Genomic DNA, 144179 nt, shown 5'->3' on the forward strand with positions numbered 1-144179 from the left:
AAAAATTCTTTTAAGGGGCAGGCTGGACTTGAACTCCTGGGCTCAAGGGATCCTCCTGCCTCAGCCTCCCATGTAGCTGGGACTACAGGTGCATGCCACTGCCCCCTGCTAAGATAAGGATCTTAATAAATAAAAGTGGAAGAATGGATGAGATAGCACCTGCACAGGGCTTGATGTGCACATCATCACACCAAACAGAATTTGAGAGAGGAAACTTGATTTAAACACAACAGGCTTGGAAGAAATTAAGGGGTTGATTCATTAATACCTGTGGAAAAGAAAATCTTTAAAAAGGTAACAGAAGGAATAGGGTGGAGATAGAAGAAAAGAAACAAGAAAAAGTTGGCTGCTATAAAGAGACATCTGAAATAATTCTACAGTAAGAGAATGACTAAATAGTGCTAAAATACAATAGTGGAATTAAATTCACCACAGAATCACCAGTTACAGCCAGCATCGCCTGAAATATATTTTCCAGCAAGGAAGCTGCATTTTCAGTACCTTCTCTGTTATTCACACCATGACTTTCTTTTCCACAACCAGTTAGGACTTTTGCCACAGACAACCTGGTGGGAGGCTCGGGTCAGTGTCTGTCAGTGCCTGAGGCCAGCTGAGTTAGAGGAGGGTGACTGAGAAGAAAAGGAGACAACTGGAAAGGATTCCAGGCCCAGGGCCATTCTCGCTCCTTGCTTGTGCACATCATAGGCTGTTCCGAATATTAAACAGGACATTAAAAAGATGCCTCACTCACCTGAAATGCAGAAATATTTATTTTGGTTTCCTTCTTTGTTTTTGGAAATTTTGTTTTGGTTTATAAAACATAGAAATAGCCAACACTTAAAGCAAACATTCAAAACCCCGGGGTGACAAATTATTGACTTTTTGTGCAATTAAGAATACATATATGAAGTTAGGCTACCAAATAGTGTTATTACAATGACAATTCTTTAGTGCAAGCCCTGTTGTGCTTGTATATAATACATGTACTCTCACATATCCCAAAACAGCTGCTTTAAATGTACAAATGACAGCTCAATTCAGTCAAATGTGGCAAAGACTCACAATAAAGTGAACTGCTGTTAATTTCCCAAATTCACTTTAAAAAATCCCTGGAGAAGTGAATCCCAGGAAATGAACTTTCCAGATTTCTACATCCTAGAATTTTGGCTTGTCAAACACATTTCACAGAAATCAGGTAGCATTATAAGAACATTTGCTTATTACTGTCCATTTCAATAAGTACTCAAGTATATTTACTCCCTTAATATCTTTAAAGAAATGCTTGCCTGAGAGTTTATTTTTTGGGGAAAAAGGCAAGTTAATCCCAACATGATCTTCTGATATGAAAACCACATTAAAAATCTGTTGGCCTTTACACAGAGTGAGTGGTTCAGTGAAGATAAAGTAGACAGTTATTCAGGCGTCACAGCTGAGCATGGCTGATCCAGGTAACTCTTTCTTGAAATGCTTGTCTTCACTATAGAATCTAAGGCAGATTTTTAAATAACCCCTGAAAAAGGATGGAGTAGGGGAGTCAGGCCCGGAGAACCGAGTCCAGGAGCATTCTGCCATGAAAGAGAATCCACGTGTTCCGATGAGCACCCATTTGCCGGAGCCTCCTTATCTGCATGGTTCTGAGTTGGATCTGCCCTCCCGCTTCCTGGAAACCTTATGCTCCAACAGAAACCACAGGGGACTGGAGAAGAACATGAGTTTCGTAACCCTTACAAATCAGAAGGGTTCTGTGAATGCCTGTGAGAAGGGACAGTAGCAGGGATTTAAAAAGATCTCTGGTCCGCTTGTGAGATTCTCCAGCCAGGACAGTTGTTCTTATTTTTAAAGGGAACACTTCCCTCTAGTGCACTGTACTCTTCAGAGCAGCAGACAGCTGCAGAATTTGCAGCAAGTAGCAGACATCTCAGAGATAGCAAAGTCCTAACCCCTTGATTAGAAAAACAGGGAGACAGAAGATTTAAAACCCACTTTTTAAACTGAGGAAGTCTCAAATAACTTAGCACATTTGTAGTATCCCCTTTACAATTTTTAAGGCTCATTTTGGAAAGTGTGTATTACCATAAACATGGTCTGCAACACGAGGTGACTGTAAGGCAGTGTTCTGTTTCCTCTAACATTCCTATGAGAAGAACCCCGAATGGACAAGTCAAACACGAACGCTTCCTTCCCTACACTTGCTGTATTCAAAATTAACAACATGAAGGCCATCAGCAGGAGGAGAGATTGTGGAACTGTGCCATTTCCTCTGAGCTTTCTTCTTCACACTAAACCTTGATAGTGGAATAGAGTTCATCTATCTGCGACCTGAAATAGTTCCGCAGCTCCGGCCTTTTTGCCTTCATTGTTGGAGTCAGAAGGCCATTGTCGATAGAAAATAATTCAGGGTGCAGTGTGATGCCTTTGACCTGCCAATAAACAAGGCAGTTAAAAGAAGAAAGAGGACACAGGCCACCAGTCTAAAAAGCATGGAAGCCTTGGAGGGGGATAAACACTCTCCAGCCATCCAATCCATCCTCTCATTTCAGCCAAGCTGCACTTTCTCAACAAAGGACAGGCATCCTATTCTTAGAATAGGATTCAGGATCATATTCTGATGTCTAGGAAAAGAGAATAAATGCTTTTGATTTAAAAACCTTTCCCCTGTCAAACCACTCCATTATTTATTCCTCATGTATGTCTTTAGGTCACCCCATATGTTTATATAATCCACCTGTAAAAAAATCTTCAGTGGAAAATTTGTTTTACAGGAATTCATGCCCTCAGATGAAGGCCATACCTGTTCAAATGGTTTCAGACCAGAATCCTTCCCAAGTCTCACCATGTCTTCGAGGATAGCTTTTTTGACATCCTAATAGGGTAAGAAAAATAAATAAATAAATAGGGTAAGAAAAATAAATAAAAAAATTAGCTTTTTTGACATCCTAATAGGGTAAGAAAAATAAAGGAGGTCCCTGAATATCTACAGGTACATTTAATGCCAAGTTATGATGAGGACAGACTGGACCCTTCAGAACCTTACCTTATTTCTGCACAGTTCCTCAAAGGACCCTTCAAATCCTCTCTTTCGGGCCCAGGAACATAATGTCTCAACATCTGGTACCACAATTGCAATGAGAAATGCCTTCAACACAGACAAATGAGTTATTACATAGCTTGATCCAAATGCTCTAAAATAGTGGTTCTTTATTTTTCCATCTTATGGCCCCCTGGGAGAATATGATGAAAGTTATGGCTCATCTCTTCAGAACATACTACCCCCTCCCCCAGGAGTTCACTCGGCCCAGATTAAGAACTCCTGGCTCTAAAATGTGGTAGGCATCAGGAATTTTGCAATTAATGTTTTTAAAAAACCACTGGAAGTACCAATCTAACAAATCTCTAATTTGTATTTACTTTTGTATACTTATTTTTTAAAAGCAGGGTCAAATAAACAAGGTGATGGATATCAGATAACTGCTTTTAAAAAAAGGGAAAAAAAGGGAGCCTGTCTCATGCTTGTAATCCTAGCACTTTGGGAAGCCAAGGGGGATCACTTGAGGCCAGGAGTTCGAGACCAGCCTGGGCAACATAGTGAGACTCCATCTCTACCAAAAAATTGAAAATCAGCTGGGTGTGGTGGCTTGCACCTGTAATCCCAGCTACTCAGGAGGCTGAGGTAGGAGGATCCCCTGGAACCCAGCAGTCTGAAGCTGTAATGAGCGATGACTGCCATTACACTCCAGCCTGGACAACAGAGTGAGACCCTATCTTTAAGAAAATAAATAAATAAAATTTATATAGGTTCATTTTTAGAGAAAAATCTCTAATATCCCATTCTTTATAATCTACTAACAATAAAATTAAAAATCAAAAGAACGAGATTCTGGATCAAACGAAAATAGCTGCAATCTCAAAGAAAAATAAGTACATTCTCCTATAAGAAAATATCCTAAAATAATTTTAAAATCTAACAACTTTTCTTTTAATTATACTTTAAGTTTTAGGTTACATGTGCACAACATGCAGCTTTGTTACATATGTATACATGTGCCATGTTGCTGTGCTGCACCCATTAACTCGTCACTTAGCATTAGGTATATCTCCTAATGCTGTCCCTCCCCCCACCCCCCACCCCACAACGGGCCCTCGTGTGTGATGTTCCCCTTCCTGTGTCCATGTGTTCTCATTGTTCAATTCCCACCTATGAGTGAGAACATGCAGTGTTTGGTTTTTTGTCCTTGTGATAGTTTACTGAGAATGATGGTTTCCAGCTTCATCCATGTCCCTATAAAGGACAGGAACGCATCCTTTTTTATGGCTGCATAGTAATCCATGATGTATATGTGCCACATTTTCTTAATCCAGTCTATCACTGTTGGACATCTGGGTTGATTCCAAGTCTTTGTTATTGTGAATAGTGCCGCAATGAACATAACGTGTGCATGTGTCTTTATAGCAGCATGATTTATAATCCTTTGGGTATATACCCAGTAATGGGATTGCTGGGTCAAATGTCTAAAACACCAAAAGCAATGGCAACAAAAGCCAAAATTGACAAATAGGATCTAATTAAACTAAAGAGCTTCTGCACAGCAAAAGAAACTACCATCAGGGTGAACAGGCAACCTACAAAATGGGAGAAAATTTTTGCAACCTACTCATCAGACAGAGGGCTAATATCCAGAATCTACAATGAACTCAAACAAATTTACAAGAAAAAAAACAACCCCATCAAAAAGTGGGTGAAGGATATGAAGAGACACTTCTCAAAAGAAGACATTTATGCAGCCAAAAGACACATGAAGAAATGCTCATCATCACTGGCCATCAGAGAAATGCAAATCAAAACCACAATGAGATACCATCTCACACCAGTTAGAATGGCCATCATTAAAAAGTCAGGAAACAACAGATGCTTGAGAGGATGTGGAGAAATAGGAACACTTTTACACTGTTGGTGGGACTGTAAACTAGTTCAACCATTGTGAAAGTCAGTGTGGCGATTCCTCAGGGATCCAGAACTAGAAATACCATTTGACCCAACTTTTCAAAAGGTTAATTTTCAGGAAACCAGATCCTCTCTTCCTTGGCATCATCTGTCCAACATTTTGGCAAATACCATACATGTTTCACTGCAATACTGATTTTGATTTTCAACTTTGAGTATTCTTGGTTCACAACCACCATTTGCTCAAAAATGATTAGGAAGCATATCATCAATAGGCTGGGTTTAATATGTTTGAAAGTTGTAAACTTTCTTATAACCCATGTCAATATTTTCTTTCATAATTGGAAACATGTATTTCCCACGCCCCTCTCCCCCAGTATGTTTATCCAGCCTCCCTTGGTACATCAGACCTAAGTAAAATAAAAATGTGGAAATTAAAGAGAATAAATTTTTCTGAGTAGGAAATGCCAAGCAACAAAAATCAGTAACAGGTCAATGATATTCTAGCAGATTAGACATGAAAGCCAATTTATAGGCGTCTCAAACTTCCAGTCACATTGAAAGCCCCTGGAGTAGCAGGCAATGGCAATGTCTACACAGCAAGATTCAAGGCCCAGAAAGCGCATACCTGCAGGCTGTCTCCGTGGACAAACACCTGAGCAACAGGCTCACTTCGCACGTAGATATTTTCAATCTTTTCAGGGGCTATGTATTCTCCTTGTGCCAGCTTAAATATGTGCTTTTTCCGGTCAATAATCTTCAACGTGCCATTCTGTTGATCAGAAGGGAGGGGGTTATGAATGGGCTGATGGCTGGTTTCCAACCAGGATGGATCCCAATACAACAGTGAAAGGTATTTAATACACACTATTGATTAATTCTAATAACATCCCACAGAGGTCAGTTATGATCCCATTTTACAGAGAGGAAAACTTAAGCCTTAGAGAGACTAAGGAACTCGTCCAAGGCTATTTGGCTAAGTGCAGAGATAGAGAAGGGGTCCCAGAGCCCATGCTCATTCAGCATCACCACTTGGCACCACTGACTGGTCAACACTAGCAAGGCTTTGCTCGCTCATGTAGCCTCCTGTCTGAATTAGGTGCATACACATCTGGCTCACCAAGTGACTCAGTTCCTTAATAGCAGGCACACAACTTTTCCTTTCAAAGTGCTCTGCACAGAGTAAGAGTTCAAGAAATGTTTCCTACACAAAGGCCAAATTCCTGTTTTCTTCCTCGATGTCTGGAGGGGCGCTCTTGGCCCTTTGGGAAGAGTGAGTCAACTGTGGAAGTGCCCTAGCATCTCTGGACCAGACCAGCCACATCCCAGTAGTGCCGTAAGCAAAACCCTAGTCCCACTTTTACCCATCCCCACCCCGGGGCCACTCTCATGCCTCCAAAAGTCATCTGTAGAAAGTGTCTAGGGTTCTTTTGTTCCACACCAGTTCTCCATTTTCAAAAGGAGCAAACCAAGGTCCAGAGAGACTATGGGATGTGTTCGTGAGTGCCACAGTAGAATTAGAACTGACATTTAATCTCTCTTGAACCAGAAGAGGGGGACTTAATTTATCTCTAAATAGTTTGGGTACTGCAAAATCTGAAGTAATTTTGGGAGGTATTTTTCTAATCAATACAAATTCCTGAGAAGTAAGCACCTAAAATCTACAAGAATCTGCCAATACACAATAATAAAAATTATATTTGTAATTTTAGGGCTTGCAATCAGCATCGTAATAACTTCAAAACAGCAGGTTATTGGTCAAACCAACAGGTAGGACAGGTCAGGCTTCATGAACAAGCTTCTCACTCTTAAGATAGACTCTTCAGAATTTCTCTACAGTAAATGGTTCTGAGACTAAATTCAACTAAATTCAAGGAGTTCGTCTAATCTGTGAAACACCCTATTTTTAATGAGATGACAAATCTAAGAAACACATTTATTCCCAAATTCATGCCCATCCTACATTGCTGGAAGTCTACCATAACTTCCCCCAGATCTTATTTAACTGAGGCCTCAACATCACAGCTCAGTACGGATATTGTAAAAAAGCCACTGTCTCTTTGTATTCCAGTTGAGAAGCAACAACCAGAATTGATGTTAAGCATCAAAACAGGCCGGGCATGGTGGCTCACGCCTATAATCTCAGCACTTTGGTAGGCCGAGGCGGGTGGATCACCTGAGGTCAGGAGTTCGAGACCAGCCTGGCCAACATGGTGAAACTCCGTCTCTACAAAAAATATAAAAATTAGCCAGGTGTGGTGGTGGGCACCTGTAATCCTAGATACTCAGGAGGCTGAGGCAGGAGAATCGCTTGGACCCGGGAGGTGGAGGATGCAGTGAGCTGAGATCACGCCATTGCACTCCAGCCAGCCTGGGCAACAAGAACATGACTCCGTCTCAAAAAAAAAAAAAAAAAAACCCAAAAAACACAACAAACAAAAAAGCATCAAAACAAAACATATTTGCTAAAGTGAAAGCGAAAATCCAACCAAGGATGCTAAGTGTAACCCTGTTCCCTGCAGGAAATGGAACAGTCTACATCATACCACTCACCAACGAGGAAGGGAAAGAGAAAATTCAGGGTGCCACTGCCACGTGGCAGCTGTACAGCAGACAAGATATTTTCTTCCCTACAGTGGAACAGAACTGTTTGTGGCCAGAGGAGGCAGCAACTTACTGGTAACCATTTTCCAATGTCCCCTGTGTGTAACCAGCCGTCTTTGTCCAAAGCTTCTGCTGTTTTCGCTGGGTCCTTCAAGTAGCCCTGAAATACATTTGGCCCTTTCACACACACCTAAAGAAAAGAAGATCATCAGTGAACAGCATTTACTGGGGTTTCTCCAGAGAAAACTGGAGTGTGCATGTGTGTACGTGTGTGTCTGCCCCACCCTTCAGCTGGAAGCCCTAAACTCCAGGATGCAGAGGGAGTTACCAGAGCCCCACCCGGTCTGCGAGGGATCTCCGGTGCCCCTACTTCCCTTCCTGAATTACCTCAGCTCTGGCCAATTTGTAGGGCAAATGCTTGCCTTAGGTTCTGGCTCAAAGCTGTTGGAAAGCCCTGCAGGGGATGAAATCACTTTTATGTAGTTAGGCTTCCCATCCAGTAGCCAGCAGCTCACTAATAGGTATCCAGGGAATCAACAGGCAGGAGCTTCGTCCCAGGAACTGAGGCCACTGGGCCTTTCTTTGCAGGCTCTCAAGCCCAAATCCCTATGAGGCCTGGCAGAGGAAGGCAGGCGTCAGTGTCCCTTCTGCCCACTCCCCGAGAGCTGAACATAAATGTACCCTCAGAAAGAAGCCTGGCAGACTCCAGCATCACCAATGAAGTCAAGTTCAATGGCTTTGAGCTGTTGGGAAATACCACAGCATTCGCAAAGGCCAGCGATCACAGGAAACGGCAGCGAGGGAAAATTACTGATGGTTTTCACTCACCTCGCCCTCGCCCTCAGCGGCCATGTAATTCATTTCTTCTACATCAACAAGTTTTATCAAACTGCACGGCATCGGGGCCCCAACATGGCCTGTATATTAAATAAGCAAATGGTCATTCCTAAGGGAACTATTCATAACCTCAGGTCAAATTATTTTGATAGGCCGGGCGCGGTGGCTCACGTTTGTAATCCCAGCACTTTGGGAGGCCGAGGTGGGCGGATCACGAGGTCAGGAGATCGAGACCACGGTGAAACCCCATCTCTACTAAAAATACAAAAAATTAGCCGGGCGTGGTGGCGGGCGCCTGTAGTCCCAGCTACTCGGAGAGGCTGAGGCAGGAGAATGGCGTGAACCCGGGAGGCGGAGCTTGCAGTGAGCCGAGATTGCGCCACTGCACTCCAGCCTGGGCGACAGAGTGAGACTCCATCTCAAAAAAAAAAAAAAATTATTTTGATAGCAAACAGGATTCCACATAAGAAAAACAGCTGGGATAAACTTCTGATTTCTGCAATTATAGCCATTCTCTTCCTAGTATAATTTAAGAGAGTCTATTCTTAGACTAGGGAAGAACATATTTAGTGTCTTCAGGACCTTTTCCAAGTGTGATGCTCTGAGTTATTTATGAGTAATTTGGCCTCTATGTGAAGGTTCCTACAAACACCTGGAAGCAGGCTCTCTCAAACCTTCACCCGGCTTCCACCCTCCGATCGCCCCCACCCATTACTGGCACTCATCTTACACAGAATTCTTAGCATCCTTGTTCTCTGTAAGAAGAGAGAACATATGCAGCTTTGGCAAACCTCACTCACCACCTGGTTCTGATCAACACGGCCTTTATTTCCTTGCGTATGAAGAAGCATGTCTTACAGTTTTTACTAAGATGCGACAGTGCTGATTTCTACAGCTAACTTAACTCTCTTGCCAAAGGCTGTCAAGACTGGGTTGTCTTTTCCAAAAGCAGCAACAACAGACATTAGACATGTTAGATATCACATTAGATATCACAAATAATTCTTCCTATGTTTTAATAATTTGAGCTTCTAGAGATCAGTATTCCAAATTCTCTGTTAAGGAAACTGAGGTTAAAAATTAAAAAAAATACCATAAAGAAGATTCACAGACTGTCTGCGTCAATTCCAGTAGAATTATGTTACTAGACAGTGCTAGGTTCTAGAATCTATGTTACTAAATGGTGCTAATACTTATAATACTCCAGATAAGCTGGGGAAGTTTATTTATCACAGTGTAGAATTTACTACTCAGGTGACACAGAGGAAGCACGGAAGTTCTGCAGTCAGGCCGGGGTTGAAATCCTGGCTCCAAAGTATAATGCTGCATAAATTCTCATACATTATTTATGTGTTACTTAAGCAACAATCTATAATTTCCTCTGAGAAGTACCAGAACTTATCTCACAGGGACGCTGTTGAGGTTACACTGACATTAGGTCCCAATTCCAGACATACCAATAATCCAATATGAATAAAAAAATTCCAAAAAGGAGCCTCCCCCAGCCATACCTGCGGTCCAGTCTCCAGGCATGGTCAGGCAGCACCCAGCAGTGCACTCGGTCTGTCCGTAGCCTTCATAAAACTGGGGCACCAAGAGACGGAACATTATTAAGGAGAGCACAATCGCACCTTTGCTGGAAGTGCACAAGCAATGAAGTCTCACTAACTCCCAAGTCAAGGCTGACTGGTGAAATCTCGTTTCAAATGGTCTGTTCAGTAAGTTCATTCGATGGTCCAGTGTGCTTTACACCAACACCAGCCGTCACCCAGGTACACCTTCTACTTAACTTCCTGTGGCCAAGCTAGGGAGAACCCCTATGTGACTGGTCACCACCCAGCGGCAGTGAACTCCCTTGGCCAATTCACAGGATGTGTACCCCACACATGTCCCGTCTGTCACCAAATCCTCCTTTCTCCCTTTACTACGGGTTGTCAGCATGGTGTCCAGGTAGGCTCATCACCTGTGACCCATTCCACAGCTGCATACCTGCTTCTAAAGGTTGTCTTGTACCTGATCCTAGAGAAAATTCAACAAATGGCAGACATACACATTCCCCTGCCTCGGGTAAAAAATATACATATGGTTGCTTCTCCAAGCAACCAAGTAATAACATATCTTCCAAACAAAAATAACGCACGCACACAAAGGAGTGGGTGGGAAGGACAGGGGTGATGTTGGTGAAAGGACACCGTCTCCATCAGGAGGAACTGGTTCAAGAGCTCCATAGCACTACGTGGTGACTACAGCTAACAACAATGTATCATATACTTGAAAACTGCCCAGAGGGTAGATTCCAAGTGTTCTCACCACATGGGAAAAAAAAAGTATGGGTGATAAGACACATGTTAATTAGCTTGATTTAGCCATTCCACAATGTTTACATATTACATACATCAAAACATCATGTTGTATGCCATAAATATAGATACGCTTGTCAATTAAGAAAGAACACACACACACACACACACAGAGTACAGACGACTTTTGGTGCAGAAGAGGACTGGGTGTCCTAGTGTGGGAGAATCAGGCACCATGACATCCACCTCACCTGACAGCCCAGGGCTGCTCTGAGGAACGTCAGCACAGTGGCAGACACCGGGGCGGCTCCTGTCACCATCAGCCGGACTCTTCCGCCCAGGCTCGACTTTCAGGGAGGAAGAGTGGGAGAAGGTGAGGGTTACACACCTGGAAGTCAGCGGCCTCTCCACCAAGGAGGCCTGCTTGGGACCCCGTTCCCTAACCCATAGCTGCAGGCCACACGGAGGCCACACAGAGAACTCACAGCCCTCACGACGGCAACACAGGGCGACAGTTTGTTTTCACCCGTGACTGCCCTGTTCCCTCCCAACGGGGATGGAAGTCAGCCCCACCTCTGCAGAAGCTATTTCAGGGAATTAGAACAGGACTGGGCGGATCTGTGGTAACTACCACAATTCTGGCCTTCTGGGGGGCATAATATTGTTACACGTTATCACTCATGCTTGAAAAATTACCTCAAGAGTGACACGCTTGTTCCGGAAAAATGAAGCAAAATGGAGAATGAGAAAGGCTCCACTACCCTGAACCCTTCCCCCTAGATGGCTGCAATACTACTGATCTCAGAAGCTGAGGCCTCCTTAATGGCTTTGCCTTTAGTTTTTAAACGTGTGCCAGAATTAACAAAAACATGTTACTCTCTCCCTTACCTTCATCTCTCCCTCTCACAAAAAAAGCCCTCCTAGAACTCTGAACACCGAAGTGGGTTTCCATGGAGCAGTGGCTGCGAGTCACGTGTTACCTGTACTTTGTGGAAGATCAGCCGGTCCCACAGGCTGTTGTTTCTGATGATGCCGCTGCGAAGCTCTGCTTCTTTCCTCTTGGAGGCGAAGTCCAAGAGCCATCGCTTCAGTGTGGTGTTTGCTTGTCCGAAAATCTAATGAGGCAAGACATGAGAAGGTTTTCACACCTACTAGGACGGCCAGAGTCAAAAAGTGTGGAGAAATCAGAACCCTCATACACAGCTGGGGAACACAAAATGGCACAGCTGCTCTGACAGCCTGGCCAGTCCTCTAATGGTCCCATACGGTCGGCACAGGACCAGCAATTCCGCACTTCGGTATACACCCAGGAGCAATGGACACATACATCCCCAAATGCCCATCAAGTAGGAATGCATAGGCCAGGTGCGGCGGCCCACGCTTGTATTCCCAGCACTTTGGGAGGCTGAGGGGGGCGGATCTCCTGAGCTCAGGAGTTTGAGTCCACTGTGGCCAACATGGTAAGACCCCATCTCTCCAAAAATTCAAAAATTAGCTGGGCATGGTGGCACGTGCCTGTGGTCCCAGCTACTCAGGAGGCTAAGGTGGGAGGACTGCTTGAGCCCTGGAGGTGGAGGCTGCAGTGAGCCATGATAACACCACCGCACTCTAGCCTGGATGACAGAGAGAGAGACCCTGTCTCAAAAAAAAAAAAAAAAGGAATGGATAAATAAAATGTGTTATATCCATACAGTGGAATACTATTTGGCCATTAAAAGGAATGAAGTGCTAATACGTGCTACATGGATGCTCGTGAAAGAAGCCAGTCACAAAGGAGCACATATGGCATGATTCCATCCACAGAAAAGTCCAGAATAGAGAAATACACAGATTTAGAACACAGATGAGCAGACGCCGAAGGGTGGAGGGGGTCTGGGAGATGACAAGGCATAGGTAAGGGTTTCTCTTGGAGGTAATGAAAATGTTCTAAAATTGATTGTAGTGATGGCTGCAGAACTCTGTGAAAGTACTCAAAACCTTTGAATTACACACTTTAAATCAGCAAATTATACAGAGTATTATATGTTGATAAAGCTGTTCTTTTAAAAAGAACCATTAAAAACATAAGAAGGTTCTGAGAGATAACAGAAGTCCTGCCTCAAAATAAAGAGTAAGTGAAAACTCTTTCTGGAGATTGCTCATGCCCCACGCGCCTGACCCTGACTGTGTGGTCCACGTGATGATACCCACCGCAGAGGGGCTGCTGCTCTCTTGGGCTCTGCTGTGGCTTGTCACTTCTTTCAATGTGGCCAATTAAGTAATGTTTTACATGTCCATGCAAGGAGCTTTACAATGAAGAAAATCATTTCATAGTTACTATTCTTATGTGATCCCATTAGCAACTTTTGGAGACAAACAGTAGGAGAGAAGAGGTAACAGTCCGTGTTATACATGAGGAGGCAGAGGCTCAAAGTGTTTATTGTAAAAATAAAATGACCTCCCACCTTATGCTTGTATTGTGACCATGGTTTACAAAGTGTGTTCATGCGTTTTCTCTTATAATCCTTATCAACAGCTCTGAGAGGTAAACACATTCTAACTTTACAGATGAGTAAACTGAAGTTCTGCAAGATTGGGAGGACTGTCCAGGGTCATACAGACGGCACATGGCACAGCCCAATTCAAGCCCAAGCCCCTGCGTCCAAGTCAGTGCCCAGTCCTGGGACTTTGCACTTGGAACTTACTCGGTCAAACATCCGGTTCAGCAGTCTTGGAACCACGGGGAAGATAGTGGGCTGAAGCACCTTGAGATCATCCATGAGCAGCCTGATATCTCCTTGGAAAAATCCGATTTTAGCTCCATGACACAGCATTACACACTACAGGGGTAACGGGAACAACAAACATTTTATCAACACAGCAGGGGTTACACAACTTATGGACAACATCCAACATTTCAGTTTTAGCATTTCAGGCCAGTTTCCAGAAATCCCAAATTTCCTAAATATAGGTAACTTAAAAAAATGTGCATTTACTAGTCATTGTACAACATGGAAATGTGGTATTTCTCTTGGTTATCCTGAAGATACAGGACTTAGTAAAAAACCCAGGCTATGTTGTTTTTAGTGATGACCACAGAGATTCTACTCTTTTAGTGCGGTGATAAGTATCTGTTCAATGAATGACATGGTATTACATATTCTAAATATTTTTAGTGGCTGGGCGCAGTGGCTTACGCCTATAATCCCAGCACTTTGGGAGGCTGAGGCAGGTGATCACTTGAGGTCAGGAGTTCCAGTTGAGCCTGGCCATGTTATGGCGAAACCCCATCTCTACTAAAAAACAAAAATTAGCCGGGCTTGGTGGCGGGTGCCCACAGTCCCAGTGACTCAGGAGGCTGAGGCTGGAGAATTGCTTGAACCCAGGAGGCGGAGATTGCAGTGGGCTGAGATTGTGCCACTGCTGTCCAGCCTGGGCCACGGAGGGAGACTCTGTCTCAAAAAAAAAAAAAAAAAAAAAAAAAAAAAAAAATATATATATATATATATATATATATATATATCCTTCCAGAACTTTACATTTAAATTATTCTCAAAATAAAAACTTAACTTCTTGCCTAGAGTCCAAGTTTGTTAAAGTCTCACTTTCTTTTGTTTGAATCTAACCAGAAGTTTCTGAAAGGCCACCAAGTATGATGAATTTGTGACACCAGGGTATCTAACACCAGAGTGGCTTGCCATTCAGCTAGAATATACTGCACAATTTTTTTCCTGTCTAGTACAAACTGTGCTGGCAAGCCATATGGACCTGACAGTTTGCCTATTTTAAAATTTAAAAAGAAAAGATTCAAAAGATGACACAAGGGAAGTACAAATGTTCTCTGGCTTAGAAGCAGAAACCACAAGAAAGGGACACCATGGTTCACTGTTTAACGATTACAGCTCAGAAAGCTTTCGTTCAGTGTGGCCTGCCTTCTAGGCACACCTCTGAAACTCGTTAGGTACAGCAACTCCTTTGAGATTGCTTTATAAACCCAGAAGATCCTGAGGTGTGCAGGAAGTAGAAGGAACAGATGGCAGATGGGATCTAATCGCCTTCGATCCTTTGGGCTGAGCAAATCCGACAGGGCAGCTGTCATCCAAAGCAGCGGCTGATAGTCACCTCTGTCTCCCATACAGCAGCGGGCACACAGCTAGAGCTCAGTAACTACTCCCTAAATGAATGAATGGTGCTCACTGTTTTTTCCTACAGCATAAAATCCAAAATTGTCAAAGAAGGAGAAAAGGTGGTTCTTGGTCAGTTTTAAAATTAGTCACACGGTTGATTACAGAGAACCTAGGCAAAGGTCCACTCAAGGATCATCCTCTTTTTCCAAGGGCACTCAGAATATTGCTGAAAAAATTAGTCGCAAGCCAACTTGTGCATTATGAACAAGCACAATCAAAAATAGCGACTTCTCACAGAATGGAAGCCTCACTGGGCTTTGTAGAACTGAATTAATCATGACTTTACCTTTATAGTTGGTCTTTCTGGACTCATGTCCATATTAGTATCCTTCAAAAGTCTGAGCTCCTAATTTTAAAATGAGTGATTAAATTCAAGTATCCTGTTCATACTCAGAAAAAGAATTTATATTCTTTCAAATAATCTGCACCATTTCTAAAACGGGGCTGAGCAAAAAATTCTCTATAGGGCCGACAGTCTGCATGTCACACTTACCTCCAAGAGCTGTTCATACATGTGTGCAAGTGGTAAAAATGAAATGTGTGTGTCACTGGCATTCAAGGGAAGTGCTTTCTGTAAAACACAACGATTTAGCAGAACAGACACAAACAAGCAAGCAAGGAAAACAAAATTAAATGCCTACCTCTACAACTCTCTCAAACATATGCGCGAGAGGCAAGAAAGATATCAAAGTATCATCTGGGCAAGGATTGACTGTATTCTGTAAGCAAAGACACCAGCAAGGCAGAAAAGCATTAAGACTCCCAGTAACTTTCCATTTTATTTCTGAGCACATAGTACCTCAACACTGAGGAGAAACAGTTTTTGCTTATGGTCTGCAATTTCTTCTCACCAAAGAATAAAATGAAAAGCAAGGGGCATGGTGGCTCACACCTGTGATCCCAGCACTTTGGGAGGCCGAGGTGGGCAGATCACTTGAGGTCAGGAGTTCAAGACCAGCCTGGCCAACATAGTAAAACCCCATCCCTACTAAAAATACAAAAATTAGCCAGACATGGTGGCACATGCCTGTAATTCCAGCTACTCAGGAGGCTGAGGCAGCAGAATCGCTTGAATCAGGGAGGCAGAGGCTGCAGTAAGCCGAGATTGCACCACTGCACTCCAGCCTGGGCAACAGAGTGAGACTCTGAATCAAAAAAAAAAAAAAAGCAATACTTTAATTATTCAAATAAAGTGGAAGTCACTCCCAATGACAAAGTAAATCCACTTCAGGGCTTAAATCAAAACAAGGAAAATTTTGCCCAAATTGGAAGGTTAAGGGATTATGTGCTCTAATCAGTTAGTATTTCATCACTACAGTATCCTAGTACCCAGCAAGTTCAATTTTACCTTAAGAAATACAGGACCCATTTCAACATAAAATTGCATTTTATGTTGCTAAGGGAAAGGAGGAAAGAAGATAAAAGAAGGTGGATTTCCAAGGTCCTTAGAGTATTTTGAGTTTGATCAATATTTTTAATACCTTAAAGCCCTACTTTACATATCACAATTTGTTTAATGCAACCTCAGATCTGGCACCCAGGAATTTGCTCTCCTATAAAATGCTGATCATGATGGGTCCACAGATATTAAGTTTGGACATCTGGTTTCCCTCTGAATGGGCCTTACTTAGGGCAGGCACAGTGAGAGTTTGTATGGAATATTCACGTTATTAACATAAAGAATTCTGGCCAAAACAGGGGGTGTCCAACAGCAGCTGCTGTCACATCAACTAAGAAATGAGGGCATTGTCGTTACCTAGGGGATGATGTACCAAGTTCTGAGCCATGCCCTTTCCTTTCCTAAAGCTGGGTCACCCTTGATGATAATGTGACAATGGATGAAAGCATGAATCCTGAGCAAACACAGCAGCTGCAGAAGCACTGGATGTGGGCTGAGCATGCTATCGTCTCAGCTCGATTTTATTCAAGTCTGACAGGCATCCCAAGTAGTACTTCTCAGGATGAAATTGTTATATTAATACAATGAGAAATCAGGCTCCATTCTATCTATACTTTTCAACTTTTTGATTTAGAACAAAAATATTGTCCATTATCATGATTAGACATCTTACAAAACTGAGAAGATACTGATATTGTAATTGATTTGATATTGTAATTGACTTTAAACAAAGTTCTGTAATCATTTGCCTCAATGAGTGACCAATGCATTTTAAGTTTTCTTTGAAGGCCAATTAGGACATTAAAATTTCACTTTGGTAAGGTACTAAATGTTAAACTCTGTTTAGAAAGTATACACCTTTAAAAAGGGCATTTGGAAAGTGTGAGCCAAGTAAAATAAGTGGCAAGATCCCTCAAAGATCAGTTTTCTGCAGCCACCAAACATATCCATTCCCCAAAGCCATTAAGCTCAGGCTCCTGCTACAAAAATCAGAGCTGCAGAATACTTCCAAAGAGACTGCAAAAGCCAATTATGTTAAATGTGAAAAAGAGTATAAGGAAAAGCCATTATATTGTTCAGTAAGCACCTTTTTAAAAGGCAAGTTTGGAATAGGCTCTTGGTGTTATGGACTGAATCACATCACCCCCTTCTAAATTCATATGTTAACGTCCTAACTCCCAATGTAGATGGGGCCCTGCTGTGACTGTTTTTGGAGGTGGGCCCTGATCTGATAGGGCTGGTGTCCTTATAAGAAGAGGAAGAGACAACAGAGTGCTCTCTCTCTGTGCATGTATGGAAGAAAGGCCATGTGAGGATACAGGAGAAGGAGACTGTCCGCAAGCCAGGAAGAGAGCCCTCACTGGAAGCCACATTTGCCAGCAGTTGATCTTGGACTTCTAGCCTCCAGAACGGCGAGAAAATAAATGTCTGCTCTATAAGCCACCCAGTCTGTGGGTTGGTTTTCTTTTTTTTTTTTTTTTTTTTTTTTTATGGCAACCTGAATAGACTAAGACACTGGATAGTAAACTTTAAAAGTATGGGAAATTAGTTGAAGTGCAAGGCTTTAATACTTCTAGTGCAATGGAAGTCACACTGACCACAACAGATAATAATTCAAAAACTTTTAACATATCATTGCCAATTTAAAATAAATTATTTCCCAAATACAGGGACACTGGATAAAAACACAAGAGAGTCCATCTGTTCTCTGTCCTTTCTTGGACATGTTTCTAGGGCAATATCCAAATAGAGTTTCTCTATATAAATGTTGCAGTGGACTTCATCGGTCAATTCACCTTAATTATCACATGCAAGGGTTAGCGATTAGGTTCAAAGTGAAAAAAGAGAGAAGGTGGACTTAGGCCTAAAGTTCTGACCTCATCCGTATGTCACATCATTTCTAAATACCACACGGACCTAACACAGTGGTGACACCTTCAGCACTTTCATTCTCAAGGACTAATGTCAACCAATGAGGAAAGATGACGACATCCCAAAAAGTTACCTCGGTTGCTTTCACAAAAGCTGAACAATCGCTCACTATGTTTCGATGAGTGATCATTGCTCCTTTGGGGTTGCCTGTGGAGCATATATGAAGCAGAACAAAGTTAAAGAATGACAGAAATGAAGGAGGCCCAGAAACCTCACATAATTAGGGCCTCAGACACTTCTACTGTTAGATACATCGTGAAAGCCAAATGTTGAACACTAAATTCCTAAGCAACCTGCAATCCTTTCACTGACTTATCTTTAAAAACCTTTATTAATATGGACACATTTTAAAGGGTATACGTGTCATAAGAGAAGAAAAACCAGAAATTATCTTCCTGGGAGCCACCGATATAGTCTGTCCTAGGATGATAGGTGAATCTAATATCACCCTCAATAAATGTTTGAGGAATTATCCGGCACTCTTGGACTCTGAGAAGATCTTACAGAGCAACAAGAAGACAGCACTTGAACTGCTTCCTTCTCTTCTGCTTTCGGTCCGTCTACTGTTAGCTGATAAGTCATCCAAAAGAGGTGGCGGAGAGTACAGACCACTGGCTGCCATATGTAGAAGCAATTCTATCTCGAAACTCACCTGTAGTTCCACTTGTGAAACAAATTACTGCAAGATCTTCAGGTGCTGGAGGCTAAAGAAGATTAAAAAAAAAAAGCTGGTATAAATCAGAACAGTAAAGAGAACTATAAGCCACAAGGTACCAGGCTAGATATTGAACACTACAAAGAGGACAGGGCAGGGTCTGACACGGTGTGCTTACCTTGGGCTTCCGTCTGTTGGCTCTTCCCAGGTCCTTAATTAGAAGAGAAAAAAAGTCTTAAATGGAAACGTTTTCTAACTGTAAAGGATAAGGTCACATCAAGTCACTTAAAGCTGGCTTTACTGTGGGGGTTCATTCACAGCGGGCTCGAAAACAGCATAATTTTCTAATTAAAGAAACTATGGCAGTTTTAATTAACCAGTACCAAAATATTTATTCATTGTTCTGAGAAGCCATTTTCCAGTTACCTCTTCTCTTACATAAAACTACACAAATGGTATTAGGACCGGTCTTTGAAATAGGATGTATTAAAAAACAGCAGCCAAAGTCTTTACCACGCATTTCTGGTCCCTGCCTCCACTTCGTATCAGGGCCTTTAATAAAGCCCTGTTCTTAACCATAACGAGATACTGCAGATACTCCGTAGGCTCCTCAAATCAGAGCACAGCATTACCTCACCCCCACATTCTGCACAACTGACATCTGCAATCTCAGAAGAAGAAAAATCAATCTCTGCTCGTTTGAAATGCTAGCCATTTTGGAGAGGCTCAAATATCTGCTCAAATATCTCCCCTCGTAGAGTGGAGATAGGATTTGGGAGCCTCCAATTATAAAACAGGCCACAGCAGACCCTCTAAGACTACTTCCTGAATGGACTTGAAGGTTAAGAATGACAGACGCGGTGCACAGGGACAGCATTTCCCAGCGGCAGGCTTCCAGTCACTACCACTGATGGGGTTCGGTGTACCGCATTAGGGCAGTCTTGGTGGCCACTTTAATATCTATTAATTTTAACAAATGAACTATTTATACTCTTTTCCTGTTAAAATGGAACAGCTTGAATGAGGATATGGAACGAACATGCCATTGAGCATGTTCATGTGGAAATTAGATGGGTGTGCTCAGGGCTTAGTGAGTTTCTGCCCAGCATACAGTAAGTTTTCAATCTTAATTACATTTTAAATGATGTAAGTGACAGACCACCAACTAAGAACAGGAACTAATATATCCAATTAGAGGTCAGCCAAAAGCTAAAGCAATGATTCTGTACATTTTTTTCAAAATAACCTTTATTAGCTCCAGATTTCTACTTGTCTATTAAAAATTCTTACATAACTTCTGGAGATGCCCAATTCTTCAAAAATTGATGTTAAATAAAATAAAGCACCAGTTACATACAATTTGGCTCTTAATTTATTGGGAACAAACATTATCCAAATTAGTGCACTGTTGCCACGAAAGTTTCACAGCCTTACATCTCTCTTAGGGTATCACTTAGGAAAAATACTGCAATTATTATTATTTTTTGAGATGGAGTCTCGCTCTGTCACCCAGGCTACAGTGTAGTGGCGCGATCTCGGCTCACTGCAACCTCCGCCTCCTGGGTTCAAGCAATTCTCCTGCCTCAGCCTCCCGAATAGCTGGGATTACAGGTGTGCATCACCATACCAGGCTAATTTTTTGTATTTTTAGTAGAGACAGTGTTTCACCATGCTGCCAGGATGGTCTCAACCTGACCTCGTGATCCGCCCGCCTCAGTCTCCCAAAGTGCTGGGATTACAGGAGTGAGCCACCGCGCCTGGCCAAATACTACAATTATTAAAAAAAAAAAAAAAAAAAAAAAGTTGCTATCTTTATGTTCCAAGACAAAAAAACCACCCGTAACAAAAACTGAATTCTAGTTAATGATAAACACACTGAAGTATTTAGGGGTAATAAAATCTGCAACTTACTGAAAATGCATCAAAAAAATAAGATGGATAGATGAATGGAGGGACTGAGTGATGGACTGATATGCGATGAGGCAGATATACTAAAATGGCAATTGGTGCTGGGTATACAGTTGTCACGTCACTTGGTGCTGGCTATACAGCTGTCATGTCAGTTGGTGCTGGGTATACAGCTGTCACGTCAGCTGGTGCTGGGTATACGGCTGTCACGTCAGCTGGTGCTGGGTATACAGCTGTCGTGTCAGTTGGTGCTGGGTATACAACGTCACTTGGTGCTGGGTATACAGCTGTCACGTCAATTGGTGCTGGGTATACAACGTCACTTGGTGCTAGGTATACAGCTGTCATGTCAATTGGTGCTGGGTATACAGCTGTCGTGTCAGTTGATGCTGGGTATACAGCTGTCGTGTCAGTTGGTGCTGGGTATACAGCTGTCGTGTCAGTTGGTGCTGGGTATACAGCTGTCCGCTATGCAATTCTTTCAACTGTTTGTATGTTTAAAATTTTCATAATTAAAACACTGAAAAATGCAAACATTCCAAATACCAATGATTCTATTTTTGATCCTGTAAAAATATACATTAATATAAACTCAACACAAGATCAACCATAACGCTAGTTTTAAATTCTTTTTTTAGACCTTCACCTTTTGCTCAGAATATTGTTAAAAACTAAGTATAAATCATATTAAGCAGGTAAGTGTAAAACAATGTCTTCTATAAATTAATATTTTAATATAAACTTTATATTATAATCTTCAATCATCTAAATAATTTTTGAATTTCAACATTACTTCTTTATCATACAGCAGTCAAAAAACACCAGAAAAATTCCTGCATCTGTGGGAAGGGAGGGGAGAAAAAGGGAAGGTAAGGGAAAAAGAGATTACATTATAGTAAAAGAGGGTTAAAAGTAAAAAAACAGAAGTGGGGAAATGCTGGGTAACAAGCTATAAAACCCCAATTCAACAAGGAAGCACCCAGGTCAGCACTTGTGGAATCACGTTCGACGCTACTGAGAGAGAGTTGGGCAGGGGCGCACACATGCACAAGAGAGAAGGTTCTGTTAGAACACACGCGCTTCCCTGTGCCGACTAGGTTCTCAGGAAAGGTTCTACGGATCCTTACTTATAGCCTCAAATTCTTTGTAGAAGGAGAAAAACTACACATAAAAATTTAAAATCCTATTTATAACAGTTTCAGAAAAATATTTCTAACACCTTCAGAAAGAGAAGGACTGACTCTGTTTTCCTATGACTTGCTATGACATGCATATAAAAAGATCTTCCTCTGACCATGTTCCTTGGATGGAACTCTAATCCAAGTCCAGCTGATGGGGATCAACTTCTTATATCATCTGACATCAAGCACCCAAGCTGAGCATGGACCACGCTCATTCTCCTGGAATGGCTGCCTTTAAAGTTGTGATTGGTATGACTCTGAAAAGAGTCAATATGAAAATAAACCAAATCAAACATGTATGTTGGAAATTCACCAGGACTCTCCACAAGCCATCCAGGAAAAAGAACGATGAGCCTGATTTCTATACTTGGCTTGGCATTAGAGACAAATTAGTAAGTAAAAGGCATTAAAGCCCAAAGAAGACACAGAAACTGAAAGTTTCACCTGCCTGAAGCTGTAATTCCCATTTCTGGCATTTCTGGGCACAGCTTGTCAGTGCTCTGGAATAAATACTGGAGTGCTGAAAGCACTTAGGTAAGGTGTGATGTGTTAACACTGGGCACACATGTAGAATCCTTTTTCCAGCAATGAGACAGAAGTTTCTGCTCTCTTTCATGGGTTGTGGAGGCAACCGGCCAGCGCTGGGACTGCACGATAGCACTGGATAGCACTGGATAGCACTAGATAGCACATGTGAGCCAACATGGCCCCAGGAAAAGCCTTCAGAGACGGAAAGGAGGCAGGGAACTCACCTCCATCGCCTTCATGCTGATGATTTCCACCCCACACTTCTGGCCTCGTTCCACCAGTTCACTGCCGTAGGCATCCATGAGAACTATGATTTTAAGGCCTGGTATTAACTTATTTTCTACACCCTCTAATAAGAGTTTGGCCTTCTCTGGCTTGTCAACAAAAACCAGAGAGAGTTCAGCTGTAAATGAAGAGATACAATGAAGAATAAGCTCTGGGATGTTAAAAGACTGACTCTGTCATATCCAGCACAAGGATACTTGAAGTACTACATTCTTTGAATAAAAAGGTAGATATACATTTACATGTAAAATCTTTGTCAAAACAAATGTAAGCAAATGTAAAGTCACTGAACCTAACCAATAACTATGCCAATAATCCAGGCAAACGTACCTTTGTTGACTATGTATGTGATGGCTTCATTTCCAAGGGTATCATAAAGTGGAACGATCACCATCGAATAAGCAAAGCATCCTTGTTCAATAATCACCCACTAAACAAACAGTAACGGTCAGGGAGAGAAAACAAGATGTCATCATGGAATCAATAAGGAGAACAATACTCAAGAGAGATTCAAAGTGAAAACGTTTGACGCAGCAAAATTAACATCTGTGTTATCTACTACTCTGTGCCAGGTGCTATGAGAGATTCAGAATGAGAACAAAACACCTGCCCCCTTCTTAAAAAGAAATTAAGGCCAGGCACACTGACTCACACCAGTAATCCCAGCACTTTGGGAGGCCAAGGTTGGGGGAATCAGTTGAGCACAGGAGTTCAAGACCAGCCTGGGCAACATGGCAAAACCCTGCCTCTACAAAAGTTACCTGGACATGGTGGCACACACCTGTAGTCGCAGCTACTTGAGAGGCTGAGGTGGGAGGATTGCTTGAACCCAGAAGGCTGAGGCTGCAGTGAGTTGTGATCACACCAGTGCACTCCAGCCTGGGTGACAGAGTGAGATCCTGTATGTGTGTGTGTATGCATGTACAAAGAGAGGGAGGGAGGGAGGGAGGGAAAGAGAGAGAAAGAAAGAGGAGAGAGAGGACAGAGAGAGAAAGAGGAGAGATTGAGAAAGAAAAGAAAAAAGAAAGGAAAGGAAAGGAGAGAAAGAGAGAAAGAAAGAAGGAGAAATTAAAATCCACCTGAAGAATTGAGGCAAATATGTTAAAGATAATTAGCAATAATTATCAGACAGGGACTGACTCAGAGATAAGAAAGGCCACCATCGGCCAAGGTAGCTACAGATGCTATTGGGAGGGTGTAACTGAGATTGCCTTTGGAAAGAGAAAGAAAAAGAGAGAGAGAGAGAGAGACAGAGGGAAGCAGGGAGATGCTAACAGAGGGGACGGCAGGATCAAAAGCAGGAGTGGTGAGAGCGATCTGACTGGCACAGACGGTTCTGGCTGGAGAGCAGGGAGCAGCCACTGAGAGTTTCTCAGCAAAACAGTGGCTGTGGGGCTCAATCAAGATCCCTCTGGCAGCAGGGCACTGTATGCCCTGGAATAGGGGAAGGAGTACCTTGTCTAGCAGCAAAACTGTTTTGATAAAATCCCTCTAGAAAAGTGAAGGAAAGAAGTGAGACAATAACTGGCCACAGTGCCACATGCAAGATGCAGTAAGATGTGTCTGAAGGCACTGGCCACATAGCCACTGCCCTACGTACCAGACAAAGGTGAAAGATCACTCTTTCACTACCATACCCAAGGGTACCCCACTGCCTCCGGCTGCACCTTTCTAATGAAATCATCTGCAGAACTCTGACACACAGGACAGATAAAGGCACAGCCCAGGGAAGGGGGCACAACCCACTCACATCCACTTGGCCTGGAACTGGGCTTCTGAGTTTCGGTTTATTCCCGGAAGGAATTTTCAGCCAACAACATGGAGATCAGGCCCAAGCTCCTTCGGCACATGTGATGCATAAGGCAGGCTCTCTTTCCTGCCACTCCACCACAGGAAAATGCTCCACTCCCAGACACAGGTGTGAACATGGGCATTCCCTTGGCCTCCCCACCTGTATTTCCTTTGAGATTCTACTCAGGTGCCACCTCCAGGGAGTCCTCCTTGACTGAGCTCCCATAATCCTTCTGCCCTGCGCCCACACTTACCACACGACAGAGAAAGCACCAGTGTTTAGGTCTGTCTTTCCTTATGTGGTACCCCAGGAAGAAGGGCTGAGTCACTGTGCTTTGGCACCCCCACACAGTGTCTGACATACAGTGGGTGCTCAGCAAACATTTGTTGAACGAACTCATAAATATAGGAAGGAACCTACTTCTTGAAGATATTAGTTTTGCAGTTCTAGATTCATGATAAAATTCCATCAAAACAAACATTTTGATGTGTGTTCATTTGGGATGAAAAAAACTAAATTCTACAGGCCCAGTCACAGTCCAGCTGTGGAGAATGCCGTTTTCCCCTTGAAAGACCACAAAACTCTAAGAAGCCATCTTCATTTATAAAAAAAAGTCAGTAGCACAGGGATTGAGCCACCATGTCTTCTGGAAACAAGCAGGTATAAGAATAAATTCTATTTCTTCAAGCCAGATGCTTCCATTTTTCTAAGCCAGCTAGATCTACTAATCTGTTGAGTCATACCATAAGCAATACTTCCAAAAGAGCGGCTCATTTAAACTCAATTTCTGATATGTTTTGGCTGTGCCCCCACTCAAATCTCAACTTGAATTGTATCTCCCAGAATTCCCACGTGTTGTGGGAGGGGAAGGACCCAGGGGGAGGTATTGAATCATGGGGGCTGGTCTTTCCCGTGCTATTTTGGTGATAGTAAGTTTCATGAGATCTGATGGGTTTATCAAGGGTTTCTGCTTTCGCTTCTTCCTCATTTTTCTCTTGCTGCCACCATGTAAAGAGCGCCTTTCACCTCCTGCCATGATTCTGAGGCCTCCCCAGTCATGTGAAACTGCCAAGTCCAATTAAACCTCTTTTTCTTCCTAGTCTCAGGTATGTCTTTACCAGCAGCATGAAAATGGACTAATACACTTTTACACACTGGTTTACAGAAACTGTGCTGGGCCTAGACCGCCAATGACAGACTGCCCAAAGGAAGGCCGGCTAGCAGTGAGTACTGTCCCCATCACCGATGGTATTTTAAACTCTGGAAACCAACCAGAGGGAAAGCCTCACACCTTTCGGAAAGGAAAAAAAGGAACCTGCTAATAACAAAAATGTATCTAAGTCTCTCTATAACTTATTACTGACATTTTTCTAACCACAGAGGTGACTCTTCAAGTAAAAAGACTCCTTTCTTATCTGTTCTAAGGATTTTGTTTGGGAACCTGGTTTAAAAAAAACTAAAATAATCCCCCCCAAAAAATGATTTCTTTTTTCTCTTAAAGGAAATTAAAAGGCCCTGCTTCAGGTTTTCTTTTCTTTCTTTTTTTTTTTTGAGACGGAGTTTCGCTTTTGTTGCCCGGGCTGGAGTGCAATGGCACAATCTTGGCTCACCGCAACCTCTGCCTCCCAGATTCAAGTGATTCTCCTGCCTCAGCCTCCTGAGTAGCTGGGATTACAGATGCGTGCCACCAGGCCTGGCTGATTTTGTATTTTTAGTAGAGACGGGGTTTCTCCATGTTGGTCAGGCTGGTCTGGAACTCCCGACCTCTGGTGACCCACCCGCCTTGGCCTCCCAAAGTGCTGGGATTACAGGTGTGAGCCACTGTGCCCGGCCCTGGTTGAGGTTTTCATATGTGTAACTTTCTAAGGTGTAATGTAAAGCTAAACTTTTAGTAGAAATCAGACTACAAAATCTGGTCTCTAGCAGAAGTTAGGCTCTTATATCTGAGAATTCTCAAAATCATGCACAGCAAGTACCTACTGGTTCATACCTCAGGTCTATTTTGAGCAAAGATGCCAATGAACTGATCTGGGGCGGTCTTGAAGCCCTTCTGGATCAGTGCTGAGCCTATGCACTCCGACAATTCTGCAACCTAAAATGGAGAGGAAAAAGTCAGCAGCAGCATTGGGCCCCAACTCCAGAAACAAAGCTGACCAGACAACAGGCTTGTATCTCAGCCAGCAAGCAATGCTGCACACAGAAGGGGAGAGGGAACATGTAGGTATTCCTTTATTGATAGATTTTTTTTTTTTTTTTTTTGAGACGGAGTCTCACTCTCTTGCCCAGAGGCTGGAGTGCAAGGGCATGGTCTTGGGTTCAAGACCCATGGGTTCAAAGAACCCTCCCAGGTTCAAAGCAGTTCTCCCTGCCTCAGCCTCCAGAGTAGCTGGGATTACAGGCAGCTGCCACCACACCCAGCTAATTTTTCTATTTTTCAGTAAAGACGCAGTTTTGCATGTTGGCCAGGCTGGTCTTGAACTCCTGACCTCAGGTGATCTGCCCCCGTTGGCCTCCCAAAGTGCTGGGATTATAGGCGTGAGCCATACCGTGCCTGGCCTGGAGTTATTTTCTTTATTCTCAGTTCGCAAATTCTCAAGAGCACTCTTAAAGCACACACGTACCCGTAGGAAATAAGGCCATACCTACTCCTGGCCTGGAACCCCACTGGTTCGGGGCCTTGGCCCCATCCTGGCCCTGCCTACAGGGAACAGGCTGATCGTGGTAAGGTGACAATAGGATGACACAAACCGGCTCATTACTACTCTCTCCTTCAGAGATGAGTTCAAAAGTCTTGGTTGCATTTAAGGAATCGGAACCTGCGAAATGCCTGCAATTGGATGCTATAGAGCTGGTAAATATGATTGAATAATACACTCACATTTATAGTTCTAGATCGGTCATACATTCTTAAAAAAAACAAAAAACAAAAACCTTTAAGGCATTCCTAGCCACGAAAAGGTCATATTCATTGGATGATTGAAAAAAAAAAAAGATTTGAATGTACAAATCCAAAGTTGGCTTCAGTTTTGTATCTTCACTTGCTTCCAAACGAAGTATCCAAGTCACAGATTCACACCTTCAGAAATCCCAGTGATTTTCAATCTGCCTTGAAAATGCCAATCTGCAATGGACGTGTCTTCTCTCTTCCAGCCAATAAACAACAGAAGTAACCCAGGAGGCACAGAGGATTCCATGATGCCTCAGGACCATCACACACAACACACACATGTTCAACACACACACAGGCTGTTCTTATACTTGTGAAAATGAGGGATCCTGGAAACTATTATTTGTGCAAGAAACTACTATTTGGCTCTGGCAGGACAGAATAAAAATGGGAAATCCTTCCAATCATGTGAGATACCGCTCCTAGCTCCTTCTACAGGGGAGGTGTGAGAAGTTGCTTCCCCTTCTCTTGAGAGACAGATGAACACCTCTCAAGCAAAGCCTTCTGCATCCTGTCGACCCAGAGGACGGACAGGGAGAAATCATGCACTTCAGTCTGAGAAGAACCACAAGCACTACTGCAGGAGTGTGGCTCCGAGGCTGCAGAAAACCATCCCTTCCACAGACGCACCCCAAATACACCAGCTCCTAAACTGCCTTTAGCACAAAACCTAGAAGGAGGAAGTGCATTTGTATTCATGAATCTGCATGATTACCTGCCCCTAGAGCAGGAGAAGGGGAGCCAGGGGTGGGAGCCTTTCCAGGACAGCTGTGTGGAAGCAGCAGGCAGCAGAGCTGGCATGTCTGGAGCACCTGCCTGTCCCGGGGTGCCCTGTGGACTGGGGAAGAGCCGTGGCATCCACATTCATTGTAATCACGATAAAATAAAAATAAACAGCAATGTCTTCCTGCACTGCTACTGGCACTCATGAACCGCTGTTTCAACAGCTGTAGCCATCGATGGGTGGGGACTAGAGACTGACAAGGGTCACCATACTCAGATCCCAGCTTCCTTTGTGCTTATACAGTAACACAAGTGTCTTCCCCGAACATCTGTGTTCTTCCCTAAAGCTGCCTGGGGGTAAGGGTCACACAGGTGGTGAGCTGGCCAAGGACAGCTTTGAGGGTCAGCAGCACGCACTAGGAAAGCCTACACAAGAGGCTGCAGGCCTTGCTTCTGGTCCTGGTTCTACCACTAACCAGCCATGACCTTGGGTGAGTCACCTCTCTTCCTGACACAGGTCCTCCTCATCTGTAAAATGAGGACATGTTTCCACGTTCCGGCTTCTGAGTTTTTCTAGTACCCCTCAAGTGGTGAGGAACAATCCTATCCCGCCAGGGGGACCGGGAGAGTTTCTAGAATTTTATCTTAAAAATTATACTTGACTTCACAATGTATCCACATCAGCTTTGAAATACAATGCTTTGAACCACCTGTTAAATTCCTTAACTTGTTCTCCCCAAACCTTTGTGTCAAGTTTCTCCTTGGACGCCCCATGCTTACGGCAAGGCTCTGAGCTGGTCCAGCACATACACCCTGGAGAAACCTTCCGGCTCCAAGAATTCACATACAGAAGCACCCCTGCTTACAAGTGGAGTCCACAGAGCCTGTCTCATACAAACTCACCTGTTTATATGAAAGCCATTCATAGGGTTGGTCTGGTTTCCGAGAGCCTAAACAAGGGCCATTATCTAAAAAAAGAGAAGAAACAATGGATGGGCTGAAAATACATAAATTTTCCTAGATTTTAATTTGTATCCCAGCCCCACTCTACTAAACATCAGCTAGACTCTACTTTCGTCCTCAGATAAGAGATGGTGGCTTCAGATTGGAAATGTTTTCTCCCTCAGTTTTGGTCTGATTTTTTCTTTGCTTGTTTATTTCTGTTTTGTTTAAGTGGGGCAGGAGAGGGTGACAAAGGGGAGAAAAGGCAAAATCCAACTCTAAGGGCACTTAATTTGTGATTCCTCTTTAACACCCTACCGGTTTAGACCAGGAGTCAGCAGATGAGTGGTAAAGAGAACCTGCTGTAGTGATAAAGAGATACCTTTTCAGAAAAGGTATTCATCAAAACTTTTCAAGAAGTCTAAAGCATTCTAACTCAGAATACGGAAAGGAAAATATAATTCTTCATGTGCACAAACTTTGATGATCAAAGGTATCAAGAATTACCTGGAATCCTGGTTTACATGGGTGAAGTCACGATTGCAGAAAAACAAAAACAAAGAAAAGATGCAAAATGAGGGGACGTGAAGCGGTATCTGTGAAGCAAAAGTTAGGAAATACCGAGATGTTTCCTGATTTCTATTCAGGTTTCAAAGAAGCAAAAGAGGACCACAGTGCATCTGGCTTTAGCATGTTAGGTCTCAGTGTTCGTGAGGAGGCTCTGATTTGATGTGAGGACCTAAAGAAGTAGGACGGAAGGCAGGGCTGGCCCCATAACACGGATCATGCCCCAAACAATGGCAGTGTGCTGCACACGCAGATTCAGGAATCAGCCGTGTGGCTGGGGAGGTTGCAGGCTGGACACACTGACTTCTTTGCCATCCCTAAAAACAGTCCTGATGAAAACAGGAAGAGTTATTCTCGGACCCTCTCCAATTTACAGAGACCATAACAAGCGCCATACAAGATGAGTCCAATCAGATGTTGTTTCCAGATGGGAAAAAAATTGCATTAGTCATATGAAATGATGCAATTTTATTCCTCAAAAACAGAGACGGGCACACTGCAGCCAAGGGCCACATCAGGCCCACTGCCTGTTTTTGTAGACACAGTGATAGCGGCACACAGCCACGCTCATTCATTTTTGTTCTGTGTGAGGCTGCAGTTGAGTAGTTGCAACCAAGACCATATGGCACCAAAGCCAAAAATATTTACTATCAGGCTTTTTACAGAAAACATATGCCAGCTCCAGCTCTAGAACTAGTTGTTAAGCTGCAGGCTCACCAGGGGAACTTAATACTATACCAGGCTCTATTATATCCAGGCTCTAGAATTTTTTATTCAGTTGAATAGGGAGGGGGCCTGGGCCTCAGTATTTTTTAGAAACTCCCCGATAGCACAAAAGTGCAGCTAGAGATGAGAGCCACTGAGAAGCAGGGAGCTCAATCTTTATAAATGGCTTCCTTGGTGCAGTTCTAAAGTACTAGGTTTAAAAACTCTAGGCGGGCTTCTTCTATCACTCAACAAACTTCTGACCCCTTATCCAAGTGCTGGGTCTTGCTCTTTTGTTTAAGTTTAATTCTGTAGTAGCCTAAGAAAATCAAAGCTTAGAATAAAAAGATCCTCTGGGGAAAAAAAAAAAAAAAGGAAGCAAATCGAGACCTGCAAAGCAGCTCCCTTCAATGAGTACAGATCAAGAAGACTAGACTTATTTTCCTTCACCTCTGACACATCCATAAAAGGACTTTCATTTTCCAGCGAGAGCAAGCGACCAAAGAAAAGTTATGTGACTTGTCTTCAGATCAGAGGAGAGTCAAAAGCATAATGTAAGTCACCACGCTCCTCCATGAATGTATATACATGTATACAGCAGGCCCTCAAATAACGGCATTTCGTTTCAAGTTCTCTCCACACCTGTGTGGTTTTTTCTGGGAACTCTGGGTTCCTCCTACATCCCAAAGCTGTGCCTGTGAGGTGAACCGGTGCATCTCTATGGTCCTAGTGAGTGTGGGTGAGCGGAGTGAGTGTGTGTGTGAGTGGGTGTGCGTATGAGTCCCCCTACGATGGGAGGGTGTCCTGGCCAGGGCAGTTCCCACCTGACATCCTGAGCTGCCCAGATGGGCTCCAGCCACCCATGGCCCTGAACTGGAATAAACAGGTAAATATTTATCTTACTTATTTTTATTAATTGTTCCTAAATGTATGTATCGCTCACATTTATTTCATGTTTAATATAAGAAGTGTGGTCTTTATTTAGAAGTTTGGTGATGTTCTTGTGACTAGAAATATGCTGTGGGAATTTAACTCTTGTTCATATCCATTAGCCTATGGGAAAAACTGGTTTCATTATAGTCGTTTTCAAGTTGCAGTTTCTAAGAACCTATCAAAGACATTAACTGAGGACTTACCGTATACATACTCTGTGGTGGTGGTAAAGAACACACACATACACACACACACACACACATTTTCATGTGCCATATGTTAGGCTGATCCACCTGATAGATATTTACTACCACAGACAAACCCTGACCTTGACGCCAACTTTGAAAATGTTCATAAATTAAATAATACACAAGTAAGCTTGCTTTTCCTTTGTAGTGGGGCTTAATGAACCTGCTATGGGAACACTGGGACAAACTCACCAAGCTGAGACATCCAATGTTACCAGGGTCAAGTAAAAAACAATAGACATTTTTTTTTTTTTTGTGAGACAGAGTCTCGCTCTGTTGCCCAGGCTGGAGTGCAATGGTGCAATCTCGGCTCACTGCAACCTCCACCTCCCCGGTTCAAGTGATTCTCCTGCCTCAGCCTCCTGAGTAGCAGGGGTTACAGACACATGCCACCACGCCTGGCTAATTTTTGTATTTTTAGTAGAGACGGAGTTTCACCATATTGGTCAGGCTGGTCTCGAACTCCTGACCTCGTGATCCGCCCGCCTCGGCCTCCCAAAGTGCTGGGATTACAGGTGTGAGCCACCACACCCGGCCAATAGGCACTTCTTGAGTGCATACTACATGCAACATATCATGAGGGATAGAGCCAGCAATACCACATGGTTCCTAACCATAAAGAGATTATAATCTAGCTAGCAGTGGCTCAAATAAAAGCTAAGCATCAGAGGATTTAAAATAACAAAGCACAGATTCCAAGACCATTTTTAGAGAAGTACCTGATATAAGCAAAAATGAAGTGGCTAACATAGAAAGAGGGGTGGAGAAACCAGAGGTACTCCCTCCTTCACTGAGGATGCATTAGTGGGGCGCTCACTGTGTGCCAGGCACTGTCAGTGCTGTGAAGAGATGACTGACAGACACCCTGTTCTCAAGGAGCTCGGGCGAGGGGGGCAGAATGCCAGGTGAACACTTCTGTGCCATCAGGGGTTATGCAGAAGGAATATAACGTGCTGGGAGCGAAAAGGGAAGAAACGCCTCACTTGGGGGTAGGGGATGAAAATGACAGACCAGGAAGGTTTTAGAGAAAAGGTGAAATGCAGTGAGTTTTATCAGATTAAAGAAAACATCAAGCACCCAGGCTGGGGGTAGAAAGAGGCTTTACGATCAAGAAAAAAAGGTGCATGGCCAGGCATGGTGGCTCGCGCCTGTAATCCCAGCACTTTGGGAGGCCGAGGTGGGTGGATCACCTGAGGTTGGGAGTTTGATACCAGCCTGACCATCATGGAGAAACCCCATCTCTACTAAAAAATACAAAATAAGCTGGGCGTGGTGGTGCATGCCTGTAATCCCAGCTACTCTACATCGGTGAGCCAAGATCACGCCATTGCACTCCAGCCTGGGCAACAAGAGCAAAACTCTGTCTCAAAAAACAAAAAAAAGTGCACAAGTCTGGGCATGGTGGCTCACACCTGTAGTCCCAGTGCTTTGGGAGGCTGAGGCAGGAGGATCACTTGAGGCCAGAAGTTTGAGTCCAGCCTAGGCAACATAGCAAGACCCCGTTTCTAAAAAACAAAATAAAACTGCACAAAGGCTCAGGGCTGGGAGAGAGCAGAGGTAGTCGTGGCTCTGCAAGAAGTTCAGTATGACCTGAGGGCCATATACAGGAGGCCTGGGAGGGACAGAGGCTGGAAAGGAGGTATGCTGGATATCACAGGGTTTCTTATGCCACAGTTAATAATTAAGGGTAATTCCATGAGCCAACATTTCCCACGTATCTTTAACAGAACACTGCCATCCCAGGATGTCAGTATTTCTTTCTCAAAATACAGGTCTCACGGTCAAGTAAGCATGAAAAATGCTGGATCAGGCCCAGTTTAACAGACCTCTTTATTGCAGGAAATGTCAGAGCCTACTGTGCACTGGTGTAACATGTGACTCACCATAAAATACAGGATGTGACACTCACATATTTGACCATGGAGCCCCCAGGGCCACAGAGAACATCTAGAGAGTCCAGTGAGTGTTGGGACTGACTCTGGGAAAGTTACAGTGGACACAGAGGGGCCTGAGCGATACTAAGGAGGCGAAAGATAGGAGCAAATGTGCATTTCTGAAAGGCCACTCGTTCTTCATGAAACACGGTGAGTGGGAGCCACACAAATGCAGGAAAACGCTTACTTGACACGTGTATTCCCCTCTGGAAACCTTCGTATAACGTTGTGACATCATCATAGAAATACACCAAGGGCTCGTCGCTGTCAAGCAGTGCGGATCTTCGTGCACCACCACTACCCTATCAAAAAAGAAAGGGGGGCATGTCAGAAGGCGATGCAACATGTATGCGCTGTGGAATGGCTAAATCAAGCTAATTAACATATCCATTCCTTTACATCCTTGTCACTTATTTGTAGTGAGAACACTTAAAATCTATTCTCTTAGTAATTTCAGGTATATGGTACATTGTTATTAACTACAGTCATCAACTAATAGTGAACATAGTCACCATTTTTATTAAAAACAGATGTCCTGAACTCTTTCCTATTATACAGCATAAATACACATAACTTGTATTTGTCCATTAAAAAATAAAATGCTTAAAAATTAAATATAAAGTCTAATATGCCCCTGTGGTATCCGCACCCCTCCAGGTGGCCACCTGCAGAACAGCTGCTCAGTGAGTGTGTGCTGAAAGACTGCAGCGCAAGATGTGCTGATGTAAACCAATCATTCGCCTGGAGGTAAGCACAGACTTCGGGGAACCACGGCTAAGTCAAAAAGATGCCTGAAGAAAGAAAACAGGTTCACAGACCTGTAAGTGCTGGTCCTGCCAGATAAGGCCAAAGAGAGCAAGAGAAGAGCCAGAAACTGCCACCACTACACACATTGACAGTTCTCAAGCCACTGCCATCCAAAGCACAGAGGACTGATCCTGTTCAGCTCTGGGGGAAATGAAACCCCATTCGGTTATAGTTCTAAAATGTTACCTATATTCTTTTTGAGGCTACTTCCACTATTTTATCTCCTCACCAAGCGCAATATAATCTGTCAGAAACTTCACTTTCTTGCATAGCATCTCTAACAGTTAAAATCATCAGCTACAAAACATATGAATGTGCGGAGACGGGTCTTTACTAGTTTTAGGTGTGACATTTCTAGGTGTGCAGCTTTGACGTCGCTGTGCACCTTCCTCTAAGTCGTCTTCATCTGTTGGCTTCCTGAGTACATCTGCTATGTGCAAGAACTCCGACTGATGGCTAAGGCGGCAGGGCCTAGCCTCCCACAGTAGCAGCAGCAGTCTTTAGAGGTAGCAGGTCTCCAGTGTGAGCTGCTGAGTCCTCTGGGGCCAAAGGACACTGTGAGGCATCCAGACATCCACAGAAAGCCAAAAAGCACTCTTTAGAGACTGATAAATAAAAGCTCAGTGACTACGACGTCAGAGCCTACCATTTGTTTTTTTTTTTTAATTTCAGAGAGGGGCCTTCACTTTTACAACAGTCTGGAAACCCTTGGAGAAATTAGACTGTGATATGATAACTTCTGGTACCAACAGCAGAGAACTGTCCAAAAGTGAAGAAATCATTTCTGGCTTAAGGTGTGATGAAAGAAAATAGGAGACACCAAAAAGAAGTGGGGAAAAGCTAGGTCTCAGAGTAGGGTGGCAGCGCTGAGGAGGGCAGCGCTGAGGAGAAAATGGATGGGTGCCAGGGGATGAACTCATGGGGAGACCCTTTAGAAGGTGATGACTGCCTGATCTGTTTCCATGGACTCTTCTATTTTTATTAGGATTATCCACTTCTCTTCCTACAAGCTCTTTTGCTTTTTCTCAAGCCACTGCCATCCACAGCACAGAGGACTGATCCTGTTATAATGTATATACTGTTTAAAAAACATTTAAGTGATACAGAAGTATATCAAGGAAAAATGATTACTATTAGTAGTTTGGTAAATTCTTCCCAGTCTTTTTTCTATGCTTATACATTTATAGACATTCTGTCAATATCTACTGTGTGCTACATATGTGTATTTAACTCTTGATCCAAAACTGCAAATAGTTTTCTGGAGTAAATATGACCCAATCATATCGTTTAATCATCACAATGTCTTCTCTCTCGGCAGAAACTTTCTAATACCTATGGCTGTGATTCCAAACATGCTTACTAACAGCATGCTACTTTATAAAGCAAAAACATTATTCTTTGTGTGCCTAAGAATGGGAGAATATCTTCGTGTTAGTGTCATGCATTATTGTTACTTAATCACTGAGTCTGTTTTCTTTTCTGTAAAATGGAGACATCACGAGTCCACTTCCAGGGTTATTTTTTGTTAAAGAACTTTCCTGTAAAATATGATTGTGTAGAATATTACTTGTGCACCCAATAACATGCTCTAACTACAGTACAAGTCCTCCATCACCTCAATCTTGACTCCAACAAATAGCCTGAAATTCAGAAGCAATTTTGGGGCTTTGTAGTGAATATCAGAAGCCTTTTCAACCCACGAAGCCACCAGAAACACCTAAGGCACCAAGGCTAAGGTAGGAAGAGAAAGGGGAAAAGAACAAAATGATAGAAAACAGGAATAATGAGAGGGTGTGAAAAGAGATAAGTACCAAGTATGATGGTGAAGTGTGGTTGTCTCAGCATGGCCTCGAGATGCAGGCAGCCTGGCCGCCCACAGGGAGGTCCTCACCAAGCTCTGCTTACAAGGTGCTTTCTATACCTCCTGACACAACAGAAGTGCATTCACGGTCTTTTTCAGCGCTCTCTCTTCAAAAGCAACACCACTTTCTGCACTCTGCGGAGGACTTCCCCTAGCTGTGAATGGGCAGACGGGGATAAGGTGAACAAGACACGAGCTTGTTCTGAAGGAGCCCACATCGTGTCTCTAAGTGACCACAGGGACTCCAGGGAGCCCTGGCTGAGCAGAAGAGTGCAGGGAGAGTCAGGATGAACAGACAGAAGCAAGCCTGAAATCTCAGGTGCACAGGCTCATCCTAGAGTCAAGGTTCTCAAAGTGTGGTCTGCAGAACACCTGGCACTGGTTAGGAAAGCAAATCACACCAGACCTGCTGAATCCGTAACTCTGGGGATGCAATCCAGGGGATGCTAAAGTTTGAGAAGCACCTTCCTAGAGACATTAGGTTTCCAGCGGGGAAGTGGAGAGGATGGGCTAATGGGTTAGAAAGAAATCTACAAGAAGTGTAAGCAGTGTGAGGAACAGGAGGGAGGAGAGAGACTGGGGAGAAACCAACTCCTACAGACCTGGATAGGGCAGTGGGAGTTGGGAGCCAGGAAGGACCAAGGCACTGGGCATGCTGCAGCACTCAGAACAGGATTTGACAGGGAATGGGGTGTAGGCAGAAAGAAGGAGGGCTGAGAAGAAAAACTGTTCCCTTTAATCAAATAGAAGACTGGGCACTGGGGGTAGGCTTCAGAAAAGATATAAGTTTAGCTTTGGACATACAGAGACCATATCCCTTCAAGACAGGTCAACCACCTTGGTCAACATCCTAAATTTTATTTTGAGAACCACTGCTCTAGAGGACCATTTTACAACAAACTTTTAGCTAAATAATTTTTTATTTAGGTTTAAGTTTTTGGTGGTGTATAATCTTCTGGAATCCGAGAAACATGAAGGCAAACGAGCTAAATCAAAGTTAAAGAAGTGAATGATATCCCCAATAAAGCAACATCTTGACATGTAACCTGGGGCAAGATATTTATTATTACCCTAATTAGCAATTAGAATAATGAGAAAAGCTTGAAAATGAAGCAGTAAATGAGACATCTGCCAAAAGGAGACACTAATTGAAGGCTCGATGATATGGGATAAAAGGTCACACTGTCACTCAGTTGTCAGACATAACTGTAATTTCAAGAAAGGGGGTTGAATAAGAAGGGGAAGGGCACAAAACATTAGGATCTGTGCTTCAAAATCTGTGGCTCTATGAAAGGACCACACATTCCAATAATGAATCTTTTTTTTTTTTTTTCCAAAACAGGGTCATGCTCTGTTGCCCAGGCTGGAGTTCAGTGGCATCATCAGAGCTCACTGCCGTCTCAACCGTCTGCGCTCATGCAATCCTCCCACTTAGCCTCCCGAGTAGCTGAAACCACAGACACAGGCCACCTCGCTTGGCTAATTCGTTTATTATTTGTAGAGACAAGGTCTCACTATGTTGCCCAGGCTGGTCTCAAACTCCTGGGCTCAAGTGATCCTTCCGCCCAGGCCTCCCAAAGTATTGGGATTACAGGCGTGAGCCACTACGCCTGGCCCAGTGTTGCTATTGTTTGAACAAAAATGCTATATTTAAAATTGGGTGTTAGCAATCTTAGTTATATCTATAAGCAAGGGGTTGCAAGCTGAGTGCTGGGAAGCAAAGCTGTAACAATTGGAGCCTAAAATGCCTGTAGGTTTTACAAGATAGACCCACTTCAAAAGCTGGGCACTTAAATACTGTATTAGGTAAGTCCACGTGGCTATTTCTAGGGATGCCTATTTAAATGAAAAATAGCTTAAATTTGGCCCTTATGGCCTTCTGACATAACCTACTCATCAGCGGGCAGTGTGTGGGGCTCGCTTGGGCTCAAGAAACAGGGCAACCAAAGCAGACAACCCCAGCTGAATGTGTAGGAAATCAGTCATGAGCCAGTGAGTCAGCAGGCATTATGGGTCTTTTATTCCTCCTGCTATAGACCTCTTTAATGTGGTTACATAGTGTTCCCAGTTAAAAAAAAAATATGGTGAGTCAAACCCACTACAGTGAAATGGTGGTCATGCCTATATTCCGCAACATCTCTACAAGCTCAGGTTCCTCCTGAGGTCAGTCTCCCCACAAGGGCTGAATTAGGAAACAAGTCCAAGTTCCCCTTGGGGGCAGGAAGGGCAGGAAAACTGTAAACATCTGCATATCAAAGGTTTCCAAGGCCAGAACTCTCACCAATATTTGACTAACAGGAACACAATGGCCAGTTATTTTGTACCACTCCCCTATTTAAGTGCAAAAGCAAATTATGCCGTTGAGGATTTCTTAGGGGTAGAGAAGCCCAAGCTTTACCACTCATAGGCTCATTCATTTCCATTTCCAAATGGGCATCTACAGGCCATAGCAGTTAAATGCCCCTTGTGTTGCTATTGTTTATGCAAGAGAGGGATAGGGAGGTGGACGCAGGGTGAAAGGGAGAAGGGAGAGTGAGAGAGAGGAGTGAAAGGAGTAGAAGGGGAAGAGGCAGAGCCAAGTAACTTCTAAAGAGACTGCCAAAGACGTGGCTGGGTTCTAATGCGGGATCCATCTCTAGGGTGCAAAGGAGCATGTAGAACCACAGTCCGGGGGTAAAAATGATTCCTTTTTGTTCTTTCTAATACCTAACACGTGGTCTATACAGCTGTTCCCCTTCAGGATACCCAAATCCAGATGCTCAAGTCCCTGATATAAAATGGCACAGTATTTGCATATAACCTATGCACATCTTTCTGTATACTCTAAATGGTCTCTAGATTACTCGCAATACCTAATATGATGTAAATAAGTAGCTGTTATACCGTATTATTGTTCAGGGAATAATGACAAGGAAAAAATGTCTGGCAATGTTCACTACAGACAAAACCATCCATTTATTTTCATGGAATATTTTCAATCCACGGATACAGAGCGCCAACCGTATCCTTCCCAGCATTTACATTTTACACGCATCTTAGCCTGCTCAGAACTCTGTCATGTGCTTCTTTTTGTAAACAGACACAAAACTACTCTTCCATCCAGTGACCTTTCAGAGAGGAACTCTGGCCATCAATTCTCATATCTAGCAGACTACATCTTTGATATACCACACTAGGTCTTTTAAAGGCCAGCCCCTGGGCAACTCCCCCTCCACAGTAATTTCTAAATGACAATGGACAGATATTTTTAAAATTCCCAGATTCCCCCCAGTACAGTGAACTGTAAATGTCACAAGGTAACAATGAGGCCTCACGCTCACTATTCATACTCACTATTGAACTAGCTGACTTCCCAAGATCCTTTCTTCCCAGCTGAGCACAGAAGGGCAGAACTATCCTGACACCGGCGTGCAGGAAAGATGGAAGGTGAGTGAATGTGTACAGAGCCTGCTAAAGGCCAGCCCCTCTCCAGATGAGGAAGCTCAGACGCCGGGGGCCGCTTCCCTTCTCAGTTCCATGTCCACCACGTGGTGGAGCGGAGCTTCGAACCTAGCTCAACGAGACATCCAGATACGTCAAGGTTTGCTTGGCGGTTCACAGGCAGGTCCCAAACATGCCCACACCTCCTTTGTCTGTGTGTGGAGACATTCTTCATCCTTGAGGAGGCGGGGTCCAGGTCACCTGTGCCTGGCTGGGTTTTCTCATTTTTCAACACTTGCTCCTAACCCTCAGAACCTTTTTTCTTTTCATTCCTAGTTCATCTCCAGTTTCCAACTTCCCAGCTCTCCACTATCCCAATCAGAGGATTTGCTGAAGAGGGACGGGGGGTGGGGGTAGGAGGCTGACACGGTACTTCGCAAAACATCTCATCACCAGAAAAAAAATCAGCTGACCACAAGAGGGGAAGTATCACCCTCCCGCCTCCACGAAAGGGAAGAAAATTTGAAGTCACAACGTCCAAATTCCTACAAATACACATTGTTCCAGAAAACAAGACTGCCAGTAGAATTTTTACATGCCAACCATTTGAATATACAAGGCATCTGCTTCACTTCTGCCTAGTTCAAAAGGGAGCCACATTCCTATCTACCACCTTTGGTCGGCTTTTGGACAATGGGTGCTGAACGTGTTTTGTCAAGAAACACAGACTATGCTGGTCATTTTTCATTTGGCACCAGTTGGTTCCATTTGGCTGTTTTTAAACATGAGTAAATATTACAGCACGCATTTCTGTCATTCATGCGTTTCTGTCATTAAACACGTTCTCTGCTAAATGAAGCCTGTGAGAAGCGACATCATTTGTACAAAATCAAATTGTGTTTTCAGACCTGCTTTATCATATTCCCTATGTATCTGTAGGGACCTTTAGCTTTTTCTTTCTGGGTAAAGGGAGCCTGGAAATAGTTTTTTAAATATAACAATCAACCTCTTTCTTTCTTTGAATTCCTAAGACAGGCACTTAATACTCCGGTGGCCTGGTCTTGGCATAAAGATCAGAAACTCTGCCTTCAGTTCTCACCCTGCAGGCCGCCCCACCCAACCACCACTGCTCATTACCAGCTCTAACACTTTTCCCACCTAATTCAGCCACCTAAAAGCATCCCTAAGTCAGCAGACAGGTCTTATGGTCTCTTAGAAAGCAACTCAGTTGTTTCCTGTAATGTGAGATTTGTAAGAAAAAGTAATTTAGCAAGGTTTTTCATAACTTATTAAGAAGCTCATTAAGTTTTAGAAAAGGTGCTGAAGTACCTCAAGGCATGAAAATGCTGATGTTTGCACCCTGCCAGAATAACATTTCTAAACAAAAACACCCCCTCTAAGCATACTCTCTCCATCCCAGCTATGCTGGTTAATACTGAGTGTCAACTTGATTAGACAGAAGGATATGAAGTATTGATCCTGGGTGTGTCTGTGGAGGGTGTTGCCAAAGGAGATTAACATTTGAGTCAGTGGGCTGGCAAAGGCAGACCCACCCTTAATCTGGGTGGGCACCATCTATCAGCTGCCAGCACAGCTAGGATAAAAGCAGGCAGAAAAACATGAAAAGACTAGACTGGGGTTAGCCTCCCAGCCTACATCTTTCTCCCGTGCTGGATGCTTCCTGCCCTCGAACATCAGACTCCAAGTCCTTCAGTGTTGGTACTTGGACTGGCTTTCTTGCTCCTCAGTTTGCAGATGGCCTACTTGGGTCCTTTTGATTGTGTGAGTTAATACTCCTTAATAAATTCCTATATATCCATCCTATTAGCTCTGTCCCTCTAGAGAACCCTGACTAATACACCACCCCACTGCCCCAACTGCCAGGATCGCTTGCTGCAAATGTCCTCAAATGCTGGAATACTTCTCAGTAATTCTCTGAGTACCATGTCAGCAAAGTTGCTGGGGTAGAATTAAAAGGGGAAATCTTTGCTCCCATCTTCATTTGACCATCTGCACAATTATGTTGCTATCAAGACCATGGAATAACAGGCCATGGGGAATAGTGACCCAGAATCTGCAATCACACATGGTAATAAATGGAAGTTAATGCCTAAAAACAGCCCAGATTTCCATAAGGATGAAGGATAGGGATGAAGCCAGAGCATTGGATCAGGAGATTCTTCTGAAGTCTCACACACACTTCTAGTTAAATACACATCGGATAACTGATTTCTGTTCCGAAGCTTCCCAGAGATGAGAATTAGGTTTATATTTACAAATGACTGTAGAAACAGTATTTATTAGGTCATATTTACAAATGACTACAGAAACAACCAGATGCTACTACTGTTCCTAATACTTGTCCCTTCCTCTCAGCATTCACCTGCTACCTCCCACCTGGTTCAAAATCATTCATCTATTGCCCCATCTTGCAACTAACTGTGACACTCATTCTTCAGACCCACCAGGCTGGGGTCAGTGAGGGCAAGTGACACCACCATCCAACTCAACCCCAGCTGCCCTTCCTGGACAGCTCCCTTCCTGCCCACTCCTGGCAGTTTCTACTAAGGCTTGTCTCTAAATGTCTGCCTCACAGACACGTGTAATCCTGCCAAGATCAACAACAGCTCCCGCTCAGAGCGGGCCCCAGCCACTCCAGTCCAGAAGGGTGTCTCGCCACCCTCAGCGTTTCCACTGGCATGACCCCTATAGGCCCACACTTACTTTACCTCCACAAGTCTGGTGTGAGTCTTCATAAAAACTTAAGAATCAATGAGCTGCTCTCTTCTCCTGTAAAAATTACTTCTCCTAGTTTGCAAGTGGGCCTTTACATGCATACACGTGTGAAGTATGGTTATGTGGAAATGAGGGATTCCACCAGCCACATGGGGAAATCCTACTTGGTAATATGCTCCATATACACCCTCTAAACATGGATGAAGGATGCTAGTCCTTGTTGCAGTGTGCATGTGAGCTGGAGGTCTGTGGTTTGTTCATGCAGGCCATGACACTGAGAAGGCCTCTGGTGGAGTGTGACTTTTGAATTGTAAACCATGCTGTTGATTGAGCACGGCTTCCACAGCCTGGATATGCTGCCTTTAGTTTGCTTCTTCCAAATCCTTACCTGAGAATGAAGCCACAGCTGTAGTTCTATGGCATGAAAACAAGTCACTTGCATTGACTGCTCTAGTCTCAAGATGGCTCTCACCCTCTGCCAAGGACAAGGGGTCTGGGCGGTACTTCCTGCTGGCCTGGGGCTCCCCGAGGGCAGCAGCCTTCTCTGCCCTGGTACTGTGCACATCATGCCAGAAAAACTCAAGTCCTTGCTGAATGAATATAGGTCTGCTAACTATTCTCTGTGACTTGTGGAGAATTAAACCCAAAGCGCCACATCCTCTGTGGCAGGCTTTATGAAGCACAGGATTAAAATGCTAAAGCAAGTTGCTAACCATATATATGCTAACATATGGATGTATAAATTTCAATCTCTCATGCAAAAGGGCCACCGGCCAGCATGTGACCTGGAGGTCATGAGATCATTTGGTGTGGAATTTAGTCATCCAACTAGGAAACAAGATCAGTTATACCCAAGGCACTGGTTCTGTGTATTATAAAATATGAACCCATGCTGGAACCAAGGTCTGATAACAATCTACAGTGAATCTGTGATAGACTAACTGGGTTAGTAACCAGAAGTAAACCTTAATCCAGGTTCTGATATTCTTAAAATTAAGTCTTAGGAAAGACTTGAAGGCATAAAAAAGTTTTTACTTGCTAAAATTTATTCCCTTCTCTTGTATCTAAAAACAAACAAATAACACATATCACAGGTTTTTGTTTAAGTACATTATGATCTTGTAGTAGTTGTCAAAAATCTTTCTGAACTAATTTGACAAGTCAGTCATCTCAATGCCCATACCACCTCTCTCATAAGGAGAGAAACTCACATATTCTCTCTGGAGAGTCTCCATCTCACTGGCTTAGAAGGAGCAGGCGAAGGGCAGGTGCCACCTGCATGGGGCTCATCACCAACGGCCCCCTCTGGCAAACAGGGCCACACAGCAGCCATTCCCATTCCCAGGTGACCCTAAGGCCCAGTATCCAAAATTCCAGTGGCTCCCCTCAGTCCAGCAAAACTGCTTCCACAGGAAGCAGCCCTTGAGGATGCCTCCAATCCAGAGCAGGGCCAGACTGGCTGTGCCAGCGTAGCACTGATTGTGATCATCGGAGTTGTAGCTGCAGACGGAGATAAGGTAGCCTCCAGAGCATCTCACACATTCTGAGCTTCTGTGAATGTCACAGGGGTCCGTACTAACTGGGAGCAGCAGGTCTTGCACACAGGACTTGCCTGCACTACTACCTCCTTCAGCAATTATAAAGGTTCTCATCTATATTCATAATGGTTCACAGCCTAAATCTCTCAAACTCTGATAGGTGGACCTGAAACCGCATCGACACCAACTTCTGCTCTGATTCCATCTATGTCTGACCTGGTTCAGGGATAGAGGATGAGGGAAGGGCAGAGCCACTCAGGTTTTCACAGTCCTGTGGCCCTTTCATACCAGTCCTCACCATTACTTGATTCTTTATTTTTTTTTGAGATGGAGTCTCGCTCTGTTGCCCAGGCTGGAGTGCAGTGGCACAATCTCGGCTCACTGCAACCTCTGCCTCCCAGGTTCAAGCAATTCCCATGTCTCAGCCTCCCAAGTAGTTGGGATTACAGGCACATGCCACCACATCTGGCTAATTTTTGTATTTTTAGTAGAGACGGGGTTTCACTATATTGGTCAGGCAGGTCTTGAACTCCTAACCTCAGGTGATCCACCCACCTTGGCCTCCCAAAGTGCTAGGATTACAGGCGTCAGCCACTGTGCCTAGCCCACTACCCGATTCTTGACAATTTCTGATCCTATACCCAACAGAACCTACACTCTGTTTTTATTTTACCTGTCCGTTTTGCTCCTTCCATTTCCATCACTACCTTTAGACTCATTTGCCTGCATATCCATTTTCAAAAGAGCCTGCTCTAGGCCAGGTGCTGTGGCTCATACCTGTAATCCCAGCACTTTGGGAGGCCAAGGTGGGAGGATTGCTTGAGCCCAGGAGTTTGAGACCAGCCTGGGCAACATAGCAAGACCTCATCTCTAAAAAATTTTTTTTTAATTAGCCAGGCATGGTGGTGCATGCCTACAGTCCTAGCTACTCTGGAGTTAGAGGTGAGAGAACAGCTTGAGCCCAGGAGTTTGAGGCTGTAATGAGCTATGACCACACCACTGCACTCCAGCCTGGGCAACAGAGCGAGACCCTATCTCCAAATAAACAAACAAACAAACAAGCCTGCTCCTGGGTTCAGAGGCTCAAGCCACTGACTCTTCATATTGATCTGGACAGATCCAAACTTTCCTTATTATCCTGGTTTACTGCCCCCTTCCCCAAAGCCCTAGTTACAATATACAACTTTCTACTACTATAATGAAGGCAGCATAACAGAGTTCTGGACCTTCTACTAACTGTATGATACAATTTTACCTCTTTGGACTCAGTTTTCTTGTGTATAAAATATGAAGATTAAAAGACAAAGGGAGAAAAACTAACATTTGCTGCATACTTATTGTGGGCCAAGCAGACATTGCATAACTATCCAGTCCTCTTAGCAACACTGAAGGAGGAAAGGTACTGTCACTTCTGTTTTCCATATGAGGAATCTGAAGGTCAGAAAAGCCTGGTGAACCTGCCCAAGGCTGCCTGGTCTAAGTTGGAGTCCAGTCCCACATCTGCCCCATCCCTCTTTTCCCTGGTCCCTTTCCGCTCCAACACGCTCCTGTACTTTGCTTAACTGCAACCACGTGTGTCTGGGCTCCGAACAATCCCAAAAGGTTTCCAGTCACTCCAGTGAGGATCGTTGTCACTAGGGCGCCATGGCGCTTCAATCTCAGAGAACAGGCTAAAACATTTAGCCAGGCTAAACCGGAACACTGGCTAACACCGGAAATCTTGCATTATCTGTGACAGTGATGTGAAAAGAAAGGAAACCCACAAAATCTGCTTCCATCCATTTCTCAAAGTCACAGAGCAGCAGCAGCAAAATCCTTCAGAAGATGGAAGTTCTTCCTTGGCACGCAGGGCATCACAGTTATGACTGTGAGCTGCCACTACAGACACAAGGACGTGGTTCTCCAGACAGGGCCCTGATCAGTCCAGGCTCCAACACTTAGGAAACACTTTTTGGATTCTGTTCCTAACCCAGCTTGTCTGTCCCGTTCTCTAATTTAGGTCTTCATTAGAGGTGACCAGCATGAGTGTTAACCTCCTCTTTACAATCCTGATTTTTATTTTTCTTAGAGACAAGGTCTCGCTCTGTTGCCCAGGCTGGAGTGCAGTGGCACAGTCATAGCTCACTGCAGCGTCCAACTCCTGGGTTCAAATGATTCGTCCACTTCAGTCTCCTGAGTAGCTGGGACTACAGCCATGAGCCACCACACCCAACTAATTAAAATAAAAAAATTTATAGAGATGAAGTCTTGCTATGTTGCCCAGGCTGGTCTCAAACTCCTGGCTTCAAGCAATCCTCTCACCTCGGCCTCCCAAAGTGCTGGGATTACAGTCATGTGCCACTGCACCCAGCCCTACAATCCTGATTTTTAAAAGGAAATTTCAGAAGGTGTAACTTACAAAGAACCTCTGTGCTACTGCCTTAAAAATCAGTAGCTGGGAAACAGCCAGCGTGGGTTGTGATGAGAAGTGGCCAAACCAAAAAGTGCGGATTCTTCTCAGTTTATTATCCGTGTAAACTTTATTGGACGAGGAGGGTGATAAAAACTGTGCATGTGAGATGGGGGTGCAGAGTGAGGGTGGGAACTGGCAAACCCTGCTTACTTGTTTTCAAAGTAGGAACACAGCAACAATATTCCACTCCGGCCACCAGACCCCCGCAGCAGCGCCAGATGCACAGGGTCTTCACCAGTACCTTATGAAGTGAATCAAGTTCCTCTTTCCCTGCCCTAGGTGTCCATAGGATGATGCTAGCTATATCAAAGCATCTGTAATTATTAAGCACCATAATTCCAGAGCTACTTTTAAATTTAAATTTTTAACTTCTTTTTTAAAAAGGCAAAGCAAGCTCAGTATCTATTTCTAAGCCCCACAAATTCTGAAAATCAGAGCTAAATCAATGTCTATGAACAAAGAAAAATCAGGAAACCTCTATACTGGGCAGTAAAATTACAGATTTTCATTTTTTGCTGCATATCTAAAGTTTTCAACTGTTCTAGAGAGAACATACGTAATTATTTTAATAAGGCACAATGCCTTTATACTAAGCTAAAGTCTTAAAACCACATGTAAGTGCCCCCACAATTTCTCATATAATAGGAATTACTCATTTCTTAACAGTTACTGCTAAGTTATACATGTCTTAACACTGCACTTCCCAACAACTCTTCATAGAGATGGCAGCGCTGCCGTGATACATCAGGTGCTCTGCCAGTAGAGAATGAATGCCAGAACCTCACAGGAACCCCTTAGGAAAAGGGAGATTCCACTCATTCCTCAGCCTGTGTGATTAGCTGAGGTGAAATACTAAGGTACCCTGACCTTCTAAATAGAAATCAAGTAGAAAGTTAACTTTTCTCAGCTGTAGTTCAGTCATTCTATATTTATATTTTGGCATGAATTAGACTGAAGAATCTTTTATATATTTTAAGAGTTTCACATTAATGAATCCAAGAACTTGTCTAAAATAAAACAAAGACCTAGAATCCCATAAATAACAAAAATGCTGACTCCAGCCAGGGCTTTATGTGGAAGGGCACACACTCCCTCTGCGGTGGTCAGCCCGGGAGGGTGTGGAAGGCCTTCCATCTCTTAACATCTGGAAGCAGTAAATTGGGGGGATCTTGTGTTTCACAGTGTTCTTCTGCGTATCTGCTGAATGCGGGAAACACTGAAGGATGACTGACTTGGGTAGGGGAAAGCAAGCAACCACAGAGAAAAGCAAAGAACAGGTAAGGAGTGGAAGCACCAGTGAGCATGTGGCCTCTTCATCTTCTCCACACCCCACCTTTCTCACTAGGGAAGGCAGGGAGAACAGGAGCACTAAGAATATTCCTGAAAGGATCCTAAGGTTTCCTTGCGCCATCCCTCCTATTAAGCCCTAATTGTCCGCGTTCCAGTTTCATTTTCCTAACATGAGAGCACAGCCTCTAGTGTGCCCAAGTCACACACAACCACAGCGCTCAGCAACCCAGCCAGACGCGCCTCTTAGGGTTGTTTCTTCATGTCCTGCCCCGAATTCTGCAGCCATGTTCTTCTGTCAAGTTCTTACTCCAGCCCTATTCTATCTGAAATCCCAAAGTCCCTTCCAACAGCCTAGGGATGTGTTCTAAGTGTCAGATGTACCACGAGTGCATTCTTTCGGTAACATTTGTTTGAAAACTCTCATTCCTGCCAGAATCTAACCCCTGTGAGAACAGGGGTTCTGTGCTGTATTTTTCCTTGTGGAATCCTCCAGGCTGACCACAGTGCCTACCACAGGGTAGAAACAACGTCATTTCTAGAATGATCTTCCATGTGACGGGAGGTAGACACCCAACCAACACCCTCTCATCTGTCCCTGTGCCTATATTTTGCCCTGTACCTCTATTTACCACCATCAGTAATTTGGCACATTTCCATTTATAAAGTGCACTTACAAACAAATATTTGATTGTGACTGTGATCTTGATGGATATCACATTCAACAGGGCTTAGCTCACCTGGGGAAATGCGGAGAAAACACACAAGGCAGGCTGGGCCCTCCACTTACCGCCACTTCCACTGACTGCATGGAGAGGTCACATGGTGGCTTCAGGGGTTTGGGTCTCGTGGCGTACCAGAAAGTGGTGAGTGCTGCAAAAGCTCCGAAGCCCATAAGCGTGTTGGTCGGAAGAGTACGCACGTACTGTCGCAAGTCAACCAGCTCTGGCATTCGAAAATACCGGAACAACTCGTGGGCTTGCATTGTCCTGTGTTGATAGTTCTCTAAGCTGAATTCTGTTGGAAGAGAAAAATGTCATGTTCATTCCAGGGAAGCAGGACTCCTCTCCAGAACTCCAAAATTCCCAAAGGCCAGCCATCTAATTGGGTAGCTGCTCGGCCAGTCCAGGCATTAAACCCACAATCTAATGATCCGGGGCTTCTCCTGGCTGTCAAGTGTCATTTTTCTAAAAACACTTTAGGATTTCATTTTCATTCTATTTCTCCATTACCTTGTATTGAAAAAACCCCATTCTCTTCCTTTCATTAACCATATTAAAAAGATTTTACTCAGGAAGAAGTCTTCCCATAAAAACTCAAATAAGTAGATTTAAGTTTCTATTTTCTTCTTTGCTATTATGTCTCTGCTCTCGTCTGTCCACTTAATCAAAAACACTCGACTCTCATTGTCAAGGCTAATGGGAATATGAGTGAAGGGGAAGTACAAGCCCAAACCACCTAAGGGCCATCAGTTTCTATTTCTTCCAACAGATCTCAGAACAAGTTCCCAAACTGGTTAAATACATCAATCTAAATTTCACCTTCCTGTATTCCTCACACCACAATAGTGGCAATATAAATGCTGGGAAACCCACAGTTGGCTATTCTGATAAGATCAGTTTCTTTTACACTCCCCAAGACATTACAGCCAAAAGAAACAAACAGATAAATTGGTGTGCATAAACTTTAAACCAACCACCAGATATCTAAAGAGGGAATACAGCACAGTGTTTGAGGGAAAGTACAGAATAGTATTTGAGATCCTAGATGCAGCCGGGCACGGTAGCTCACGCCTGTAATCCCAGCACTTTGGGAGGCCAAGGCAGGTGGATCACTTGAGGTCAAGAGTTTGAGATCAGCCTGGCCAACATGGTGAAAACTCCATCTCTTCAAAAAATACAAAAATTAGCTGGGTGTGGTGGTGGGCACCTGTAATCCCAGCTACTGAGGAGGCTGAGGCAGGAGAATTGCCTGAATCCAGGAGGCAGGGGGTTGCAGTGAGCCGGGATCGTGCCACTGCACTCCAATCTGGGCGACAAAGTGAGACTCCGTCTCAAAAAAGAAAAAAAAAGACCCTAGATGCTAGAGCCAAATTCTGCCTCCCTGGCCTATGAGCTGTATGATTTGGGACACATGACCTCACCTCCCTGTGCCTCAGTTTCCTCATCTGTAAATGGAGATGGAAATAGCACCTTATCTCGCAGGGCTTTTCTGACTGCTAGATGACTCACGTAAAGAGGTAAGAATGATCTCACATACTTTAGAAAGTGCTCAAAAATGTTAGATATTATGATTAGTTCCTCTACCAACGCTCTGTGATTCATTCCGAGTGCAGAATAAGCAAAGCACACAGGTAAAAACACTGCCTACGAGGAGTGTTCAGACAAAATTCAGAAGCTTCTGCACGGCAAAAGAAACTACCAGCAGAGTGAACAGGCAACCTACAGAATGGGAGAAAATGTTTGCCATCTACCCATCTGATAAAGGGCTAATATCCAAAGTCTACAAAGAACCCCAAAAAATTTACAAGAAAAAAACAAAAATTTACAAGAAAAACAACAAACAAGTGGGCAAAGGATATGAACAGACACTTCTTAAAAGAAGACATTTATGCCACCAACAGACACATGAAAAAATGCTCATCATTACTGGTCATCAGAGAAATGCACTGTGGTTTTGATTTGCATTTCTTTTTCTTTGTTAAAATATAGAAATTTTCTGCTAAAGTTTAAATTTAAATGAAATTAATTTTAAATTTAATGGTCTCTGTTTTACAGGCCATTAATACTACCAGAACCAACATAATGTATTTGCTCTGCTCATTCAATCTCTGCTACAATGAATCCGTGTAAGTGTACACACACACACACACACACACACGAAATTTCAAGGTTTACCGTGACAGCAAAGAAAGAACAGATAAGCAGATTTCTTCAGGCCATGGTTCTGGAAAGAAGGCAACAGCACTTACAAAACCACTCACCATCTGTGCCACCAACAGCTGACTGCTAGGTGACACCTCACTGCAGACACGGAAGAGGGCAGTGAGCCTGGGGGTGGGCGGGGGTTAGCAGGGCTCAGCCGCACTCCCCCAGCCTATCAAGGTCCCTCAGGGCATAAGTCACATGCCGAGCCCCACGCTGCTGCCCACTGGGCTAAAGGTAACTAGCAGACAAAATCCACACTTGACTTCTCAGGAGAGCAGAGGGGTGGAAGATAGGCCAATGGGCAGCCAGCAGCAAAGTCACCCCACTGCTCCACCCATGGGCAGGGACAGGCATCAGTGAGTGTTGCTGCCAGGACCGGTTCTGAAAACAGACACTGTTTTCTTTCTGCTCAGCTTCCCAATAAGAGACAATGGGCATGTATTTTTTAAACCACTGAAATGAAGGATAGGATGCTGGGTGGTATGTTTAACCAAGGCAAGGCATACCAAGAAAGAAACAGATTGCCCAGAGCATGCTGACAGCAGATTTATTATACATGAATACATAGGAATTGAGCTACTCCCGTCACTCTGCATATCTGAGCACCTAGTGTGAGCCAGGCTTTGGCCAGGCGCTGGGGAGACAGTGTTGATGACCTGGTCTATACTTTCAATGGGCTAATCTTCTAGCAGGGAAGATAAAAATCAAACAAGCAAGGTCTGCAAGGCATAGGAGAAGGCCTTTCTGAGGAAGGGATGTACACCAGGCGGGATAAGCAGACAAATCAAGTCCATGTCCTATTGACACTGAGCATTCAGATTTCAGAAACAGTATTGCAACTCCACAACCTCAAAGCAGCCTTAGGAATATAATGTGCAAACTCGCCTTGCCCTCAAATCCTTCCACCTCTAGTTGTCTTCATCACCCTGCAGCACTCCAGGTCTGAATAGGAAGTACTCACCCCTGACACACACTGCCATGCCTTTCTCTCTTCTCTCCCCAAAGCTCCTACAGTAACTCCCATAAAACCTAGATTGTGTGAATTTGCAGGTGCTGTTCAACAGAATCACATCCCTGAGTGAGAATCTTAAATAATTCCTCTGTAAACAAATACAGTCAGACACAGGGGGATTAATTGGTCTATTTTAAGCATCAACAGTAGCCATGGTATAGACTGCATTACACCAAGAAAGTTTATTAAATCTAAGAAAGAACACTTTAAAAAAAAACTTTAGAAAATTATATATTTAGTAGCATGTGTACAAGAACATTTCATTAGATACTAATCTATAATACTAAGGGTTTGAATCCAGCCAAATTCCTATATTTAGTGGATGATAATGACAAACTATAGCAGTTTAATTCATGCCTCTTAGATGGCAGCCAGGTAACAAGCTGCAAGCCAACTTCACTGAACAAACTGATTAATGCTATACATAGGAAAACCATAGTCTATGCATAAAGAACTAAGACAATAGCTCATCCAGATCTCCGTGAAGAACAACTCTTAGACAGACACTGATAGCATGATAAATCTTTTCCCTTCTATTTAACTGCTATTAAGGGAAAGACACTTGGGGTATTTAAAAATGGAGACAGACCAACATCCAAAGAAAATCAGGCACAATAAATAGCCTTTTAATGCTGGATGTGAACATAAGCATTAGGCTAAGGGGTCTCTAAGAAGGACGAAGGCTCATACACTTGCTAACAAATGGTAAAATTCAGACAGATTGTATTCTTATTTCAATAGTGTTCTGGTTTGAATATTTCTTTATTCTTTCAAAATCAAATTTCCACATAAACATCTAAATAAATTCATAGCCTGGGCATATAAATCATGCTGCTGTTTGCCAAAAATATAATTCAACTGGCTTAAAGGCTTAAGGAGCCAGTATTTCCCAGCCGGGAACACACAAGGCTACTGACAGCCAGCTTCTCCTTCCTCTACAGCCACTCCTGTGCACCCTCCTCCCCACTCTTACAGAAAGTGGGTTTGCTCAGTTAGTTTTCTGAATTTCCTATAAACCTGGAGTCTAAAACCACAGAAGGATAGGGAAGGTAACAATGGCCAAGGAAATCTGGGCACAAACCCAGTGTTAAGATCCAGCACAGAAGATTCCTTTAAATAGACCTGGGCAGAGACAGGCATAGCGAGGCAGCACTGATGGAAACTGAACTGCACTGACTGTCAGAAACCGAAATCCTGGTACCCGTCTACCCAAACTTTGGATAGAAGAACTAAAAATGCAATTAGCACTTACTTAGTGTTCTGGAACAGCTTTCATATCCAGTGTCTTATCTGAACATCACAAAAGCAAACTGATGAGGAAGAAACCAAGGCCAGAGACCCGTAAGGCTTCCCCAGGATGTTAGTCAAGAACGGGACACCAACCAATGTGACTCTAAATCCAACCTATGCTAATAATTCTGAACTATGCTAAGCCACTGACCCTCTCCCCTGAGAACACACATAACTATCACAAGTCTCCTTTGGCCCAACCCAGGTTAGGAACCATGAGGTCAGGTTTCTAAAGCCCTTCCAGTACTCACACTCCCAGGTATTATGACAGCTCCGTGCTGAGGTCCATCTAAATGCTCAATGTCTTACAAAAACGTCAGCATTTATTCCATCACCCTGGCCTCTGAACATGTGGTGAGTTCAAGGCCCACTATACACAAAGGTTCACCTCTTCACCATTTTATCTGTACCATGAAAATAGCAGCTAGGGCCAGAGGTGACTCACAAGGACATCTTTCTCTTGAGGACACATACACAAACATACATACACACACACACACACACACACACACACACTCCCCTGCAATTCTGCAAACTTCTACTTACATTAACATTGTACTCTCTTCATACCATTTAGAAACCGAAAACCGGGTGGTCTGGATGTTTCTCTCCTTCTAAAGTTCCTCAAGCTTTCATCAAGATGAATAATGGCAGTTTGATGGAATATTTCACTAGGAATGCAGCCCTCACACAAACCCACATAGATAACACCCTTGCCCCAGCAGTGGCAAATTAAGAAAGCCTGACATCTTTCCTTAACGCAGCAACCCAAGCTGGCAAGATGCTGCCATTCCGTGCCCCGCCTCCTCCCCTTGTACAATAGGCTATTTACAGAGGCTGAAAGTGCCCCCTTTGTCCTTCACTAGCTGGGGAGAGCTCAGGCTTCAGGGAGGAACAAGAGAGCAGCAGCCAGGCCATTTGCTGTTCTTTCAAAGCACCACTCCAAACCCGTTGGATTCGTGCTCCCTCACCCTGGCTTGGCAAATTCCCTAAAGTTAGATTTGCTCAAGCCATTCCCTTTTGAACCAAAAGAGCAGTCAGGCTCTGCCTAGAAAGAGGGAGGTACAGCAGCTCAAAAGAGATGCCAGTCTCCCAGCTAGAGAGGGAAGCAGAGGTTGCTGTCCAAACCCTATCCCACTGATCTCCCTCACTGTGGTCACTGCTCTGGCCCCATCTCCTCGCTCTGAGCATCAGGAGAAAGATTTGGGGTAACTTTGGGATCCCATCACAAACATGCAGGTGGTTCCACAGTGAGTTAGTTATTCCCACCTACTGCCTTGTGGCTTTTTCTTCCCAATTAAGTATAATAAATCTCAAACCCACTTAATTTTCACTAAAGTGATCTTATAGATTACCAATTGAATTTCCTAAGGACTTAAAAAGGAGAAACAAAGCAGATGCCCTGATTTTATAAATCTGGCTTATTGAAATATTCAAGTCCAGCTGAATACTTCTACACTTAAACCACTCCCTGCCCATCCCCTTATAAAGTTACCAGAGAAAGAGTGAGACACAAAGCTTTTAACTGTTAACCAGTAAAATGAGGACCACACCTCAACCATTCACATTGGTCACAGATATCATATATGCCCCCAAAAATAAAGAGATCTCAAACAGAACGTGTCGAATTTGAACAGATAAATTTTTAGGATGCAGGGTCAAATATCTTATAGCAGTTTCTGTATTCATTAAACTACATCTATAGTTAAGTCACATGAAGAACTAAATTACTTTACAAATACTGCTTTAAATTCACATTTCATCAGGCTGGGCGCGGTGGCTCACGCCTGTAATCCCAGCACTTTGTGAGGCCAAGGCGGGCGGATCACGAGGTCAGGAGATCAAGACCATCCTGGCTAACATGGTGAAACGCCGTTTCTACTAAAAATACAAAAAAAAAAAAAAATTAGCCGGGCGTGGTGGTGGGTGCCTGTAGCCCCAGCTACTCGGGAGGCTGAGGCAGGACAATGGCATGAACCTGGGAAGCGGAGCCTGCAGTGAGCCGAGATCACGCCACTGCATTCCGGCCTGGGCGACAGAGCGAGACTCTGTCTCAAAAAAAAAAAAAAATCACATTTCATTAATATGTTATTTGAGTTCTTTGAACATGCATCTTCAAACAGGGTTTGGAGCATCTCTACAGCCACTTTTTGAGGCATCAAAACAGTTTTCTGTGGCATACACTCACATTTTCCTCTTCCATTGAAGTTGTTGAAATTGAAGCAGTTTTTGAAGTCATATATGTGCTACTAGTGAAAAAATTCTCCCAAGTCACAAGAACACATTTGAATGATATTAGAACAGGATAAATTTTGTCCTATGGGTCCACATTTATCTAACTAAACCTCATACTCTATTGCTTTTTAAACTCATTTTTAAATGCACTTTTTACAGTAACAACCAACATTTGCCTTTGTAAGGTGAAACCCTAAGAAATAATTACCCAGCTAGCATTAAATTTGCCTTAGAAAAAGTGTAATTCAGCCAGTTGACCTGTACAAGGGCCCATGACTAGGACTGGCAGAGACGGTTTCAGGACAAGGTGCCTTCTCTCCCTGAGGCTGTTCCAAATACAGGGGCTGAGAGCACCTCATACCATGACAGCCTTGGTAAGACTTAAATAGGAAGGCTGAAGGAGAATTTTGGGACACTTTCATCTTATATTGGGGCAGGAATCTTATATTGGGCTTGGAATTAAAAGACGTAACATAAATGTGTACACAAAATAGTGGATAACAAAGTAGCAGTAAGTGCAAAATGAATCTGACAGGGAGCATTTGCTCTCAGGGAAGGTTGCATGGAGAAGGCACAGCTGAGCTGGTCCTCGACACATGAGAATCATCTAGGAAAATCAGCTATCCTTCATGTCACAGGGACAGAGACAAGGCTACTAGAAGTGCCTCCTGACCTCAGGGCTCACATTTTCGCACATTAATCTGGAACAAACAATAGGGCTCAAGCAGATAGGAGAGGAGAGGGGAGGGGAGAGGAGAGGAGAGGAGAGGAGAGGAGAGGAGAGGAGAGGAGAGGAGAGGACAGAGGAGAGGACAGGACAGGACAGGATAGGATAGGAAAGGGAAAGGAAGATGTTTGGGGAAATCCGCTTAGCTATGATTTTGTTAGGAGCCACCGTGCTTAAGCACTTGCTGTGTGTCAGGCGCTGTGCTAAGGGACCGCACACAGGGCTAAATGCGTCCTCGTCACAGTCCTTACTGCACGGGGTTGTTACTGCCTTCAGCTCAAAGATCAGGAAACTGTATAGAAGTCAAATGTCCTGCCCTTGTTCCACATGAGAACAGGATGAGTGCCTGGGTCTGAAGCCAAAGCCCACAGACCTCAAGAGCTGAGCACAACAGCCCAGTCGTGCGTGGGTGTTCAAGTCTAGACAGAGGGCATAGGTGACACTGACAATGACAAGCCACGGTGCACAATGCTTTTTTTTTTGAGACGGAGTCTCGCTCTGTTGCCCAGGCTGGAGGGCAGCGGCGCGATCTTGGCTCGCTGCAAGCTCCGCCTTCCGGGTTCACGCCATTCTCCCCCCTCAGCCTCCTGAGTAGCTGGAACTTTGGGCGCCCGCCACCACGCCCGGCTAATTTTTTTTTTGTATTTTTAGTAGAGACGGGGTTTCCCCGTGTTAGCCAAGATGGTCTTTATCTCCTGACTTCGTGATCTGCCCACCTTGGCCTCCCAAAGTGCTGGGATTACAGGTGTGAGCCACCGCACCCGGCTGCACAATGCTTTAAGAGCCCAGGATTCGAACCCAAATTTCCAACAGATGAACGAATCAACAAAATGTAGTCTATACAATGGAATATTATCCAACCTTTAAAAAGAAGGAAATTTGGATACATGCCATGATATGGATGAAGCAAAGGACAAATACTGCATGATCTCACTTCTAGGAGGTACCTAGAATCAGCAAATTCACAGAGACAGAAAGCAGCAAAGGGGTTACTGGGGGCTGGGCACGAGGAGGAGGAATGAGCGTTACTGCTTAACGGGTACAGAGTTTCAATTCAGGATGATGAAACATTCTGGAATGAGATGGTGGTAGTGGTTATACAACCCTATGAATGTACTTCATACCATTGTGTAACTGTGTACTTAAAAATGATTAGCATGACAAATTGTATGTTATATATATTCTACCACAATAAAAAAAGTTTAATTTTTTTTTTTTTTTTTTTTTGAGACGGAGTCTCGCTCTGTCACCCAGGCTGGAGTGCAGTGGCGCAATCTCGGCTCACTGCAAGCTCCGCCTCCCGGGTTCACGCCATTCTCCTGCCTCAGCCTCTCCGAGTAGCTGGGACTACAGGCGCCCACCACCACGCCCGGCTAATTTTTTTTTGTATTTTTAGTAGAGACGGGGTTTCACCGTGGTCTCGATCTCCTGACCTCGTGATCCACCCGCCTCGGCCTCCCAAAGTGCTGGGATTACAAGCGTGAGCCACCGCGCCCGGCCAAAGTTTAATTATTTTTAAAAATTGCTTAAGTGGATACAAATGGACAAAACAGAAGTAATTTTGAGCCTGAGAATGAATGGCAAAACACTGAAGAGACACTGGGAGGAGGAGACAGGAGCGTGATTTGTGAGCAACCAGCCCAACTTTCTAGGGTCCTCAGAGCCCTCCTTCATGTGTGAGGAGGCGGCAGTTCCACAACCATCCAGAAGTCTTACACAATCCCCTCTATGAGAAGCAATCAGTCCTTCCTCTGAACTCCAGGACTTCTTTATTTGTAAACCTGTGTGGCACTTAGCACCTCCTGTTTTACACTTACAGTGAGTGGTACTTAGTACCTCTGTAGATGGTTCTTCCTCTCCCCGGCCAGGGTCTCCTCCCATCTGTCTTTATATGCCCTTGGTGCTTAACACAGTCCCGAGCCAAGGACAGGTGCTTAACAAACATCTACTGAGTCATGAATGACCCTCTGTGATTCTGACCGTGTCAGACCCTCTGTGATTCTGACTGCGTCTCTGCGGCAAGTCCCTGGAGGATATATTCATAGAACAGTGATTCTCCAAAAAGAAAGGGGGTATTAAGCATTTTCCAACTTCAGTAGTCTCCTGCTAACCCCCTACCAGACTCCCACACAGCACACCAGAAAGGAGTAGAGAACATCTCCTGGCTGACTCAGGGAAAAAGAAAAGGGTGCGAGCCACTGATTTAAAGGGGACATAAAAATATTCTCTTGCTGTTATTTTGATCATGTTTTATATTTCTCAAATTGTTTCACTTAAGTAGAATGTCAGCCCAAGACTGCCGTCAACTCTAAGGGCAAGTGTCTTTAGAAGACACTGAGATACACTGAGATTTGGACAGACGACTGATGATTCATTTAACACAAATCAAGGCTGCCCCTGGGGAAGAGATCAAATAAGTACTTTTCTTAGGTAAAACAGCAAATGTCAGAAAGGCTTGAGCCCAGAGCCCCATACCAGGGCTGGATTCCAACTTCTGTGAGTTTTCTGTGACAGAAAAGAGAATCTTCCAAACCAGGGAAACAGACAAGACTCAAGCACAAGATCCAGAGTCCCATGCGAGGGCTCTAGTGAGGTGAACACTCCCAGAAACACGGAGCTAGTAGGCGGCCACCTGAGATGCACGGAATGCTGACAACAGGACCTGCCCAGCATTCTCCAGAGCAAACAAAACAAAACATATAGCTCTCCTCCCTTCTCTCTCCATACACAGCTACAAAGATCTGTCATGTACATCCACTTGAGAAAATGATGATTAGAGTTAGGACATGCCCCATGAAGATATCCGGGTCATGTACAGCCTTTGCGTGGGACAGCAGGGCTAAATTTTGGCGGTACATATTTAAGAGGGCAAGTTTCCATTCAAAAAATTTCCTAAGAGAAGCAAGATGACTCCACTTGTCTTCGAGTACTGACTGAATAAGGCTAAGCAACTGTTGTAGATATGTCACAATGAGGCAGAGAAGTTTATTGATAAGAGCTAGAGAAGGCAGGTTTGTTACATATGTATCCATGTGCCATGATGGTGTGCTGCACCTATTAACTCGTCATTTAGCATTAGGTGTATCTCCTCATGCTATCCCTCCCCCCTCCCCCCACCCCACAACAGTCCCCGGTGTGTCATGTTCCCCTTCTTGTGTCCACGTGTTCTCATTGTTCAATTCCCACCTATGAGTGAGAACATGTGGTGTTTGTTTTTTTGTCCTTGCAATAGTTTACTGAGCATGATGATTTCCAGTTTCATCCATGTGCCTACAAAGGACATGAACTCATCATTTTTTATGGCTGCATATGTAACAAACCTGCACATTGTGCGCATGTACCCTAAAACTTGTATAATAATAAAATAAAAAAAAAGAAATGATAAATGTTCGAGACGATGGATACGTTAATTACCCTAAATTGATCATATACATTGTATACACATTAAAGTATCACTCTGTACCCCATAAATATGTGCAATTATTACACATCAATTAAAAATATTAAATGAAAAAAAAGGGCTAGAGAAGGCAGCCGACTTGGACAGACAGCCTCAGTCAATAGCTTTGTGGCAGCGGATGGAGACAAAAAGATCCACTTTTTAGGCTGACGCAACCCTTCTGCAAAGAGCAAGACAGAAAAGGCTTGTGTAGATTAAACTTCTCACTCACGAACTGGATCAATACGGCATGTTCTTTCAGTGGACGTGCAGCACAGGAAGAGTCGGAATTGTGTCTCTATGACCGCAAGTTGAAGAACATGACAGCACGTTCTAAGGGTATTAGGCAAGACAAGCAGGGCCTGTTATCACAAAAGCTAAAGAAGGAAATAAAAGGTTTTTTGCCACTGAAATAATCCAGAAGACTCTTCACCTTACTGGACTCAGCTAACCACAAAGTAAGCCCTGAAGCAAGAGCCCACACCAGGAGAAGACAGCACAACTGAACAGCAGAGAGGATCAAACATCCTTTCACAATAGCCAGAGCTGGCCCCAAGCTAGGCAGGCACTCTCCTCCTCCGAGGGCCACGGATGGAGAGGAAGCTCCACTTGTTTGAGAAACTGCACACAGAGAAGGTACCTAGATCCTGGGGTCCTCTCAGGTGCTTTGCCCAAAGTCAGGATCTTCCCATCTTCCCATGGTGACTATGGAAATAAACAGAATATGAGCATGGATGGCCGGGCGCGGTGGCTCACGCCTGTAATCCCTTGGGAGGCCAAGGCAGGCGGATCACGAGGTCAGGAGATCAAGACCATCCTGGTTAACACGGTGAAACCCTGTCTCTACTAAAAGTACAAAAAAATCAGCTGGGCACGATGGCGGGCGCCTGTAGTCCCATGTACTCGGGAGGCTGAGGCAGGAGAATGGCGTGAACCCGGGAGGCGGTGCTTGCAGTGAGCCAAGATTGTGCCACTGCACTCCAGCCTGGGCGACACAGCAAGACTCCGTCTCACCAAAAAAAAAAAAAAAAAAAAAAGAAGAGAGCGGGTAGAGAGGAGAGCTACGCCGCTTTCCAGCATGAACATCATGGTAGCTTCTCCAAGACTATGTGAGAGAAGGGAAAAGATGGCCACACAATCCTGGCATCCAGGACTAAACAATCAAGTCTTCACCTTTACCCAAAAGCCCCAGGGAACAGTGATATATGAAGAAAAGAGTCAATGTTAAAACCTCCAATTCTATGCGGTGAGTTTATGGGTGTTTTTACTACTATGTTGTTGTTCTTTGTATGTTGCTATAGTTTTTCCAATTTTTTACTGTGGAAAAATTAATATAATATAAAACTTGCCATCCTAACTATTAGCTGTATTTTTAAAAGTTTCTCCAGATAAAGAAGCTATAAGTGAGTCAGGTCAGTTAAAGTCCTCTTGTATTTATGTATTTCCCACCTGCTCCACAAAGGATTTAGGTAGTGACCCGTCCTCAGAACAGAATGACAGATACGATATAAACCCCTGCTAGAAAATACGTAGCTATGCTTTGCCCCGTCTGCCCACGCTGGACCCGGCTTAGCCACTGACCTGCTATGTGAGCCACTTCCACTTTCGTGCCTCTTTGAAAAAGGAGTCACACCACAAAAAAAGAAGCAACACTCTGAACATTCCAGGGGGATAACCAACTCTCTTTAGTCCCTGACAAACAGAAAGCCTGAGGATAAAGTACTTACAAGGTTTTCTTTGCCTTCAGCAAGTTTAGGATATCAATGAAGACAAACACACCTGCAAGAGTTAACAGAGCTACAGAAGACAGATCTGATAACCACGGCAGGTAGGGCCCTGGTGCTCCAGGAATCTAGAGGAGGGAGAAAACAGTACGCATGCACCAGGCATCCCAGGGAGGGCTGTCCAGAGAGCTGAGGGTGGAACCAGCCCAAGTCTGAACAGGCAGAGACAGGAGGGGGTGGAGAAACACTAGCAACAGCCAGACAGTGCTGCCAGCAAAGAGGCAGGGAGGAGGCCCTGCAGGAGCAGCAGGTGGACTGGGGACTCGCAGCGGCATTGTAAGGCAACCGCCAGGAGCCTCTGCCTCTCTCTCCCATGACAGCATTCTTGTCAACCGGCTGAGTAAGAAACAGCTGGCTGCAGGAGGCTCGCCCTCGCCCAGTGGGTATTTAGTTCACAGAGCCCTCCTGTCCCCGCCAGGACCCAGGCCTGGGGTGGGAGACTGGGAAGAGCAAGACACAGTCCTTGTCTTCAAGGAGTCCACACCACCCCGCAGCTCACAGAGGTCACAGCTATCACGTATCAGTGACCTGGATAAGAAGGTTAAAGAGGGCACAGGTTGGGTAGAGTTACTTACACCTCTTAAAATAGACCAAGGTTTCAGACAGTGATAACCACAGAAATGGCTTAGCAGGACATGAGTGAGAAGACAGAACACAAAGACCTCTCTGCCCAGGGAGAGGAAGACCAGCCTCTCATGAGTTTGGAGAAATCCACTTCTGAGTTGAGTTTTTACAGATTTCAACAGGTACCTGCTGTTACTTTAAAAAGCAGAGATGAGGCCAGGTTTACAGGCTTACGCCTGTAAACCCAGCACTTTGGGAGGCAGAGGTGGGTGGATCATCTGAGGTCAGGAGTTTGAGACCAGCCTGGCCAACATGGCGAAACTCCGTCTCTACTAAAAATACAAAAATTAGCCAGGCATGATGGCGCGCACCTGTAGTCCCAGCTACTCGGGAGGCTGAGGCAGGAGAATCGATTGAACCCGGGGTGGGGGGGTGGGGGGGGCGGTGACAGTGAGCCAAGATGGCACCACTGCACTCCAGCCTGGGCAACAGAGACTCCGTCAAAAGGAAAAAAAAAAAAGCAAAGATGAATGGAATCTACAAGATAATCATAGGCTGTGAGGTTCCCCAGGACTGGACATAGCCTGCCAAAAACATGGGACCCTGTTCTGACCTCTAAATTGTGCCTGTTATGTAGAAGACCTCAGTGGTGTTGGAGGAAGCAACAAATGAAATAGCGAAAAGGTTAACCAGGATTTAGCTCATTGTATGGGGAAGGAGAAGAGAGGTGCTGTTGACAACCATGAGACATGTGCTAAAATTACACAAAGAGCTCAGGTAACTATAAAAAGAGGTGACTGGCCCTGGGGAAGCCAAAATCAAAACAAACCTAACAAGTTGCGGAAGATTATAGAATAACGACCAGTGTTTAAAAGACAGAAAGCAAAAGAGACTATGCAGTTCAGCCATGACCTGCTTGGAATGGGTGACACTAGTTTCGGGTCTCTATATTCCCTTCATGTTTCACTTAAAATTTATTATGAAAATTCAAATCTATTCAAATGTAGACACAGTAGTATCATAAAACTATATTTCATGCACCCATGACTCCAACTTCAGCTTCAGTAATGATCAACATTTTGCTGTTTCATTATACCCACTTCTTAAAAAAATTTAAGTTATATCCCAACAGCCTGTCTCTCAGGTGACATTTCTGAGGCCTCCACGGCTCTATGGTTCTACCGCGTGGGGGTATCATGTGCGGGATAGTAAAACTGACTGGCATGTAGGCTGCATCTTGCCAACTGCCCAAAGGTTTAAACAAAAGGAGGCAACCTGAATATTGACTTGAAGCATCCAACTCAGCATAATACTTAATTATCATGCAAGAAAAACGCCCATATATTCCATTTGCAAATACTGAGGATATGCAAGTCAGCTCCAGCCTTAGGGGATAGGATAGTAAACAAAAGAGAAAAAAATAAAACCCTGATCCCAATGAGGCTTCCACACTGCTAAGTTTTGGGACCAGAGACAAAACCTACTCTGGAGTTAACCTGACTCGCCTGAAGTCACAGGCCTATTTGACATGAATCACAACCTGGCCAGAGAGCAGTTTCTATTCCCCTTTAATTGACCAATTCTTTCCTTTTTAAAAAATGGCATTCAGAGGTCTCTCATGATACTGGTGCTAGAGAAGGAGTTAACTTTCTGGTTCTCTAAACTTCTGATGATGTACCCTAATAAATAAATGCACCCCTCACATTAAATGCTTTTATCTATAAACTATAGACATGTATATCCTGCAAATATTTTCTGAACATTAGAAAACACACAAATACGAATTTAAAAGATGGCCAAAAAATAATTATCCATAGAAGTTCTAATGTTTCTATTCTATTCTACACCCTAATGGATGGTCTAGCCAGCCACTATGGGGCATACACCCCACTCTGGAGACAGTCCTTCAATCTCCTGAGCAGCCCTGCAGCCTCTTTGGTGGCTTGCCTGGCTAGTGTCTCCATCTGTTCCCCACCGTGGGCAACAATGAATGAAATTGCTAATGGAAGCACCCTGAAATGCGTGCCACACCTGCGAGGCAGAGGGACAGTGCCTGCAAAACCCTGCAAAAAGGGACTGTCACATCAAAGAGGGAGGCAAAGACACTGAGCATCACCCAGTGATGGAGGGAAGCATGCCAGAGAGAGCAGGACACTACTGGTGACTGTCACCTGGCCTGCCTGAGAGGATGAGGAGACTGAGCCGGCCTCTCTGGAGGACAGAGACTTGAGGCCAAGACCCATGCCAGGCTCCAGGGCTGGCCTCCTCTGAAGGTCTGTCCTGGACACCCTGAAGCTTCAGCCCTGACCCCAAGGACAAGGATCTTCACCCTGCCTGAACTCTAGGGAGGTCTTGGCATCGGCAGAGTTTGCCTCTGACTCACATCAGGAGAGAAAAGCACAGACTGGCTGTCTTCAGAGTCTAACCTGGGAATCTGGGCTGCTCAGCCACCCCCTCGAGAACTCAGTTCCCAACCACTGTGAGGTGGCTGGCTGGGCTGCTTGACAGACAAGGCCCCCCACCAGCTCCCCATCCTGGGATGCCTCAGAAGCTTGCCTGAGGCACAATGTAGGTAATCGTCCTACAGAAGGAACAATGAGCCATTTGACCATTTCACTAGTGGCACAGAAACAAGGGGCAATTTGAACACAGGAATACCAGGTAAAGGAAGACTACAGTAGAGTTATGTAACATTAGCTGGAGCTCAACACTAATCTCCTCCCCTCCCACACCCTGCAAAGACCACAGCCACCTGCTTCTCCAACACAACTGAAACTACACGGAAAGAAACACCTCAGATGTACTCCGAAACACAAACTTCATCCAGTGAAAGCACAGGCTTAGGTCCAGAGACTTTCGATGCCTTGATCTTAGCTATAAGATCTAAGTTTTGCACAGTATCAGAATAGACAAACCTGGAACATTACAATGTATATTCTTGTTAGAGACCACCTTCTATGGGACATCTGACCATCGGAACCTGCCCTACCTTCAATCCATCATTAGATAATCTTACATGCTTACTAGCGGTAAGGCCCTGTATTAAACGCTGCTGAAAACACAGAGATGACAATGACTAGGTCTCCCATGTGCCCAGAGCTTAGAGTGTGGCTGGGGTGCCAATCTGTGGAAGCCAGATATGCACTCATGAAAAGACGCACGTGGGACAGAGTCTGGGATGCTCATCAAAATATTTAATAGCCAGTACGGACAGACACCAACCAGTCAGAAAAGACACAGGCCAGTGCACCAAAACAGGGCTCCGAAGTTCCTCTGCTGCCCATGTATTAACCCTTTAGTTTCCACATGAAGGGTGGGGCACTTGGGTAGCAGCTATCCTCTAGCCAGGATGGGAGTATTTCGATATTTTAACCACTAGCGTGATCGCTGGTGCATCCACAGCTGAATGACAGTCAGCGTAGCTGAGGAAGGGGAGAGTCACTCCAGGAAAAGTGCCTCTGAGGAGCAGGGCTCTGTGGGACAAGGAATGGCATTCCAAATAGGCCAACATGGGCATCGTACCATTTAGATGTACTTTTTTTTTTTGGACACAGATCCTCACTCTATCACCCAGGCTGGAGTGCAGTGGCATGATCTCGGCTCACTGCAACCTCCGCCTCCCAGGCTCAAGGGATTCTCCTGCCTCAGCCTCCTGAGTAGCTGGGATTACAGGTACCTGCCACCACACCTGGCTAATTTTTGTATTTTTAGTAGAGACAGGGTTTCGCCATGTTGTCCAGGCTGGACTTGAACTCCTGACCTCAGGTGATCCACCTGCCTTAGCCTCCCAAAGTGCTAGGATTACAGGCGTGAGCTACCACACCCAGCCTAGGTGTACTCAACACAAACTTTATCCCAGCAAAAGCACAGGTTTGAGTCTAGAGATTTTCAGTGTCTTGATCTATAGGATCAAGGACACCATCGGACCAGGACATAGGAAGGTCGGTTGGGCAGATGACAGCACCCAGGTACAGTGTCTTGGGTACACAGACCCACTAACCCCATGCCACTAGAGTTTGCTTTCTAGAAGCCTCAGGATATGGTAGTTTGGAGAGGAGTGGCGATAGCAGGTAGGAACCAAGCTGCAGAAGCCCCTGACAGGCAAGGTAAATAAACACCTGCAGCCTTATGGAGGGGAGCCTGGAAGGCTTCTGCTTAGGAGGGATCTGATCAGAGCTACGATTTTTTTTTTTTTTTTTTTTTTTTTTTGAGACGGAGTCTCGCTCTGTCACCCAGGCTGGAGTGCAGTGGCGCAATCTCGGCTCACTGCAAGCTCCGCCTCCCGGGTTCACGCCATTCTCCTGCCTCAGCCTCTCCGAGTAGCTGGGACTACAGGCGCCCGCCACCACGCCCGGCTAATTTTTTTTGTATTTTTAGTAGAGACGGGGTTTCACCGTGGTCTCGATCTCCTGACCTCGTGATCCGCCCGCCTCGGCCTCCCAAAGTGCTGGGATTACAAGCGTGAGCCACCGCGCCCGGCCTGAGCTACGATTTAGAAAAAGCAACCATCCCCCTCTGCATCCTGCCCCTCCTTCTAACAAAGGCCTTCACTGTTTAAATTGGAGGTGACAATTCTGGATCACGATGGCAATACTGAGAAGGCAAGGAGGAAATACATGTGTGTTGGGCAATACTGCACAGAAAGTAGGTCAGAATAAGCAGAACTGCTGACTGACTGGACTTCAGGGCAGAAACCAAGGGCAATACCGACGTCCAGCCATTCTTTGAACAGGCACAGGGCCTGGGAACAAACTCCACACGTGTGCATGGCCAGAGGGGCAGGCAGGTTGTGTCACCTTGGCCAAGTCACCCCCCTCCGAGCCCTGCAGCCTCCCAAGTAGCTGGGACTACAGGCACCCGCCACCACACCTGGCTAATTTTTTGTATTTTTAGTAGAGATAGGGTTTCACCATGTTAGCCAGGATGGTCTTGATCTCCTGACCTCATGATCCACCCGCCTCAGCCTCCCAAAGTGCTGGGATTACAGGCGTGAGCCACTGCACCTGGCCAATCATGCGTCTCAATTGTTCTCCAGCCTTACAAGACTGATGTTCAGGGCAGGCAAAGCCTTTTATTTTTTAATTCTCTAGAAAGTCACAGCTACATAGCAAGTGATCTTATCACTCCCTGAGCCAAGCTGAATCAAAATTTGTGGTCTCTTTCAGCACTCTAGTGGTATAAAGAGATAATTCAAGGCAGAGTGTAAATGAGATGGGGGTAAAATCAAGGAGCAGTGACACCGAAGGAGACCCAGCTCTGTCCTTCCTGTCTTACTGCCAGCTGTATAACCTGGAACTTTCTTTTTTTTTCTTTTGGAGACAGAGTCTCACTCTGTCACCCAGGTTGGAGTGCTGTGGCGCAATCTTGGCTCACTGCAGCCTCCGCCTCCTGGGTTCATGCGATTCTCCTGCCTCAACCTCCTGAGTAGCTGAGACTACAGGCACGCACCACCACGCCCATTTAATTTTTGTATTTTTAGTAGAGACGAGGTTTCACCATATTGTCAGGGTGATCCACCTGCCTCGGCCTCCCAAAATGCTGGGATTACAGGGGTGAGCCACTGCGCCTGGCCTAACCCTGGAACTTTCTAGGCCCTCCTGGACTGAGACACTTCTAGCTCTGGAGGGGCAGTAGAGCCAAGCAATTAGGAGCACAGACCCTGAAGCCAGACTGCCTAGGTTCAAATTCTGGTTTAAGCAACTTAATCTTTGCACTTGTTCCTTTATCTTGTGTACAGTAAGGATAGCAGCAGGACCTACCTTACAGGGTTGCTGGGGGTACTAAGAGTTAACCCATCAGAAGCTTAGCAGCACCTGGCTCTGTCTGCTGCTCTCATCACTGCTCCGTTCCTAAGCCTGGCCGTGTCCAGGCTGTGGCCACCACCTCGGTCACCTACCACAGCCCCGCTTCGTGGCAGACACCTGGGTCCTGAAGGAGAAACTAGCTCCGGAAGCACTTTCTCATGACTCTGCTTAATAAAGGAATAAATAGTATTCAGAGTATTTCAGTCCTTCTTAATATAGACATTTCTCCCACAGCAAACCTAAGGGGAAAGTGCCCATTTCTATAGCACCCAAAGCTGTGCTAATGGATAGAGCCTACGTTTATCAGAAGTCCCCTCCAGAATGAGAAATGGTCTACAGGCAGCCCCGTTTCCTCCTCTCATGCCCTAACTTCTTTCCATTTCTCTTTCCAAACCATGAAATCCCTATTTCAACTGCTTTTGACTAGAATACATGAACCCAAAAGTCCATTAAACCTATTCATTAGTAAAAACACTTTTCAAATTATTATTAATTTCAAGAGTTTTAAAGCAGAACATTTCTTATTTTTTAAAGACATGTTTAAACATATAACAAAGGTTGGTAAACTGTTCTGAAAAATATCCAACAACTGGGGAGAAGTAACTAAATTATGGCCCATACAGCAAATAATGCAGTTGTCTTCAGAACTTATTTTCTAAAGAATATGTAACAACGTGGAAAAAAGCCCACAATATAACCTAGGTGATTAAATTGTCAAAATTGTAATCTTTAATTAACAATGTATGCTTAAAATTTGTTTATTGTAAAGGGAAAAAAGACTGGAAGGAAATACAACAAAACGTTAATAGTATTTAATCTCTGGAAGAGCTTCATTTCTCCTATTTCCCAAATTTTCTCCAATAAGCATGTATGACTCTTAAAATATGAAAAACGAATATAGCTTTTCTGTGGCAAGCGGTTTTTAGATATTAGACAGCTTTCAGAATTTTATTTAAACTTGAAGACCAGCAAATAATTCATAAAGAGAATCAGCCCAGGCACCTATATGGAACCACCAGTTTTGAGATTTTATTTTATTGTTTTTACTTTTTTTTTTTCTAGAGATGGGGTCTTGCTGTGTTGCCCAGGCTGGTCTTGAACTCCTGGCCTCAAACAACAAGCTATTTGCCTCCAGATGATCACATCCTTCTAAGGCATGCAGCACAGGGGAGCAGGGCCCTTACTCACCTCCACTTAAGTTTTTGTCCAAGGGTGTGACACCCTCCAAGCCAGCCACACTTCAAGGAGTCTCCAATATTTCACCCGCCCCTCTTGAATCCTCAAAGGTCATAAGTGAATGAATACTGTGTTGTTTCTAACACAGTCAAGAAAGAGAAAGTGGGCTGCGTGCAGTGGCTCACGCCTGTAATCCTAGTACTTTGGGGAGGCCAAGGAGGGCAAATCGCTTGAGCCCAGGAGTTCGAGACAACTGGACAATATGGCAAAACCACTTAACTACAAAAAACTATAAAAATTAGCTGGGCATAGTGATGTGTGCCTATAGTCTAAGCTACTGGAGAGGCTGAGGTGGGAGGATCAACTGAGCCCAGGGAGGTGGAGGCTGCAACAAGCCATGATTGTGCCTGTACTCCAACCTGGGCGACAGAGTGAGACCTTATCTGGGAAAAAAGAAAAAAAAAAAAAGTGAAAATGTCATGATGTAGAAAATGAACATAACTCAGATTATGTGATAGTTTTCTCTTCTTGCCATTATATACAACCCAAGGCTTGCCACAAACTGAAATTTCTTATGCATTGATGTTCAGCATTTGATGTAAAATGACAATCTTAGAGTTGCTGCCACAAACCCTGGTAAAACTGCCCCTGCCTTCTCCAGTTCACTAAGTTCAGCTTCTCCTTCAGGGCTTGTGCTCCTTTAAAACTTTTCAGAAGCCCCTTGAAGTACCAGCATGTTGAAACTCAAACTCAACTGCCTGCAGCTTCAGATCAGCTCTGGCCACTGAGAATTATTCTCCAGGCCCCAGTGTCAAAGGCACTTTTGACCATCACGTGTTTGTCTGACTACCAAGTTGGACTCCCAACCTTCACTAAAAACTCTGGCACCTTTATCTACCTCCTGTCAGATCACTGCCTGTCAGATCACTGCCCGTCAGAGAGTGAGGCCTAAAAAGGCTTTAGGATATCAACAGCTTTGAGCTGCCTTAGAGAAACTTCTTTTCTATTTTGTAGTACAGGAGCCTCATGCACTGCATCATCCAAACAAGACTGTCCACAAAACATTACTAATGGATTCTAATTGAACAGAGTTTGGTTACAAAAGACAGTAAACACAAATGGGCACCTGTTTTAAATGGCAAACTTACACAATAAATTCAATTGATCTTAAAAACTAAACATTCCTCTAAGGTTACTGACTATAAATATCTAGAAATTACTATTCCTATAATCTTGCTATTTCCAGAAAAGTGAAACTGGAAAGGAGAGAGGAGGAGAAATACCCAGCTGTAATGACAAGACAACCTTATCTTTTCTCAAAAGCCTCCCCAAACACACAACCATTTTCCACAAAACGGTTACATCAAAACAGATGTAGCAAGACCTAGACATCAAGCATGCTAGAAAGTTTTACCAGTTTTACCAGTGTTTGTGGCAGCAACTCTGAGATAGTCATTTTACATCAAATACTAAACGTCAATGCATAAGAAATTTCAGTTTGTGGTAAGCCCTGGGTTATATATAATGGCAACAAGAGAAAACTATCACATAATTTGAATTATGTTCATTTTTCTGCATATACCACGGCATGCTGGTACACTTTCAGTTAGCCTAAACTTCACCCAAAAGTAGAGGTGGCTATGAAAACTCTACCTGTATGGTATAAATAGATACCTATCCCTACATGCATGGGTCACTTGTATCTACCTCCCAAATACCAAAAACTTAAAAGCCCAGATTTCTTTTTAGTCAGGCTGCCTGTGACAATAATAAAAATACTGCCAAAATATGAACAACAGAGACAGGAAGTAAATATGTCAAAATGCTTATAATTGTGGGGAAGGGTATGTCAAAATGCTTATAATTGTGGGGAAGGGTAACTTTTTTTTTTTTTTTTTAGAGTCCTGCTCTGTCGCCCAGTCTGGAGTGCAGTGGTGGGATCTTAGCTCATCACAACTTCTGCCTCCTGAGTTCAAGCGATTCTCCTGCCTCAGCCTCTCGAGTAGCTGGGACTACAGATGCATGCCACCACGCCTGGCTAATTATTTGTATTTTTAGTAGAGACAGGGTCCATGTTGGTCAGGCTGGTCTCGAACTGCTGACCTCAAGTGATCTGCCCGCCTCGGCCTTCCAAAGTGGTGGGATTACAGTGAGCCACCACGCCCGTCTGGGTAATTTTTTTTTTTAAGTATTCTATTTACAGTAAATTCAGAAAACAGAAGTCTTTAATATGTCTATTTTAAAGGGGAGAGGTATAAGGTGTGCTGCTAACAAGTTTATTTTTCTAGTCACAGAATTTGGACTCATGAAAGATTTTAGTCTAATGCAGTTTGTTCACAAATATAAGGAGGGGGGCCTCAGACTAGGGAGGTGTTTTCCGAGCTGAGTCAGAACAAGAAAGTAAGTCTCCCCAGACCTGGTCCTTTTCCACTATATCACACCGCACTGTCTGGCTCCAATCTGATGGCGAGCAATGGTTCCTTAAAAAGCTCCATCTTCTCAAGCCTACCCAGCACAGACCTACAACTCAAACTTTAAGTTTTAGCCAACCTAACCTTCCACGTCCACTTGAAAAAAAACAAAAAAAAGAAAGAAACAATCAACTAGAAGTCTGATTTTTTTGCTTGCATGAAGCCAGTAATTGTTTTCTTTGGGACAATCACAGGTTAAGCTGTGAAATGTGTGGCAGAAACTGCAAGATTTAACCAGTTTCCCTCAACGCTAATCAAAGGTCAAGAAAATAAAAAGGCAGGGCAGTGCGAGTCGCGGGACTTCAGACACTCCTGCACCAAGAAGCTTAAAAGTCTTAGCCAGGGCACTAGAGGACGCTTTTAGAATGGTCACTCTTAACTACGCTCCATAACCTTGAAATTGGACGAGTGGGGAAGGGGTTTCCTCACTCTCACAATGCACTGACTGGGGGAACGCCTGTCCCCAGACTCGAATCCACGTGTCCATTCAAGTCATCTACCGCCACTCTCCGTCTACGCTGCCAGGTGACAGACATCATCTTTGCTTCTCAATTTCAAAAAATGCCGGCACTCCTTAGATCAATGACTCCACGGCCAAGTGCAGGGGCCACGGGCACTCCTCTGGAGACACCGAGAGAATGTCTGCCTCTGGCAGCGGCCTCTGAGCTGCCTGTGGGCCTCGTGCCGGCGCGCGGCGTGGGGCCGGCATCTCAGCCGGCGCGAGTGCAGTCTCGCCCCACGCACGGTCCGAACGCCCGCGAGCCCGGCCTCTGGGCAGGCGGGGGCCGCGGCCGAGGGCAACGTCAGCGGCCCGGCGGGGCCACCTCCTCCCAGCCGAAGCGCGGCGTCCGGCTGCTTCGCCCGGCCGGTCCCCGCTGCCGCAAACACGGGGGTCGGTCCGGCGCGCATCCCCGGCCGCGCACCAGCTCCGCGCCCGCGCCGCCCGCGGCTCAGACACAGGAAGCTGCGGCGGTACGGGCGCCCAGGAGGCCTCCGGCTGCCAAGGGAAGACGGGCCGCGGGCAGGAGGCCGGAAAGGCGGCGCGGCCCCACGAGCCTGGGGCGGCTCACGCGCCTCCGCGGCGGCCGCTGCTCCGGGCTCGGCCCTGAAGGGCAACGTCAGCCAGCGCCTCGGCCGGGGCCCGGGCACCGCCGCGGGAGCAGGCGCGGCTCCGCACGGCGGGCGCACTCACCTCCTCCGTGGACCGGCCGCTCCGTCGCCGGCTGTCACAGCAGCCCACTCCCTGCCCCGCGCCGGCTCCGGATGCTATTTAAGGCGCCGCTGGCGCCGCCGCCTCGGCCCGCTCGTTGCGCCCCCGCCACCGCAGCGCCTGAGCCAGGATGCCGCTGGTGCGCTCGCCGCGCCGGCCCCGCCTTCCCGCGGCCCCGCCCCGCCCGCAGGCCCCGCCCCCGGCAGGCCCCGCCCCGCCGAGAGCCCGGCCGCCCTCCAGTCTGGGCGCGCGTGGCTGGCGGGTGGCCGGCGGTCGAGAGGCGGCGGCGGGCGAACGCAGCTGGAGCCGCCCAGACTGCCTCGGATTTCATAATGAATCTGAGGAAGGACAAAGGGTACATTGGACCACCTCAGCTCAGAGGCCCCGCGGACCCTGGGCCCCGCGATGCCCGAGGGGCGGGCGGCGCCCTCCGGATCCTGCACCCTCAGCCCGTGCCCTGCTGGCCTCCTGGCAGGCCGGGCAGAATTCTGCTGCGAGGGCCCTGGAGGCAAGGCTTTCCTCTCCGTATTTCCTTGACACGGACGGGCGCGGCCCCTTTGAGCCCCTTTTCACCGCGGCCCCACAGAGTTTCCCCACGCTGCCTGGCCGGAAGACCTTTTCTGTCTGGTGTCTGCAGAGCCTGACGTGGGCAGCGCCCGCAGCTCGCGCCGGTGCAGGGGAGCTGAGGGCCGACTGCGCACTGCACCAGGGCGGCCACCTGCTGTGCGGTTCTGAGGGCTTCCGCGGTTCTGAGGGCTTCCGCGTCCCTGCCAGGCCCATCTGGGGGCTTCAGAAGCCAACACGATGGTTTTCGGGCTCACATCCCAAAGGCTGCTCTTCCTTTTAGCACCTGGGACCTACCAGGAACCTCAGCCTCTAACAACATTGGTCCTCGTTACCATAGGGTTTGCGCCCAGCGTTCGCTGGAGGGCCGTTTGAAGAATGATTGTTGTCATAAAGGCCTTTGATAATACCAGATACTGTTTACCCAGTGCTTGATGCCAGGCACTGCTGCAAACACTGCGTACACATTATTCTATTTAATCTTCATAACCCGGTGGGGTAGGTACTGTCATTACTGTCCTTTCACAGAAGAGGAAGCTGGGGCACAGAGGCTAAATGCTAGTGAGGGCAGTACCACACTTGGCACTGAGGCTGCCCCCAGAGTGTGGGCACAACCACCGCAGGGCTATGTCTGGGCTGCAGGCAGGGGAAACTGACCATGGGTTCGCTCCAGGCCTCAGCCACCCTGCAGGTCACTCCCACAAATAAGTGAAGGACTTTCCCTGGGTGTCTCCCACAGTGTGCTGGGCGCAGTGGTGCAGTGGGGTGAGGGCAACACACACACCAGCAACCTCTCTAGCGGCTCAGTGCTTCTAGATCTCCTCTAGATCTGTATCTTCCAGATCTAGAAAAAATGGACTCCACGTTCGTTTTCACTCGTTCCAGCTTGCTGATCCCTGGTTTTTCTGTCCAGATCCGCCTCCCCACCCATGATTTTGTCATCTTTGCCTCTCCTTTTTCCTCTTCTCCAACCGGTCCCTCAGCCCCAGAACCTCTGCAGGCACCTCCCAAGTTCTGTGGTCTATTTTTTTCAAGGGCTGCTGGAACGAAGTACCGCACACTGAGTGGCTTCAACAACAGAAATGTATGGTCTCTCCTGGTTCTGGAGACTAGAAGTAAAAAATCACGGCGTGGGCAGGACTGGCTGCCTCCGAGGCTCATGAAAGAGCATCTGTGCCCGGCCACTCTGGCTTGCAGATGCCCATCTTCTCCCTATGTCTCCTCACACCATCTTCCCTGTGGTGTGTGTGTGCAAATCCCTCCGTTCTATAAAGACACCAGTCATCCTGGACTAGGGCTCACCCGAATTGCCTCATTTTAACTTGATGACCTCTGTAATCATGAGGTAATCTCCAAGTAAGTTCCCATTCTAAGATACCTGAATGGCCAGGTACGGTGGCTCACGCCTGTAATCCTAGCACTTTGGGAGGCCGAGGCAGGCAGATCAACTGAGGTCAGGAGTTCAAGACCAGCCTGGCCAACATGGTGAAACCCTGTATCTACTAAAAATGCAAAAATTGGCGGGGCGTGGTGGTGCACACCTGTAGTCCCAGCACCTCGGGAGGCTGAGACAGAAGAATTGTTTGAACCCAGGGAGGTGGAGGTTGCAGTGAGCCAAGATCAGGCCACTGCACTCCAGCCTGGGGGACAGAGCAAGACTCTGTCTCAAAGCAACAACAGCAACAACAAACCCCTGAACATATGAACTTGGGGAATATGGGGGTGACAATTCAACCTGTAACTTGTGGATGGTCGTCACTGGCTGTCTCACCTTATCTCTTCTCCTCAAGACACTTTTCTCTTAAACTGGGTGCCTCTCCCTGGGTTCTAGCGCTTAATGCAGGTGCTTTGCAACTCAAGGGTGGGAAAGGCACACAACCCAGAATCAAACCTGAGTTCAGACTCCTCCTGGCAGGAACTTCTAGGTGATATTGGGAAGCAACTTCATTCCTTAGAACCTAGATTTCTCCTCAGGCTATAAGGGAGCTTGGCTAAATAATCTCTTAGGTCTCTTTCAGCATGAGCACTTAAAAAAAAAAAACAAAAAACTTTTTATCTAATCACTCCAAAAAGTTTTACAATGTATGGGGTTGTCTTGTGGCCTTGAGATAGAGACTTTGATGGGAGGCAGTATTGCATAGTGGTTAAGAACACAGGCTTTGGGGTGGGTGAATCCGCATCAAGCCTCACTGCATCCTCCTTAAATCAGGAATAATACCTACCTCAGACATGTGTCATAGGATTGACAACCATACCCTTGGTGTTCTCATTAAATGAAGATTCCAGACTCTATAATTGGGAGTTTGTGACTTAGGCAAGAAACCAGTCTTTTTTTTTGTCTTTTTTTTTTTTGAGTCGGAGTCTTGCTCTGTCGCCCAGGCTGGAGTGCAGTGGCACGATCTCGGCTCACTGCAAGCTCCACCTCCTGGGTTCACACCATTCTCCTGCCTCAGCCTCCCGAGTAGCTGGTACCACCAGCGCCCGCCACCACACCCGTCTAGTTTTTTGTATTTTTAGTAGAGACAGGGTTTCACCATGATAGCCAGGATGGTCTCGATCTCCTGACCTCGTGATCCACCTGCCTTGGCCTCCCAAAGTGTTGGGATTACAGGCGTGAGCCACCGTGCCCAGCCTTTTTTTTTTTTTTTTTTGATGAAGGACATGATTGTTTTTAAAAATTGGGCCAGGTGCGGTGGCTCACACCTGTAATCTTAGCACTTTGGGAGGCAAATGCAGGAGGATTGCTTGAGTCCAGGAATTCAAGATCAGCCTGAGCAACACAGTGAGACCCTGTCTCTAAGAAAAAGTTTTTAAAAACTGTGTCACAGTGATCACAATGACCACTATTCACATCATAATGGCTTTTCTTTTGGCTATTAACACTGCAGTGTTTTTGTATACTGAAATGTGTCTGTGGGACCAACAACATTAAAGAATAAAGATCCTAGATGAAACTGAACACTAATAATCCTGGTGTCCTCTCCGATAGAATTAATTTAAACTCCTTATGAATCAGTAGCATTATAATGTTATGTAGTTATGAGGAATAGAATTCTTTTAGAAGCAGACAGCATGAACTTATACTTCTTTGTACTTACTTCTTTAAGAAACCAGTCTTAACCCTCCTTTCTACTTCCTTTTTTTTCAAACATCTCTCTAGCCAAGGGAATAAGAGCCAATTGGATATTGTAGTGGTGCAAATTTCCTAGTGGAAATTTGAGTATCTTTTCAGTTTCTGCTGCGCTTGTTACATTTTGGCCTGATTAAAATGTTGTGGCTAATTCTGGCTAGATCCACATTGACATCTGCCTAACACTGATTGATCAATCTCCTGGAGAAGCTAAAGAGAGTTGGGCCGGGTGCAGTGGCACATGCCTGTAATCCCAGCACGTTGGGAGGCCAAGGTCGGCGGATCACTTCAGCCCAGGAGTTTGAGACCAGTGTGAGCAACATGGCGAGATCCTGTCTCTACAAAAAATACAAAAACTAGCTCAGCATGGTGTGTGCACCTGTAGCCTGAGGTCCCAGCTACATGGGAGGCTGAGGTGGGAGGATCTCTTGAACCCAGGAGGTCGAGACTGCAGTGAACCGTGATTGCACCATTGCACTTTGGCATGGGCAACAGAGCAAGACCATGTCAAAAAGAAAAGAAAGAAAGAATCAAGTCTTGCTGGGACAAGCTGATTAGCAGGTTTACAGTGGCCTTGTCTCAAAAGTTCCCACTTGTGATTAGGAACTACGAAGCTGTGATTATTATTAATCTTCTGCATCTATTGCTTTTGAGCATGGCTATCTGAAGTATAGCCACATCAATTAATAATAGCCAATGTGCTTTTAATTACAGACTTTGGTAATTGGCTGGTTAAAGGAAGATTGGCATCAATAACTGAGTGCTTTTTGTTCAATCCATGTTGGGGCTGCAACTATATTAGGCATACATCCATGCCCCCGTGAAACTGTAAGGGCCTGGAAGGAGGCAGTGTGTCCCGTAAATCCTCATCAACCATCCCAGTGTTTCTTACTCCTCTGCACGTCCTCTTCATTTACACAGAGTAGGTATTCAATTGTGGAGTTGGACACGTTTTTCTAACTACTCAGAAGTGATCAATGTCAACCAAGGGTAGATCCATGTTTGGAGCCTTAAACTTACACAATTTAAGGAACCTCTATAAGAAAATTACAAATACAAAGTTGGATACAAAAGTGAATGTTTCCTTTAGAATTAGAACAGAAATCACAGTAAACTACAAATTTTAAAAGTTTGGGCTTTCTAGGGCCTCCAGCAGTAGGGAAGGGGAAAAAATGTTGCCCACATAATTGCAATCATAAATTTCACAAAATCCAGAAAAAAAACCTAAAAATTTTATCAATTCCTTTTTCCTACCACTCTAATAAGTTCTTTTCCTATGTTTTGGGCTGCATACTCATGAATGTGTTTTTCATGCGACATTTTAAATAAACTTTATAAAACAGTTTTTGATTTATAGAAAAATTGCCAAGTTCCATAAATCCCCCACCCAATTTCCACTGATTAATATCTTAGATTAACATTTGTGATGATGATTGAGCCAATATTGACACATTATTGTAACCAAAGCCCATCCATTGTTCAGATTTCATCCGTTTTTACCCAGTGTCCTTTTTCTGTCCCAGGATCCCAACCAGGAGATGGCATTGCATTGGATCCCAACCAGGAGATGGCATTGCATTGGATCCCAACCAGGAGATGGCATTGCATTGGATCCCAACCAGGAGATGGCATTGCATTGGATCCCAACCAGGAGATGGCATTGCATTGGATCCCAACCAGGAGATGGCATTGCATTGGATCCCAACCAGGAGATGGCATTGCATTGGATCCCAACCAGGAGATGGCATTGCATTGGATCCCAACCAGGAGATGGCACTGCATTTACTCATCATGCCTCCTTAGGTTCCTCTTGGCTGGGATGGTTTCTCAGACTACCCTTGTTTTTTAGGACCTTGACAGTTTTGAGGCATCCTGGTGAGTGTTTTGTAAAACATACTTCTATTAGGAGTGGTCTGATGTTTTACTCACGATTAGACTGGAGTTATAGGTTTTTAGGAGGAAGGCCACATGTGACATTTTTATAATATAATTTTCTGCAGGAAGAAAATTCGGACTTTTCTCTACCATGATTGATGGGCTTTTCTTACATTGTTAGTTTTGATTCAAAATCAAAACTATGTTGATGAGTACCAAATTCATTGCTTTTCATTTTAAATGAATGCTGATTGGAAGAATTTTCAGTGGTAAACCTACCGGCTATGTCCATTTCACTCCGTGTTTCTCTTCCCCTGCCCATCTCCTAAGATGTCTTAGGAGAGTGGAGATGTGATCTCTGGCCTTGAACCTCCTGCCAGGATGCTAGATAAGTTGACAGAGAGGGTGGAGAAATACCCCTGAAGGCATTCCTGTGCAGAGAAAGCTAGAGCTATACATGCAAGTCACTGTGAATTCCGTAACTACATCTCCCCAGACCCAAAGAAATGTATGTTCAGCTCCAGCTCCTCTTAACTGGGTTCCAAAGATCACCTTGGCCACTTCAGCACCATAATGGGATGAGGTGGTGACAGAAGAGACTTTGCATAGAGTGCACCAACTGTGCTATGTGCTGCATCAACTGATTGCAGCTATGTGGTCTTACTTTTGCAAATTTTGTGGAAACATTTAACCATGTGACTAGGTTACCAGAGCCCCTCCCAAGGTCTCACAAGGGGCTTCTATAAGTGAGAAGCCCTAAAAATTAAGCTATGTGAGCCTCGCAATAAATCTACTCCAGTTGGCAATGCTTCTTGCACCGTTATTGTGCCGCTGCTTGGATTTGCTGGTATAACTCTCCTGGGCTTCAGCAGTAGTGAAGAAGAGGCATTTCCACCACACTGACACTGTTCTAACACTACTGATAATTGTCTCGTGGTCTTCGGTGGCTCTAATGAAGCCATAGTCCATTTCTCCACACCCTTTTAGTTTTAACATGCACTTGATCCACTGGCTTCATCCACTCCATGAAGGAGAACAATCCACAGCTGCTTAGGCCACAGGTGCCCAGGGTTTCCCCTCTCTTTTCTGGGTCAGAGGCCTCCAGCTCTCCCAGACTCACTGCTCAGGCCCTCTCCTGCATTGCAGTTCTGCCCCAACACAGAGCTGACAAACCAGGGCTTCCAGACCCCACCCTGCATCCCCACAGCACTCTATCTTTTTGTTCCTGGAAGTGATATGAAGATTTTATGTAGTCAATGTCAAAAAGAAATGATAATTACTTCATCTTTCCCACTCGACTGGCCACTTATTCCCAACTAGTAAAATTCAACCTCTGCAAGGGTTTCTAAGGCAGCCTTCAAAACCTGACCCTGCTTTCCCCACCAACAAGTTCATATCATTTTCCTCTCCAGCTATCTGTAGGTCAAGAGTAAAAAGTCTGGAGTCACACAGCTTGGATCCAATTCCACTACTTACTAGTTCAGACTCAAGGCAAGTAACCGTCAAATGCCTATCTTTCTTATCTGCTGAGTAAATATAATACTGTATTGCATCAAATCTAAATCATCAATTGTAAGATGCACTATTAATTTATGTAGCCCTGATAAAGAAAAGAATTTCTGCTGATTTTAATTGCAAAACATTGTCCTTTGGAAGATGCACCCTCTATCAATTAGCTTTTGCTGTATGACAAATCACACCAAAACTTAATGGCTTACCACCACAATCATTCATTAGCTCATCATTCTGTGGGTTGACACTTGGGCTAGGTTCAGCTGGGTGGTTCTCCTGCTGGTCTCTCTTAGGCTCCATCCTGCAGCCACCAATAGCTGGTGGATCAGCTGGGGCCAGATGCTCTGGGATAGCCTCATTTACGTGTTTGATGGTTGGCTATTTGCTGAGGCTCCTCAGTTCTTCCCATGGCCATCTTAGCAAGCTAGCTCAAGCGTGTTCAAATAGTGGTGTCACGGCTACAAGCACAGCAAAGGGGACAAGCCTCAGGGCATAAATGCTTTTCAAACCCTTTGCATCATGTTTGTGTGCTTGAATCCAGGCAGTCTGGCTCCAGACCCTTGACTCAACCTGCGGAGAGTTCCATCTTGCTGGAGAGGGGAATGACAGCAGGGATGGGTTCTGTTGGCTAAAGCAAGCCACGTGACCAAGTCAAGACTCAGTATGGGAAAGAACTACTGAAGCACATGGGTACAAGGAGGAGAATTTGGCTGGCTATTTTGCAATCTACCCACATCGTGACTGTGTACATAATAAAGTCTGAAGAAATTTGTACTAAGAGTGCACAAGTACTAAGAGTAGTAGTGTTTGCCTCAAAGAGTTGAGTAGTAGGGCTCTGTGAGATAATGTCAGTAATATCACTTAGTACGGTGTGTGGCCCCTGGTGAATGTTCTATACATACTATTACTATCACATTTGTGTCTGTGCTTTTTTCCACCAGAAAGCTGGTAAATTCATGTTTATCCTCCCAAACCTAACTCAGACATCACTCGCCCTAGGACAAACACACAGTTTGCTGCCCCCAGTGCTGTGCCACCCTGTACTTTATACACACTGCCTTTGTTGCAGCAGGTTGTCATTCTTGTGGTTCCGTGGGCCTGGCTTTGGGCTTTTTGGTAGCAGATATTCTGTGTCTAGACACCTTCCATCCCCAATACAGTGCCTGGCACTTGATATGTGTTTATTTAATTGAAGTGACATGTTACTTCCAACAGAACTCCTTCTCATTCCCCCGGGTATCACCTTCCTTTCCTCTGGGGGTGCTCCCACAACCCTACCATCTTTCTAGTATAGGACTTGTGACACTGAGCTGTGATGACTTGTTTGCGTAACGTGCACACATAAAGAATTTTCTTTATTTCTTTATATTACACAGAGCTCCCCAGTACCATGACTAGTGGTAGCAGCAAATACTCTATAAATACCTGTTACATTTATTTATTTATTTATTTTTGAGACCGAGTCTCACTCTGTCACCCAGGCTGGAGTGAAGTGGTGCAATCTCAGCTCACTGCAACCTCCACCTCCCGGTTCAAGTGATTCTCATGCCTCAGCCTACTGAGTAGCTAGGATTACAGGCACCTGCCATCAGGACCGGCTAATTTTTGTATTTTTAATAGAGACAGTGTTTCACCATGTTGGCTGGGCTGGTCTCAAACTCCTGACCTCAGGTGGTCTGCTCACCTTGGCCTCCCAAAGTGCTGGGATTACAGGCATGAGCCACTGTGCCTGACCAACATCTGTTAAATTTAGAAAACAGAGTTTTCAATCTCTGTCTTACACCCAAGAAGGCCTGTGGCCCAGAGATCCGGAGTAAAATTAGATTTAGTCCATCAATAGCTGTTTCTTACTGCATCCCTAGGGTATGAACTCTGCTGGCTTTTCTCTCCTCTTTAGATCACAACCCAGTGACATCACCACAACACAGAGAATCATTGCAGGCCCTATCCATGTCCCGATGGTCTCTCTGATCCCCCACCCCCACCCCAACACACACACACACACACACACATGTTCACAAACGTCAGTATTTTAAGTTTATGTGAGTAGAGTGTGTCTATAAACACCACGGACAGTGGATGGGACTTGGATCAGGTCATTTGTCACCCTATGATACCCTATGGGAGCAGGACCCCAGGACCCCACAGAGTTGGCATATTGGCTAGGAGGGATGTTGAAACTGTGAGTGGAGCAATGTACCACCATCCTCCACTTTCATTTGCACCCTCTTCTTCTCTCCTGCAGCAGGCTGACACCGGCCCAGAGCCTGCATACAGCCACGAGCTCACTTCTCAGCCTTTTGGAGGCATGCACCACCTTGGGAATGCAATGGAAGATTCAGACCCTCCTCATAAACATTTCCCACATTCTATGGGTTCCCTGGGGTCCCCAGTTAAGAGCCCCAGTGGAATAGAAAGGGCACTGGATTTGTACTTGCAGAGATCTAAGTTCAAGGTCTGATTCTACCTCTCACTAATTCTGTGGCTGATCTCTCTGAGCCTCAATTTCTACATCTGAAAATGAGGTATAGCCAGCACTGCAGGTTGTAAGGGGCCTGCTACGTGATAGGTCCTCAGTTTTGTCTTCCCCATCTCAGCCTCCTGGGTACGTGGTTACCATTTGCAAGAGCCTGGAGCTAACAGGTGGAAGTTTCATTCCAAGTTCAGGTCTTCATGCAATCAGGTGAAACCATTTACTGAGCATTTATTATGTGCTCGCCACAGTGGTAGGTGCTGGAGTATGCAAGTGTGTGTTTATACCTGGCTGTGAAAGGTATACAGAGTTGAACATAATATGAGACCTCAGGGAGCTTGTAGTATGATGACCTAGTGCCCATCTATCCACAGAATGCAATTTGCCTAAAATGTTTAGCATAAAATGTTTTACCTGATCAACCCACTAAAAAGACATCTGATTATTGACACCTCCAGCATTTTGGCTATGGGATCAAAGTCTGGCCTATGTTTGACACCCATATATCTCTGTGAAAATACATTCTCTTCCTTGAGTCTGTTAAATTCAATGCCAAGAGCCTGCATTAGGGATATTCTTGTGTAGTCAAAATTGAGTGAGATGTCTTTGGCATGAATATATTGAATGTACAGCTTTTGAAATTAGTTCAATGTGGTAAATATCAATGTTCTCACTGACTGAATAAAATTGTTTATAATATTGCACTCTACACAGCTAAAGATTGTTAACTTTTGGGGAAACGATTTTTTATCATGGCTAAAAATCCATTTTTAAGATGCTTGTCAGGCTGTTCTTTTCAGCATAGTTCTTGATTGGAAATGTAGACAGCTCATGGCATTGTGGACATTTGTGCTCACTACTGAACACATTTGAATACCTCTGCTCTCACAGTCTTTTCTTTAAGTCAAACAGTCTACCAGAATGCACTAAGCTCCCACTTTGCCAAGAACCTGGCTGTTTGGTAATAATCTGGAGAGATTCCTAAAGACTTCGATAATTGTAATTTTTTGGAAGCTCTGTCTCTCTGGTGTTCCTACTGAGGCTGCTCATGCCATTCAGGTTCCATAATTTGGATGTTAAATGAAAAAAAATGAAGCACAGTGGTCTAATTTACAATTTAGGTTAATTGGCCTACTTCAATGTATCTCCTTTTCAAGTATTTTCACCTTTACTATTAACTCCTACTTACTGAGCACCTATTATTTTGTACAGTTCTGGGCCAGGAACTGCTGTGAGTATGAGACAGCTTCCTTCTTGATTGTAAGCAACAAAAATTCACCATGAGCAATATGAGTAGATATAGAATTCACTGAAAGGAAATTAGAGACTTTCAGAGACTGAAAGACCTGGGCTGGCGTGTGGTCCAAGAAGCAGGAAGAACCACAGCCATCTCTTAACAAGAACAGGCTGCTCAGAAGGCTGCCAGCCACCACAGCCACAGTAACTGCTACCAGGTTGGGTCCACTGCAGTCCACAGCTGCTGCATAAGGAGATTCCAGCCCACCTTTTATCTTTGCTGCACGCACCCAGGAGTCAGAATTCTAGGCAAGAGCTCCTGGTTTCCAGTCTTTGGTCCTGCACCTGTGCCCTGGCTGCCAGGGGTGGAGTGAGGAAGAGGATCCCTTTGCTTTGTTGTCTGTAGTTGCAGACAGGGTGATGTGACCCCTCCAAGTAGGAAGAGGTTATTAAATACTGGATAGTAAAAAATGACAAAGCTCCACCACATTCTTTGTTCAATGATAAGACAAGTACTAGCATTAGAATTAGTTTAGACAAGGGGAATTAAATTTTTTTTTTGAGTCTCGCTCTGTTGCCCAGGCTGGAGTGCAGTGGCATGATCTCGGCTCACTGCAACCTCTGCCTCCCCAGTTCAAGTGATTCTCCTGCCTCAGCCTTCCAAGTAGCTAGGATGACAGATGCATGCCAATACCCAGCTAATTTTTGTATTTTCAGTAGAGAGGGGGTTTTGCCATGTTGGCCAGGCTGGTCTCAAACGCCCGACATCAAGTGATCTGCCCACCTCGGCCTCCCAAAGTGTTGGGATTACAAGCGTGAGCCACCATGCCCAGTGGGAATTAATTATTTACTGGAGAAGTAACAGTAGGCCTCACAGTGGAGTAGACTTTTAAATAAAATTTTGAAGGAGGAATGGATAAGAATCACCATGCAGATAATGATAAGCTCAGGCATAAATGCTGATGTATACAGAGGCCCAGATAGATGAGACAGCATAGAGGGTGAGGTTGGAGTAGTAAAGAAAGGAGACAGGGCAGAACTAGCTGCCCTTCTCAGCCAGCTTAGACCATTGGACTGTGGTACGGAGAGACACTGAGCAGTTTTAGACAGAGGCAGGTCACATTTACCTTTTAGAAAGCTCACCTTGGTCCCTCTATGGAGAGTGGATGGCAAGAACTGGTGTGGGTTGGGGTAAGCCAGGCTTGGGGAGACCAGGTTTTCTCATTCTGGCTTTTTCTCCAATTAGCTGTGTGATCTGGCCTCCAACTTGATCTTAACCTGTCTCATTATTTTCATCTTTTAAAGTGCTTTGATTGGAAAAGACAATTCTCATGTGGTCCATTCTACCTTCAAAGTTTAGACTTTGTTACTATAAAGGCAAATTGGAGTACGACCATTAAAAAAACTTCAGTTGCGGGATAAAGTATTTGAACTACTTGTTTACTTGTTCAACAAACATTTCTATTTTTATTGTATTTTATTTTTAGAAACAGGGTCTCACTCTGTCACAGGCTGGAGTACAGTGTCATGATCATAACTCACTACAGCATTGAACTCCTGGGTTCGAGCAATCCTCCTACTTCAGCCTCCCAAGTAGTTGGGATGACAGGCGCATGCCACCACATCCTGCTAAGTTAATTTTTTTTGGCAGGGGTGGGTAGAGACAACGGTCCTGCTTTGTTGTTCAGGCTGGCCTCCAACTCCTGGCCTCAAGTGATCCTCCTGCTTAGGTCTCCCAAAGCACTAGCATTACAGGCATGAGCCACTGCACTGGCCTCAACAAATATTTACTGACTATTATTTTTGTCTCAAACACTGTTGTAGGCTTCAGAGAATTAGCAGTAAATAAGAAAAGTCCCTGCCACTATGTGAGGTCTTTTGAATGAGAGCTAGATTCTAGCAAGAGGAGTGGGGGGCAGTCAACAATAAAGAAACAACTGTCTAATGATATAAGGTGGTGGTATGTGCTATAAAGAACAAAGCAGGTTGGGGGGATTTGGGAGTGACCGGAGAGAGGCAATTCTTCATAGGCTGGCAGGGCGGCCTCTCAAAGAAGTGAAAGAGATTTTAAACAGAGATTCAAATGAAGGGAGGAATCAAGTGAAGATAGGCAGGAAGAATTTTCCAAGCAGAAAGATCAAAGAAATGGCAAGTGGGAAGGTCTCCGGGCATGTGAGAGGAAGAGCAGGCAGGTCAGTGAGGGTGGAGCGCAGAAGAGGGAAAAGCAAACACGAAGGCTCCGAGTCATGTTGAAGAGAAGACACGAATATCTACATGACGTCATGGAGGGGCCAGAAAAGGGTGATGGGAGATGACTTCAGAGAAGTGGCCAGGGACCAACCTTCATTCGTGGATTGTTTATTGTTTCATTCTTTCAGTGCCAGACGCACTGTGCTAGGATCTGGGAATGCAACCATGAACTGGCCATGCCTTCAAGGAGCTTACACCCCTTCCAAGGGGCTCAGAAGACGTCAAACGTGTCTTTATTTTTTTATTTTTATTTTTTTTAAGGCAGAGTCTCGCTCTGTTACCCAGGCTAGGGTGCAATGGCATGGTCTCGGCTCACTGCAACCTCCGCCTCTCGGGTTCAAGCAATTCTCCTGCCTCAGCCCCCCGAGTAGCTGGGATTACAGGCATGTACCACCACACCTGGCTAATTTTTGTATTTTTAATAGAGATGGGGTTTCACTATGTTGGCCGGCCTGGTCTTGAACTCCTGACCTTGTGATCTGCCCGCCTCGGCCTCCCAAAGTGCCGAGATTACAAGTGTGAGCCACCACGCCTGGCTAAAAGACATCAAACGTATCTTCTCTCGTCAATCTTTTTTTCCATGTCTCCATAGCTTGCCAACTCTCCTGCAGTCACACTTTTCTGGCCCATTGAGCTTTTGCTAAGAATGTTGGCTTTGCCTGGGTTTGCCCTTGTTATCACCTCACACAGCTAAATCTTCCTTCGCCTGTAAGATTCAGCTCAAATGCCAGTTCCTTGAGGAAGTTTCTAATATCCCAGACTGGGAGAAGTCTCTACTGCTCTATGTCACTCACTCATTTATCTGTCCATCTGTCTATTCAGCCATTGTTCCATCCATCCATCACCTTCATTGATCTTTTCCCCTCCAGTCAGTAACAGGCCTGTCCTGGGTACCACTGATGCCACAGTGGACAAAACACAATCTTGCCTTTGAGCAAATCAGAAAGCAATGGCAAAGTCAGACAAGAAAATTAACCATTGAAATATAGGGAAATATTACAGTGAATTATTTTTTAACGGGCACTTGCTGTTTGTTCAATGTCATATGGAGCACAATAAATAATAACGAAAAGTGAAATATCAAATCCTGACTTTAAGCATGGCTCCTGTTTTACAAATGGAGTTTGTAAATAGTTTTTCAATGTATAGGATAGATATTAAATATCAGCTTATTAAAGATTTAATATACAGTCTAAATGGTAGAAATTCAACTGGACAATTTGCTATGATGACTACAGTAAAATAATAGTCTCATTTTCTCCTTTATGGCTTTCACTGACATAATGTAGTCAATTCCTCAAACAGTAAATTTCTTTTTCTTTCTTTTTTTTTTTTTTTTGAGACAGAGTTCCACTCTGTCACCCAGGCTAGAGTGCAGTGGCACGATCTCAGCTCACTGCAACCTCTGCCTCCCAGGTTCAAGTGATTTTCATGCCTCAGACACCTGAGCAGCTGGGATCACAGGCACGTGCCACCATGCCGGGTAACTTTTGTATTTTTAGTGGAGACTGGATTTGGCCATGTTGGCCAGGCTGGTCTCGAACTCCTGACTTCAAGTGATCCACCCACCTCGGCCTCCCAAAGTGCTGGGATTACAGGGGGGAGTCATCATGCCCAGCTCAAATAGTAAATTTCTATGTAGATAAAGTAATTAATCAAAAATTGGTATGAAACACTCTACCAACTAAAAATCTGTGGGAGAACCCTCCTCAAGGCATTTATATTATATAATTGTGGGGATAAGACTCAGAAATGAAAAACTAATTTCATTTGTGAAATGCATTTTTAAAAAGGCAGTAGAGGATAAGAACCAAATGAATGGTATATAGGAAGTCAGTGATATGAACTCACAGAAGTATTGAGGAGGGAGGTTTTGAATTGGTCCTTTCGTGATGAGCAAAATTCAGAGGATAAAGTAAGCGGAGGAGAAACTTCACATTGGGGAAATAATGAAAGCAAAGGGCTGATTGAGAGCTGGTGAAGGGCTGAAAATCATACAGAAGAGTGTGGAGTTCATTGGAATTTATGAAGTTGGTGCTAAGTTGTCTTGTTTACCACTATCTCCAGCACCTAGCATATAGCTTGGCATAACTATGTGTTGGATGAATGGATTTTTAAAAAATGAATGAATAAGCCATAGGGGGCTACTGCAGATTCTTATTTATGATAACTTAAAGAAAATGGTGCTTATGGGAGACTAACCTGGCAGCAGTGATCATGATGAGCTGGACTGAATAGAGAAGACAGTGAAGAACAGACCACCTCCTGGGAGGTCACATGAAGTATGGATATATGGATCTGCTCCAGGTGGTGCCTGCAGGTCTAAGAAACAGTTGAAGGAACACATAAGAGTCACCCATGGAGATGAGTGGTCAGGCAGAAGGAGGAGTCAAAGATGATTGGAAGAATGGCGGTGTGTTTATGTGGCCTATTGAGTTGTAAGAGAGGAGAATGTTTCAGGAGGATTGCCATAGGAGAAGGTGACGTTTAGGGGCAGGAAGAGGGAGGGCATGAAGGTGTGGAGTCCCTAGTCTAATTGCAGAGAGGAGCATCAGAGTCATCTGCTCTTGTGGGCAAATGCCTCACGTGAAACGTTCAGGCTTCTAGTCCTCTGTCTTCTTGTAAGCTAAGTTAATTTCCTCTGCAATTCTGTAGCAATACAAACTCATTAAATAACCAAATCAGAAAAGTGTGTCTGTGATGTAGTTCCATCATCTTTGATTTCTCCTTTGTTTTTCTGTGATCCTGCAGATGAAGGCTATTTTTTGTTTTGTATGTTCTAAGTAGGGGTGAGGGTTCTGCTTTGCTTGCTTCTGAACTGGAGAATGCTGTTGGTGAGGTCCCCAAAGGCAGCAGGAAGAGCCCTGGGGTGGAAAGTGATGCTTGCTGTTGTTATTGTACCCGCTATTGTACCCACTCTGTGGGGAAGGCTATGCAGCCAATGAATGGTCTAGTCAAAGCCTGGGCCTGCCTGTCTCTGGACCCCACATCTGTGGAGGGCTTTATAAAGAGGGTAAATTTCTGTCTGGACCAGCCAAGTGAAGACTTGCCCGAATGCAGGTGTATATTTAGATGACTGCCTCCAGTTGTTTCCCTCCCACAGTGGTGTCTCTGTGGAAGTGCATCTGTTACATGTGGATCAAAGTCATCTTGCCATGCAGTTCACAGCATCCATGTTTTTGTCTTGTCAGAAGGATAATAATGGCCTACAGAATTCTGATAGTGGTGGCAGCAACACCTGGACGGTCAGAAATAATGCACGTGAGAGATGAAGGGGGCTTATCCCTAGGTGATAACAGTGACAGTGGAAAAAGTGGATGTAGTAGCAATGGATGTTGCAATAGGACTGTGTCTTTTCTTTTTCTTCTTCTTCTTCTTCTTCTTCTTCTTCTTCTTCTTCTTCTTCTTCTTCTTCTTCTTCTTCTTCTTCTTCTTCTTCTTGTTCTTCTTCTTCTTCATCTTCTCCTTCTCCTTCTCCTTCTCCTTGTCCTTCTCCTTCTTCGTCTTCTTCTTTTTTTTTTAAGACTGAGTCTCACTCTGTTGCCTAGGCTGGAGTGCAGTGGCATGATCTCGGCTCACTGCAACCTCCGCCTCCTGGGTTCAAGTGATTCTCATGCCTCAGCCTCCTGAGTAGCTGGGATTTCAGGCACATGCCACCATGCCCAGCTCATTTTTTTGTATTTTAGTAGAAACAGGGTTTCACTATGTTGACCAGGTTGGTCTCAAACTCCTGACCTCAAGTGATCCACCTGCCTCGGCCTCCCAAAGTGCTGGGATTACAGGCATGAGCAATAGGACTGTTTCTCGAATGGATGGGATTGGGTGGTGGTGATCGGGGGGAAGAAGAGTAGGAAACTAGAAGACTCAAGAATGACTTCTAGGTATTTGCCCTGAAAAAAACCAGATGGATCATGGCGCCAACTATTAAGATGAAAAAGACTTAGGTAGGAGCCAGTATGCGGGGAAAATAAAAAATTCTGTTTTGGAGATGTGAAGTTTGAGATGTCTATTACTCATCTAAGTGGAGTTTGCAAGTAGGCAGTCAGATATGCATCTCAGGGGAGTTCAGGGCTGAAGATTCAAATTTGGGAGATGGATTTTTGCAAATCTCCTACCTCCTTCTCAGGCATTAGTTTAAGATAAGGAGAGGGTATAACTGCTTCTTGACTTACCAGAAATTAGGAGCAGATGCTATTGTTCACTCATACTTTTGTCCATCCCTCAAATATTTATGGAATACTTTCAGTGCTAGGTACTGTGCTGACTTTTATGGACTGGATGAGCAGATACAGGTACAGACACCACTCTCACTGAGTTTGACATCCAGGGCTGTGCAGTAGAAAGTGAGCCTACTATATAAGCTGAAATTTTCTAATGGCCACGTTGAAAAGGTCAAAAGAAAGAGGTGGAGTTAATTTTAATAATCTATTTTATTTAACCCAATATATCAAAAATTAGTACCATTTCAACATGTAATCAATATAAAATTACTGAGATATTTTATGTTCTTTTTCTCATACTGTCTTCAAAATCTGTTGTGTCTCTTACACACAGCACATCTCAATTCAGACTTAGCCACTTTTCAAGTGCTCGATAGCCCGGATCTAGAGGATGCTGTAGAACTTGGCTCCTCAATGTCTAAACCACCCCCCTTCTCTCCTGCCCATTGGTGATCTCCGGACCTTCGGGGACTGTTGGGAGCTCCAGCGTGCTGTAAAATAGTGAGGTGTAAACCTTGGGCACACAGCCCCAGAGCAGAACCCCAGTCCACCTTGCCCAAAGTGCCAGCAATGGCAGCCTGATGATAGAGGTGCCATCATCACACAGATCAGTATCCAGCTGTTCCTAGCCACACCTGGATTAATTAATGACCACTGGAAGATAATTGCTGTGTTTTAAAACTGAGAGCATTGCCACCATGTACCATGGTAAATATGTTTGTTAACAAGGTAAAAAAAAATGTTTTTTAGTAAAAGCAACTTCAATCCTGGTGTCTCCCCCGACAACTCCCCTTGTCCTGTTTCTCTGGCACTGGGTGCTGACTATTAGGCAGCATTTCTTCTCTGAATCCCACCGCCTGGGCACAGGAGAGATCAGAATGTGTTTGGGGAATGAACGAGCTCAAGAATGGGAGGCTTACTCTGTGACTCACGAGAGGATAATGTGTGGGACTTTTGATATTGGTTCCTTTTTCGAATGACAGACACAGACAATGATGAATGCTCTCTCTTCTCATCAGGAGAGCTCAACATGAGCATTTCTTTCCGTAACAAGTATGCGTCATGGCTGGCTGGCTCCTCCCCATAACAAGCAGTTTAAAGGTGAACAAAAATGGGTCTTGACGATAGCAGCTTTTGGAAGCCGAGGCGCGGTACAGAAGGTCAGACAGGAATGGCTTGTCTTCCGCTGCAACATGGGGCTTCATCGGAAGCACCGCTGCTGAGGAACAACCACCTCCTCCCGACCATCACAAGCTGCCCAGGCAAACATGCTCATAGCAGTGTCTGTTTCCCTGCCTAACTTTCCACCAGAAGATTCCTCCGTGTCTACGGGCGGACCCAGGCCAATCTTGGCATGCATGTTTAAGTTTGTCTGACCTTTCTATCTTTTGCCTTCCTTTTCACTAGAGAACCTGAGCACTAGGTTCTCCTGTATTATTTATTTTATCTTATTCTTTTTTTAATTTTTTGAGGCAGGGCCTTGCTCTGTCACTGAGGCTGAAGTGCAATGGTGTGGCCATAGCTCACTCCTGGGCTCAAGTGATCCTCCAGCCTCAGCCTCTAGAGTAGCTGGTATTACAGATGTGCAGCACAACAGCCAGCTAATTTCTTTTCTTTCTTTCATTTTTTCTTTTTTTTTTTTTCTTTTTTTGTAGAGATAGGAGTCTTGCTGTATTGCCTAGGTTGGTCTCCAACTCCTGGGCTCAAGTGATCCTCTTGCCTCAGCCTCCCAAAGTGCTGGGATCACAGGTGTGAGCCACCACATCTGGGCAGATTCTTCTTTAGGTTCCTGAGCCTGGAGAGATGGCCTGAAGGGGCATCTGCTGCAAAGGAATGAGATAAGCTGTGATAATCTGGGTCCTCCAAGAAGTAGAGGCCATAGATTTTATCAGGGAGCTGGAGAAAAGTGGGATGACCATTAGACTGCAATGCAAGTCTGACTCCAAACGAAGGAGAGGAAAGGTTGTATAGAGGCCTCTTTGGCTCCAGGGAAATTTCAGCAAGGCAGAAGAGAAGTGCTGAGACAATATTCTAGGCAGAGGAACCCCATGTCTCTCAGGAAGGGGACTGCCTAGTGCCCCTGCCATGCCCCATCATGGGTGTGGAGCAGCCCATGGAAAGAGGGGCCTCAGCACAGGCCAGGATGGATTCAGAGCATAGAGTGGCAGCTGGTGCCCTGAGCCAGATGTGCTCCCAACTGGAGGCACTTTCTCACAACTGCTGTGTAGGCCTGGGTCCACGTTGTTTCATGAGGAAAAGCCATGCCGGTGCTGCCTGGCACATATGTAGAGCAAGTGCCATATGACACGGTGGAAGGTGCCCCGGAATTGGCATCAATGTCCCGGGTCAAGTCCCTGATCCATCACTTATTATTAGTTCATGATCTTAGGTGAGTCACTAAACCTCTCAGAGCCTTGGTTTCTTGATCTTAAAATAATACCTGTCTTACAGTATGGTTGTAGAGTGAAACTAGCTCTTGTGATAAGGAGTGCTTTGTATAATGTTGACACAAATGCACACGTGGTAACAAAAGCAACAAAGCACAACTATTAAAGACCAATGACAGGAGCTCTGGAATTTTGCTATAAGCAGTCCGTGGCAATGATAGAGATTTGTCTGTCTCTGTGATTATACTTGCACGAAAATGCACACCATGCCAGTATACAAATTCTACAGGGTCTCAGTCACTTAGCAGATGTCAGTTGTCTTGACTGTTCTGGGCAGGTATTTATAAAAATAAAAAAATTAAAAGCATTTCAGAAAACCGTATTTTTTTAAACAAAAGATGGCTATTCTGCAGCTGCTAAATAATTCAAAGTCAGCAGTAATTCATAGTGAGTCAGCAGTAGTTTCTTACTGCTTCCCACTGCTTTTTTTCCTTTTCTGCTTGTAAGATGAAGACACTGGCGATGAAAGGGCCGAGGTGTTTTAGTTCCCGGAAGTCTTTTGGTCTTTTTTTTTTTTTTCTTTTGAGATGGAATCTCTCTCTGTCGCCCAGACTGGAGTGCAGTGGTGCAATCTCGGCTCACCACAACCTCCACCCCCAGGGTTCAAGCAATTCTCCTGACTTAGCCTCCCAAGTACGTGGGATTACAGGCAAGTGCCACCAGGCCCGGCTAATTTTGTATTTTTAGTAGAGATGGGGTTTCTCCATGTTGGTCAGGCTGGTCTCGAACTCCTGACCTCAAGTGATCCACCTGCCTCGGCCTCCCAAAGTGCTGGGATTACAGGCGTGAGTCACCATGCCTGGCCGCTTGGGTTTTGTGCTAGGGAAATTTTGAGATCCGAAAGGCTGTGGAGCAACCTGTTAGCGATGACGGGCGAGCTCACAGGAAGAGGCAGTGGCTCCAAGGCCTCATCCAGAGACCCAGATCCCGGGGCAGATTCACTCATTTTGTCAACGATTCTAGGGGATGGGGAGACGGGAGCTGGAAAAATAAACCGGAAAGACTTCGTGGGTTTATTTCTAAATAGATGAAGGTTTCAGAACAAGGTAAATTTTATGCAGGAAAAAGGGGTGGCAGTAGATGATCTAGTGTTAGAATCTCAGCATGGCCCTGGGGCTATGAGCAAATGAAATTAGACGTGGGACTGGTGGGAACCGGGTAGCCGAGGGTGGAGGCCCACCCAGAGCTAAGGGATTCACACCATTAACAATGACTGACTGTGAAGAAGCAGATCACCCCACCTGAGGACAGCCCCGAAGGAAGACGTGCTTTTACCACCACCCAAGGATGAAAGGCAGTGATTTCTCCTTCCAATCCAGCCCCAAAGCTGTGGCTCTCCTTACCAGTTTTCCTTTCCTTCTGGCCATGCAACCTCTTCTGCTCCATGGCCAGTTCAGAGGACACTTGACTCTAGCAGGAGGGGACAAAGCAGTCACCATTCAGGAGCCTGACTAAACCTGGGCTTCTGACACTGTGGGCCTCAGACTACCCACATCAGCGCCATGTGGGCAGCTTGTTAAGGAGGCGACTTGCATCAGCCCACCCAGATCTGCCCATTCAGAATGCCTGGAAGGGGACTCCAGAACCTGTGTGCCCCTCCCCCATCTTCCTCAAGGCATTCTTTTGCCCACAAAAATGTAAGAATCACCGGGTGCGGTGGCTTGTGCCTGTAATCCCAGCACTTTGGGAGGCCAAGGAGAGCGGATCACGAGGTCAGGAGTTCAAGACCAGCCTGGCCAACATGGTGAAACCCCGTCTCTACTAAAAATATAAAAATCAGCCGGGCGTGGTGGCCCATGCCTGTAATCCTAGCTACTTGGGAGGCCGAGGCAGAAGAATCGCTTGAACCCGGGAAGCAGAGGTTGCAGTGAGCTGAGATTGCACCAGGCACTCCAGCCTGGGCAACAACAGCAAAACTCCGTCTCAAAAAAAAAAAAATTGTGAGATCCAATTAAATGCTCTCTAAGCTGCCAGATCAAAAATACTGTGACTTCAGAATCCCAGTTTGAGAAAAATGATCTTATTTCTCAGTAATTTATAGTTGTAAAGGTTTAATCTTCTTTCTCCCCTGAGTATTATCTCTCCATCTTTAAGTCCCAACAAGTTATTTATAAAATAATGTATGGGCTGGGCGCCTCACACCTGTAATCCCAGCACTTTGGGAGGCCGAGGCGGGTGGATCACCTGAGGTCAGGAGTTCGAGACCAGCCTGGCCAACACGGTGAAACTCTGTCTCTACTAAAAATACAAAAATTAGCTGGGTGTGGTGGCATGTGCCTGTAGTCCCAGCTACTCAGGAGGCTGGGGCAGGAGAATCACTTGAACCCAGGAGGCGGAGGTTGCAGTGAGCCAAGATTGCATCATTGCACTCCAGCCTGGGGGACAAGAGTGAGACTTCAACTCAAAAATAATAATAATAATAATAATAATGATGATGATGATGATGTATGAAGTTTATTATGTGCAAAAACCTATGTTGTGCATGGAGGAAAAATATATGAGGCACCCTGCCCTTAAGGTGCTTCTAGGCTAGAAGAGGAGCTGAAAAGGTGTGGAACCAACTTTGCCGCAAGGCAGAGGGTGCTGCCAGGGCTGATAATCCAGGAAGCTTCCCTTCCAGTCAGTTGATAAATATCCTAAATCTCAATCCTGGCAGTAAGTACTGTATAAATGATAGAATCAAAGGTCTCCAAGATTTCAGAAGAGGGAGAAGCTTCAGAGAGGAAGTGGCATTTGAGAGAGGCCTTTAGGGATAAGTCGTATTTCACTGGGCAGAAAACATTCTGGAAGAGATGACATGAGAAGGGCATAGTGGTGGGGAATTGCAAAGTGTACTGCAGAACAGGGGGAAGCTCATTTTGACGTGAGTGGAGACAGGTTTCACTGGAAAGCTGGGATGGTGTATCAGTTATCAGTTGCTGCATAATACACCACTCCAAAATCTAAAGGCTTAAAACAACAATAGTCATTTCTTTTGCTTGTGGATCTACAGCTTGTCTGTGTTCCACCCTGTCAGCTTAAAGGGACCCGGAGAGACCACTATCAAAGTGGCTCCCTCACATGGCTGGAAAGTTGGAGGTAGCTGTCTGTTCCTTTTGTGGGCTTCTCTATGGCTTGAACTTCCTCAGAGCAGTTTGATTTCAAGAGAGCCAGGTGAAAGCTGTATTGCCACTTATGACGTAGCTTTTGGAGTCATAGTATCACTTCTACTGCTGTCACAAGACGACATCCAAATCCAAAGAGAGAGAGCAAAGACTCCTCTCAGTGGAGGAGTGTCAAAGTCATCATAAGAAGAGAATGTGGGAAGGGAGATATTATTGTAGCCAATTTTGGAAAATACATGTAAAACTGTAACGCACGAAATACACGAAAACTCTAATCAGGCATTAAATAATAATATAAAGTTTTAAAAAAACACAAATTTCATTATATATCACAATAACCTTTCAAATAGGCAAAGCAAGTATTATTTGTATTTTGCAAATAAAGGAATACAACTCAGAGAATTGGAGTAGAAAGGTGGATTTGCAATGAATTTAATGAAGTTTTCACTTTTAGAGCCCCTCACTAGCACTGACACCTTCTTCCAAGGCCCCAGAGGGGACCCAGAATTGTGTTCACATGGTCATATGTTTCGTAAATGTTCAGAGGTAAAGTATCTTCACCACAACTAGTTAAGTCTGCTGTACCTTCACTTCAGCCTCCCCTCCATCACATTTCCCCTTGTGTCAGGTGTTACTGGGCATTTTGGAGACCCAGTTAAGGGGAAATTGAGTTATAGCAATATTTAGTTTTGGTGGAGTAGGTTATAATGATGTGGTTTTCAGTAACTTCAACATATGGTTGAAATGACTTCCAGGAATACTCCTATGGCTTACTGACTAACTCAAACAGCATTGTGATGCTAAAGTCCAGGACCAGAGGTCTTACTGTGGTATAACTGTATCTTCTAGTAACCAGAATTTGCATGAAAATGTATGGGTAGTGGAGAAAAACAAGGTTTGAAAAGTACATCTCCAGAAGCTAGTCTGTGGAGAATTCTTCCAATCAGACATAAAATTAAAAGGACAATACCTTTGTGTATAGTTCTGGCTTTTAAAATCTTTTGAATGTTTCACACATTCAAAGAACAAACTTAAAATGAATAAGGTCTGGCAAGGTTACAGGATTAAGAGCAATGTACAAATATTAATTGTATTGTATACAGTAGCAATGAGCAAACCGAAAATGAAATTAAGAAAGTAATTTCACTTAAGATAAAAATTCTAAAATACTTAGAAGTAAATTTAACAAAGATGTACAAAACTTATACTGTGAAAACTACAAAGCTTTGTTGAAATAAATCAAAGAAGACCCCAAATAAATGTAAAAACAGTCTATGTTCATGGATTGGAAGATTTAATATTCTCAAGATGTCAGTATTAATGAGATGTATGTTATACTTTAGTTTTTAAAAAATGGCCAGAAATGTGCTGGGATAATCGAATATGATTCATCCTTCCCAGACCCACATGACCTGAACGCTATGATGCGTTATAATGGCAGGGAGAGGAATTTTGGATTCAACCTGATCTGAATTGGAACCCTGGCTTTATTATTTACTAATGTATGTCTTTCCTCATTTTCTCTTGATGTTGCTGGTTCTGATTTTCTTCATTTACTCAATAAGGATGACAAATAGCTACTCTTCAGGGTTGCTGTGGGGATCAGATATGATACAAGTAAAGGGCTGGCACCACTGGTTTCCTAATCCCAACTGCCTTCCTTCTTGCCCATGTCCCATACAGGTACTGGAAAACCCAAGCATTGACTCTCCAGGCCAGCCTCACACCTAAGAACGCCATGGGATGCAGTTTCAGACAGTGAGAAATCTGCTGGGGATGCTTGGGAAAGGGACATACCTGGCAGGTGCCACTCCATGGCCTTCTGGCTGCCTTGAATTGGGACATGAGCCTGAGTTGCAGCAGCCGTCTTGTGACTGAGAGGTGGCAAGCAGGAGGAAGAGGCTAAGAGAGTAGAGATGCTGTTGAGCTGCTGAAGCACAGTGAGCGGCCACTTCTCCATGCTTCTTGCTATTTGACCATTAAGCTAGTGCAAGTTACTTTTCTGGTCAGAATGCATTCATAACTGAAACACGCTTTAAAATATGACTACTATTATTAAATGCAGCATAAGCTTTCCATAGCTGCTACATGATCACACCCACTGCTGTCTCAGACTGACCAGTGGCCAACTAAACATCACAGCAAGTACCGTTGCCAGCCTCTGCCTTCTTGTACTTGTGGAGTTTCTTTAAATTTAAATTCAGGACTCACCCTGTTAAATTTTATCTCCTTAGCTCTCCCCCTTCTTTTCAGAGATTTGCAATTCAAATTAATATTATAACCTCAATTGATATATGGCTGTGGACAAGTCAGGAATCATTGAATCATCCCCCCCTTTGGAAAGCATAAGAGGCTGTAGTTGCATTTTATATCAACCCTCTCCTATGCCCTCCCCTTCATATGCGTCAACATCTCCTTTCTCTCAGAAAGACCTCATCTTATTTGAGGTGATATTTGAGTACATAGTTCCTTTTAGGGTACTGGGGACCTTTTGGTGGTAGGGTGGAGAGTGTGCACCACAGTCCCTGCAGTTACGTCTGTGTATCCTGTGCTGGTGAAGGGTGGGTGGGCTTTATGCAAATCTCTGCTTGGCTGCAGAGTCTCCCAGTGAGATGAGCAAGGGTGCTTTGAAGTCAGTGTTGAAACCCCAGAAGAGCAGGAAATGATGCTGTTCCTGCCCAAAGGCAGAATGAAATGCAAGGAAAGGAGAAAAACATTATGACATGAGTATTAAGAAAGATGCTGTTTACAGGAACTCTCTGAAAGACTGCAATTCAGAGCCACTGCCAATTAAGAAAGTTAATGATGACTTGCAGCAGGTTTGCAGAAAGTAAAAGGAAAGTGAGGCTATTTAATTGCCACCATAATAGAAGAACTTGTAGAAAATAAGAATGGGATCACAATCGTTATTAACTCATAAAAACTTCCAGGGTGCCATTTTTAATATGACAGTGTGCAGGGATACTGCGGTCTAGCATTACCTCCAGTTTAGACAGGTGCAAATACATACAGTTTCTCATCTGTATGAGGTAAGGTGACATAAAATGAAGCTGATCGGGCTAGTTCATTGGATAAAACCAACAACGAAGGGAAATAAGTAACTATTTATGCAACGTGGTAACTATCTACATTGTTCATTAGCAGACAATGTTTGTAACTGGAGATGAAATGCATGAAGCATGTTTGGGAAAGGAATAAATGGGATGTAACCATGGAAGTCCTATGCTTAACCAGGGTGGGGAGGGGGGCAGGGATTTAGAGAACTTCAATTAGTCAGGCTTTGTGGAGAAAGTGTGCGTCGAAGAATTACTTGCAAAGTGAGCTGTGTCAGGGAGTTTGTTCCCGGTGCATGCTCCAAGATATGTTGGATAACAGTTGAGTGCAACTCATGATGGAATTACACAACTCCAAGATACAGTTGGGTAGTTGGGTAACAGTTGAGCGTAATCATGATGGAAGAGATGAAGAGACTTTTTGAATGTGTCTGAGAGGAGTGAAATGAATCCTACAATGATAATAATAATAATTGCTATTATTTTTTCAGACACGTGTGAAACCAGAAAAAAATAAATTAGGTGAAAGAATCTTCATTCCTGGTGACACCTTAGAAGAAGAAACAGACAATCTTGGATGGATTTGTTAAAGATCAGAGCATCCATGATGTCATCCAAAATGGTGGGATTGGGGGCAAACAGATCAAGTTGATGAGTGGGGTTAGCAACAGTGAGACCTGAAAGAGAAAGCAAGTTAACAGAAGCCAGACTAAGTGCAGGACTAACCTGCACCCTAGGAGGGTGCAGGCTCAGGAACCAGTCCGTGAGGAGTTGCGCCATAGTAAGGGGTAGAGATGAACTGAAGCTCGCTCAGGATTGTCAGCGGTGTTGGCCTCTCCGAGAACTAAAAATAGCCTCCTTCTTTGTCTTGCTATTACTTCCAAGCCACAGCCGAGTTCTCTCTCTATACTTACACCTCCGATGAATGGGCAGTGCCTGTGGCTGTGGCCAGTGTCTTTTATTCCCATCTGGTTCCTCCCAGTCTGTGTTCCATGTTGTCACTGCCCCAACTGCAGAAGCCTTTTCCTAGTCCTCAATCTTTTCTCCCCACAGCAGCCCTGGGCACAGTAGACCTCCCTCGCCTTTTGAGGAACTCCTTCCTGTTACCTGACTGCTGTGGTCTACGTAACCATCTTACCTCTTCCTCTGCATTTTCCCTGTGTCTGTCACTGACTCTCTCCTGCGTCCCGCTCCCCAACTGTGGGCATCCCAGATGTGTCAATCCTCATTCTCCGATCTTCTCTCTTTATACTAGACTCTAATTCACCTTTATTCATCTATACTCCCAGAGTCAAGTTTTGATTATTTATCTATAATCAAATGGCATATATCTCTAACTATCTATCTACCTACCTATCTATCTATCATCTATCTATCTATCTATCTATCTATCTATCTATCTATCTATGCCATCTCATTTCATGTCTTCAGGAAATATCTGTTAGCCGTTTTTCTCCAGATTATCATCCTTAAGCACTGTTGTGGTAGCAGTGCTGGTGGTAGTAGTAGTAGTAACAGCAACAACTTCTATCATATAGTAAATGCTAACTATAGCTCAGGTACTTTAGTAAAATCTCATTTAAGCCTTTCAATGTTATACATTGATATTGCTGTTGAACACATTTTATAGAGGAGGAAACAGAATCTCAGCAGGTTTAACTGTGGTTCCCGGTCACACAGCTAACACAGAACATGGCCTTGAACTCAGATTTTGTCTGACTAAAGTTTATCATCCTATTTCTGTGCTAAAACTTCTACGGCAGTCCCTGTTGCTTACCAGGTGAGGCCCAGCATCCTCATTGACCATCCCAGATCTCCGTAACGTAGCTCCACTGATCTGCCCCAGTGACTGCCTTCTGCTCCCAGAGTGGCACCTCCTTAACCACCCTCACCTTCCTACGCAGTGGAAGTGCAGACATGAATCCTGAGTCTGCCATTTAGTACTTCTCTAAAACTGACTTTTTGTATTTGTAAAATACCCACCTCGCAATCTCAGGATTGCTGTGAGCATCGTGTATAATGAGTGCAAAGGGCCCGGCATGGTGCAAGGGACATGATAGGTGCATAATGAATAGGACCCACTGAGGCTGTTACTCATATTTTTGCTCTTGTGCCTTTGTTCATGTTATTCTCTACATATGAAATGTTTGTACTTCCTATTGCTCTGGCCTGACAGTCCTTAAGTGCTAAATTCCATTTTTACTAAATGTTTCCTTGGCTCTAGCTCACATTGATCTCTCCCCTCCGCAATTCTGAATGCACTTTCTTTTTTTTTTTTTTTTTTGAGACAGAGTCTCGCTCTGTCACCCGAGCTGGAGTGCAGTGGTGTGATCTCGGCTCACTGCAAGCTCCGCCTCCTGGGTTCATGCCATTCTCCTGCCTCAGCCTCCTGAGTAGCTGGGACTACAGGTGCCCGCCACCATGCCCAGCTAATTTTTTTGTATTTTTAGTACAGACAGGGGTTTCAGCATGTTAGCCAGGATGGTCTCGATCTCCTGACCTCATGATCCGCCTGCCTCGGCCTCCCAAAGTGCTGGGATTACAGGCGTGAGCCACCGCGCCCAGCCCTCTGAATGCACTTTCTATATACACCAGGTGGCTGGTGTTATCTACTGTCTTATTCTTGAATGGCTTCAGGTAAGCGAGCCTCATAAGTTACTGGTGAGCTTGCTTGTATTTCTTCTGTTCTCCTCTCAAAGCTACTGGCACACTGTACCAAAGCGATTTGTTCATTGATTGATGGAGAAATGTAAACATTGGGACAAATCAGAGAGAAAAAAGGGCAAATTGGACATTATCTTGTTCGATTTCAGTTGGCAGTCAATGGTTTGTGTTCAAATTATCCTGCAGAGGCTTGAACCAGGAGGGGAGGTTCAGAAAACAGATGGTGGGAAAGAGACACAGATCTCCATGTTATGGAGCTTTGACTTTAAAATTATTTCTCTTAAAGAAGAGATAGACACAAAAGGAAATGATCTGAGATAAATTTCCAGGGAACAGTAAGACAGAAGTACCACTAAATATGAAGAGGCAGTGGGCTGGGAATAATGAGAGAAGACCCAGGCAATCATGCCTATAAGTTATGATAAAGAAAACAGGAAGCACATTTCGACAGAAAAACCATACTTTACATTAAAGAAGTGAGATTGTGTCTGTTGCAAGAGTGAGAGGGAAAGCCTGCAACAACCTCAGGGACCCAGTGAATTAGGTCACGGGAAGCCCAGGGCCTCTTTTGCTAGCTGCTAATGAAGGGAATTAGATAACCATGTTATTTTGAAAGAAAACAGATTATGTTTATTGAATGATCTAAAAGAAGCGAAAAGGGCTAGGTAAAGATGCCATGTTTTGGATTCTGATGTTGAGTCACACCAGGGCGCCCGTTCTTCTGTATTCACAAAATGCCCAAATAGGGAGAGGTCTTGCCAGGCCTGTGAACTCGCCACTGTGGGTGAGCAAGAAAAGTACATTGAAAGGAAGCCTGTGCGTTTGTGGCTTTGAGCCCCTTTTCCTATTCTGCTGAAGATTAGGAAATTATAGGTTATATTGCTTGACATGAAGACAGAGTAAATGGTAGGAGTGTTGTAAATCACCTGTGAAGCGCCGTCTTTGACCATGCCGTATAGCAAGGCTACCCAAAACACTCCAGTCTCTAATTTGTTCAATTTAAAGAATAAGAGGGATATGTCAGTCAGGGCCTGCTAACTGCTGTATCCGACAACCCCAGATCCCTAACAACTTATCTCACAGTCATCAGGGGCTAGACAAGCGACCTTCCACACGATAATTCAGAGACACTGCTCCTTTCCTGCAGTTCTCCAGTCCTCAGTACAGGGTCTCAAGATCATCTGGCATCAACCAGTCAGCAAATGTCGGAAGAGGAAAGACAGCTTCCTTAGTTCCTAAGAGACAGCATCTCGTTTTCACCACATTCCATTGGGAGAACTACTCATATGGCCACACCTAGATGCAGTGGTGACTGGAAAGTTAATTTGATTGTGTTTCCAGGAAAAGGAGATAGGCTTGGTGAGTCAATCTCTCTAGAGGAAAATATGGAATTGGGTTGGATTAAAAAAAAAATCCAGGCTGGGCGCGGTGGCTCATGCCTGTAATCCCAGCACTTTGGGAGGCCAAGGCGGGTGGATCACCAGAGGTCAGGAGTTCGAGACCAGCATGGCCACCATGGTAAAACTCCGTCTGGATTAAAAATTAAAAAAAAAAAAAAAAATTAGCCAGGTGTGGTGGTGGGCGCCTGTAATCCCAGCTACTGAGGACACTGAGGCAGGAGAATAGCTTGAACCCGGGAGGCAGAGCTTGCAGTGAGTTGAGACTGCACCACTGCACTCCAGCCTGGTTGACAGAGTGAGACTCCGTCTCAAAAAAAAAAAAATTCAGATAATGATTTAATGTTTCTATCAAGCAATATGCCTATAAACATGGAATGATTGAATTTTCAGTTTCAAATACATGTTTTGGGTTGTGAAGACTCAAAAAGCTTGTGGGTCTCTTTGTTTTTGTCAAAGTATATGAGTAAACAAGGATTGCAGAAGTCTACTTGTGGAATGAATACATTAGTAAATTAATGAAGCTTTCTCCTATACTGAAAGAAGAGTATAAGGTCATGACTCATGGTCATGAGGTAGGAAATAATTCTGCTCACCAACAAACAAGGACATTTAAAATATCTTAAAAAGCAGAAATGAGAAAGGAAGCATGAAAAATAATCATTTAGCCAACAGTTACAGCACCTACTGACAGACAGAAAGTGCAGGGCATTGACATAGTTTAAATCCAGTAACTTCCGTGTTTCCTAATAGAATCAGAGTGATACTGCATTTTAAAAGTTATTTTTATTATTTCATGTCTCCAAACCATTTTCAGAGGGAAATTATCATGGCTGTCACAACAGTAGCTTAATACACAAGGTTGATGGTATTTTACAAAAGTGCCACAAGTGGATTTTAAAGTTAAAAAAAAAAGGGCTGAGTGCAGTGGCTCATGCCTGTAATCCCAGCACTGTGGGAGGCTGAGTTGGGTGGATCACCTGAGGTCAGGAGTTTGAGACCAGCCTGGACAACATGGTGAAACCCTGTCTCTACTAAAAATACAAAAATTATCTAGGTGTGGTCGTGCGCGCCTGTAATCCCAGCTACTCTGGAGGCTGAGGCAGGGGAATCACTTGAACCTGGGAGGCAGAGGTTGCAGTGAACTGAGATTGCACCACTATACTCCAGCCTGGGTGGCAGAGGGAGACTCCATCTCAAAAATAAAAAATAATAAATAAGGTTAAAAAAAGATTAGTATGATATAGCTTACTTGAATAGAAAAGATGATTCTTGAACAATAGCATGAGGCAAATGAGTTGAAAATAAAGACTAGAGGTCTTCACCTACGGCAGAGAAAATTTTCACTCTCCCCTACCCCCCAGAAGACAGACAGACCTACCCCAAGATTAAAATGACATTAGCCCCATAAGCATGTTTCCCTCCTCAGGTAGCAAAGAAGATACCTCAGTTCTAAATCCACATAGTTTTAAAGATGTCATATATTTAATGCTCTTTTTTCTTTTTTTTTTGAGATGGAGTCTTGCTCTGTCACCCAGGCTGGAGTGCAGTGGCGTGATCTTGGCTCACTGCAACCTCTGCCTCCCGGGTTCAAGGAATTCTCTGCCTCAGCCTCCCGAGTAGCTGGGATTGCAGGTGCCCACCACCATATCCAGCTAATTTTTGTGTTTTTAGTAGAGACGGGGTTTCACCATCTTGGCCAGTCTGGTCTTGAACTCCTGACCTCGTGATTCACCTGCCTTGGCCTCCCAAAGTGCTGGGATTACAGGCGTGAGCCACCATACCCAGCCTAATGCTCATTCTAACTAGAAGCAAGTAAAGCCTCAGGGCAGTAAAATGATTTGCCACATGTCACAGTTGCAGTAAACAGTTCAAGTCCACTCCATAAAGAGATACTAGCAATCCTACAGTTTGTCGAAACCCAGGCTTCTAGGATAACAAAACATTCTAGGTTCTTTGACAAAATGGGTGATGGGAAGTAAGGAGGAGGGCCTAGTTTCTGAAGCTGCAGGTCATGGAAGGAGCTTGCCCTCAGGCTGGCAAGGCCCAGGAGTGGGGGGTGCAGGCGGCCTTCAAGTGCCCGGGAGCCAAGAGGAAGTGCTGCTGTCCCCTGAAATCTTTTTATGGTAGGAACTGACACTGTGGGTCTGTTCAAGTCCCCAAGATGGGGACAGGCTGGGGGCTGTGGACACAGACGCAAGGCCCCTCACTGGCAGTCATGGCCAGGCCAAGGAGCCCAGGTCAGGGCTGCTGGCTTATTCTCAAGCCCCCCCAGGGATGTGAAGAGGCATGCAGAGACTCACGTTTTGCACCCACGGAGTCCAGGACTGGGGTGTTAGAAGTGGGGTAGATTTAGTGGACGCAGCAGATTAAGTGCATGTGAAGAGCACCCCAGCAGCTCTGCATCTCCCAAAGGTCCCAGCTGGTCCTCTGAAGACCTGGGATCACAACTCCACATCGTCACCTTGGGGTCCCAAAGGTCCCAGCTGGTCCTCTGAAGACCTGGGATCACAACTTGACATCGTCACCTTGGGGTTGTAGACCCAGGCAAGTAGTTTGTACTCATGACAGTGCAGCTCCTTTCTTTGAAAGGGGGGAATAAGACAGCTGATAAGTAGGCCAGACCTCAGTGAGCTCACCATGTACAAAGTTCACACCTGGAGCAGATGGCGGAGTTGCTGGAGGCTCAAAGGCTCTGAGGCACACGGAAGTGGCTTCAGGGGAGGGCAAGAGGAGCTGTTACACTTTCCAGTCACCTCTTCTCTGGCACCAGCAACCCATTCTTCCAGATTTTTCCTCACAGTTCCATTATACATTTTCTCCCCATATGATAAAGTGTTGGGTTAGACTGAGGCCATTAAGAAAGGGCTACCTATCTAGATTATATCATAACCTCTACCTATTTAAGTAAAATGTTACTGGAATGTTACTAACAGTCAACATTATTGAATCTTTCATCAGTTGCCAGGTTCTATGGTAGACGCTCTTTTTTTATCTTCATTACCCTCCTGCGGTAACCCCACCATCTGGTGTCTATGACTAGCCCAATTTACAAATGGGGACACTGAGGCACACAGAGGTTACAACCATCAAATGGTGGAATCGGGACTTGAACTCAGGAAGCCTGAGCTTTATAACCTCCAAACTACATAGCCTTCCTTAGAGAAAACTACTAGATCATAAACAAGTCAGAACAGAGAGTAGAGAAGAAATTTTCCATGGAAGAGCTGATAATTGGAGAATTTGGGGAGAGGGAGATGAAAAGAATTGAAATGGAGAAGAAAAATCCGTTTTTGTGGGGGAAAATATAAAAAGTAAGATTTGTCTTGGAATGAGATTAAAATGAAACCATCAAAGCTGGTTTTATTTATTCATCATATACTCATAAATTAAACATCCATTCATTAGCTAAAATTAAACATGCTATCAGCCTTGAGGGGACTCACAGTCCAAAAACCAGATGTTCCTACACTTCCAAAATCTAGTTCAATGATGAGAGAGGTTTCTGACGGAGAGGGAGTGGAAGTTACTGCCTAAAATAGATCCCTAGGCCAAGGGATACAGAAGAATAACAGTAGCCAAAGATGCCAGGGATCATCGTGTGGATCTCTTTCATCTCATACTCCACGGGGCGCAGGCTGCCAGAGATGAGAGACAGCTGTGGGGTCTGAGGGATTCCTCCTATCTCCGCACAGAGGAGATGGGGCGTGCGGCGGTGTCCCTTTGCAGCCATGATCAAGGAAGCAGAGTTTCATTCATCTGGGTCAGACTGCCACTTCTAATATCAGCCAAGATCAGACAAGAATGAACAAAAACTCAGGGTCAATTAGTTGGGTATGGAGAGGAAATGTAGAAATGAGGCCACTGGGGACTTTTTGCATTGCAAAGCCCTGAAATTCTCGGTTTTGCGATGTTGCAAGAGGAGCCCCAAATTAGCAAAGATTTCTTGGAGGAAAGGTGCTCAGCCCTTTCATTTATTAACCTCTGCCTGATATTTTCAGATAGCTTTTCGAGTCTCTAGAAGGGTTATGGCCTGGTATAAGCAGAGGAGGGGTCAAGACAATTATCCAAGAGCTATTGCAGGACTATTGTTAAAAGAATAAAAATCCTAGCACCAAAAAAAGAGAAGCTCTGGATCTTTTGAACACCGATGTAAACGCCCACTGGGTGGAGTGAGGGGGGTTGACAGATCACGGGAGTCAGGATGCCTCTGGAAGCCAGAAAGCCCAAAGCATAGCCGGGAGACAGCAGGATGGCGGACTGAGCAGGCGCCACTCTCTTGGTCGGTAAGTTCCGATCCTCCTGCATCCCTCCTTCATCATCATCGGACCTGGTCCTCTCTGTATTGATGAGGTGTGTGCTCACAGCATATGCCCAGAAGGAAGAGGAAAATTAACAATCATCTCAGGCCAACATTGGTTTCATAATTGCCTCCCTTCTTCCATTTATATTTTCCCCATACATAAAAATACAATGCCCTTTGGAAAGATTTGGAAAATATAGAAATGGGCAAAAAAGAAAGAATCTTCTTTTGGCGCGATCTCGGCTCACTGCAAGCTCCGCCTCCCGGGGTTCACGCCATTCTCCTGCCTCAGCCTCCCGAGTAGCTGGGACTACAGGCGCCCGCCAACACGCCCGGCTAATTTTTTTTTGTATTTTTAGTAGAGACGGGGTTTCACCGTGTTAGCCAGGATGGTCTCGATCTCCTGACCTCGTGATCCGCCCGCCTCGGCCTCCCAAAGTGCTGGGATTACAGGCTTGAGCCACCGCGCCCGGCCGAAAGAATCTTCTTATAACCCTAGTGTCCGTTCCCCCTCCACTAGAGCAAGGGGCTGTTTGTCTTGTTGACCAAGCTCTGTCCCTAGAACCAGAAGAGTAACTGGCACAAGTAAGGGTTCAATAGAATTATCTTTTTTTCAGTGAATCAATGAATACTTTGAGATTACATCTTAATATCTCATTACACATTGTCCTATATCTCAAAGCATGCGTTTTTTAAAAAATCATGTATATGGTTTTTTTCTATGCATTTTCTATTGTGGTAAAATATACTAACATAAAAGTTACCATTTTAGCCACTTTCAAGTGTAAATTCAGTGGCAGTGTTTCTTCACAATGTAGTGCAACCATTACCACACTCAGTTCCAGAACTTTTTCTGGAAAAAGAAACTGAAACTCTGTACCCACCAAAGAATAATCCTCCATTCCTGTTTTCCCCCAGCCCCTGATAACCTCTATTCTACTTGCTGTCTCTAATAATTTGCCTATTCTAGGTAACTCCTATAAGTGGAATCATAGAGTATTTGTCGTTTTGTGTCTGGCCTATTTCAGTTAGGTAATGTTCTCAAGGTTTACTCATGTTGTCACATATAGTGCCATTTAATTCCTTTTAAAGGCTAAAGAATGGCTGGATGTGGTGGCTCATGCCTGTAATCCCAGCACTTTGGGAGTTGACCAGGTGACTCTAAAGTTTATGGGAAAATTAAAAGGACCACAAACATTCTACGCACGTTTGTGCATGGATCATCTGAGGTGGGTGGATCATCTGAGGTCAGGAGATTGAGACCAGTCTGGCCAACGTGGTAAAACCCCATCTATGCTAATAATACAAAAATTAGCCAGGCATGGTGGCGCATGCCTGTAGTCCCAGCTACTTGGGAGGCTGAGTCAGGGAGAATCTCTTCAACCCAGGAAGCAGAGGTTGCAGTGAGCCAAGATTGCACCACTGCACTCCAACCTGGGTGACAAGAGCGACATCTATCTCAAAAAAATAAAATAAAATATATATATATATTTGATTTGTTTTCTATTCCATTTAGTTGTCCTCTTTCAATACTTTCTCTCTTTTACTACCTTTGAGTTTAACTTGATATTTTTCTAACTTTTTGAGACAGATGCTGGGATATTACATAATATATACAATACATACATAATTAAAACATATATATGTGTAGGTTTTTATCCACAGCTCCTGTCTCATAACTCCCATAGCTCTTGTTGTAGTCTTGTAATAATATTGGGGAACTTCAGGCCTCAGAAGCAGGACTCAGAAAACAAAATCTCTCTCTTTCTCTGAACTTCTCCTGCCCTCCAAGGCAGGGCTCAACTATTCCCCTATCTGATTGTGTGTCATAAGACCCTCATTTCAGAAGGGCTTCTGCCCCACACCCTGGAAGAATGTACGCCGCACAAAGAGGCCAAGAAGAATCTCAACAGGCACGCCTTTCTGGGTGTCCCCACTCAGTCGATGAGTATTAGATCAGACCCTTTTTGTCCAATCACATATCTACCTGGTTGTCAAGCATGCTGCCCAGTGAAGTCTCCACAAAGGGCCCAAGAGGATAGGGTACAGAGAGCTTTTGCTCTAGCTGAACACGTGGAGGTTCCTGTAGGAGGTGCCCCCTGGAAAGACCTGGAAGCTCTGTGTCCCTTCCCCAACACCTTGCCCTATGCATCTTTTCATCTCTGTCCTTTGTAATATCGTTCATATTAAGCTGGTAAACTTGAGTGTTTTTCTGAGTTCTCTGAGAGCAAATTAATCAAATAGAAAGAGGTGATTGTGGGAACACCAACTCAAAGCTCATCGGTCAGAACCTCCTGAGGCCCAGACTTGCCACTAGTGTCTGAGGTGGGAGCAGTCTTGGGGACTTTGCTTCAGCCCGTGGGATCTGACACTCTCTGCAGGTAGATAATGCTGGAGTTGAATTAGGACACCCAGCTGGGGTGTTGGCTGCAGAATTGCTTTGCTTTCTTGGTGTTTGGGGAGAAACCCCCACATTTGATCACAGAAGCCTTCTGTGTTGATTGTTGTTGTACAGTGAAAGAATAGCAATAAAGCATTTTGAGTGTGTTTTTTCCACTCTCAGAGATGCTGACATTATTGTTCTGCAGCTTTTTTTTCTATTGTGTGTACTATATGGGTATAAATTGTCCTCAGTGGCTTTAACCACCCATTACCAACATTCTTTATAATATTTTCATCTTCGTTCTACTAAAATATGTTCCAATATATATTGCTTTTTCTTCTTTGATTTATGGATTATTTAAAGGATAATTCTCAATTTCCACATATGGAGGGATCTTCAAATTATCTTCTTATAGTCTACTTAGAATGTAATTCTCCTAGCCAGGCAACAACCTCTTTTATTTCAAGCCTTTGATATTTGCTGAGATTGGATTTAGAATCAGCATGTGGTAATTTTTATAAATACTCCAAGTGTGCTTTCAAACGAATGAATTCTACAGCATTAGGTGAAATAGTCTTTATATGTCAGGTAGATCAAGTTTTTTCATTGTGAAGTTCAAATCTATTTTTTGTCTTTAAAAATATGTATTTGAATTTTTAATTAATTAATTTTTTGTGATAGGATCTTGTTCTGTCACTCAGGCTGCAGTACAGTGGTGAGATCACAGCTCACTGCAGCCTCAAACTCCTGGGCTCAAGCAATCCTCCTGCCTTAGCCTCCCAAGCAGCTGAAACTACAGGTAAGTACCAGTGCGCCAAGCTAATTTTATTTTTTGTCTTATTTCATAGCCCAGGCAGGTCTCAAACTCCTGGGCTCAAGCAGTCCTCCCACCTTGGCCTCCCAAAGTGCTGAGATTATAAGGTGTGAGCCACCCTGCCTGGTTTTTGTTTTGTTTTCATCTTCTTAATGAGAGAGGTATGTTAAAATCTCCCACTGTGATGGCAGAATTCTTCATTTCTTTCTGCCGTGAGGTTAATTTTTGTCTCACCCATTCTGAGGCTATGTTATTAGATGCGTACATTTGAGTAATTATTATCTCTTTCTGGTAAATTAGATTATAGATTATTATGAAATATTACTATATATCTCTAGTAATTATTTTTACCTTGAAGTCTACATTCTCTTTTTTTTTTTTGAGATTGAGTTTCACTCTTATTGCCCAGGCTGGAGTGCAATGGCGCGATCTTGGCTCACCACAACCTCCGCCTTCCGGGTTCAAGCGATTCTCCTGCCTCAGCCTCCCGAGTAGCTGGGATTACAGGCATGCGCCACCACGCCCAGCTAATTTTGTGTTTTTAGTAGAGATGGGGTTTCTCCGTGTTGGTCAGGGTGGTCTCGAGCTCCTGACCTCAGATGATCTGCCTGCCTCGGCCTCCCAAAGTGCTGGGATTACAGGCGTGAGCCACGGCACCCTGCCTTCTACTTTCTCTTGTATTAATACAATAACATTGGCTTTTTGGGGTTAATGTTTGCATAATTTATTTTTTCTGTTTCCTTACTTTCCATACTTCTGAATTCTGTATGCTTATCTTTGTTGTGTGTCTTCTGCAAGCAACATGTAGCTTTTTTCTTAATCCAGATAAACTACCTGGCCATTTGCTTCCTACTATTATATCGAGCTGAGTGGTATTCTACTGTGCTGGTATTCCATGATTTGTTTATACATTCACCGTTTCATGGACACTGGAAGTGCTGGGTTACATGGTAATGTATGCTTAGCTTTTTAAGAAACTACCACATTGCAGCACTTTGGGAGGCCGAGGAGGGCGGATCCCAAGGTCAGGAGATCAAGACCATCCTGGCTAACACGGTGAAACCCCGTCTCTACTAAAAACACAAAAAATTAGCCGGGCGTGGTGGCGGGCACCTGTAGTCCCAGCTACTTGGGAGGCTGAGGCAGGAGAATGGTGTGAACCCAGGAGGTGGAGCTTGCAGTGAGCCGAGATCACGCCACTGCACTCCAGCCTAGGTGACAGAGCGAGACTCCGTCTCAAAAAAAAAAACAAAAAAAAGAAACTACCACATTGCTTTCCAAAGTGACTCTGCCATGTGTTTTGCTTTGTATATATTTAAGCCTCCAAATATTTTATTATGATGATTTAAACCATTGATATTCACTTGTAGTCCCTGTGTGATTACCTTTTGGTTTTGTCTTCATTCTTTTCTGCATCTCTGAGCTGCCATCTGGGATCACTTTCTTTCTGCCTGAAGATCTTTTGGTATTTTCATTAGTGCTGGTCTGCTACTGCTGAACTCTCTTCATTCTTGTTTATCTGAAAATGTATTTAACGAACATTTTAAAAGACATTTTGGATGAAACATAGATTACAATTATTTCCGTTTGGTATTTTGAAGATATCATTCTGTTGTCTCCTGGCCTTATTGCTTCTTTTGGAATGTTAACTGTCAGTCTTATTGTCGCTAATTTGAAGCTTATTTTTCTTAGTTATTTGTAAGGCATTTTTGTCTTTGGTTTTCAGCGTCTGTGCTACAGTGTGCAAAGGTGTCATTTTCTTTACATTTACTTTCTTGGTTTTGTGGTGCTTCCTGAATCCAGTTTGATATCACCCACCCATTTTGGAAAATTCCCAACTGTTAACTTGGCAAATATACCTTCTGTCTAATTCTCTCTTTCTTCTCCTCTGGACACCAAGTTACTCATATTTTAAAACTTTTTACTGTATCCTCTGTTTCTAAGCCTCTTTTCTGCATTTATTTTTAGGTTTTTAAAATCTCTCTCTGTTTTTATTTTGGATATTTCTTACCTTTCAGTTCACTAATTCTCTTTTCAGTTGTTAAACTCGTTATAGAGTTTTTTATTCTAGAAATTTCATTTAAAAATTATTTCTAGTTTTCTGCATAAATTCTAAACGTTGTCTTTTATTTCAGTGAAAACATGTTAAGTCCAGTCATTGTAAGGTCTGTGTGTCTGATGACTTAGACACTTGTAATTCATTTTTTATTGTCTATTTTTCCCCTAGTTATCTACTACATTAACTTGTGTCTTCAAATGTCTGATTATCTTTTAATGAGTGCCAGATATTGTATATAAAAATTGCAGAGATAAACTGAAGTCTAAGATCTTATTATCTTTCAAAAAAGAGGGAAATTTTTTCTTCTTGTTAGTAGTTAAGGATTCTAGCAATCCCGGATAACCTTAGTCTAATCAGAGATTGAGATGATTTGAATCTGGCTGTAGTCCCTGTGAAGGTCAGCCCACTTATAGCTCACCCTTAGTCCTAGAGGGTAGTCTTGTAGCTTTTCCAAAGCTTAGGGGAATTACTAGAATCTCCTTCTCTGGTAGTGTATGAGCTCCAGGTATTTCTCCCAAGCTTCATGAGCTTTTGGTGTCTCTGCTCAGCTCCTCAGCCGCTCGTCTGCCTCTTCAGAAAGCTTCAGCGATCCTAATGCCTGCTCATCTCTCTGTGTTTCCTTCTTTTCTAATATCTTGGCTTCCCCATTCTGCACTAACTTCGCAGTTCCCTGATGCCTTCAAACATTTTCAAAAAGTAATTATTAGCTTTTCTAGCTCTCAGCAAGAGGATTAATCTGAATTACTTATACTCTCACAACTAGTAATGGAACCCCCAGGAAGGAAGATGATTAGGTATAAATGAAAAGAATCAGAGTACAGAAAAAGGCAAGCTACAAAAGAAAATATTAGAAATCGTGTACATGAACTTAACATGTTTGTGTTTTATATAAAAAGCATAAAATGAACAGAAGTGAAACATGGGTATAGTCTCACAATATTTCTTTTATCCTTGATTACACACACACACACACACCCCTCTATAACAAGGTCCTTACTTTTATACATTTACCTGGGAAGTGTAAGGACATTTGTTATATAAACCCAAACTGTTAAGGTATTAGTGAGAAACTTAGAGGAGAAAAAGGAAATTATATACACTGCAATTACTGAGGTAATAAAACAAGAAAATAAGATGCAATTGGTCAGTTATTAGGGAACAAAAAGATTGTCCTTCAAAAACTGATCATTCCATAGAAAGATGTGAGAACAGTGAAAACCTAAAATATACAAATTTGGATAACTGTATGGTTGCTGTGAGAGGGGAAAAAAAAAGCCAAACTAAGAGTAAGGGAATACTATCAAAACAAAAGTACAGCAGTGTTTTTTTCAACAAAGAAAGAAATCTTAAAAGAAACATTATCATCAACAAAAATAATGGAAGATGAAGTAGTAATAAAATAGAAATTAATGAAAGGAAAGTCCTTAAGCAGAAAACTCCCTTAAATATAAATTCTTGTTGAAAAATCAGTTTTGTATAAGGTAATCTGTTATTTCCTGCCTCAATAGTTACATTTGAATATCACATATTTCAACAGCTTTGAGTGCTTTGAGATTTATAATCAGTTCCCTAGGATCACCACTTTATACCATCTTTTTTATTGAATAGAGAGAAATATAAAATGTATATGGGAGCAGGATGAATTTATGGAGGCCTAATGCATCCTGAATGATGTTTTTGGAATAAATTCCTGATATAATTTTTATTTTCCTTGTATTGGATTCTTTTTCACTTAAAAAACCCACTTACAAAAGCATTCCAACGAAGTGGTTAATCAATGATTTGAAATAAAAATAAAAATTTAGAGACCAGATATGTAGCTCATGCCTGTAATCCCAGCATTTTGAGAGGCCAAGGCGGCTGGATCACTTGAGGTCAGGCGTTTGAGACCAGCTTGGCCAACAGTGGTGAAACCCCATCTCTACTAAAAATACAAAAATTAGCCAGGTGTGGTGGTGGGCACCTGTAGTCCCAGCTACTTGGGAGGCTGAGGTGGGAGAATTGCTTGAACCTGGGAGATGGAGGTTGTAGTAAGCCAAGATCATGCCACTGTACCCCAGCCTGGGTGGCAGTGCAAGACTCTGTCTCAAAAATAAATTAATAAATAAAACTTTCAGAGGTGCAGCAATTTGGTACTATGGTATCAAATCACCAAAAGATGCATTTATAAATAGGGGAGAGGAAAGGAAACAGAATTAGTGGGGATGGGGTGTTAGAAGCAGTTGAATAAATATTTTAGCTTGAGTCATTGTTTAGTGAATGATGGTGAAAGCAGTAGTAGCCAACCAAGGCTAAGATGCAGGAGCATGGTAATTAGTCTACGTCAAAGAACGTAGATAACAGCACTGCAGGTGCTTATGCTAGGTGCACTCTAGAAGTCAGCATGGAGCATCAAATGCTAGACAGACACGAGAATGTTGAGCTCTTTGAATCTTGCTCTTGTAATTCAAGAATAGTTTGATATTTGGAGTACGTTAAAGAAAATATGTAGTATTATAAAAAAAAAAACCCTGGTGTATGAAAATGGAAAACTCGGTCTAAAAAAACTGTATACACAGAAGTCATTAAAACAGGCCGGGCGCGGTGGCTCACGCTTGTAATCCCAGCACTTTGGGAGGCCGAGGCGGGCGGATCACAAGGTCAGGAGATCGAGACCACGGTGAAACCCCGTCTCTACTAAAAATACAAAAAAAAATTAGCCGGGCGTGGTGGCGGGCGCCTGTAGTCCCAGCTACTCGGAGAGGCTGAGACAGGAGAATGGCGTGAACCCGGGAGGCAGAGCTTGCAGTGAGCCGAGACTGCGCCACTGCACTCCAGCCTGGGTGACAGAGCGAGACTCCGTCTCCAAAAAAAAAAAAAAAAAAACAAGACCGAAATATGAGTGAAAACGCATAGACTGCACTCTCAGAATGGGGCAGATTTTTCAAAATCTGACTTTGTGACTCAGGAAATCTCCTCCGTGGGTTTCCTTTCACTTATTATTGTGAAATGATTTGATGCAGCATCCACTGTATTGATCCGGAAATCCTGCTCAAGCACAATTGGTTGACTCACGCGTTTTGCCTTCCATCAAGCTGAGTCCCATAGCGCCTGTAAAGCTCCTGTCTCAGCTTGGCGCTTCCTTTCTGTGTTCTGCTTGCGATGACTGCACACGTCCTTTGCCTGCTGGCTCCCTTTTGCACTGTGCCAGTGAGGAGCACTAGAGGAAAACCAGCAGGCAGGAGAAGAAGGGAGAGGGATCTGCCCCTTCTTGGAGCTTCTTGTGAGCTTCCTGTCTGTTTCCTGCCTGGCCAGCATTGCTTCCCACCCCACTGGCCAGCCCTCACCCCACGCCCCCGCGGCCGCACTTTACTGTGGATGCAATAGTTTGCGGTTCTCCCCGCCTTAAAAGAACCTGCCTCATTGGGCCCCTTCAGAGACACCAGCACTAGCCATTGGCATCTCATCCTCAGAAGTCTGGGTTTCTGCCCTGTGGAGTCCCGTTGTGAAGGCTCCAAGTTTTAAACATTCCAACCTCTTCTCTTCATGACTTCAACCCTAGTGGAGGTTGCGGCTTCCTGCAGTTGCTGATTCAGTCCATAAAGTATGATACCTTAGAGTTCTGTTTTTGCTTGCTAGTTACTCTTTTAGAATAATGGTCCTCTAAAGAGGCCTACATCCTGATCCCCCAAACCTGGGAATCGGTTATGTTATATGGCAAGAGGGACTCTGCAGGTGTGATTAAGTTAAGCACTGAGAGATGGGAAGATTACCCAGAATTATCTGCTTGGGCCCAGTGTAATCACAAGGGTCCTTATGAGACGAGGGCAACAGGGCTAGAGGCGGAAAAGGAGACGTGGCAAGGGAAGCCGGCTGGAGCGATGGGGGCCATGTCACAGGAAGTGCAGGTGGCCTCTAGAAGCTGGGAGAGGGGAGGAAATAGACTGTCCCCTAGGGCCTCCAGAAGGAACACAGTTCTGCCAGCACCTCGATTTAGCCCAGTGAAATGATTTCAGATACCTAACCTCTGGAACTGTAAGGTAATAGATTTGTGTTGTCTTAAGTCGCTAAATTAGTGGTGATTGCTACAGTAGCAATAGGGAACTATCATTCACCCAGTTAATAATGCTTTAGATCAAATTTTCCCTATTAACTGCTGTGATTTGTTCTCCTGACTTGACCCTAATTGAGTCAAGTAGAATCTGCATGTCTGATTCTATGTTATTTTTTTTAGATACAAAGTCTGGTGCTGTCAGTGAGGGCAGCGGCACCATCATCACTCACTGCAGCCTCGAATTTCCAGGCTCAAGCGATCCTCCCACATCAGCCTCCCCAAGTAGCTGGGACTAGAGGTGTGGGCCATGATGCAGGACTAATTTTATTTATTTATTTTTGTACAGATGCGGTCTCACTATGTTGCCCAGGCTGATCTGGAACTCCTGGCCTCGAGCAATCCTCCCACCTTGGCCTCCCAAAGTGTTGGAATTTCAGGCATGAGCCACTGCACCTGGCCTAATTCTGTATTATTAAAAGATCAAGTACTGCTCATTTATTTAATTTGAATTCTCAGGTCTCAGTTATATTTTCCAAGGTTAACATTAGTTTGCAAGAACATACTTAGCATTGAATTTTTGTTTGTTTGTTTGTTTGTTTGAGACAGAGTTTCGCTCTTTCACCCAAGCTGGAGTGAAGTGGTGCAATCTCGGCTCACTGCAACCTCTGCCTTCCGGGTTCAAGCAATTCTCCTGCCTCAGCCTCCTGAGTAGCTGGGATTATAAGCACCCAGCACCACGCCTGGCTAATTTTTGTATTTTTAGTAGAGATGAGGTTTCACCATGTTGACCAGGCTGGTCTCGAACTCCTGACCTCAGGTGATCCACCTGCCTCGGCCTCCCAAAGTGCTAGGATTACAGGCATGAGCCACTGCACCCGACCAGCATTGAATTTTTTTAAAAGTAGTTTTCCTACTTGTAAAAATTGTCCTTGTACCTTGTAGAATGTAAAATTAAAATATATGCACTAAATTAGAAATTAAAGCAAAGGGCACTTACATATCAGGTTGTAAAGTTGTCATGGTGATCAGGAAGAGCTGATGTAAGATCCGTGGCACTGATGATGGGCCTTGTGTGGGAAGCCAGGCAGAGTGGCCTGGACCAGCTGGAGCTGAGAGTCTGGCTAATGACAAAATGAGTGAATGTTATTTATCTGGGCATGAAGGCAGAAAGCCCAGGAAGGCTGGGATTTGGAGTCTAGTGCAAGGTCCAGGAAGTTAGTGAATGTATGAAGTTGTAACTGTGTGTGGTGATTCAGGTGGTCGAGCTGAATCCAACATTTAGGAAATCCCCAATGGAATAGAAGCAAGGCTGCCATATTGGTTTTTAGTAGGCAGAGTTCATTGTCCAGGGACGTCTTCCAAGGCAGTAATGAACAAATGTATCCACAAAAGGGTTGCTAGAGCGGGAATTTTGACCTCTGTTCCCAAGGCAGATGCACGAATAGATGTACAGTAGGTCCCCCTTATCCATGGGAGATGCCATCCAAGTCCCCCGTGGATGCCTGAAACCATGGATAGTACCAAGTCCTAGATATACTGTTTTTTTCTTATATATACACACCTATAATAAAGTTTAATTTATAAATTAGGCACAGTAGGAGATTATAATAACAATAACAAAAAATAGAGAAATTATAATAATATGCTGTAATTAAAGTTATGTGAATGTGGTTTCTCTCTCTCTCTCCTCTCTCTCTCTCAGAATACTGTAATATTTTTAGACTGCAGTTGACCATAGGTAACTGAAACCGTGGAAAACAAAACTGTGAATAAGGGGGACAACTGTATTATTTACTCTTATTTCTGTAACATCTTCAGGATGAAGTTTTTTTTTTTAACAGAGGCAAATGAGCACTGACAGATTCCACTAATAATGAAAGTGAGGGGCTGTGCTTTTTAGGAGGTTCTGATTATGTCACATTTTGCAAAGCACAGCACACAGACTTAGCAACAGTTCTTTTATTGCCATTGGAAGAAGATGGCTCAGAATCATCCTAGTGAAACCTCCAGCTGATGGTAAAGAGGACTACGTGGCAAGTGCTCTGAATTGATGTGCTCTTAGAGGGAAATTCCACAGTCATGTACCCAGCTTCCTTTTCAGTATGGGTGAACACTTCATACACTGAAATCACATTTTCTGCCTTCCCTCGAGTATTGTGGTTCGTTGGTATATTGGGGCCAGGTCAAGGACCTAAATGACTGGGCCTGTGTCTTTGGCTGAGTACAGTGGATGGTGCCAAGAACTGTAAAGACACTGGGAATTCATCCTACTTGCAAGTTACCTTGCCACAGTTTCGTGGGTGCTGATGGAACCTATGACATATGTCATATGTGAAGATGTCAGAGACTCGGGACTTCATTACTCACAGCAAAAGCAATAGGCTGAGTAACGTTTTTTATGCCAATTCCTGGAGCCCCGGTACCCATAGGGCAGCACAAAGAGAGGCAGGTGACAAGCAGACATGCAGTGAATAGCATTACTGGAGGAGAATTCTGAATTTAGGAAACTTGAATTATAACAGACGGTAGGCCAGCTTCATCTTTGCCCTCAGGGAACCCTAACATTTGATGGCCAGGTTATGTCTATGTGACACTAAAGCAGCCGATCAGCCAAATTGGCTTAATCAATTTAGTAAAAAAATTAATTGAATGAGTCGTCAAAGGCTATGTAGAATGGGGGTTTGCCCACCTAGAACATAACTAAAACGCATGCTAGCCCACCTAGCAACTCCAGGAGTCTGGTGTGAATGAATTAAATACACACACTTTGAATGGCCTCTTCTCAATGCCTGGTTCCTCCTTCCCAGGAATCCTGCCTTCCTACACACCCCTACCTCTACCTTTTCTCCTCCTGTGACAGTCAATTTTAGGTGTCCACTTGACTGGGCTAAGGGATGCCCAGATAGCTGGCAAAACATTTATTTTTCTGAGAGTGTCTGTGACAGTGTTTCTGGAAGAAATTAGCATTTGAATCAGTGGACTGAGTAAAGAAGATCCCCCTCACCAGTGTGGGTGGGCATCACCATTCCACTGCAGGCCCCAATCGAATGCAAAAGTGGAGGAAAGACAAATTTGCTCCCTGCTTAAGCTGGAACATCCATCTTCTCTTATCCTCGGACATCAGCACTGCTTGTCCTTAAGCCTTTGGACTTGGACTGGGACTTCTATCACTGAAACAGAACCACACCACTGGCTTTCCTGGGCTTTGAGCTTGCAGACTACAGATCATAAGCCTTCCTGGCCCCCATAATCACAGGAGCGAATCCCTTATACTAAATCTCTTTTATCTATCTATTATCTATCTATCTATCTATCTATCTATCTATCTATCTATCTATCTATCATCTATCTATCTATCATCTATTTATCAATTATCATCTATCTATCTATCTATCTATCATCTATCTATCTATCTATCTATCTATCATCTATCTATCTATCAATCATCTCCAATCATTTCTGGATGAAATGTTTCATTTAGAAGAAAACTGACTAATACACCTCTCCACTCCACTAAGAATTTATTCTTCATGTCTGTCATTCACAGCATTTAGATGAAGTTTGCCGCTTAACATGAAACTAACCTTGAGGATTTCTCCCACATGTTAGTAATTGTACTTTTGGTACCTAGTGATTGGGGAAAAAAAGCAAAAACAATCAAAAGTTGCAATGAATTTGGTAACATTTTCAAATGAACTCGTATTTTATTAATCATAATGATTTTTTATCTATATTGGAAAAAGGACTAGTTATTATCTATTTAGCCATATAACTATAACCTACCAAGAGTTTTGCTTCCATTTAGTGTCTATCACACCAATCAGGGAACTGTTAAAGACCAAACACCTTTTGGAACACAAGAGAAGAAAACAACCATTCTGGGACAGCAGGAGCCAGTGTCAGTATTTTGATAGCAGGGTCCTTGGCCTACATTAAAGAATAGTTTCAACCCAGAGCTGCAGGGAAAGGTTCATGCTGAGTTGAGAAGAAGCGCTGCTTAGAGACCAATGCTATCCCACTATGTTTCTATTGTTTGTTCTATTCTTCTATTTCTCCCGTTAGATTGTAGGCTGAGAAAGGGTAGGGGTCATACCTGTTGAATTTCCAAGCCCTCGCACAGTTACTAACACATGGTGAGTGTCAACAATTATTATTTTGGATAAACAAATGAATGAATAATAAATCTAGTCTTATACTACTGAGGCTTAGTATAGTCCTAACGATTTCTTACCAACGCCATTGGTCAAATCAGTGACTTCTTGCGATGGCTGCATCCTGTTCTCAGCCCCTACTCACAGAAAGAAATAAATGAAGACATGTCTTAGTACCTCTGAAAAGCTTCTAACACTGGGTATAGGCAGGATAATGCCTTGGTCCCAACGTTGATGTTACTGACAGAAATTATATTGTTATGTAGAATAATAAGAAACCCTACTGAAAATAACTCTATGGCTATTTCCTGTAAGATAAAGTCTAAACTCCTTGGTCTAATAGAGGCCTGATAAACCAGTCATCGCCTTACCCTCTGGTCTTCTTGGCCACTCTCTCCTTCACTGGCCTTCTCCTGGCCTCCAGCTAAGACAAGCGCCTCGCTGTTTTCAAACAGGCCACCCTCTTTACCCCTCTCCACCGTGGCATTCGTCACTGTCCTTCAGAATTGCATCCGTGCAGCCAGAGGCCACCTCCCCTTTTCAGTTCCCACATCACCCCATCTATGTCGCGGAAACAGCTTTTCCTGACTCTGAATTGACTGCAGTCGTGTAGAAGCCAAGAGATTGTATTTGCGTATGTTTATATCTCCAAGCTGCCGTACAATAGGTGCTTGATAAATGTTTATTTCAGGAACAAACTTATACGTTTATAAACTTTCCACTGTCAGAGGAAAATTCAGATAAAACTTCTAATGGTAGAGAAGCGCCGTCTTGACCTGCCTCGGATGTTTGCTTTACATTTTGCTCCCTTTGTGCGTAATGCCTGGAAACATGCCCTCAGATTCAAAGGCCTTTAAACAGTAAGGAACATCCTTCCTTTTCACCTGCCTCAATACGTAATTGGCATTTTATGATCTCCTTTCTAACTTTCCAGCTGCACTGATTTCACTTTTCCATCAAGACCATTTTGTGAAAATAAGGAAATATTCCCTCCACGGACTCCTCCAAGGATGACGATGAATACCCAAGGGTCAGATTTGCAACTACACAGGCCAGCTACCTTTTCCCTAAGGGAGATTTGATCTCCATGATGACCTCTGAGTTTGATGTCACTAAAGGAGCCATCAGTTTTCCTTGTACTGTTTTACTGAAACTGTTAACAGGAACACTCACATTCTCCGAATCCTAGTATCTATTTAGATCGCAATGGAATAGAGTATCCGACTGTCTGATGTTTGCTACAGTTGGTGGTAGCATCCATCATTGCAAAGAGAGGGAAGAAACAGATAAAAATACACACAAAAGAAAATAAAATGTGCTATGGAATATTTTTATGCCAATAAATGTAGCTCTAACTTGTGATTTTTTATTACTTCAGAGGTTTCTATTTTATGACTTTATAACAACCCAATCCAATCTACATTCCTGGACATTTAATTTTCTCATGTTATACACATCTTTTGTTGATGGTTTTGAACTCTAGGCTGATCAAGAAAGTTAAAACAACAGCAAAATGGAATCCAGTGCCTCCTCTTTTTTCCAGGATGCCTGATAACAGTGATTGATTTTGTTCAACTGGCCTCCACCAAGTGGTCTTAAAGCCAAGAGCCCGGGTGGTCACACAGAAAGGCACTGGCCAGGCTGAGAAGCCTGAGATTTGTGTCCAAACTCTGCCTCTTGGTCTGAAACCGTGGTCTTTCACAAGACATCGGTGGTGTCTTAAGCCTGAAGAAATAGATCTCCTTTAGGCAGAGTTCACCTTGTGATGAAAGATCTTGGCTAATGGAAATTTGTTGGAGTAAAAAGATTCTGTAGAAACCAGAATGTGAGGTTGCCAATTTCATGAAAAGCAGTTCCAAAAGCAAGAAGCCGTTTGATATATGGGCCAAAGAGCAGTCAAGAGCCTAATCTTCCAACATCCCCTCTGACGATGTAGTATAAAATGTAACTCCGAAATGATTAAAAGAGTTCTTTTGCAGTGCCTGCAGTTTTGGTGCACTCTATTCTTGCTGTCTCCTTATTATCTCTATTATCGATGTGAAATATGTCAGCATCTTTTCAAAGTACTTTCAGTACTTTCCAACTTTTCAGTTTTACCACAGTCTATTCTGCCCCACGGCTCAGCTAGGTCAGAAAGCTTTTCAGGTTTTTAGAGAATTACAGATGGTAGTTTATCACGGCTATAAAATCAAAAATAATATTTGGTATCACAGTTAATAATGTGCTTGGGTTTTCTCTATAAAACAGAAATTATTATATTGCATATGGCCATGTGTTTCTTTAAAAAGGGAAGAAAATATCTACTTCCAATTCAGTCAGGATTTTGTGGGGGAGTGTAGGACTGTGTCATTCTCAGGATGCTTTTTGGAATTTAAGTGCTTATATAGGGAATGAGGGCAAAATGCTGGTGAAATTCAGAAGCTAAACATATTAAAGTGTAGGGAAAGTCTGGCAAGTATTCAAGCCATAACAACTAAGCAGGGACAGTCCCTTCAGGGGACAGGACAGAACCTGCATTTTAGAGGCGGGTAGGACCTTAGAATATGCCTGGCACAGCCCCTCATAGCAGAATAACATTGCTCAGAGGACATGCACCCGTCACCCAGCTGGACCATCCTCCCTCCACCTGCCTGGGGGGCCTCATTCCGCTCTCAGCTGCTCCTCTCTGGAAGCAGGAAGAATTCTAGATACAGACTAGAATATATTTCCAGATGGAAAATACGATGACTAGGATTTCCAGGCAGTTGGGGGACATTGGTGGGGATATAGATGAAACAAAATTAGTCATGAGTTGATAATTATTAAAGATGATAATGGGGCCAGGTGCAGTGACTCATGCCTATAATCCTAGCACTTTGGGAGGACGAGGTGGGTGGACAATGAGGTCAGGAGTTCAGGACCAGCCTGGCCAATACGGTGAAACCCCGTCTTTACTAAAAATACAAAAAAAAAAAAAAATAGCTGGGTGTGGTGGTACACGCTTGTAGTCCCAGCTACTTGAGTGGCTAAGGTAGAAGAATTGCTTGAACCCAGGAGGCGGAGGTTGCAGTGAGCCAAGATCACACCACTGCACTCCAGCCTGGGTGACAGAGGGAAAAAAAAAAGGTTGATATTGGATACATGGAGGTTATTATACTATTCTTTCTACTTTCACATATGTTTGAACATTTTTGTAATAAAACATTAAAAAGACTTTTTAAGAGCAGGATCTTGCTCTGTCACCCAGGCTGGAATGCAGTGGGATGTGATCATAGCTCACTGCAGCCTCAAATTCTTGGGCACAAGCAATCCTCCCAAGTAGCTGGGACTACAGGCACACACCACTACACCTGGCTAATTTTTACGTTTTTTTGTAGAGATGGGATCTGGTTATGTTGACCAGGCTGGTCTTGAACCCCTGGCCTCAAGTGATCCTCCTGCCTTGGCCTCTCAAAGCACCAGTAGTACAGGGGTGAGCCACTGTACCCAGCCCATAAAACATTCTTTACAAACTGTGAGACAGAAAAAAAAGGAAGAAAGAAAGAAAGAGAAAGAAAGAAAGAAAGAAAAAGAAAGAGAGAGAGAAGGAAGGAAGGAAGGAACGAAGGAAGGAAGGAAGGAAAGAAGGAAGGGAAAGAGAAAAGGACGCTCTCTAAAAATCAGTGAGAAGAGCTAGGAATGCCCTAGAGAACATCAGTCTGGTGTCCTGTACGTGACTTTCGTACTATGATTCACTGAGGCAATGATCAGAACAATAACATGTGAAGAGACTGGCAGAGAGAAACTGGGTAGATATGAAGCGCAGTCCAGGAACCTCCCCTTGAAACAAGCACTTCAGATGACTTAGATACAGGTGGCATATGGACCACAGTTTGAGAAATGCTTCAATAATGAGTTAAATGATGTAGCTTCATTTTTAGCACAGCAGTATGTGGGCAATTCACCCAACTTACCTCATCAGCCTGAAGAGTTTGAAAAGTGTAACAGGTAAGTACTTACCAAATGCTACCTGCCGAATTACAACAGATCTGTTGACAAGACAATCTTCCATAGCTCCTAATGATCCTTTTTATGCATCGGACTAAAGAAGCACCACCAGTTAGCAGCCAGGTTGTTAGATGGTTTCATAGAAAAACTGTTAATCACTCAAAAAAAAAAAAAAGGAAAATACTGAAAGTTCTTCGTGTTGATGAAAGTGTCTGATATAAAGAACATTGTTCAAAAAAACCATCAAATTATATCGCTATTGGAGTAAACAATGTACTACCACGTCTTTGCCAGGTCTAGGGAGCAGAGTCTAGTTCAGGGGAAGGAACAAGCCAACGGTATTCCCCTCTGGGATATAGTTTCGCATTTTGGAAGAAGTCGTGCAGTCTGTGAGACATTTAAGAGCAAAGTTATGGGAGGCCAAGGCAGGCGGATCACCTGAGGTCAGGAGCTAAAGACCAGCCTGGCCAACATGGTGAAACCCCGTCTCTACTAAAACAAAAAACAAAAATTAGACGGGCGTGGTGGCAGGCGCCTGTAGTCCCAGTTACTCGGGAGGCTGAGGTGGGAGAATGGCGTGAACTCGGGAGGCGGAGGTTGCAGTGAGCGAACATAGTGCCACTGTACTCCAGCCTGGTTGACAGAGTGAGACTTCGTCTCAAAAGAAAAAAGAAAGAGCAAAGTTAAAGGAAAACATGATGTCTCATATCTTGTTTTAGGACTGCAGAACCTCACAACTTCAGTGAAGAGAGATTTGGCAATATCTTTCAAAATTACAGACATGCTTGTATTTGACCCAGCAATCCTCCTTCTGAGTGTTTTTCTATAGATACAACTCCACACATGTAAACAAACAGCATTGACGCAGTAATTGTAATAACAAACAATTGGAAATAGCCAAATTGTCCATCAATAGGAGACTGGTTAAAAAGCCATAGTCATCTACACAATGGGTGCCATGCAGCTGCAAGAGAGAAAGAAAAGAAAAAAGAAAGAAAAGATGAGGATAATCTCTACAAAAAGGGTTCCCTGTTGTTAGGAAGAAAAGCCAGGTGCTGAAAAGAATACATAAAGTGGAAAAATAGAAATCTATATTCCTCTTTGCTTGATTCTGCATCAAGAAAAGCTTGAAGGAACTAGTGAAAGTGGTTAACTATGGATAGGATAAACATATTATTTTTGCCTACATGGAATAGTTTTGATAGCGAGAGGGTCAGTATTAATTGGTTTTTTTTTCTAGACAGAGTCTTGGTCCGTCGCCCAGGCTGGAGTACAATGGCGTGGCCTCGGCTCACTGCAACCTCTGCCTCCTGGGTTCAAGTGATTCTCCTGCCTCAGCCTCCCAAGTAGCTGGGATTACAGGTGCCCACCACCATGCCTGACTAATTTTTTGTATTTTTAGTAAAGACAACGTTTCACCATGTTGGCCAGGCTGGTCTCGAACTTCTGACCTCAGGTAACCTATCCTCCTAGGCCTCCCAAAGTGCTGGGATTACAGGTATGAGCCACCGCACCCAGCCAAATTATTAATATTTATACCAAGACAACAGACGTAGCTTGGAACTGTTCCAGACAAACCAGTCCCCATGGTCACTCTACGTAGAGGGGGTGAGGGATAGGGCTTGGGGAATAGAGTAGCTGGGGAATGCCCAAAGTACATCTTGTTGTATTGCTTTGACTTTGGAATAATGCACATGTATTGCCTATTGGGAACAATAGGAAATTTAGAAAATGTTGGGAGGACCATGCTCAATGTAAAATTTGTTGCTGGACTTTAACGGTCCCTCATGGTGGATGAGCATTTAATGGTATCTGAACTCCCTATTGACAGTGCTTGAAGACAAAACTGGAGCATGCATCATTACACATCTACCTTCTCACAGGTGAATTTTCTAATTAAGAGCTGAGGATATTCAACCTTTACTTATTCATCCATCCATTCAGCCATTCATTTGACTTTCAGCAAATATTAATGGGGCACTACACTAAGCACTGGGGACTCTGTGGTGCTCAGGATACATCAGTGCCTCCCCATGGAGCTCTTGGTCTCACGGAGGGTACAGACAAGTACACAGGATGTCAGAACAGAGTGGAAAAGTGCAGTCACCAGGGAAGCAGCCATGCTCTGGGCACTGCATTTCCCTCAGGGGATCACTGGCCAGTTGAATGAGTGAGCAAATGAATGAATGAATGCAATGAAATAAAATGACTGCTTACATTCCTTCCAAATCTGCAATTCACTTGTGTAACATACAGGGTTTCCAATATTTTGGAGAAACAAGAATAGGATTAAACTCAAATTGTTCTGCTTGGTTACACAGAGGGCTTGGTTCATCATTTTGCATGTGTAAAGCACATTTTCTCTAGGAGAAGGTGTAGGTGTGAGGCAGGCATGGCATCATGAAGAGAGATGGGGCCTAATAGAAAAAAAAAATCAGCTTATTTCTTTTGAAAAAGTCTTCATAGTTTATAAGGCAGGGGGATTTTTTTTTTTTTTTTAGACTGAGTCTCACTCTGTCGCCCAGGCTGGAGTGCAGTGGTGAGATCTCGGCTCACTGCAACATCCGCCAGCCGGGTTCAAGCGATTCTTCTGCCTCAGCCTCCTGAGTAGCTGGAACTACAGGTGCATGCCGCTACACCCAGTTCATTTTTGCATTTTTAGTAGAGACAGAGCTTCAGCATGTTGGCCAGGCTGGTCTCAAATTCCTGACCCCAAGTGATCCATCTGCCTCAGCCTCCCAAAGTGCTGGGATCACAGGCAGTGGTGAGCCACCACCCCTGGCCAGCAGGGGAAAAAATTAATCCAATAGAAGAAGTCCTATTAAGAACAGAAGTACCATTTAGGAAAATACTTTGATGGTATAAAACTTCAGTTATACAGGAGGAATAATTCAAGATATCTATTGTACAACATGATGAATATAGTGAGAAGAGAGTGGGAGTAAGGAGGTAATGACATAAAATAGTCCAGAGCTCTGCGTTCTAGTCCCCCTCTTCCACTGGCTTGCTGTGAGACTTTAGGGACGGAAATGAGCCTCTCTAAACTTTTTTTTTTTTTAAATTTTTGAGATGGGATCTTGCTCTGTCACCCAGGTTGGAGTTCAGTGGTGCAATCATGAATTACTGCAGCCTTGACCTCCCAGGCTCAAGTGATCCTCCCACCTCAGTCTCCCAAGTACCTGGGACTACAGGCATGCACCACCACTCCTGGCTAATTTTTAAATTTTTTTGTAGAAACAGGGTCTTGCTATGTTGGCCAGGCTGGTCTCAAACTCCTGGGCTCAAGTGATCCTCCTGCCTTGGCCTCCCAAAGTGCTGGAATTACAGGCATGAGCCACTGTGCCCAGCCTATACTTTAGAAAATATAAACTAATGGTGTTTGGCAAGTTGTTGCCTATGGCTCCGCCTAGATACCTAATTCTTCGTTCTACTTGTGGATTTTTTTTTTTCCCAGTATCTCCCTCTCCTTTGGAAGCAGACATTTAATTTCCCATCTCAGGGCCTTGGCACATGCCATTCCCTCCACGTGGCCTGGCCTTGCTCTCCATCTTCCCGCGGCCAGCTCCCCCTCACCTTGCAGGTCTCAGCCTCGCCTTTCACAGAAGTCTCTATCAAAGCTGGTCGCTCTATCAGAGTTCAGTGCCCTTGTTATTTTCTGTTTCCTTCACAGTTCTTACTGTATTTTCCAGCTTTTCATCTGAAATTATAAACTTAGTAAAGCAAGTTTAGTGAAGCAAATGTCCAGTGTCTAGCACCCGGAAAATAGTAAGTTCCCATAATGATTTGTTGAATGAATCAATGAAAAATCCTTCCATTTGCTCATATTCTAATTTCCTGAATGGATTGGACGGTTGCATAGATAACCTCAAAGGTCCCTGCTTCCAGCTTAAACCATAGCTGTATCTTGCCCAGATTAAGCTGGCACCATCTCCCCGAATCCCGCCACCCCTACTTTGCCAAGAGGGGAGCACTCACATTTGGGCTGCTGCAACGCTTAGGTGATTGCAGATTGTGGGGACACATATTGGAGGCAGTTAATTGTTTCCAAATCTGAGTATTTCAGAGATGTAGCTCCCACAGGACACTAGAGTTTCTCTCTGGATATAATTTTTGCCAAGCCAATAATTATAGCAGTTTATGCAACTGACATATAATTCCACCAGGACTGAAGTGGCAGAATTGACAAGAAGCTCGCCAATCGTGTACGATTTGGGGCCCGTCTGCATAGGTCTATTCTCTAAGAGATCAAAAATGTCTTTCTTTGAGCCTCTTCCTTTTTGTGATTTTTTTTTTCCACTTCTGCTTTTGAATTGGACGTAACAGGCTGCAGCTAGCTTAATTTTGTAGTTGCCACTCAGGGCCTCTCACCCTCCTGAAGCACTGACATCATCTTCCACTCACTTTATCGATGACATCCACCCAGGCTAGAAATAAATGAGGAAACACCAGTCAAGGGGAAGATGAAAAATCTGTAAATTGCGGAATTGGGCTCTGCAAATTAATCATAATTTGGAAAATGTTTTCATGGTCACTGTTCATCAGATATCGTCTCCTCTTGCCTTCTGCACATGTCCAGGCCTCTTAGCATGCCATAGAACCATGGAACAACACCCACTCCAAAAACTCACTTTGCAAGTGACGGCAGACAGGTCCTAATGGTGGAGTGATTTGCCAACACAACAGGGCACGGCCATGGCTAAGGTGGGAGCCAGAAAACCTTGTCCACCCTGCCAGCCATCCTTTGCTGCTCCACCCTTCCCCAGCGGGCCCATGTCCTGCCATATGTACCCCAGTTCTCCTCCACATCCCATCCGTTGGCATCAGTGCAACGTGAGGTCTGGATTTCTCTTTTCTACCCAAGTCAGGCTGACTACCTGGTAAAGAGGAAGCTTCCCAACTGTGTTAGTTTCCTAGGGCCACTGTAACTGAGAACCATGAACTGGAGGCTTAAACAACAGAAAGTTTTTGTCTCTCATTCCTGGAGGCTGGAAGTCCAGGATAGTTCAGCTGTGGGCAGGATGGGTTGATTCCTCCCCAGGGCTATGAGGAAGAGCCTGCTGTATGCTGCTTGCAGCTTCTAGTGGCCCCAGGAATTCCATGGCTGCAATCACAGAGCTCCAGCCTCCGCCTGCATCTTCCCCAGTTGCCTCGTCCCTGTGTGTGTCTTCACCTCAGCTTCCCTCTGTGCATGTCTGCCTGTGTCCACGTTGCCCCTTTTCATAAGGACACCAATCACATTGGATTAGGGCTCACCCTAATGACCTCATTTTAACTTGATGACCTCTGTAAAGAGCCCATTTCCAAATAAGGTCACATTCTGAGGTACGGGGGGCTAGGACTTCATATCTTTTGGGTGAACATAATGTAACCCATAATATCATCTGAAACCCTTTTTCTGTCAACCAATCCGCAAAACCCCCACCTGACAGGGAGAAGATCAATAATGAAATGCAACCAAGGGGAGGCTTCCTAAACCAAGGTGAAGTTTAAAGAACTGAGCAGATAGGGGCCGGGCGCGGTGGCTCACGCCTGTAATCCCATCACTTTCGGAGGCCGAGGTGGGTGGATTGCCTGAGGTCAGGAGTTCCAGACCAGCCTGACCAACATTGAGAAACCCCATCTCTACTAAAAATACAAAAATTAGCCAGGCGTGGAGGTGCATGCCTGTAATCCCAGCTACTCAAAAGGCTGAGGCAGGAGAATTGCTTGAACCTGGGAGGCAGAGGTTGCAGTGAGCCAAGATCCTGCCATTGCACTCCAGCCTGGGCAACAAGAGCAAAAAACTCCATCTCAAAAACAAACAAAAAAACAAACAAAACCTTGAGCAGATAGTAACTTAAATTTAAAAGTAGTATGATTGTTATTATTGTTGTTCTTGTTATTTACTTTCAACATTCTCCTTAACCAAGTTCTGTCTCATTCACTTATTTTTTTTTTTTTTGAGACAGAGTCTCGCTGTTGCCCAGGCTGGAGTGCAGTGGTGCGATCTTGGCTCACTGCAGGCTCCACCCCCCGGGGGTTCATGCCATTCTCCTGCCTCAGCCTCCCGAGTAGCTGGGACTACAGGCGCACGCCACCTTGCCTGGCTAATTTTTTGTATTTTTAGTAGAGATGGGGTTTCACTGTGTTAGCCAGGATGGTCTCGATCTCCCGACCTCGTGATCCGCCCGCCTCAGCCTCCCAAAGTGCTGGGATTACAGGCGTGAGCCACCGCACCCGGCCTCTCATTCACTTATTAATTCATTGCAGATTGAGTGCATGCTTCCTATATGTTAGGCACTATTCTAGGAGCCAGATACATCAACAAGCAAAGCAGACAAAAGATCTGATCCTCATGGAGCTACATCCTAGTTGTGGAAGATCGACATATATTAAATATGTACTTAGGTCAGATTATAATAAATACTATGAAGAAAAAGCAAGGAAGGAAGGGTGAGAGTGCCAAGGCAGAAGAGTAACCCAGTTTTAGGCCGGGGGGAGAGAGAAGAGGTGACTGAAGACATGGTATTGGAGTAAAGACCTGGAGGACGGATGAGGAAGCTGTTGGGGGCACCTGGGGAAGTGCATTCCCAGCAGAGGAACAGCAATCATGAAGGCCCTGAGGTTTGCACATGCCCAGAGCAGCTGAGGACCAGCAAGGAGGCCAATATTGCTGGTGCAGAGGGAGCAAGTGGGGCAAGGACAGCAGGAGGGAAGACTGGGGAGGTGCAGCGTGGAGGTAGGTGCACAGACCATGGGCCTTGCAGGATATTGGAAGGATGTTGGCCTTTCACTCTGAGAGAAATGGCAGCGAGGATGGGCTTTGAGTGAGGGAGCATGCTATGGTTTGGATATGGTTTGCTTGGCCCCACCAAGTCTCATGTTAAAATGTGATCCCCAGTGTTGGAGGTGGGGCCTGGTGGGAGGTGTTTGGCTCATGGTGGGTGGGTCGCTCATGAATATCTTGGTGCTGTTCTCAAAGTAGTAAGTGAATTCTCACTCTGTTAGTTCATGCAAGAGCTGGTTGTTAAAAAGAGCATGGCACCTCTTCTATTTCTGCTGTCTCACCATGTGACATGCTGGCCCCTCTTCTCCTCCCACCATGACTGGAAGCTTCCTGAGACCCTCCCCAGAAGCAGATGTCAGTGACATGCTTCCTGTGCAGCCTGCAGAACCGTTAGCCAAATAAACCTCTTTTCTTTATAAATTACCCAATCTCAGGTATTTCTTTGTAGCAACACAAAATGGACTAAGACAGAGTGATATGATCTGACTTGCATTTTTAAAATAATGCCTTTGGCAGCTGCACTGAGAGCAGACTCCAGGGCACAAGGGTGGAAGCAGGGCAGTCAACCCAAGAGCCACAGTGGTGAGCTGGGCAGGAGGAGCAGAGACTGGACCTTGGTGGAGAGTGGGCGTGGGGAAAAGCGGTTGCATTCTAGAATCTAGGCACACTGGGAAGGTAGAGCTCCTCTTTTTTCCTAATAGATTAAACTCAGTTTATGAAAGAAAGGGAGGGGACAAGACTGGCTCCAAGATTTTTGGCCTGGCAACTGGGAGGATGCAGTAGCCATCAATGCATCCCAAGATGTAAAAACCTGGGATTTGGAGCTCAGTTTAGAACCAGTGAAGTTCAGGATGCTTATTAGACACCCATATGGAGATGCAAGAGTGCCTGTGAGTAGACTATGCCTATAGGACAAAACAGCTGCTTGTTAGGCTTTCATGGCCCTGCATTCATCAGTCCCACCCAGCTACCCAGTGTGATCCCTCACTTCTTCCCACTATGAACCGTAGCAGCTTTCCTCCCTCTCCCCACTTATTTGTGCCCCTATGACTTATCTGGTATTTTCCCTCTTTCTAAGAATGTCATCTCAACTCGTTTCTTTTCATCTGAATTCAAACTACCCCTGATTTTCTATTTTTCATTCAACAAACACTTACTCTGACCCAGACACTGCACAGGCAGAAGTCCAGTGGGTGACTGTGGGCCCCTTGGCGCCTTTCTCAGCTGCCTTTACCCACACTGCTCTCCTCTGACCTCAGCCCTGACTGAATCCTGGCTGCCTGGAGCCTCCTTCAGGACTTGGTTGCATACAGCCCTGAGTGTTACTTAACAATCTGGGGCAACTCTGCAATTTTCTAATGAAGATGTAAGCTGTCTGCATTGAGCACTTGGTCCATGTTCAATGGCTCCTTGTGGGGCTGAAGTCGAAGCTCTGGTTTGCTTTTTGGATCTACAGAGCCTTGCTTTCCAGGTGCACCTCCAGACCCAGCCCAGTCTTCTCTCACCTCCCCAGGAGTCTCATCTCTCCTGCACTGGTAAAGGAACAGGAGGGAGGAGGGGAGAGAAAGGAGGGAAGAAAGGGTGTAAGTTGTCAGTACTGGGCTCTTGGCCTTGTTCTAATGGGCTGTGGGCCGTTGGTTCTTCTGCTCTGGCTCATAGCCCTGGCCTCCAGACGCAGCTGATGAATAGCCTTGCTCTGAGGAAAGTTGTGTGGTATTGTATAAGCAGCACGAGCTTTGCCCTCGAGCCGATTTGGGCTTGAATGCTGACTCCACTACCTGGCAATATAAAGTAACTCATTTCACTCTATCAGTCTCATCTTACTGATCTCTAGAATGGCATACTCTTCAAGGATTTTGTAAGAATTAACACATACATACATAAAACAGATAGCACAGTGCCAGGCATAGCAACCATGCCAGGGAAAAAATGCCACTTTCCCAGAAAAGGTCCACTGGGATCTTCTCTGGTTCCTGTGCTGGACCATGGTAATTTGAGCATGGTCAGTTCCTTGGCTCCAGGCTTTGGCCAATTCCAGAGCATCATGACCAGCTTGAGATACCTGCCCCACAGTGGGGGGTAACTGATATGTCCCAGGGTCAATTAGGGATGAGAGAGTTTGTATGGGGGAGTCAAAAAGGAGCTATGGGAATTCCATGTGGAACCTCATTCTAGACTCTTGGCCTTGATCTAATTGGCTGATCAACAGTGAGAACCTCCTTTCTTGGATGTTGAGCTTCAAAAAAGCTGTGTGTGTGTATGTGTATGTGTGTGTTTCAATCAAGCAATAAGAGCTTGGGGAAATGTTAGTAAAAAAGATAAAGATGCCTTTTCTATACTGACCCTTGAACAATGCAAGACATGCCAGGAAGTTCACTGCTGATCGGGTCCTTGCAGTGGGGGAGTAGAGGTGTGAGGGTTGGGGCTACAGTGCAGCCCAGATATGGGGAGGGTGGGGAGGCAGGGATGGGGAGGGGTGCTCTGTGAGAAAATCTGACTGTTTTCCCAGCCTTTTCATTGACTCTGTTTCCACTCACTCCAAATTAAGGGTCCAGCTCTCTTCTGGCCTTGTCCAGTTAGTTTTCTCAGTGCCCTTGCCCCCATCTCCTGGCCTTAGCTCCTCTCATTGGCTCTCTCAAGGCTGCTCACCTCCTGCTTGGGTCCATCTTGCCCCCTGGCCTGATCAGTCAAGCAGAAATGACTCCATCTGGAATTGGGCCTGGATTCTCAGCACTGCTCGGAGTTTCCTGTAACTGCTACCGAAGGCCTTAGCCTTGCAGGTTTGGAATCCATGCATCTTAACCTTAATCTTGTACCTATTCATGGTACATGCCAATAATTATTTCTTGGCTAATTAGCACCTAATAAAACTTTCTTGAACAAATATAGTTGTGAGACAGAGTAGCAAACGTAAGAAGCTGCGTTTTCTCAATTTGCTGGCCAGCATAACTTCACAAAGCCCCTGACCCTGTGGCAAGTGTAGCTCTCCGGAGGGATGCTCTGAAGACACGGCAGGGTAGAGCACACGGCGCCCACATCTCTTGCCTGGGTCACTGTATTCCAGGAAAGGTAAGTGACCTGGTCTTCGCCCTTTCCTAGACATAAGACAACATCTGGTGTGGTTAATGATTATGCCTCTGTGACCTATAATCAGATGTACTCTTACATCCCAATCTTGATGTATTTCTGCTTTACTGTAACTTCTGAACAAGTTTGATGTGATTTTGCATAAACTATGAACTAAAACACTGCTTTGGAGGAGTGACCTCTCTGAAAGACTCCTCCCAGGCTGTAGTACTCAGTCCATAGTCCTGAGTCAGACTTCTGAATAAAACTAACTTTAATTCTTTAAAAGCTCGATTTTCTTTTCTTCAGTCAACATAATATCAGAGCCCCAACACTTCCTTTGAACGAAGCAGAAGCATGATTTGATCAGAAAGAACTTTTGAAAGGTACTTACTCCAACTTTCTTGCAACACACAATCTTCGCAACAAATATTTATTGAATAAACGAACATCTCAATACATTTGGGAATAAACAGGACACAGAAGTTTTTCCTACCAAATACATAAAGTTTCAGAGCGGGCACTGACACTTTGCATAATGGGGAACCTCATACATTTGGAAGCAGCCTACCCTGCTGCTGCACCATTTTATTCTTTCAGGCTCTTTCTTAGGTTCGGCCAGCATGTTCTTGCTGATGAATGGCTTTTGAGGATGCCTGCCCCTTCTTCTGTAGCAAAGCACTTCAGATACAGAGAGACAGTTGGCGTAGCCCCCATCTCCTCTTTTCCAAACCAGGATCTTGCTCTTGACTTATGATGTGTTGCAGACCCTTCATTTCCTGGTGGATGATATCCCTATCCATATATGGTCCTCAGAGTCAAACACAACTCCAGTGAGTTCTGCCCAGCACAAAGCCCATGGTGTCATCCGTGATCTTAAGTAGCTACCATGTTCATGGACAGGCATCCTATGATTCTGATAGTTTCTTTAGTAGCCAACATTCTACAGTTGGCACACAAAAGTAATCAGTCAACTCCAACATCTTTTTAAAAAATCAACTTTTCCCCCTTGATTAAAAAGCAATACATTATGACTATTGAAGGCTTATGTGGAAAATACAGTGAAAGTAAGGTCACTTATCAGTCTGTTTGCTAATCCTGAGTTAATCACAGTTAACAGTTTCTTATATTTTCTTACCATCTTTTTTCTGCATATGTATTTTCATTTACTTAGTATCCTAAAGTGTATGCCACTTCACGTCTTGGTTTTGTTTTGCCTTTACTCCCTTCTAAAATGATTTTCACATAGATTGGCTGCACACTCGGTCAGAATCTCTGGGAAAGGATCCCAGTCATGTGATTTTTCTCTCTTTTTTCTTTTCTTTTCTTTTTTTTTTAATTCCCAGGGAAATTAAACTAAATTAGAAGGCATGAATATTTTAAAAATGTGTTTCCCTGTTGATTCTAGTGCACATCCAGGGGTGAAAATCATTAATAGACTCTTATGGGCATTTATTTGGTTTTGTTTATCATCTATTTAGTTAGCATTTGCTATTTGGTTGTAAGTATTTTTCCCACATTTGCAGATCTGATCAGTATGCTTTCTCTGCATTACTCATTAAGTTGTCAGTTTGACCATGGCCAAAAACAGAGACCTGATGATCTCCCTCTGGCTAGCACACTGATAGTGATCAACTCTGAGGAAACACTCGTCCAGCAAGCTATGTTCTTAATAGTTTTTCACCTCCTTCTACAACAAGATCATGCGCAATTCTATAATATAGTATTTTCTACAGAAAAAAAGGAGTTGGTTGAATATGACTTGACCATGATCATTTCAGTGCCTGGACAGTCAGCAGAATGCTAGCCTGTCTCTGTGGCTCTAAGAGAGTAAATGTGGGATTAGACACAGGTGAGTTATTGCTAGAAGAACCAGCCACCAAGCTCCTGAGGGACAGTGGGGTTGGTCACCAGCCTCAGTCCACACCTGCCTAATCAAGCTGGGTATTCATTGCTCAACTCAGCCAAGAATATCTGAATAGCCAAGAAAGGGGAAAGGGGTGGTGGATGTAAATTACAGGAGAATAATTCTCTGCAATTCTTTCAATGCACTTGCAAAGATATAATTTCACTTACTTCTTATTCCTCTCTGGGATGTGTATTCCCCATGTTATAGATGAGGACATTGCCCAGAGCGGTGGGATGGCAGAGTCAACCAGGTTTTCTGACTGCAAGACTAGTATTCCTCCCCTCTCTATCTTGCCTCCCATACGAGTCTCAACCTCCCTCTTTCCTCCTTGCGTCTGTGGCAACTGCCTTATGAGTGACTTGCACACTGTACTCCCTACCTGACTTTTCAGTAGGATGGCTTATGTAACACCTTTTAAAAGCCCATTTTCCTGGTATTTATGAAGAACTGGGAGCTTGGCCATGGGCTATGACTTTCCTCTGCTTGAGTTATCCAATATGGGATTGCCAAATCTGGGTAAATACGACTGCTTTCCCCAGACTGGCAGGAGCGAGTCAGAACCTCACATTTCTTTACCCTTCCTTTTTTATAGGGTACAAGGGTGAAAAGTCTTAGCCTTGCAGCACTTCTAATAGATAAATAGTTAATAGAAAAGAGCACTGGGCTAAAAGTCAGTGCAAAGTTCTGCCTGGTCAGCAGCCTTCACCTCTGTCCCTGCACCAATCCCCTTAACTATCCCAAATCTGCAGGCTCAACCCCCATCTCACCTCTGGGACCACCCCTATCTCTGGGTCTAGCGGGGTTGGCCCAACACTCAGACAGCTTTTTTTGGACCCTATGGTGTTTCTTTGCCCCCCCTCCCCTCATAAGCCCCATCTTTGATGTAATCATGAGGTTCCAGCTCTATTTCTTGAACCTGAATATCCATTTATGCCTCTTGCCAACCACTTCATCCCTGTGGGACTGAGCTTCTGACTTTTTTAGTGCTGGATACCCTCCCAGGGGTTAGAAGCCTGTTCCGAAAAATGGGGTCCAGTGCCTGCGGCCTGGGTACCAAATACCTCAATCTCCGACATCGCCTGCTCCCAGCTTCCTTTCCTGGGTTCCAACAGCAGTCGATTACATTGCCTCTTTCTGCAGCCACAACATTCAAAGATTTCATTTTGTTTCTCAGGCTGCACTGCTCTTGGCAAAGGCCTCTCCATGTGTTCCCCAGGTGCCTTATCTGAGTTCTGACCTGCATAGTCTGACCCACCTCGTGGGAACAGGGCATTCTAGCCCTGTCCCAAGATGGGAGGGTACAGAAAATCGGTTCTAGGCCTGTCTCTTCTACCAATTGTCTGAGTGGCCTAGGGCAAGTCACAGGGCCTCCTGAGGCCTCCTTACCCAACCTCAGAACAGGTCTGTATACCAAAGGGGGTAAGTGGGGGTGGTGGATGGACCTAGAAACATACTAGAACATCTGCAGTTCAAAGATTCTTTTAAACTCATTTATGCAACGGGTAAGAGGGAAAGCCCTCTTTCTCTAAACATACACTTGCACACTCTTGACTTGTGTCGAATTCTGGTGTGTCTAACACTGAACAAAGAAGCTTGGTTGCCACAGGCTGCCAGCCAAGACCCTCCCAGGGGAACTTCAGGCCCAAGAGAAGGGAAAGCAGCTCTGTGGAATGGGTGCTCACTACTCTCCCTGAGCCACAGCTCGCCTGAGACTCACCTTCAACATGGCACTCCCAGCAACCAGAATCAAAAGACCACAACCCAAAACTTATTGCTGTCTTTCCCCAGAGCAAAGCCCACGGCGTAGAACCACTGACAGAGATATTATCTCAGGCGAAATTAGATGCACCCCAGAGGCAGCCAGGAAGGGGCAGGGCTGGTACCAAAGGACAAGGGGTACTGGTGGAGGCTTGAGAAGAGGAGAAGGGGGTGTGCCTGCTTCCCACCTGCCCCCTTCCTGGGATTGTACGTGTGTTTGTCAGAGTGAGCCTCCTTCTCTCCTGTGTTGCTTTCAGAGCCACTCCTTGTTTTCTGGAGGACAAGGACACATTCCCTGACAAACCTCCATGGTTTGGTAAAGCTATACCCTAGGTACCTTTGGCTCAAGGAAAAGAGATTCCTCATAAATTCATCTAAATTGCCTGTTCTGGGCATTTCCAAAGTAAATTTCTTTCTTTCTTTTTTTTTTTTTTGTTATGTTTTGTTTTGTTTTGTTTTGAGACAGAGTCTCACTCTGTCGCCCAGGCTGGAGTGTAGTGGCACGATCTTGGCACACCACAAACTCCACCTCCCAGGCTCAATTGATTCTCCCCGCTCAGCCTCCCAAGTAGCTGGGATTACAGGTGGGCGCCACCACACCCAGCTAATTTTTGTATTTTTAGTAGAGACGGGGTTTCGCCATGTTGGCCAGGCTGATCTCGAACTCCTGACCTCGAATGATCCACCTGCCTCAGCCTCCCAAAGTGCTGGGATTACAGGAGTGAGCCACTGTGCCTGGCCTCCAAAGTAAATTTCTTAAAACTGATTTCACTCCTCACACTCAGATAATTGTATAGATTTTAGTTTATAGACCAAAAGGGGGCAAAATTTTATATTTGTAAAAACTAACAAAATAGGTTGGCTTATAAATATGTATTTCAGTTTATTTGACTAGCTAGAATATTTGTTATTTATTCTTCAAATGCAAAATGCCGAATTCATTTTTTAAAACAACAATAATAACGAAGTCCCTTGTGTGCCAGCCGGGGAGTGTGGGGGCTGGGTGAGGAGGGTGTGTTGGCACGGTGTGGGGAGGAGGCTTCTCTCCCGCAGGCTCACTGGAGGTCCCAGGGCAGCCCTGCCCAAGCGTGGCATGCGTTAGAAAGAAACCATTCCCATCATTCATAACTGTCTTGTGAGGTGGCTTAGACAAGTGTTGTTCTTATTTTACAAATGAGGAAATTAAGGCTGGAGAGGTTAAAGGGCCTTTCCATGATCTCATGACTCGTTATGGCTGGAAACAGAATGTGGTCCCCTGGCTTTTTCTGCTGCTTTCTCAGGGACTGGTAGCTATGACAGTTCTGCTTTGATATGGAGTGTGCCCCTCCACTTCTCTCCATCCCAAGGGACACATTTCCACGCAGTGAACATCAGTGCACACCAGGGACCCTTCTTGCTCACCAGCCAGCCCCAGATGAGTCCCCCTGATGAACTGATGCTCTGAGGAACCAGTGTGGAACCACAGTAAAAGATCATGCAGCAGGGAGGCAGGGTGAGAGGTGTTCATCCTCCGTGTTGCCAGACGTGCCTGTACCCAGAAGACGGAATCAGATGCAGGGCTTCAAAGGGAGACAGATGCAAGAAGTCCATTCAGATGCCTGTAGCTTCCGTTCCACGCCTGCAGCTTCCCATTCGGATGCCTATATCTTCTCATTCCATGCCTGCAGCTTCCCATTCGGATGCCTGTAGCTTCCCATCCCCTGCCTGTAGCTTCCCATCCCATGCCTGCAACTTCCCATTCTCCAGTTTCTTACCCACCACTTGTTGCTGAGTGACCCAGACAAATCAATGACTCTCTCTACGCTTCTGGGTCCTGGCCTGTCAAACTTAGAAACCAAGAAAACTCACCTTGCAGTGTCGTCACACGGGTGAACTGAGACAGAAGCACTTTGTGAGCAGTAAACTACTGTCACAATGTCACCATTATTGTCGTTAGCTAACTGGAGCGTGGGATATAAAAACAACAGATGGTTTCTGCTTCCTTCTGAGGAGATTACAATCTAGGAAGCACATGCACTATATTCACATGAAAATAGTTTAAAGGTAGCCACGTTCCGGAAGAAAGGCATCATCCAAGATGTGCCTAATCTAAGTCTAATTTTCCTATAGGAAGGGAATATGTTCTCAGAGTGCCTACATCTATATTCATGGTATACTTGCTTTAAAGATGCTTCAAAACACGTCCTAGCACAATCTCTTTTATTTTGCAGAGTCTTTCTCCCAAATTAATGGCACGATGGATCACAACCAGCGACAGGCCTTCTTCGTCTATCACATCTAAGGTCACTTCATACTACAGTTGGCCCTCGGTATCCAGGAGTTCAACATTCTCAAATTCAGCTAACCATGGATGGAAAGTATTCAAAAAGCAATCAAAAAAAAGATGGTTTTGTCTGTATTGAACATGTACAGGCTTTATCTTGCCATTATTCCCTACGCCAAACAGTATAACAACTATATACATACGATTTATATTGAATTGGATATTATAAGTAATTTAGAGTTGATTTAAAGTATATGGGAAGGGGCTGGGCATGGTGGCTCATGCCTGTAAACCCAGCACTTTGGGAGGCCAAGGTAGGTGGGTCACTTGAGGTCAGGAGTTCGAGAGAAGTCTGGCCAACATGGTGAAACCAGTCTCTACTAAAAATAGAAAAAAAATAGCTGGGCATGGAGGCATGTGCCTGTAATCCCAGCTACTTGGGAGGCTGAGACAGGAGAATTGCTTGAACCTGGGAGGTGGAGGCTGCAGTGAACTGAGATCGTGCCATTGTACTCCAGCCTGGGAGACAGAACTAGACTCCGTCTCAAAAAAAAAAAAAAAAAAAATGTATACTGGAAGATGTAAGTAGGTTCTATGTAGATCGTAGGCCATTTTCTAGCAGTTAGTTGAGCATTGCAGATGTTGGTATCCTGGGGTGGAAGGTGCCGGGGGTCCTGGAACTATTCCCCTGTCATACTGAATGGAGTATAATTTACAGCGCGTTTTCAGTGCCACCATGTTATAAAAGCTTACATGATACTTTCATAGGATAGAAAAAATATTAAATTATTAACACAATGAATTTAAAAAAAAACAAAACAGCACTATAGCCACAAAAATCACTCAGGAAAACATCTGCTTCGATTCACTGTACTACTGCCCGTCATACTGACCAAGGCCTGTGGAGGTTTCCCTGTGGAGGTTTCTGTTTACCACAACTGTGGCACAGCCACCAGACCAGGGTCCAAACACGATGTACGTTTCACTGGCTGTGCTCTGGATTTGTTATGCCATTCCGGATAAATCATGCAAATTTGGAGGAATTTGGACTATTTCAAATGTTGTCCATTTTGAAATTGAGCAATCTCCAGTAGTATTTTATTGCTATTTTACATAGCATTATTTAAAATTTGCATGATTCAAATTTGCCTGAAATGTGAGTGTGTTGTTCAAATGACAGCATCTTAACAGAGCAAACAGCATTCAAATGACCTCCAAATCAGTGGAATAAAGGTGGGAACAACTGACTTGCAGGGGCCTGGCTAATGGGGGAAGCACTTTTTGAAGGATGAACATTTTGAATATGTTGAATAAAAATACATTTTGAGTATGTCTGAATAGAGAGTGATTTGGAATGTGCTGAATAGAAGACATATTCTAATTCTATAATATATCACTTCTTTGGTGCCACTGGAAATGGCTCCATTTCAGAATCAATAGTTCTGACTGTTGCACTTTAGAAAGGACATTGGATGATCTCTTTTTTGAAAAGCTATGCCATTGTCATCCTTTGGGTTTTGCTCAGAGCCATGATAAACACCCAGGGTGGGGAACGAAGACACCCTCAAAGAGTAAGGAATTCTGCCTCAAATTCCTGAGGGCCCCAGAGTTTGGATCTGCTTCATCAAGCACAGCGCATGAATTATGCAATATTTTTCAATAACTAAAAGTAGCCATTAATATCTGCCTGAAAGAAGCTTGACCTGGGAGTATTATCTTTGGTTGCCAGAGGATACATTCAATCCTTTTTGGTGTTTGTTTGAATAATGGAATAGACAGTTTAGGTTGCTTAGCTGAACACAGAGCACATTTTTATCCTGAAAGGGAAATTAGAAATCCTGACTTTAAAACAAAGACAAGATTCCTTCTCTGCTTGGATCAGCACATTAATCAGCTAATAAACAAATATTTATTAAGTTCCTGCAATGAAACCTTTGACTCTCCTGTTTAATAACTTTCAACAAATTCTCTAATATCCTGGCAAAGAAAATATTTTCTCTACCAAGTCATCTTAAAACATGTTTATTTTTCCATTTCATCTTTGAACGAACTAAAGGTGTTTCATTTTTTTGCCCCTTAGAGATGGGTTATTCAATTCCATGTCTCTTTCCAGTTCTAAGTTACACAGCCTTTGGTCAGCAAAACAAATTTATTTTTCCATGTTGAAAAAGATAGACTCATAAGATAAGATCACCTACCTAATGGTTCCAAAATCTGATTTGTGTGTTAAAATCACATGGGGAACCTATCGATGTATAATCAAATTTGCCATTAGTCCGAATTTCATTTTAGGGACCGCTGACTTCATTTTACAGGCAGGGAAGTTGAAGGTAACACAATTTGTGGCAGAGTTGGCCAAGAGACCCCAAATCTCCTCCCAGCTCACAGTCCTGTTTTCATTCTACTGAACCTTCCCTTACATGCAACAACTTCCAGGATTAAAGAGATAAATACCTGTCAGTGAAATTTTAAATGGATTTTTGGACATTTCTATTCGTTTCCCCTGAATTTCTACTCTCTATGAGTACATTGGATGTCAAGTTCCTTAATAGCAAGAACCTTTATGAAAAGTGACCAACAGCACAAAATCCTATACTAAGTACTGGTCAGAACAAACTTCGAAGACCCAGTTTCATCCATTAGGAGCTTATTTGCTCAGCATTTACTGAAGGCTCACTCCGTGCATACTCTTTGCTAGGCTCTCTGGGGATATAAGAATTTTAAATAGATGTGCTTCAAAGGAACGCGCAGTCTCATCGAACAGAGAGGACCCAAACATACAAAAAGGTAACTTAAGCAATTTGTGCAGTAATAGCTCTTGTCTCTGGGTGTTTTAGTTAAAGTAGCTACTGTAACCCAAAAACTCCCAAATGTGTAGTAGAAATTCCTGATGGGTGGGTAGTTTTCCTCCAGGTGGTGACTCAGGGCTCCAGTCTCTTTCCATCTTTTATCTCTCTCATCTCAACACGTGGTTCCTGGGGCCATTGTGTTTTTTTGTATCAAGTTGATAGAAGGGACACAGCAGTGGGGAATCACCTTCTTTGGAGGTGAACCATCTTCTTTCTTTTCTTTCACACTCTATTGGCACTATTTCACACTTAACTGCAAAGGAGGTGAGGGTGCAATGTGCTGTCCTCCTAGAAGATAAAATGGAAATAGAAGAGAAACTCATTAATTATCCCACAAGGGGCTTTGGTGTTCTTATCAGTAAAAGAGATCCTTGTGAATGCTCTAACATTCTCTTCTAGGTGGGGCTTCCCTTGGGCCCCAGAGGACCCCATCTGGAGATCATTCTGGAGAGCATTCTAGGTTAAAGGAAAGAGTTGTGCAAAGAAGGGGAAGGGATGCGAAATAGCAGGCACGGCGAGCCTGAGGCCAGTGTTCAACTGGAATGACAGGTGATGTGGAGAAATGGGACCAAGGCTAATATATTTGTTGCTGTTGGCTTGTGGTGGGCTTGAATACCAGGCTAAGGAATTTTACCAACATTTTAGGATAAAACCAAAACTCGTTTAGACTTTATAAAGTTGGGCAAGAGCTTTTTAAAACCCAGCCCTAGTTTGCTGTTCTCTGGGCGCTGTTCAGTTCCTGGTATTGACTGCCAGCTTCTCAGAAGATAGCAGCAATGAATCTGGCAGCTGGGACGTGTCTCTGTCCTCTCTGCCTACCCCAGGAGATTGTGTCTGCACATGGCTGTTGTTGGACTCCGGGTGAGTTTTCAATTATTGGTTGACAGTGTTTTAAGATGGTTAGAGTCCATCAAGCAAGAGTGCTGGCTTCATGGTCCTCTCCTAGCTCAATCAGCTCTAACGCGACCCTCTGTTTGGGATCCTCCTTAACCACTAGGAAGCTCCCGGCTGAGTTTTCCATCCAACCTTGGTAACTCTGCAAGGCCTTACGGCAAGTGTTCTGCACACTAATTTCCCCGGCCTCCTTTCCTTCTACTTTTCTTCTGATTTGTTTTTAACATCTTATTACAGTATAAAATTTTATAAACCAATACTTACAAATGTAATAAATAAAAGCAAACAAATGCTAGCATGCCATCTTGAAGCCTGTTCTCATGAAATACAATATGCATAGGTAAATATATAAGAATAAACGACATTGCTATTGAATCCAAAGAGAACTTGGCCAGCCTGTCTGCCCATGACGTTTTTTAACCCAAGTGAGCCGGTAGCTGAGTGGGAACGTCAGGCTCTCTTCCTGGACTGTGTGGTGACTGCCTTCCTATGCATGCCTTCCTAGGCCATGGAACCACAAGGGACAGAGGTCTTAAATGGGTTCCCCTTTGTGGCCAGGCAATAGGACCTAACCTTACCAACAGAATTACCATTAACACACACATAAAAACGAACGTCTTCTTTTTTGTAGGATGGGGAGGGGCAGAGAGAGGATCATGTACAAAACAGATTAAGTACGGGAAAGCCTGTTTTTAAAAATAGTGTCATAATAGGGAAGTTCTTCCCTGCAAGCGTGTGCACAGCCACTCTTGCTAATATGGTAACAAGATTC

At 44.3% G+C, this 144179-nt stretch overlaps 1 protein-coding gene and 1 long non-coding RNA gene across 32 annotated transcripts in view; both read right to left on the bottom strand.

Moving 5' to 3' along the window:
- Window positions 1–752: 752 nt before the first annotated feature.
- ACSL1 (acyl-CoA synthetase long chain family member 1) lies at window positions 753–73069 on the bottom strand. 31 transcript variants are annotated; one of them, XM_063637673.1, is made up of 22 exons: window positions 72884–73069; window positions 48420–48646; window positions 33716–33830; window positions 29103–29167; window positions 26520–26621; window positions 23068–23167; window positions 22677–22855; window positions 19014–19046; window positions 18833–18884; window positions 18254–18327; window positions 15491–15568; window positions 15343–15420; window positions 13368–13502; window positions 11664–11798; window positions 10935–11030; window positions 9895–9967; window positions 8375–8463; window positions 7620–7736; window positions 5571–5714; window positions 3035–3136; window positions 2792–2863; window positions 753–2420 (listed from the first exon to the last, which is right to left on the bottom strand). In XM_063637673.1, exons 2-22 carry the CDS (start codon window positions 48612–48614, stop codon window positions 2280–2282), a joined length of 2175 nt encoding a protein of 724 aa, XP_063493743.1. In that variant the 5' UTR covers window positions 48615–48646; window positions 72884–73069; the 3' UTR covers window positions 753–2279. The 31 variants fall into 31 exon arrangements, with proteins under 31 accessions (XP_063493743.1, XP_063493742.1, XP_063493753.1 ...); XM_063637672.1 differs by lacking the exon at window positions 72884–73069 and adding an exon at window positions 72251–72435; XM_063637683.1 differs by lacking the exons at window positions 15343–15420; window positions 72884–73069 and adding exons at window positions 67367–67575; window positions 72251–72435.
- Window positions 73070–141671: 68602 nt separating this feature from the next.
- Window positions 141672–144179, bottom strand: part of LOC129480361 (uncharacterized) — a 6425-nt gene continuing 3917 nt past the window's right edge. Inside the window, exon 3 of the long non-coding RNA XR_008657012.1 lies at window positions 141672–142801. This is a non-coding gene — a long non-coding RNA (uncharacterized lncRNA). The remainder of the gene's footprint in view (window positions 142802–144179) is intronic.

The sequence above is a fragment of the Symphalangus syndactylus genome, chromosome 4, assembly GCF_028878055.3.
Source record: "Symphalangus syndactylus isolate Jambi chromosome 4, NHGRI_mSymSyn1-v2.1_pri, whole genome shotgun sequence".
Lineage (NCBI taxonomy): Eukaryota > Metazoa > Chordata > Mammalia > Primates > Hylobatidae > Symphalangus > Symphalangus syndactylus.

What these genes read in the sequence shown, in the direction of transcription:
- ACSL1 (XM_063637673.1), bottom strand. Translation starts at nt 48,614, where the DNA reads ATGCAAGCCCACGAGTTGTTCCGGTATTTTCGAATGCCAGAGCTGGTT. An exon ending in GCCTGGAGACTGGACCGCAG is followed by an intron (nt 8,464 to 9,894) that starts GTATGGCTGGGG and finishes TTTAATATACAG; the next exon opens with GCCATGTTGGGGCCCCGATG. An exon ending in ACATTGGAAAATGGTTACCA is followed by an intron (nt 5,715 to 7,619) that starts GTAAGTTGCTGC and finishes TCTGATCAACAG; the next exon opens with AATGGCACGTTGAAGATTAT.